Source organism: Gossypium hirsutum, chromosome A07, assembly GCF_007990345.1.
Source record: "Gossypium hirsutum isolate 1008001.06 chromosome A07, Gossypium_hirsutum_v2.1, whole genome shotgun sequence".
Lineage (NCBI taxonomy): Eukaryota > Viridiplantae > Streptophyta > Magnoliopsida > Malvales > Malvaceae > Gossypium > Gossypium hirsutum.
In genome coordinates this window covers 9,327,503-9,451,360 of record NC_053430.1, presented here as the reverse complement: position 1 = coordinate 9,451,360, position 123,858 = coordinate 9,327,503, and the positions used below count along the sequence as shown (strand labels likewise).

Here is a 123,858-nt window from a genome sequence, read left to right as displayed (position 1 = left end):
TATAAGAGATTGATTCATGTGTGGAGTTTAATAAATTGTGGATTGAAGGCTTGTTTGATGTAGAGGAGATTAAGGAGACAGTTTGGAATTAAGATTATGCAAAAGCCCTTGGAGTTGGCCTTGATGGTTTTAAAAGGTGACGGAGTTTGTTTTTGTTGGCAAAATTCTTTAAGACAAGAAATGTGGAAAAAAGGGATTAATTCTGAAATGATGTCAGTGGTGCTTCGGTCTTTTGCAAATGATACATGAAGTTAGATTTCTTATAACATCCGAGCTTATTCATTCTATGGAGTCCAAGTGAAAAGAATGCTGGGCTGTATGACTATGTATGTGTTAAGATGTTTCGAGATTTTCTCTTGGTTGAAAAATAATTTCTCTAAATCTAAGATGTTTGGTTTTGGTTGTGAAGAAGAGGTTGGCTATGGGATTATAGCTTGCCTTTTAAATATATTTTGGTTCTAATTTGAGGATATTAGGAGTCGAAAAAAATTTAGGAAAAAAACTCTCTATGGAAAGGAATATCGCTGTTGTTTGTAAGAAGAGTTATCTTCTTTTGGGTTCCTAAGAGAGTTGTTAAGAAAATCAACGACATCTGACATTCTTTCTTATAAAGTGGGTGAAATGGGAAAAAGAAAGATTGTGAAAGAGTGTTAGAGGCGATTGTGTTTACCTAGGAAGTTTTCGGGATTGGGAGCAATCAACTTGAAGTTTAAAATATGTGTAACACTCTAAACCCGACTCAATCGTCAGATCTAAGTGTTGAGATGTTACATTCGTTGTGTAACACCCCTAACTTGTATCCATTGTCGGAATAAGGTTATGGAGCATTATTGGACTTATTAATTAAACAACCATACCATTCTCATATCCCAATAAACATCATTCCAATAAAATCATATAGTTTCTAATACCAGCCTTCAAGGCCTAAAACAAACATTAGAAGTGGTTCGAGACTAAACTGAGAACTCAAGAAAATTTTGGGAAAACATGAAAAATTTTTAAAGTACAAGGGACACATGCCCATGTGGCCTGGCCATGTGAGAGACACGCCTGTGTTACAGGCCGTGTGGACGTTCGAAATGGGATCACATGACTGTGTCCCAGCCTGTGTCCTACCCCGTGTAACTTACTGACTTAGATCACATGACCAACTACACGTCCTTGTGACTAGCTTGTGTACCTTTCGAAATGGCCTTATACTCCCATATGCTATGCTGTGTGAAAACTAGAGGATATACTGACTTATGCCACACGGTCAAGTCACACGCCCGTGTGCTAGGCTGTGTAAAGCTACTGACATGGTTTCTAAATTAAGTACCAGGGGACGCACGGTCGTGTCAGCTAGCCGTGTGTCACACACGACTGAGACACATCCGTGTGGACAAAAATAGACTTTGTTTCAAGCCACATTTCTCACCCAAATTGTTATCAACCTAGGTTCAACAATGCACATACAAGCAATGCTTAAATAAACACTTATAACCAACTAATTTCAAGCTTATATCATGTACTATCAATACAACAACCACAATGCTCATAAGTGTCACAATTAACCATTCAAAAACATACCAATGTGCCTCCAAAGCATACCTAAATGATCAAACTCACCTATTAGACTTTGTGCCTAAATCAACATGCATATCACATTTTCAAATTCAATCATTTTGTACTCAAAATACCAATTCAAAACAAAGCATTCACATAGCAACTATAAACCAAATATCAAAGGCCATTTACACATATTTACATAACCAAGTTTACCAAAATAAGCCAAATCACATGGCTAAACAGATAACCAAAACATACACCATTTATAAGCCAAATCAATTGGCTATATCCGAGCAAGTTTTGAAATCACTATAAAATATGGAAAAGTAAACAAAATAAGTTATTAAGCTTAGTAAGCTCGTATGACTAATAAGTATAACTTACCATTTATTCACAATTTAAGTAATATAAACATAATATACTACAATTTTATTTAATCACAAGTCTAGCATATATTTATTTACATAGCTAATCATGTAACTCTCATATTTCATGAAAATAATGCTTATATGATTTATGTACATACCTGAACTACGTATCAATCTCTTATCCTTTCATATCATCAATATACCTGTTGAACCATTTGGAATATCAGATACTCAGGAATCTTGCACACTAAGTGCCAATACGTAGTCGAAACCATCTTAATCTCATATCTTATATAAATGCTCACACTCAAGCTATCATTGGGTCTGTTCACATAAGTTGATGGTTAAGATATAGCTACACGGTGTTGCTTAGACAAGCTGACCAGTAACCGCAACACATACCGAAAAACTCAGCCACCGGTAGAACATATGGACCAATACCCAAAACACATTAACCCCTAATGACATGTCATTTGTATCCTATTTATTCCTAAGGTTCAACCAGGATTTATACATGGCCGATAACTCATTAAGAATTTTCATGGTGTCGTATCATCACAATTGTAATACCTCAAACCCGGCCTAGACGTTATGGTTGAATCTGGTGATGTCATAAGGAATGATTTTGAAAACCGTGTTGTCTTGGTAGACCATCAATATTTAAAATTTGCTAAACCACAAATTAGTCAATTTCTTTACCAAAACTTATTATAATGGATGCCTTAATTGTTATAGTTTTGAAAACACCTTTGTATGCATAAAAAAATCGTTGTTTTAATAAGACAATTTTACCCAAGCAATCAAATTAACAAGTAACCCAAAATAATAATAAAAAACGAAACAGTCTAGAGAGTCCTAAAAATTACAAACTTTCAAATATATCTCCAAAAATTAAAATAAACCATAAATTTTAAGTTTAACAGTTATACGGTTGAGTGGTCACTGTTGAGTCTCTGCTGTACTAATCTGTCTAAGTCTGTGGATTACTTGAATAGAAACAGACAAACAAAGGTGAGTTTACGTAAACTCAGTATGTAACCCAACAAAAATAGACATGCAATACAAATAGAATCATATGCACAGGCAGATACAAATACAGATTTTGGTTCAGGCCCATTTTAGATACAGTAAACAGAATCAGATAATCAAAATCTTATTTCCATCCTCTACACATCATTTTTGACCATCCTAACACACCATTTGGGGTTAAAAGTACCCACCTATCCCTACATACCATATTGTGCCGTTACAACACATTAGATACAGTGCAGTCAAACTGCCAGATATTAGGTGATGATCGCCGTACAGAACACTTCATCTACAGATAAATCCCACCCCAAAACAGATGCAGATAACATATACAAAATTACAAAATAAACATGTTTAACATACTTAGGTACAGGTAATAGATATGCTTACACAGTATAGTCAGACATACATATAGTATCCTACTCAAATTAGTCTATCGGAATTCTATTGCATACAGAGTAGGGTTTATTTAGCCCTTACCGACCCTACAGTAGACTTACGGTTGATCGAAGTGACCCGTACGACCCTAGGAAAATTATAGATATATGGGCCCCCATGCTCGTGTGGGCCTATACGCATATGTGGCCCATATGGCCGAGCCTAAGAATTCACATGTCCATGTGTTATGCTCGTGTAGGCCTACGCGCCCAAATTGGCCTAGCCTGTGTCTTACACCGCCACACACAAGCCACCACACGACCATGTCTTACATATGACTATGCCTTCGATGACCAAATGGTCGTGTCTTGCACACGACCATCCTTACGGGTGACCATACGACTGTGTGGCGTCGACAGTGTAGTTTTTTGGCTTTTGTTGAATCCTCGTTTTCTACGTTTCAGGTATACACTTGGTATCGTTTTGATGCAAAAATACTCCCGAGCCTTTTAAAGTCTAAAAATATAATACCAAAAACGATTGAGCGGATTGACTAACGAATTCGATAACAAGGAATTAACACGAAACTAACTTACTGTCGACGAATGAAAATAACCAATACGAACTAAATTGTTGTGGCAAAATCCAAAGCTTCACGATCTTCTCCTACATAACACACACTCACTAAGATTATTTTCCCAAACCATAATATTAACACCCATTCAAAAGAACGAAAGGTACAAGATGAATCTATAGCTTACTAAGATAAATGATGCACAAACGCAACACCGAGCCCCAAGGATAAAAACAAACGATTGGTTGAACAAAAAAGGAAGAAAGCAAGCGAAAAGGAAAAGGAAAAAAGAGGAAGCAGAAACCTCAAAGAGTTTGGATAAGAGAGAAAATGAAATTTGAAAAATAAAAAAAATGAAAAATAAAATACTTCGATAACCCCTCAAATCCCAACTCCCCGCTATCCCACTACATCTCAACCACCTCAGAATTCTAACTTCATTGAAATACTTACTTATAACCGAGCCAAAAATAACATCCACGCTCGTGCGGAGATTCTAACTCAAGACTTCCAACACACCAACTCCTTACCACTCAAACCAACAGACTCATTCTGATATGATTTTACAGACAATTTAATATAAGCCTACTAAACAAAGATAATGCTTAATTCTAAAATATGACAAAAATTGGTAGAAGTGGGACTTAAACCCAAAGCCTCATATACACACCAAGAACACTTAGCCATTAAAGCAAATACATATTTGTGTCAGTTTTTACAGAAACAGAGATACATTATTCAGGGCATCAGAACTTTCCCTCTAAAAGAAATTTTGACCCTGATATTTACCTGATTAGAATAGATGAGGATATTGTTGTCGCATAGAGTCTTTAAGTCCCCACGTGGCCTCTTCGGTACCATGATTCCGCCACAGAACCTTCACTAAAGGGATGGACTTCGTTCTCAGAACCTTAATGTCACGATCTAGAATCTGAACCAGCTTCTCAAAGGTCAAGTTCGGCCTAACCTCGATCTCCTTAACAGAAACAACATGAGAAGGATTAGACTGGCATCGCCTCAATATCAGGACGTGAAACACATCGTGGATATGGTCCAACTCTAGAGGTAGCTACAACTGAAATACGACTGATCTCACACGCTTCAAAATTTGATACGGCCCTATGAACCTAAGGCTCAACTTGCCATTACGATCGGATCTCAGAATCTTCTTCTATGGATAAGTCTTAAGAAACACGAAGTCCCCCATAGATACTCAATATTTCTCTTCTTCAGATCCACATAAGACTTCTGCCTATCAAATGCTGCCTTCAAACGATCCCGAATCAGTCTAACCTTATTCTCAGTCTCAGAAACCAAGGACCCAAAACCTGACGCTCACCGAACTCAGTCCAACATAGCGGAGTGCGACATTTACACCCATACAAAGCCTTGTAACGTGCCATTTGGATGCTAGCCTGGAAACTGTTATTGTAGGCGAACTCAGCTAGCGGCAGATAATCCTTCCAACTACCTTGTAAATCTATTACACAACTTCGAAACATATCCTCCAATATTTGAATCACACTATCAGATTGACCATCGGTTTAAGGATGAAACGCGGTATTGAAGTCTAATCTCAAACCTAGAACCTCAGACAATTTCTTTTAGAACCGAAAAGTGAAGCGAGGATCTTTATCAGAGATAATTGACACCGAAGCCCATGCAATCTTACAATCTCAGTGATATAAAGCTTCGCTAGCTTCTATAGAAAAAAGTCTGTCCGAACCGGAATAAAGTGAGCAAACTTGGTCAAATGATCCTCGATGACCCAAACAGAATCCTTCTTAGTCGGTGTAAAGGGCAACCCACTAACGAAGTCCATCGTCATTTGTTCCTACTTCTACTAAGGAATCTTAACAGGTTGGAGCAAACCCAAAGGTAACTGGTGCTCAGCCTTAACTTGTTGGCACGTCAGACAATAAGTAACAAAATTTGTAACCTCTTGCTTCAAACCTGACTACTAGTACAGTTCTGGAGATCCTAGTACATTTTATTACCACTGAGATACATAGTATAAGGGATACTATGCGTTTCCCTCAGAACTGAATGTCTAAATCTGAATCATTTGGCACACAGACTCAACTTCGAAAACACAGAACACCATCATTATTTAACCCAAAATCTGAAGTACTACCATTCTCAACCTAAGAAACTGCAAATTTAGAAACTCATCCCTTAACTACTTATCTCGAATCTAATCAACCCAAGTCAGCTTAACTTATAACTCGGCTAATAGACTCCCATAATCAAATAGGCTAAGATGAGCGAACATCAACTTCGAATCAGTCACCGTTCTACGACTTAGAGTATCGGCCACCACATTGGCTTTGCCAAGATGATACTATATGGTGCAGTCATAATCTTTAAGCAGCTTAATCCATTACCGCTGCCTACGATTTAACTCCTTCTGAGTAAAGTGATACTTAAGGTTCTTGTGATCGGTGTATATAATACACCTCACCATACAGATAATGCCTCTAGATTTTCAATGCAAATATTACCGTAGTCAATTCTAGATCATGCATCAGATAAGTCCCCTTGTGTATCTTAAGCTCCTGGGATGCATAAGCCACCACTTTACCCTCTTGCATCAGCACACATCCTAAATCGACGTGTGACGTATCATTATACATCACAAACTTTTTACCAGATTCAGGCTGTGTCAGAATAGGAGCCTGAGTCAGAACAGACCTGAGCTTCTCAAAGCTCATTTGCTGCGTATCGGTCCAAATAAAAGGAACTCCTTTGCGTAAAAACTTAGTCAAATGAGCTGCAATCAGAGAGAACCCTTCAATAAAGAGCCAATAATAACCCACCAGGCCAAAAAAACTGCAGATTTCAAACACATTCTTAGGCTGTTTCCAATCAAGCACAACTTTGATCTTTTGAGGATCAACTCGAATCCCTTTAGCAGAAGCCGCATGCCCTAGAAAAGTTACTTCTCGCAACTAGAATTCACACTTGTTTAACTTCGCGTAAAGTTATTTTTCTCAGAGTTGAGCATGATGAATATATTAGAGTAGTGCTTCAGGTACTCTGAGAAAAACAACTTTACGCTGGGATTGATCCAGATAAAACAGAATATCATCGATAAAGACCATGACGAATTGATCCAGATAAGGCTGAAATGCTCGATTCATTGGATCCATAAATGCGGCTGGAGCATTCGTGAAACCAAAAAGCATAATTAGGAACTCGTAATGTCCATAACAAGTCCTAAATGCAGTCTTATGAACATCAGCTTTCTTAACCCTCAACTGATGATACCCTGATCAAAAATCAATCTCAGAAAACACTAAAGCCCCTTGGAACTGATCAAACAGGTCGTCGATCCTCAGAAGCGGATACTTATTCTTTACGGTCAACTTATTTAGCGGTCGATAATCGATGCACATCCTCATGGTCCCATCATTCTTTTTCAAATCAGAACTGGTGCTCCCCACAGAGACACACTAGGACAGATGGAACCATGGTTCAAAAGCTCTTGCATTTTGCCTTAAGCTCGTAAGCTCTTTTGGTGCCATAGTGATGTGATGTGAATCGTGATAAGTTTTATAATTTATGAATGTCCATTTTTAAAAACTAACTATTATCACGACAAAGACAAGTGCACCTTATCGAACAGTAGTATAGCTTATGGGAAGACCGGGATGTTGAACCCAAAGGAACTAAAAGTACTAGTTTTAACTTTCTTTTTATTATTTAACCTAAAAATAAAGGGGTTTGTTTTATCTAAACTAATTACTAAACTAAGAATGCACAGAAAGTAAATTGGGGAAATAATTTTTGGGAAAACTGAATGACTTGGACAATAACTAAGGGAAAAATCCACCTATACTTCACTGGTTATTGACTCTGAATTAGATGATTTATTCACTTGACTTGATCTATAGAAATCCCTAAGTTATATTATTATCTCTTTCGAGACTAATAACATCTAACCCTAGGTTGATTAATTGAAATATCTTTCTAATTAAAACCCCTAATGTTGCATTAACTCGATCTATGGATTCCCTTATTAGGTTTCACCCTAATCTGGTAAAATTATGTCACCCTATCTCTAGGCGTGCAATCAACTCCGCTTAATTATGTTAGATCTACTATTAGAAAAGGACTTTTGCTCATCTGAATAAGCACATCAATACTTGAATCAATATCCTGGAATATTAAAGCGAGAATTAAGAACTCATAGTTAAGAACAAGTCAAATATTTATCATATAATTCAGATAATAATAACTAGATCCGTCTTAGGTTTCATTCCTCTTAGGTATTTAGGGGGTTTAATTCATATTTATGAAAGAAAACATCTCAAAAGAATAATGATAACAAAACATAAAGAAAACCCAAGAACTCTTGAAGGGAATTAAAGGGAGATCTTCAGTCTTGAAGCTGAATCCGGCTTCTGAGATGGACCAATCAGCTTTCTTCGAGTAATTCCTTGTCTCCTACTCTGTGTGCCTTGTTGGTACCTCTTAGGGTGTTTATATAGGCTTTAGAATGCTTCTAAACCCTCAAGAGTGGCCTATTCCGAATAGGACTAGACTTGGACTCGATAGGGATATGCCCGTATGACACGCTCAAGTACGATTGCTTCAAATTGTGTTTGAGTCTGTTGAATGGGCACGAGCGTGTGAACTACTCGTGTGAGGAAGTCCAGGCCGTGTTGATTTCCCATGTTGACCCATTTTCTCCGTTTTTGTCTCATTTTTCACTCTTTTTACTCTCATATGCTCTCCTAAGTATAAAACATGAAATTGAAGGATTATGAGCATCGAATTCACCAATTCTAAGGATAATTCATCCAAAATTATGTTAAGCATGGGATAAAAATATGTATAAATTACGGTTTATCAAATACCCCCAGACTTAAGCGTTTGCTTGCCCTCAAGAAAAATCCTCAACTCACAATTAAAATAAATTCTTCTCAACTTATAATTCTCATCAATAGTATCTCAAAATAATTCATAAGTACTCATACATTGAAAATTCAACTCGAAGAACATCAAAGATTCAAACATTCCAAGTTGAGCATTTTATCATGAAAACCTAGGTGTCTCCCCTCATTTAAGTAATCACCTTTGATTCAAAATGTCACAGAGTTTCAGTCGTCACTAAAGATTCACTCAAATCATTCGAGGTGTTTAAGGGCAAGAAATTTAGCACTCAACAGTCAAAATGAAAAGTTATTACCATAGGCTTGCGTGAAAATAAAATCTCCACCACTATATATTGATATGGTACATCAATCAAAAGGTCTTTAGAGGGTTGTAACGTGGCTTTGGTTAGGCGATGTGGTTGCAAGCTGAAAAAGAGTGTTAGAATCGAAATTGAATTGAAAAATTACCTAACTAGAAAAATACTACAACTTGATAAATTACATTTCTAATTAGAAAATCCTAGAATTGAACTTTTCTTCATAGGATAAGGAATTTAAATACTTAAGCTCAAAAACAAAGAATTACTACTAATATGTATGTATGTTGTTTTTTTTAAGAACAAGTCAAATATTTAGAATTTTGCTATTTATTACAACGAAAAATAAAACATAGCTAAACAATTAATTCAAATCAAATCTCGACAAAAAATAGGGATGAAATTAGGGGATTTCAACAATAATGGGTTATGGGGTAATATTGAGGGTAAATCAATGAATGGCTTGTTAGGCCCAAAGGGGTTCACTAAAGGGTTAATTATGAGGGTAGCCTTTTATAGAGTAAGTGGGTTAAACCCAAGTGTCTTTATCATCTTAACATATCAAATCAATGGTGTGATCTTCACATGCATAATCAAGCAAGTTCTAGAATAACAATTCGATATTGACACACTCAAAGCAACAATAAAAGTGAGCATGAAAGAAATAATATATGCTCTAAAGGCTAAAAATCTCACGAAAATTGTGGCTTTTTGATGTTTAACCTGTGAATTTCAACTCAAGATAATATCTAAACTTGGGGAAACAACCTAAAAATTTTTAATTATCAAGAATCAACTTTTCATGCTTGATTCCTTAATTTCTTTAAAGTTTAAACAGTTAATGCATAAATGCCTATGTTTTAATTCAAGACATATTAATAAAAATCATAAATTAATCAAAATTCATTCTAATAATGATATGAGTGATTCACGTGAGAATAAGACTAAATTCAGGGATTTTTTTTCTGATAATGATATAAATAACCTCTCAACACTTAAAATGTACATTGTCCTCAATGTACAAAGATAGTATTACTGAACAATATAGATATAAGAGAGGGAAAGAAGTGAAACTTCCTGAATTTGCGGATGAATTCCTTGAATTGGAGTTATGGAGAATAGTCGGCCAAGGCAATGGTGAGAGTGGAGGAGGATGCTCTGGTGGGGGTAGAGGTTCATTAGTCCATAAGTCCTGCGCCAAAAGAATATTATATCTGGTAATAGCTAGGTCGTGGTTGCGTAGGACATGGCAGTCGTGGAGAACCTTTTCAGTAGAGTTGCAATTTCCTAAGTAATAGTGAGCTTTGGAGCTCTTTATAACTGCGATAAAATCACTAACTATTTAGGAAATATAAAGAAGCATAATTACTCGTAAAGAAATAGTTGAAAACATAAATTATCTAATATTAATTATAAAACCTAAAATGGAATAGTATTAAATGGAAGTAAAATAAAAAGTATTTTAAAGATATAAATAAAGATAAAAGTAAAAATAGAAATAATAAATAAAAAGTCTTTAAAAATCTTCATCGCCAGATGGTTCGCTAGGTGGGGGTGGCGATGAGATATGAAGGTATATGAAGGTGCTGACAAATCTGATGTAATGTCGTATCAATGTGATCAAAGTTCTAAACACATTGTTGCTCGAATCGAGTAAAGCGCTCAGAGATGTCTGAGAATAAAGCCGCCGCATGAACTAGACGATGAATAGATGGTGGCTGAGAGGCTGGATCCTCGCGAGGCGGAGGGAAATCATCAGTAATATCCTCTGGGTCTTCCTGCTCGACTGACTGAGTGAGGCAGTACTGGGGAGAATCAAATCCACGTCGTCACTTGATCATTCTCATATGCAGTATACTCTGGATGCCTTGTGGGGACATTTGACCGATGAGAGTGAGGGAGGATGCTTGGGCTGTCGTGTTGAGGAGACCAAAGTACTGTGCCAGGCGAGTCACATAAGGGCCGATGGATATGATGGCGAATGACGAGGGCGATGAAATAAGCAAGGTCGAAGACGTGTCCATTCGCCATGCTTCATAAGAAATAAGTTTTGTGAGTGTTGACTACACTGGTGCTCTTTCACCGTCCTGTCAGGATGTGGGCTAGGATGGTGTGTAGGTATCGCAGGGATGGGGTGAGAGCCGATGCCTTGGAGCGACTAGGGTCATAGGTGGCTGAAGCAGGAATGAGAGCCTTCCAACAGTTGGAGGGAGACAAGTGGATGTGGCGATGGAGGGTGTCAAAATCATCGTTGTTTATGAACTCGTCCGTATAGAGCTCCAAAGTGACGCCGAACTCAAGTACGCTCAACTGGCGGACTAAACCACTGAGACGGAACTGGACCGTTTCGAGATCATCGAACTCTGTCATAACTGCTTAGAGGTGGAAGATCGAATAGAGTTCGAGTGTGAGCAGGAGGTACGTCAGCTCGATGATTTCAAAGAAGAGCCCCCTCGGGTCAGCAGTCAAGAGGGCCCGAATCGTGTCAGCCAATTGGATTTGTTCAAGTGCTGCCCAATCAATGCAGTGACTCACACTTAGGGGTCGGGTCCGTAGTATCTAAAAAAGTTCTTCTTGTTGTCCCGAGGGAAACTAGATGAATGGATGCTTAATTTTCGTGGTAGAACCCGACGATGATGCTACTCCTTTTCTCTTATTCGAGGCGGGGACGACATGTTTCTTTTCACGTGGATTTGACATGGTATCTGCAATGGTAAGACGAAGTTATAGAAATAGCCTCCAAGAATAGCATGGAAAGGTATGTAAGCATGTTAAAAGTAAAGAAGAATACTTCATGGGCATCATAGGCAAAAGTAACTAAATCCTAATGGAAAGATGTATGAAGTCATTAGTAACAATAAGAATATAAGAATGGTGCTAAATGGAATACCTAATGAATGAATGCATGTGGGATTGATAATATGTAATATAGTGTGCGTAAGCATAAAATCCATAGAAACAAGAGAAAAATAGATGAATGTAGGATAATGTATCGACTAAAATTGCAAATTTCTAACAAAGAGCATAAGCATTACTATCATTAGAACCATGAATATTAAGCAAAATAGTCAAATAACACAATAAAAAATCATAAAATTAGTAAAATAATTGAAGAGAATAAAGAGAAAAGAGTGATCAAATGCAATAGCTTGGTAGAGAGAGGAGCTTGGGTCGTCGATCGTGGTGCTGTGGTCGGTGCACGGGCATGGTAGGGAGGGTGTGTGAAAGGATTCCGGCGGCTAGGGTTTGATATTTAGGAAATGAGATGATGAATCGTGAGGGGTTTTCTATAGATTTTGGGGCACATGGTTGTGGGACATGTCCGTGTACCCTTATTTCAGCCCGTATGTTTCGCGATTTACAAATTTGGGTACATTTGAAATTTAGCCCACTCTTGTGTTCTTTGAGCTTGCTGGTGCACACAGCCATGTTGCACGGCCGTGTTCTACTTTGTTCGCTTCTCCCACGCCCGTGTATGTATGTCCACGCCCTTGTTGTTTTGTCAGTCCTAACACGGGTAGTGAGCACGGGCATATCGCACGCCCGTATTATTTTGACAGATTCACCCACGGTCATGTCGCACGGTCGTGGCAACTTATCGACTTCCGTGTTGGAAAAAAATTACCCTATTTTCAGACGATCGTATCGCACGGTCGTGTTGCCTTTCGTGGTATGGGCACGGTCTATGGCACAGCCGTGTTCTTGGCCGTGTGGTTCTTGAAAACCTGTGTTAAGTGACTCAGTTAGTGAATTAAATGTTAAAAACTAAAATTTGAAGAAGTTAACACCGTTAGTGCTCGGGTTGCCTCTCGAGAAGCACTTATTTATAGTCTAAGCTCGATTTACTTCTCTGTTGCGTGGTCATGGTGGTGCGAGGAGTTTACACTCCATATCCCTGCTGTCAATTTTATCAAAATAAGGTTTTAGACGAGTATTATTTACCTTGAACGTACCGAATTTGGGATGAATTACCTTAATTGTGCCGTATGGGAAAATGTTAAGTACCGTACGAGGGATTTCTCTATTAGGTTCAGAGGTGGCAATCCGAGGGTCTGCTACATCTAATAGTACTTTGTCTCCAACCTTGAGTTGATTTGGTGAAATATTGAGTTTGTCATGGCGTGGTTTTGGTTTATTGTGTGATTTCGATTTCTGGGTCCTCTATTCATCTAGTTCCTCGACTTGTAACCTTCGTTCTTTATAGATGGGTCTTTTGTCGTTACTCAAACATGGCTCAAGTGTGTTCTTTAAACGTGTTTCCTGCAAAGAAGGTTTCACCACATGATCAGCATTAGTAGTACGATTTATACAATCACCCTTGATAATTGATGTGTTACTTGAATTACAAGCTTGAAGAGTGATTGTTTCCTCACCCACACAAAGTGCGAGTTCACCTGTACCAACATCAATTATAGTTTTAGTAGTTGCTAAAAAGTGCCTTCCTAAAATTAAAGGCACGTCACTATCCTTTTCTATGTCTAGAACAACAAAATCAACTGAGAATATGAATTTGTCAATTTTAACGAGTACATCTTCAATAATACCCCTAGGAAATATGATTATTTTGTTTGATAACTGAATGCTCATCCTAGTTTGTTTGGGTTTCCCAAGACCTAGTTGTTTAAACATTTTATAAGGCATTAAATTGATACTAGCCCCTAAATCAGCCAAAGCATTATTAACATCTAAACTACTAATAAAACAAGGAATCGTAAAACTCTCTGGATCTTTTAATTTGTTGGCCAGCTTATTCTGTAGTATGGCTGAGCAAACTATATTTAATTCCACATACGACGCCTCATCTAACTTCCGCTTATTTGTTAAAAGCTTCTTTAAGAATTTGACCGCGTTTGGCATCTGCGAAAGAGATTCAATAAACGGTAAGTTAATATATAATTTGTTTAATAATTTAAGGAATTTACCGAATTGTTCGTCTGTACAGTCTTTCCTTATCGCATTGGGGTATGACACACGAGGTTTGTACTCTTTACTTACCGATTTTTGCTCACTGTAGTCTACCTCATTCTTATCTTTACTTACCACAATTCCTTGCCTTGGTTCTGGTTCAGGTTTAACTAACCCTTCCTAGTCTTGAATGGTAATCGCATTGAGCTGTTCCCTTGGGTTAGATTCAGTGTTCCTTGGCAGGCTACCTTGTGGTCGTTCAGAAATTAATTTAACGAGCTGTCCTATCTGAGTTTTGAGCCATTGGATCGACACTTGTTGATTCTTAACGGCTGTTTCAGTATTCTGAAAGTGAGTTTTTGACACCGAGATAAACTTTGTTAGCATCTCCTCAAGGTTCAGCTTCTTTTCCTGTTGGTAAAGTGGTTGTTGAAAACCCAGAGGATGTTGTGGCCTTTGATTCCCTTGACTACCCCACGAGAAGTTGGGATGGTTCCTCCAACCTGCATTATGTGTTACTATATAGGTTATTTTGAGATCTAAAATTATTATTACCCATATATTGAACTTGTTCCTTTTCGATCCTAGGGTTGAAGGGTTGATATTCTATGTATGCTCCTCCTCTATTTGAATCACACCTCATCACTGGATGTACCTGAGTAGAGCCACACAAACCGTCAATCTTTTTATTTAAGAGTTCTACCTGGTTAGATAGCATATAACCGCATCGAGGTTGAAAACACCGGCTGCTTTCGTCGGTTTTTTCCTCATAACTTGCCACTGATAGTTATTCAGTGACATCTCCTCAATAAATTCGTAAGCCGCTTCAGGTGTTTTGTTATTCAAAGTTCTACCGGCAGCTGCGTCGATGAGTTGCCTCGTTGAGGGGTTCACACCATTGTAAAACGTCTGAACCTGTAGCCAAAGTGGTAACCCATGGTGAGGGCACCTTCTCAAAAGGTCCTTGTATCTCTCTTATGCATCATAGAATGTTTCTAGATCTATCTGCACAAAAGAAGAGATGTCATTCCTCAACTTAGTCGTTTTAGCCAGAGAAAAGTATTTAAGTAAAAACTTTTCGGTTATTTGTTCCCAAGTAGTGATCGACCCTCGTGGTAATGAGTTCAACCACTGTTTAGCTTTGTTCCTCAATGAAAAGAAAAACAACCGAAGGCGAATCGCATAATAAAAAAGGCCATTGATTTCAAAAGTGTCGCAGAACTTCAGAAAATTCGCCAAGTGATTCTTTGGATCTCATTCTGCAAACCATCAAACTGAACAAACTATTGTATCATTTGAATTGTGTTGGGTCTTAGTTCAAAATTATTTGTAGCAATAGCAGGTCTAACTATACTTGACTCAGTTCTTGTTAAATTAGGTTTAGCATAATGATATATAGTGCGTGGAGTAGGATTCTGATTTACTGGATCGTAGCAATCGTAGGAAGTAGCAAATTTTCCTGATTTTCAGCCATCTCTTCGGTTATGGTGTGAATGTCATCCTCTTACTCTTCTTCTGTGTATCTTAGGCTTCGCCTTATTTCTTTTCAGTTTCTGCGAGTTGTGCGATTGATTTCACTATAAAAAAGTAATGGTCCCGACGGGTTTCTTCTAATCATACACTATAAAAACCTGCTAGAAGAGAATAAACAAAAAATTAGAAAAGAATAGAAAAATTTAAATTGCAATAAAGGTAAAATGGCTAAAGTAATAAAAATCGAATGTTCCTAATTTATGAATGTCCGTTTTTGAAAACTAACTATTATCACGACAAAGACAAGCACATCTTATCAAACAATAGTATAGCTTATGGCAACACTGGGATGTCGAAGCCAAAAGAACTAAAAATACTAATATTAACTTTCTTTTTATTATCTAACCTAAAAATAAAGGGGTTTGTTTTATCTAAACTAATTACTAAACGAAGAATGCACAGAAAGTAAATTGGGAAAATAACTTTTGGGAAAACTGAATGACTTGGACAATACCTAAGGGAAAAATCCACCTACACTTCACTTGTTATTGACTTGACTTGATCCGTAGAAATCCCTAAGTTATATTATTATCTCTCTCGAGACAACAACATCTAATCTTAAGTTGATTAATTGAAATATCTTTCTAATTAAAACCCTTAGTGTTGCATTAACTCAATCTATGGATTCCTTTATTAGGTTTCACCCTAATCCGGCAAAATTATTTCACTCTATCTCTAGGTGTGCAATCAACTCCGCTTAATTATATTAGATATACTCTTAGACAGGGACTTTTGCTCCTCTGAATAAGCACATCAATACTTGAATCAATATCCTGAAATATTAAAGCAAGAATTAAGAACTCATAATTAAGAACAAGTCAAATATTTATCATATAATTCAGATAATAATAACAAGATCCGTCTTAGGTTTCGTTCCCCTTAGGTATTTTGGGGGTTTAGTTCATATTTATGAAAGAAAACATCTCAAAATAATAATGATAACAAAACGTAAAGAAAACCCAAGAACACTTGAAGGAAATTGAAGGGAGATCTTCAATCTTGAAGGTGAATCCGGCTTCTGAGATGGATAATCGGCTTTCTTCGAGTAATTCCTTACCTCCTACTCTGTGTGTCTTTTTGGTACCTTCTGGGGTGTTTATATGGGCTTTAGAATGCTTCTAAACCCTCAAGAGTGGCCTATTTCGAATAGGATTAGACTGGGGCTCGACAGGGACACGCTTGTGTGACACGCCCGTGTGTGATTTCTTCAAACCGTGTTCAAGTCTGTTGAATGGACATTGGCGTATGAACTACCCGTGTGAGGAAGTCCAGGCTGTGTTGATTTCCCATGTTGACCAATTTTCTCCGTTTCTGGCCCATTTTTCGCTCTTTTTACTCTCCTATGCTCTCCTAAGTATAAAACATTAAATCAAAGGATTAGGAGCATCGAATTCACCAATTCTAAGGATAATTCATCCAAAATTATGCTAAGCATGGGATAAAAATAGATAAATTACGGTTTATCAAATGCGATCGGGAGCAATGGACCCCAGAGCTGTACCCGAAAGAAGCTCAATCCCAATCTCAACCTCTCAATTTAGAGGTAAACCCGATAACTTTTCAGGAAAAACATCTGGAAGGTTCCTTATTGTTCTGATATCCCCAATAGAAGAACCTCCAAAATCAAAAACCCTGACGTAAGCCAAGTACGCCTCACACCCTTTTCGAACCAGTTTTTCAGCCAAAAGAGCGAAGATCACATTGGACAAATAATCTCGATGCTCAACAATCACCACTACCTCCAAATCATCCTCGGTTCTTAGAACGACCCTCTTAATTGCGCAGTCCAAACTAACTCAGTGCTCCATTAAATTTGCTAGAAAAAGTCTTTTGCACGTCTAATAGAACATCATTATAGAGTTTACTAACCTGAACAGACTGCCTCAATTTACTCAGTATAGTAACTCACTAGATATACTTTCCACAGGAACCCCCAAGTTTTCAGATACAGTACTAGTTACATGGGAATGTGTGGAACCAATGTCTATCAGAGCAGTATAAGGTACATTAGAAATTAAGAATGTACCGGTGATGACGTCCGGAGCATCTCTGCCTTCTTGGCGTCGAGCAACATAAACAAGTGCAGGCTGCCTCACTTGTCTGATTAGCACCTCTGCCTGATGCTCTCTGTCCATGACCCAAACCATTACAACCCCTAGCTACACCACAGCCTCTAGGTGGCTGTTGAACTGCCCTCGAAGGCTGCATAGAACCTGGAGCTGAAGCTTGCATCTGATCTGCCCGCTATGGACAGTCTCTAGTAAGGTGTTCTAATGACCCACACCTCAGACAAGCCCCAATCCTCTTCTAACACTCGCCCGGATGACGCCTACCATAGTCACTACATGGCTAAATCCAGTAGGAGAAGCAAGGACCCCTAATCTAATCGACCCATCAGATCTGACCTTTTTCTTAGGCCTTTGCACAGAACTAGAGGGCTCTGAATCCCTCTTATTATTGCATATCTTTTTGTTCCTATTTTGGCGCTCTACGCGCTTAACATATTCGGCGATCTTTGCCTTCTCAACCAGGACAGCAAACATTCGCTCCCTCTGTGGAGCAATAGTACCCTCAAACTATCTCTTAAAGCGTCCTCAAATCGAACACATGTTTCATACTCAGATGCTGCCGTGCCTCCAGCATAGCAACTCAATCTCAAAAATTCAACCTCATACTCAGTCAAAGATCTATCGTCTTGCGTGAGATTCATGAACACACGCCTACGAGCATTAATATAGCTCGTCCCCACGTACTTACTCTAGAAGGTGGTCTTAAAGAATACCCAAGTCAGACGATCAGGTTGAGTACCCTTCTCAACTGTTAACCACCACTGGTACGCTTCGTCGCAAATTAGGGAGACTGCACCATTAAATTTTTGCTCGGGAGTATAGTACAAATCGTTCATAATCCTCTCAGTGGCCTCCAATCAGTACTCGGCCATACTAGGGGCGACTCTAGTGACATCCCTAAACAACTCAGCACCATTAGACCAGAGTTGTTCAATTACCAACCCTCAGCTCTCAGCTCTAGAGTGGGTCCAGTGACTCTCTCCAAGATTCTCAGCATGGTTTGGGATAGTGCGTCGTCCCTAGCCTAGCGACTCTGAGACCCAGTCTCAGTAGCAAGCGATACTGGTGCCTTACTCGCATCCAAGTTTGGCATACTACCCAGAGAGGAAGACTCAGCTCGAGCCCCCTACGGCCTCTACCACGGCCTCTCATACCACGTTCACGAGTTTCACGAGTGCTTATAGTGTATTTCAAATTTTATCTATATTACAGAGTTTTATGCATCCGTTCCAGTTATTTATTAATAGATATTTTATGCATATCAGTCTCTAACTATTTCAGTTAGTTTAAAAAAGTACTAAGTAAAGTGTTTTCAGAACATTTCTATTTGAGTACAAGATCAGCGCTAGAGACTTAGTGTACCACATACTTTCGCAATAATCCAAATAATTTAAAATCAATTCTTTTTGAAACATAATTTTGGAACCCCAAATTCATAGTCGAGTTTTGTAATCTGGCTCTGATATCACTAAATGTAATACCTCAAACCCGACCTAGACGTATGGTCAAATTTAGTGATGTCACAAGGAGTGAGTTTTGAAAATCGTGTTGTCTTAGTAGACCATCAATATTTAAAATTTACTAAACCACAAATTAGTCAGTTTCTTTACCAAAACTTATTACAGTGGAAGACTTAAGCATTATAGTTTTGAAAACGCAGTCGTGTTTTTAGGAAAACCTTTGTTTGCATAAAAAAATTGTCATTTTAATAAGACAATTTTACCCAAGCAATCAAATTGACAAGCAATCTAAAATAACAGTTAAAAACCAAACAGTCCAGAGAGTCCCAAAAATTACAAACTCAAATAAATCTTCAAAAATTAAAATAAGCCATAAATGCTAAGATTAACAGTTATACGGTTGAGTGGTCATTGTTGAGTCTCTGTTGCACCGATTCGTCTAAGTCTGTGGATTACTTGAACAAAAATAGACAAACAAAGGTGAGTTTACGTAAAATCAGTATGTAACCCAATAGAAATAGACATGCAATACAAACAGAATCATATGCACAGTTAGATAGAAATACAGATTTTGGCTCAAGCCCATTTCAGATACAGTCAATAGAATCAGATAATCAAAATCCTATCTCCATCCTCTGCACACCATCTCCGACCATTCCAACACTTCATGTGGGGTTAAAAACAGCCACCTATCCCTACACACCCTATTATGCCTTTACGACACGTATAAGATATAATGCAGCCAAGCTGCTAGATAATATGCGATGATCACCGTTCTGAACACTTCATCCGCAGAAAAATCCCGCCCCAAAACAAATGCAGATAACAGATACAGAATTACAAAATAAACATGCTAAACATACTAAGATACAGGTAGCAGACATGCTTACACAGTACATTCAAACATACATATAGTATCCTACTCAAATCAGTCTATCGGAATTCCATCGCATGCAAAATAGGATTTATTTAGCACTTACCGATCCTATGTAGGCCCACAGTCGATCGAAGTGATCCATGTGACCCTAGGAAAAATTACAAAGGGCATGTGGGCCCACATGCCCGTGTGTCATACTCGTGTGGGCCTATACGCTCGTGTGGCCCACATGCTGAAATTGGCCTAGACCGTGTGGCCCATACGGCCACACTCAGGCCACCATATGGTCGTGTTTTGCATACGACCATGCCTTCGACGACCACACAGTCGTGTCTCACACACGACCATCCACACGGGTGACCACACGCTCGTGTAGAGTCTACAGTGCAATTTTTTAGCTTTTGCGGAGTCTTCGTTTTCTGCATTTTTGGTACACATCTGGTATTGTTTAGATGCAAAACTCTCCCGAGCCTTTCAAAGCCTGAAAACGGAATACCCAACAACGATTTAACGGATTGATTAACGAATTTGATAACAAGGAATTGACACGAAACTAACTTACCTCTGATTAGCAAAAATCACCAAACGAACTAAGCTGTTGTGGCAAAAATCCACAGCCTCACTATCTTCTTTTACATAGCATACACTCACTAAGATTATTTTCCCAAACCATAATACTAACACCCTTTCAAAAAAACCAAAGCCGCAAGATGAATCTACAACTTACCAAGATAAATGATGCACAAACGCAACACCGAGCCCCAAGAATAAAAGCGAATGATTGGTTGAACAAAAAAGGGAAGAAAGCAAACGAAAAAGAAAAGGCAGAAAGAGGAAGCATAAACCTCATAGAGTTTGGATGAGAGAGAAAATGAAATTTGAAAATAAAAAAAAAATAAAAAATAAAATATTTCGATAACCCCTCAAATCCCAACTCCCCACTATCCCACTACATCTCAACCACATCAGAAACCCAACTCCACCGAAATACTTGCCCATAATTGAGCCAAAAATAACATCTATACTCGCACAGAGATTTGAACTAAAAACTTCCAACATACCAACTCCTTACCACTCAAACTAGCAAGCTCATTCTAGTATGATTTTACAGACAATTTAATATAAGCCCACTGAACAAAGATAAGGCTTAATTCCAAAAATAACAAAAATTGACAAAAGTGAGACTTAAACCCATGACCTCATACACACACCCAGAACACTTAGCCACTAAAGCAAATACATATTTGTATCAATTTTTACAAAAAAAAGATACATTATTTAGGGCATCACAACAATTATATCGATTAAGCATTTAAATACATATAATTTAATGCTTATTAAACATACGAACTTACCTCGATTGCAAAAACGACGAAATATGATCAACTAGTTTAATACTTTATCATTCCCTATATCTAGATCTGTATGTTGCTTTCCTTGATCTATATAATCAAATTTAACTTATTTAAAATAAACTCTATTCAATTTAATCTAAAAATCATATTTTGGCAAAGTTACATTTTTACCCCTTAAATTTTAAATTCTTTACAATTTAGTCCCTAGCTCGGAAAAATGCAAATTCATACAATTTAATCCACACCCATGCTAGCTGCATTTCATACAAGCTATTAGAAGCCCACATATTTTATTAATTCACACATTTCACCACATAATTTTCACATTTTACAAATAAATCCTTATTTGACATTTTCAACCAAAATCACTTTACAAAACTTGTTTATCATCAACATCCATTCATTTTCTATCATCAAACATCAAAACACATACACATTCATAATGGTAAAACCCTAGTCTTTTAACAGTTTTGCAAATTAGTCCCAGTGCTAGCTAGATTAAGCTACAACGACTCCAAATACATAGAAATCAGTAAAAATTGAGTAAAAATGCACTTACATGCAAAGAGACTATGGCCGAACTTTCAAAAATACAATAATGGAGTATTTTTCTTCCTTATTTTCTGTGGTGTATCTCAGATGAGAAGATGATACCATCTTTTCGTTATTTTGATTTAATATTTAATTATGCAATTACCAAATTAACTTTTACTTATAACTTTAAAATTCACTTATTAAATGTCCATTTTTGTCGTCAAATAAACAAGGTCTATTTACCTCATAAATCCCTTGCTAAATTAATTTCATATTCATTTGATACTTTTAACTAATAGAACACAAGTTTTACGCCTTATGCGATTTAATCATTTTTATCAAATTAAGCATGCAAATGATAAAATTTCTTAACGAATTTTTTCTACAATCATACTATCATGCTGTAGACTTAAAAAAATAATAAAATAAATATTTTGACCTCAAATTTGTGGTCCCAAAATCACTGTTCCGATTTCACTAAAAATGGGCTGTTACACGTTGCCGAAGCATCTACAAACAATTACCATTCTATTTAACCTTTTGTTCGTGCTGTTAAGATTATTACACACTCATAACATGATTCATATCTTGCCTACTTGGGCTTTATATGATTCATTTTCATCTATAACACTTATCATTTAATGGCATATGAAACTTTACACTCTTACAATTTAGTCATTATTTTCATAAAAAATCAATATTCATTAAATTAACACTTTAATATCACTTAGAATTAAAATCACTACCATAACTACTTCACTAAAATTATTCATAAATACTTTATTACACATATCAAATTTTGGTCACTTTTCTTTCTAGTCTTCTTTGCATAAACTTCACCTTCTTTACTTTACAATCTTTTTTATTTAGTCCCTACTAGCATATATTTTCATTAATCATCATCCTCTTTTTTAGTATTCACTTTACTTCTATATATCATTACACTTGAATATGTTATTTTAAAATCTTAATACACTTAGTCACTTTTGTATATTTTACGATTTGGCCCTTTTCAATATAAAATTCAAGTATTACTAGAAATTTACTTAAATATCACTTTGTAATTATTTCACTAACACTCAACACTTAATTTAAGCTGTTTATCATAGTATTTTATTTCAAACTTAAACTTTTGTACACATTTCAATTGAGTCCCTATTTCCGTGAAATTTATTTTTTCACTACATAATCACTTTAAATCAATTTTCTTCCATGTAACACTTCACTTGAATAATTCTTTCTAACATTTTTAGTACTTGTTTTCATTTCTAAGTATCTTGCAATCTGGTTCTTAACATTAAGAAAATTCAATAATTATTGTAGTATCCTTCTAATTTCACATTTCACTCAAATTTACTATCACATAACACTTTAATCAAATAATTAATTATAATATCTTATTTCACAAATCAAATTTTTATGCACTTCACTTCTCTTGTTTCAATTATAAATTTCACAAAGTTCACAATTTAGTCCTTAGCATAATGAAAATTCATTATTTACTATAATCACACTTTAACAGTATTTTGTGATTAATTCACTATTATTTCACACTTCAATTTAGTTATCTATTATAAAATTTTATTTTATATATTAAAATGATTTTACACTTTATTTTCTAAATTACCACAAATTTTATAAAGTTTACATTTTAGTCCTTAGGTAACGAGAAATCCGAGGGTACTTACTTCTCTTCAATCTTTAACCACTTGTTTTTCTCTTTGCTTTGCCACTTGAATCACTTCCTCTATCTCTCTCTTCAATATTATGTCAAGAACATGAATCTTTTCATGAGAATTCTCTACTTTAACATCACTTCCTTACTTTTCTAGCAAGATTAAATTTAAAAACATGATGAAACCTTGAAATTCATACCTTGTTCTCTTAATTTGAAGTCTTAGCTTGGTTTTCTCTCTCTTCTAATTCTGTCTTTCTTGAATCCAAATTGATAGTCATGTTCACCATAGTCTTCTTATCGTTTTTCCCTCTTGGTGGCTATGAAAATTCTTTTGATTTTTAGGTGAAAATGGTAAATTTTGATGGAAATGACCAAATTGCAAAATAAAAAAAACTCTTTTATTCAAGAACGATGGACATGAGCTTGAAAGAAAGATGAATCAATGTCCATCTTTTCTTTTTGTTTTCTTAACCATTAATTAAATAATAAAATATCTTATATTAAAATAATTTCAACCAGTCAGGATCTAACACCAATATTCGTAATCATAATGATGTTTCATGATAGTATCCTAATTGATTAATGACTATTTTACCCTCTAACATTCTCTACAATTCCTTCCTTGAATCATCATTTAATTTGGTAAAATAACGATTTAGTCTATATTTCTTCACTTATTTAATTTAGTCCTTACTCACCAATTTTGTGTCACAAGAAATTTGGTTATTTTCACATTTGGTCCTTTAACTTTCTCATATTTACATTTCAACCCCTTAAATTTTGAATAATTATTCTTGAGTCCCCAAACTTTTCACATCTGTATGATTTAGTCCATGCCTTAAATTAATATATATCACGAATTATTAATTAAACTTCCCTTGGCATCCATCAACCTTCTCTTTTATCAATTATATTCCTTATTTTACTTTACCGAAGAAGTCATTATGCACAATTTTCATTTTATTCTACTTTTATAACATAATGATTTTAGGGTTGTTATAATATGCAATCTTGGCTACTGCCTAAGCCTAAGGGCAACATGGTTTCTTCTACGTTGAAAGGAATTGTGAGAAATTTGAAAAATCTAAGAATGGAAAATATATAGGTGTTGAGAATTTTCATCGGAAGGTGTGTGACAGTGATCGCGCCCCAACGTGCGTGCGTCGATGCTTAAAAATATACAATTAGATATGTAAATGTAAAGTGCGATATCTATTAGCGAACATGTCAAATTGTAATATAGTTTACGTTTACAATGAAACACCGGGAACTATTTTAAGGATCGTACCGAAAGGATAACTAAATTGGAGAAAATTATTACTAAATTAATTATCTGAAAATAATTACTAATCTTGTTGAGTTATGAATTAGTAGTGCAAATTCCAAATTGGTTGAAAATAAAACTAAATTAAATTGAAATTAAACCTAGGTTAAACTCTTAGAAATTCCTATTCCTAGTTTCAATTATGCAAACTACTCAACCTAGAATCGATTGAATCACTAATTAATAATTAAGCTGATAACTACCCTTAATTGAATTATTTACCACTTTTAACTAGGAATACCCTTTTGGTCTCTTCTTCGCTAAGAGTTACTACCTAAGATACCATTTTGGTCTCACCTAGGCATATTGATACGCTTTCGGTCTCATTGCTTAGCATAAGTCTACTAAAGGCTTACCTAACGGGATACCCTTTCAGTCTCACTTGTCTAGATATTTTACCCGGGTCGTCAATCATAGTATACTAAGTTCTTTAGCAAACTTGAATAGATACTCAATTTTAGATAGTTCTTTACTTAATTGATTAATCAATTAACCAATTGGTTCATGCGATATGTATATAAAAGCGCAAGGTTATTCTACATAAACATTCAATTAAAAAAAATTAATGAAAGAGATATTCTTTTCTGGATTGATGGTGACAAGTCTTTTAAGAATAATTTTCCTAGACTTCTCTAGTTTGCTAAAGATGAATAAGCAAATGTTGTTGCTTATGTGGTGAATAATGGCTTTAAGGAGACTTGTTGAAGGGATAGCTCTATAAAGGAGTTGCAGATAGGAGAACTGAATTTGCTTGAAGTTCTTAAGAGTCTCATTAAAGATGTCGAACTTGTAACACCTCGATACTTGACCCGATCGTCAGGTCCGAGCTACAGGCTGCTACATTCGTTGTCGGAGCAACTACGATAGTTTATAATCTATTTGATATTATTAAACATTCAAATATGGATAACACATGTGTATAATATGATCAATAATCATTTTCAAGTTTTACACGAGCTTATGAAAGCTCTTTTGCTAACTCGAGATCGAAATAGGATCAAATTGCAAAGGTTACAAAATTTTGGGTTGACATCATGACTTTGGGGGTTTCTTGTCGCTACATAACTTATTGACTAGGTCTCGTCGTGATGACAAAGGCTCGATCTTTTGACGTGACCATCTATTTTGAGAATGGCCAAAATGGTACCAATTTACATTACCTAAAAGTCTTTTCCATCAACACTAATTTCCATTTCAACCAAAAAACATACATTTCCAACATGTTCTATCAATCATATGATCATTTGTAATCCATAATTATTCAATTTCATATTTGACAACTATGCAACTTCAAAGCATTACCAATTGGACATATACTATTAAATATGAACACAAGTATTTCAACTACCCATATAGAACATCTATTTTCCAATTTCATCTATACAAACCAACCATTAACCATTTCTAGCTCATCAATCTAAGTCCTAAAATGACTTGATCAAGTATTAAGCAAAACCAACCCAACTTAGGTACATGCCATATAACGAACAAAAAGAAACTTTGCAAACATTGGTGAGTCGGGGATTTTTGATTGGATGCTGGAATCATTTCTCGAGACCTACGTACGGGAAAAACAAATTGTACCCTAAGCAATAGAGCTCAATGGTATTTCCATGATTCAATAAAATATAATGCCCGTTAAATCAATTACATACATTCAATTCAAATATCATTTTCACCCAACTAATATGCCATTCATATCAATTCTCAATCAATATGGCAATTAGCATATGTAATCAAAAGGACCAATTATACTATATGAATCAATTTATACATGTTTCAAGTAACCAATCTAAAAATTATACCATACTAAGCATAATTGATTTTCATCTTTCTATTCAATTCATAACATTCGGTCATATTAACATACTATTTCCGAATCATAAAAATACAAATCGAGTTTCCACGTCACTCGTTGTCAGCTTTCACCTTTCCTTTCCCTCTTGACGTCAACTTTAGATGTGAATAATAATTCAAAAAATTCCATCCAAATTACTGTCAAATACAAAGCCAAACATAATTTGTAATTTATTCAATTTAGTCCCTAAACCAGAGACAATCATAATTTTTTATTTAGAGCTTCGAATTAAAATCTAATTTCACACATATTCATTAGGGACCTCCTACTTTCTATTCCTACTGAAATTTCATAACATTTTTTCATTTTATTCGATCTAGTCCCTAATGTACGAAACTAACAATTAAGCTTTATAATTCAGTCATTTTCATAATCTAAGCTTAATTTCTATCAATTCACACCAATTTCATATATTTTTAAACAATGGAAACTTCCAAAAACTTTAATTATTTTACAAATGCGTAAATGAGCTACCTAAATTAAGCTCCCATAACCTAAAATCTATAAAAGTTACAAGAAAAGGACTTGAATTTCATACCTAAATCAATGGCCAAATGCTTGAAGGACTTTGAAGCTTTCTTAAGTTTTCTATTAATGGTGGACGGTAGAAGAAATGAGAAAGATGGTGAATTTTCTACTAACTTTCTCTTTTGTACTATAGTTAACAATTAATTAATCTTAATTAATTTAATTAAACTTTGTTTAATTAACTTTTAATCACAATTAGTGGAAGATGCCATCGTTATCATGTGTATTGTGATTTTTTTTGTATCCTCCATGTTTGTTTTAAAGTTCATGTTCAGGGTAAATGGTATCCTCTTGATAAGCTATAAAAGTAATATATTTTTAATCTCATTCTTGATGCGTTTTTGGATGATTTATTATGTACATTAGTGAGTTTGGTGCTCCTAATCCTTTAAATTCATGCCTCTATACTTAAGTGAGCATAGGGGAGCGAAAAGAGCGAAAAACAGGACAAAATCAGACAAAAAGAGTTATTTTCAGGATCTACGCGGCCTGGGCATTTCCACACGGGCTGGCCACACACCCTTATGCCAGCCTGTGTCGATTTCGCACCTTATTTTTCTTTTACGCGGAAAAACCCAATTTTTAGGGTTTTTTCGCATTTTAAAGTTTATAAATACATACTAGAAGAGGAACTAAAGGAGCATGCAGAGAAGAGCAAAGAAATTACTCGAAGAACACCGTCAGATTCAACTCAGAAGCAGATCTCCTTCAAGATTGAAGATCTCCATTCAATTTCCTTTGAAGTTTTATTGGGTTTCTTTATGTCTTGTTGTTATTCTAATTTTGAGATGTTTCCATCCCATATTATGAACTAAATTCCCTAGATACCTAAGGAAGATGAAACCTATGATGAATCTTATTATTTGATTTTCAATTTACATGATAAATACTTGATTTCTTGTTCTCAATTATGTATGCTTATTTCATATTTTGATATTTTTAGGATATTGATTTATGTTTAATGTGCTTATTTGAGTGGAGCAAAAGTTTCTGTTTAAGAGTAGATCTAGCATAATTGAGCAGAGTTGCATGGAAACCTAGAAATAGGATGTCATAAATCTATCGGATTAGAGTCAAATCTAATAGGGGAATCCATAGATCAAGTTAATGCAACAATAGGGTTTGTAATTAGAAAAAGATTTCAATCAATCAACTTAGAGTCAGTTGTTCTTACTCTCGAAAGAGATATTAACATAATTTAGGGATTTCTACGCATCAAGGCACAAGTGAATAAATCGTTTAAATCATATTCAGAATAATAGGTGAAGTCTAGGTGGATTCTTTCTTGGGTATTGTCTATCTCATTGGTTTAATTCGATTATTTTCCTAATTCATTCTCTGTTGCGTTCTTAGTAATTAGTTTAGTTAATTTTAGATTAAAAACAATCCCTTCAATTTATAGGCTAAATAATAGAAAAATGTAATTACTAGTACTTTTAGTCCTCGTGGATACGATATTCCCGACTTACCATAGCTATACTATTGTTCGATAGGTGCGCTTGCCTTTGTCGTAATTATAGTTAGTTTAGTGATCATCACCTCTCTCAACTAGGGATGGAAAAACTCGAACTGCCCAATGAATTTTGAACCAATCAGCTCTATATGGAGCATTTTTTTAAAAGTGGATGCAATGTAGGGCAGGGCGGATTTTTTCTTTTGGATAGTGGGATTGGAGCAATTATAGTAATTGCTTGCCTTGCCCTGACACTTTCCATTGTATGAAATCATCATTTTATCCTTATATATATAAACTATTAAAATGGTAAAAATGTAATAATGCAATATAAAAATCATATAATCTATTGATAAACTATAAAAGTAACATATTTTTAATCCCATTCTTGACACCTTTTTGGTTGATTTATTATGAAAATTAGTGGATTTGATGCTCCTAATCCTTTAAATTTATGTTTCTATACTTAGGTGAGCATAAGGAAGTGAAAGGAGCGAAAAATGGGCTAAAATTAAACAAAAAGAGCTATTTTTTGAAACCACATGACCTAGACATTTCCACACGAGCTGGGCACATGCCCGTGTGAGTCACTCAGGCTAGCCACACGCCCATGTGCCAACCCTTGTCAATATCGCTCCCTGTTTCCCGAACACGCTGAAAAATTCAATTTCTATGCTTTCTGAGCATTCTAAAGTCTATAAATACACACTAGAAGAGGACTTAAGAGAGCACGCAGAGAAGAACGAATAAAAGACTCAGAGAACGCCATCGGATTCATTTCAGAAGTGGAACTCCTTCAAGATTGAAGATCTCCATTCAATTTCTTTAGAAGTTTTATTGGGTTTCTTTATGTCTTGTTGTTTTCCTAACTTTGAGATGATGTTATTCCAAATTATGTACTAAATTCCCTATGTAATGCCCCTAATCCGAATCCATCACCGGAATAGAGTTACAGAGCATTACCGGAGTTACCGGTTCGTTTATCAGATATTTCATTAATTCGATATCTTTTCTTTTCCACGTTCAAGTCTCGTATTCAAGTCATCCGGATCTTATAAAGAAATTTGATCGTCGTTTTCATTTATTTCATGTTATAATACATTCAACTAATGCTCTAAACAAAATTATCATTTTACCCCTAAACTTTTAATTAATGACGATTTCATCCTTAGGTTAAAATAAAATAAAATTATTGCAATTTAATCCTTATTTCCAGCCGTTATTCTCACACAATTTGATAACAACCTATGAATTCTATAAAATGTCAGAATTTTCCATAATTTCAACACTTTTCAATTTAATCCTTAAAACATGTTTTTCCCTGATCCTGAGCTAAATTAATAATTTCATTCAATTTTGTAATTTAAATAATAAAATAATCCATTTCATACAAATTGGTCATTTCTAACATTTTTTTTACAAAATTACCCATAAAATTTTACTTTTATTCAATTTAGTCCATGAGCCTAAAACATACAAATTAGCCATGCTAGCTGAATATTCATACATATTTTCCTCCTCCTCCTCTCCATTCCACATCCTTAATTTATATAACATGCAACAAGTAACATTATCAATAATTTCACTATTTACTTATGTATATTCAAAACTGTCCATTTGCGTCATAGTCACTAAATTATTTATATATTAAGCTACAGAACTCAAAATTAAGATCCGCTAATTTTTCCTGAAACTAGACTTACTTATCTTATTACCATAAAATTTTCAGAATTTTTGGTTTAGCCAATAAGTACAGTTTATTCTTTAAAGTTGCCTCTGTTCTGCTGTCTGACAGTTCCGACCCTTCTTCACTAAGAATTAATTATCTCATCGTAAGAGATTCGGATGATGTTCCCGCTTATTTCTATTGAAAATAAACTCTTTAAGGATTTTAAAAATATAAATTTAATACCTTAATTATTTTTCTCCAATTTTTGATGATTTTCCAAAGTCAGAACAGGGGAACCCGAAATCATTCTGACATTGTCTCACAAAACTTATTATATCTCATGATTTACAATTCCATTGCTTACACCGTTTCTTCTATAAGAAACTAGACTCAATAAGCTTTAATTTCATATTTTATTCATCCTCTAATTAGATTTATATAATTTTTTGAGATTTTTCAAAGTTAGACTATTGCTGCTGTCCAAAACTGTTTTAGTGCAAAATGTTGATTTTCATTTTGCCCCAAATTTCACAGTTCATACAATTCAGTCCTTACTTAATTAACCCCTCAATTAAACTAATTTTCTCAATTAATACTTTTCCTAGACATTATAAGTTATTTCATAACTACTGAAATTCAGAATTTCCACATAAAACTCTAGCTTCAAACTCTTTTACAATTTAGGTCTCAAACATTCACTTTCTATTCAATTCTTTCAATAAAATCAGCATATAAACAATTTAAAGCTCTAATTCTATGTCAAATCATCATATACTTCCAGCACATATTCATAGAAACTTTCAATTTCTTTCATAGAATCAAGAACTAATGAATTCAACAAATGGACCTAGTTGTAAAAGTCACAAAAACACAAAAAATTCAAGAAATAATCAAGAATTGAACTTACTTGCAGTAAAAATATGAAAAACCAGCTTAAGGAACTCTTCCATGGTGTTTTTGCTGATGAGAATGCAGAAAAATAAAGAGAAATCTAGATAATTCCACTTTAGTCCTAGCTTTATTAAGTAAATTTTACAATTTTCCAATTTTGCCCTTAATTCCCCTTATTTTCTTGGTGATTTCATGCTCTTGCCGTCCAGCCCAAATATACATTGGGTCTATTTGCCTTTTAAACCCTCTTTCTTTTATCATTTAAGCTATTTAATCATTTCCCACAATTTTGCATTTGATACAATTTAGTCCTTTTTGTTCAATTAGCTATCAGTACTTTAAAATTTCTTGACGAAACTTTAATACTAACTTATTAACACTCCATAAATATTTATAAAAATATTTATGGCTCGATTTAAAATTCTCGAGGTCTCGATGCCTCGTTCTCAATTTTAATTATTTTAATATATATATATATATATATATATATCTATTTTTAGTACATTTCACTATTTCAAAATTTTTCCTAACTTCACATTTAACTTATACTCACTAAATTAATAATATTTCCTACTCATTTGTCGGATTTAGTGATCTCGAATCACTGTTCCGACACCACTAAAAATTAGGTTGTTACACCCTAGATACCTAAGGAAGATGAAACCTATATGAATCTTATTATGATTTCTGAATTACATGATAAATATTTGATTCTTGTTCTCAATTATGTATGTTTATTTAATGTTTTAATATTTTCAGGATATTAATCCATGCCTAATGTGCTTATTTCAGTGGAGCAAAAGTCCTTGTTTAAGAGTAGATCTAGCATAATTGAGTGGAGTTGCATGCAATCCTAGAAATAGGATGGCATAAATCCACCGGATTAGAGTCAAATCTAATAGGGTAATCCATAGATCGAGTTAATGCAACAATAGGGGTTTTAACTAGAAAGAAATTTCAATTAATCAACCTAGAGTCAGTTGTTCTTATTCTCGAAAGAGATATTAACATAATTTAGGGATTTCTACGGATCAAGGCGCAAGTGAATAAATCGTTTAATTCAGATTCTGAATAATAAGTGAAGTCTAGGTGGATTCTTTCCTGGGTATTGTCCATCTTATTGGTTTATTCGATTATTTTCTTAATTCATTCTTTGTTGCATTCTTAGTAATTAGTTTAGCTAATTTTAGATTACAAAAAATTCCTTCAATTTATCGGCTAGATAATAGAAAAATAGTAAGTACTAGTACTTTTAGTCCTCGTGGATACAATATTCCCAACTCACCATAGCTATACTATTATTCGATAGGTGCGCTTGCCTTTTGTCGTAATTTTAGTTAGTTTAGTGACCATCATCTATGTTTAAATATTTTTTTTAAAGAATTATGTTTAAATATTTGATTTTAAAAATATTGAAAATATTAAAAATAAGTAGCAAAAATTAAATTGAAGTAGAGTAGGATAGGGAATGAATGGATGCATCCAACATTTTTGGAAGTTGTAGTGGTTTTCAAGATCATGCTCCATAGTGGAGTAGGACGGGTGGTGGAGTAAAGTGTGCCAACTATGGAGCGGTGGTGATTTTAGCAATATGTGTGCCGCTTCTCGCTACATTATCATTCCTACTCTCGACAATGTTGTCTCTAAGGTTCGAACTTACTTTCTCTTATTGAGAATACAATGTGCATTACTGTTGCGCTTTAACACTTAGTATTTATATTGTGGTTTTGGCATGTAGCATTGCATCTTTTTGCATTTTCTCTTTTCATAAAATTATTCATTTTTGCTAAGAAAAAAAATAAAACAAACAGATGTAAAAAATAAAAACATACAGTTAATATAATAAAATTTAATTATTCATTTGCGTTGTATTTATAATTAAAAATATAAGATAAAATGCATAATAATAATTCTTTATACTACAATGAATCTTTCTACAAGCGCCAACTATATGCAAAAATACTCTTAAAAAAAATTAAGTTCTGACCTTCATACTGAATTCTGTTATATGTATTAATATATAGTTGATATTAGTAAATAAACTTAACCACCCTCTTAATTAATTCAGTTATATGGATGGATTTTGTGTCCCCAAATACAAGTGTGAAGTGCCTCCAATTGGTGAGCCACTTAGACAAAATCATATTTTTATAAGATGTACTGCTTTAATTAATCGGACAATGTTACAGTTGTACCAACCATTATATTTATTGATATTTTACTAAAGACATGCATGCATGTCACTTGGCAATTATTTTGCTTCTCTTGCCTTATGGATATAAATATTTCATTAAACAATATTATTAAGTCACTAGACATGGGACGTTCATGTATGTATATATATATATTGATCTTATATTTTTGTTTTTGGCTTCGGCTGGAATGAATTCGGCTTTGGACAGTTTTTTAACCCTTCCAATTAGTATTTAATAATAAAATATAAGCTTAAATTTGACAATTTTTTAATTTAGTATTTAACTCTTTTTTTTTAATTTAACACCTCAATTTGACAAATGTAATATAAGTTACTCCAGTATACTAATAAGATTATGGATGTAACCAATATATGCCTGATATATGGCATATGACATAGAAATTACATAGCTATTTTTGTTTTGTTGAGGCAAGTTTTCAAAACGGTAGCGGTAGTGGCTACTATGACTAGCACTTTGATTGACTCTATTTCTTTCCATGTTCGGAGTTAACAAATTTTAAAATAAAATCTTTGGGTTGAAAACGATGCTGATACTGGGGATGTATGAAAGTTTATCTACGAATATCAATCCATTCGAAGCAACTTATTTTGAAGATTAGACTGGATCATATTGAGATATCAAATCCTTTGAATTATGGAAGCTGGATTGAGACAAGTTTTGAAGGCATATTTCCAACAGTCGAATTTATCTTAGTCTTTATTATTATATTGAATTTTGTTATTTCAACTAATGTTATTAAGGGATTTGAGTGTAATTGGTCTAGTATGTTAGTAAGTCTTCAAACATGAATATAGTATTTCTTATTTAGGTTTGTGGCATGAGAAGCTTAGTCACTTTCATTACAAAGGACTTCAAAGATTGGTTCGATATGATGCTGTGAGGGGAATCCGAAAACTGAGTGATGTCATTCTTAAAGTCTGTAGTAGATGCTTGAAAGGAAAGAAACACAGGTAGATTCATCAACAATTTATGAATGAAATAAGACAAACCATTATGATGATTAGAAGAATTAGAAGTGACTATAGACGTGAGTTTGAGAATTAAGATTTTTCCAATTTCTATGATGAGGCAGGGATCAAACATGAATTTTCCACTTCCAAGACACCACAACAAAATGGATTTGCAGAAAGCCAGAATCGCACCATACATGAGATGACACGAGTGACGTTCAACGAGAGTTGCTCATTGGTTTTGGGTTGAGGATGTGAACATTGCGACCTATGTGATTAACAAGGTTCTTATCCGACCAAAGGCTCATATGACACCTTACGAGATGTGAAAAGGGAGAAAGCCAAATGTTAAGTATTTCCATGTGTTCGGAAGTACCTGCTACATCTTGAAGGATCGTGAATATCAGAGGAAGTTTGATTCAAAGACTGATGAAGGGTTCTTTTTGGGATATTCGAGTAATAGCAAGGCTTTTTGAGCTTATAATAAAAGAACTTAGAAGGTTATGAAATCTTTCAATGTTGTGGTGAATGATGACGGAGCTGGTGAAGAAAAAAAAAGATAAAGTTGTTGAAGAATCACTTGCAGTGCTAGTTGTAGTGGCCACCTGTTGAAGTGGCCACTACACATGGCATTGAGAATGTTCCTAATAAACATCATGTTGAAACACATGAAATTGAAGTTGCTGATATAATTGATGATCAAAATGAAGATGTTGAGCTACCTTAACCTCTTTCCAAGGTCAGAATGAATCATTCAGTTGATGACATCATTGGAGATATCAATGATGGGATTCAAACCAGAGGGAAGACCAAGGCAAAACTATTGAGATATGATGAGACTTTCCTTCTATACATCTCAGATATAACCTAAACATGTTGAAGATGACTTTGAGGATGCAGATTGATTCAAGCTATGTAGCAGAAGCTTTAACAGTTCGAAAGGAACAAAGTTTGACAACTTGTGCCAAGGCCTACTAATTGGAGCATCATTGGCACAAAGTGGATTTTCGAGAATAAACTGATGAAAATGAGAATATTACACGCAACAAAGCAAGATTTGGTGTCTAGCGATACACTAAAGTTGAAGGGATAGATTTCAATGAGATCTTTACACTTATTGCAAGACTTGAAGCCATCAGAATCAAAATGTTACTTGTTATAACCATTTATCTTAACATCAAATTGTACCATATGTTTATTAAGAATTCCGTTCTCAATGGTTTTTGAATGGGGAGGTTTATGTGGCTCAACCAAAAGGCTTTTGAAGGCCCAAACTGTTTAGACTATGTATACAAGCTGAGTAAGCTGAGTGAGGTTATTATACAAGAGTATGATAAGGCTTCAATTACTTTTTGTATTGACGTTAAAGATAGTGAATTTACTAACTGAGTTAGACTCTAAAAATGTAGGAAAACTAAATTATGTAAATAACCTTCGTGTGTTCATGTTTTTGTTGTTGTTGTCAAAGTACAACTTCAGTAAGCACTACAACTAGTACTTCCATTCATGTATTTTGTTGTTCTAGAAAATTTATCACTTGTCCGTTTCAATATATTTTTTAAATTACCTATTACTTTTATTTTAAATTGATATAACATATTTTATTTTAGGTCTAGAAAAACATTTATTTAGCACTTTCTCTGCTCTCTTAAAAAAATTCTCATTAAAATTTTTTAACTCAAAAGCTTCATTTCCTTCTCATTAAAATTCTCATTAAATGAATATAAGAAGTTAAAAATAATTAAAAATTTTAAAAAATAAAAACTTTCATGTATTTTTAGATGTATTCAGTTTACATTGAATTTTGTATTGTTTGGTTCGATTCAATTCAGGTTAGTGTTATCACCCAAACCACTCAATTCGATTTGGGTTCAATTGTTTCATATGAAACCTATTTTATCCAAATCAAATATAATAAAAAACAATATATGTTTAAAAGAATTGTCCTAATAGAATAATAAATTGACAATTTCAATATGTTATTTTATTTTATAAATATTAGTTTAAGTTTATTTCTATGTTTTAATAGCATAGAGTAGCAAGGTAGGTTATGCTTGATCTGAATTGAGCTTTAAAATATTTTTGGGTATGGAGGTAAGATCTTATCCAAATACCCCATCCCACTCTCACTAATTAATTTTATGTAACTTTTATAATGTTTTTCATAAATCATATAATTTGTTTTATCATGCATATCATAACTAAAATATGGGAAGGAATTTTATTTTATGTCGTATATTGGCTAAGTGGCAATCCTTATATACCAAAAACCATTTTTTTTTACAATAAAGAAATTGCTAACAATCAACATTGACATTCCACTTATTTGAGCTGAAACTTTGTTAATATAACATTTTCCTTGGTAATGCACATATATAGAGAAAAAAAGAGGTTTATTTTACGAATTTGAAAATGGATGGCGAGTGACTAATAAGTAAAAATTTGACATGTGCCACAAATAGCGAATATAGCAGTTGATGCTATGACTAAGGTGACAATCATTTTATTTTTTCGCTCACTTTTGATAGTGTAAAATATTGTGTTATGTGATGAATGCCAGAAAACTTGATCTTTTATTTCCTGATTGAGCTCAACTTCTTTTATAATTAAAAAAAGAACAGCTCATTTTAGACAAGAGACTAGAGATCACAATATCACAATCTCTTGCAAACGGGTGAAATAAATTAAATTAATAGTTGGCATTTACCCTTAATTTAAGGTCTTATAATCTCCTCGACAATTATATAAATCCAAAAAAATTCGCATATTATCTTCCTTCTTCATGTCTTGCACGTCCCAGGAAAATGCCCCCACCGTACTCATACTGCAGATTATTATATATGTTTATATATTTATTATAACACAGATCAGTTTTGCAACGAAAATTTAATTCAAAGAAAGGAGAACAATGGGTCGATCACATTCAAGATCCCCAACAATGAGTCTTGGCCTGTCAGTGGCTCGAGTTCGTGTCAACTCACCGTCTCTCAGGCGAAAATCAGCCTCTAATTTTATAGAAAACGATCAGGAAGTCGAGTTCTTAGGTAATAAATCAGAGGCTACCAACTTTATGATCAACATCGAGGCTTCCGGAACTGATTACGACGGTGGCGATGGCTGTGGCAATAAAGTCATGGTGGTGGTTGAGTCAACCCTGGAAGCTAAGGGAGCTCTTGACTGGGCATTATCTCACACTATTCAAACCGAGGACACCATTATTCTTCTGCATGTCGCCAAACCCAGAAAAAGAGGTCAGTCAGTCATTCATTCATATATATGTATATATATTCGTTATATTAGGTGCTTGACATTGAAGTTTTGATTTGCAGAGTCGTCTAAAAGGAAGCGAAATCCAAGAGTTGAGGAACTGCTTCACTCAATGAAAAATACGTGTCAAATGAAAAAGTCAGGGGTAAGAACTGCAACTTCGTGCTAAAAGTAATAGAGGTTTCTGATTTAAATTGCATTTTACTTTATTTATTAAAAAAAATAAATTAATTTCTATTTATTAAATTAAAAAGAAAATTAGTCATTTATGTTAAAAATTATCTATTTGTACAGTTAAAAATTAGCGTACATGACGAAATAATCAAACAACAACACGTGGTGTGTTACATGAACATTATACTAATGTACAAAGACAGATTTTTAACAGTAAAAATAGATGATATTTTTAATAGAAGAACCAATTTGCGTATAATGATTAATTTACCTATTTTTTAAGTAGAAAGAACAAAATATAATCTAACTCTTATTATAATGAATTCCGTGATATTTTTATTGCAACTTCATTTGTTTTTATTGATTATGGGGACAGCTAAGTTTAATGTTTTTAAAAGTATATGATATGGTTTTAATATATGGTGATGGTTTGAAATGACTGATTAATTGCAGGTCCAAGTTGAGGTGGCCAAAGTTGAAGGAAAGGGGAAAGGTTCAATAATAGTGGAGGCAGCCAAAGAACATCAAGTGTCGCTTTTGGTGTTGGGACAGAGGAAGAAATCAATAATCTGGCAGTTAATGAGGAGGTTGGTGGCAAAGAGAGGTGGCGCTAACGGCGGTGGGATTGTGGATTACTGTATTCAAAATGCTTCGTGCATGACAATCGCCGTGAGGAGGAAGAGCAACCAGCTTGGTGGCTACTTGATTACCACAAAGCGTCACAAAAATTTTTGGCTTTTAGCTTGAAAATATATTTAACCGTTGTATATTAACTTTTAATTAATTTGGTGTTATGAGTTAACTGTATATCAATTTAATTAGATAATAATTAAAATAATGATTATTTTACAAAGCAAATTATATTATTTTGAGAGTTTTTCCTTTACGTTTTTTAATATGTTCCATATAAAAAATAAAAAGATTAAAATCTACCATAGATCTCTACCCTCTTCATAAATTTGATATTCAATTCTTAAGCTTTTATTTTTAGGAATTTAGTAATTTTACTTTTCAATTTCAAAATTCAAATCCAATTATTACTATTATTAAAATTTTCTTTGTTAAATTTGTTGGGGCGACATTTTAAAATTAAAAAAAAAACACACACACATTTGGTAGCAATGTATGTAACAGCCCGATTTTAAGCCTAGTCGGAACAGTGGTTTCGGGACCCCAAATCCGATGAGAAAAATTTATTTTTATTATATTTTTATGATCTACAGGTTCACGGAATGATTTCGTGAAAATTTCATTCGAAAATTTCGACATTTGAGCGCTCAATTTAGTCAAAAGGACTAAATCGTAAAAAGTGCAAAACTTGAATTCTAGAAGCTAGAGGTGTCTAATTGCTATGAAATTTTAAATTGGAGTCCTTAAATGGTAATTAGACCATTGGTTAATTTGTTGGACAAAAATGGACATGAAATAGGTGAAATAGAATATTTTTAAGTTAGGAGTATTTTGGCCATTTAGTAATTAAAATGAATTAAAAACAATATTAAAAGCTAATTTTTGTCCATCTTCAAACCCATGGCCGAATTTCACAAGAGGTAACCACGTCTAGGGTTTTTCAAGCTTCCAAGCTCGATTGTAAGTCCATTCTAGCCCCATTTTTAATGATTTTCATATTTTTGAAATCCTCGTAACAAGATCTATCTATTTCTACCACTAATTTGAGATATAGTTAAAGTCTAGGGTTTTTACCCATGATGAATATGTGTGTATTTTGTGTTTAGTGGTAGAAAATGTATGTTTATGGTTAGAGAAACGACTTTTACTAGGTGATTTTCGGTGAAAATGCTTAAAAGGACTAATTTGTAAAAGTTATAAAATATGTCATAAAAGTGTGATTTAATGAAAAATTTGGATTTCTATAAGTATAAAAGAGGTTCGGATAGGCTTGGGAATCAAAGAAATTGAATAAATTTCATTTTTCAAGCTTAGGGGCAAAAATGTAAATATGTCAAACTATAGGGGAAAAAACGTAATTTTACCATAATATGATTTTTGGGTCACATTGAATGATGTGACTAATAAGTGAGCTAAATTTGATATTATAGATCAAGAAAAACGAGATTCGAGCCTAGAACGAGGGAAAAATAAGTATTTGACGGTTAGGTCCTTTTCACGTTTTTTGGTATCGAGGTAAGTTTGTATGTGAATAATGCAATGCTATATTTATTTTTTAAATTGCTTTAATATTATATGATTTATATGATTGATATTATAAGCAAGTTCAATAATGCCAAGATAACGAAGAAGTCCCGGTTGAACCTTAGGAATAGATAGGATACAAATGTCATGACATTAGGGTTATGTGTGATTTCATGTAAGACCACATTTGGGATATGGCATCGATATATGATTTCGTGTAAGACCATGTCTAGGACATGGCATCAATATGAGACATTGTGGAAGGCCATAGCTGGGCTATCGGCATCGATATGTGATGTCATATAAGACCATATCTGGGATATGGCATTGGCATCTTACTATGTATATGAGGTTTCCCAGGTATCCTTTAGTATTCCAACTGGTTCAACGGGTAATTCAAAGATTATGTCAAAAATATGAAAAGATATAATTGTGTTACGAGTTCGTACAGGTATGTACGTAAAGTTTATAAGCATTGGCTTCATGATATTATGAGTTCATGATCACTATGAAAGTGACCTTAAGTTAAACTTGTGAATAAGTATTTATGTTGATGATGTGTAAATTCATGGTAAATTCAGTTGAGAATCATGTGTTAGGCTTTTGAGCCATATCAAATTGAGAGATAAGATGTTTAGTTCACTTGATTTATGATTCATTGGATATGTGTAAAAATGAAATGATTTGTTAATGATTATTATGGTATGTTATATTGGAGAGGTTACGATCGTTTGGCAAATGTTAAGATGTATTAAATTATGCTTATAAATTGAAAGGGTTAAGCATTTTGATTGAGTAAGTTATGCCTATGAAGATTTAATGACGTTTATGTTGTGTTATGTTATGTTTGTTGTATGAAAAATGTATGACTATTGTTGCTTATTATTTGCATACGATCTTACTAAGCTTTGTTGCTTACTCCCCTTCCTTTCCCATATCTTATAGGGTTGTATGCTAGCTTGAGTTGGAGATCGACGGAGATGCTATCACACTATCAAGCTATCATGTTGGGTAAATGAAAGCAAACCCTTGAGTCTATGGCATGTATAGGGACTTAGTCATTTTGTGTATGTGCCATTATTATATGGCCAAATGTATTGGCTTGTAATGATTAAGGATTTGATTTGGTATGTAGCCACATAAGTTGGCTTATATTGGCTAATGAGTTTCAAGCATATTAATTACTCATATGCCTATGAAAATGTCATTGTGTGATGTGGTTTATAATGGTATGTTAATGAAATTAGACTAGATGATACATGTGGGAAGTTGTTATGTTGAAGGTGATTAGGTATATGTGGACTTAATAAAGTATGATGTTATGAGCATGTATATTAGGGTAAGGAAATGATATGTTTAAGTCTTTATTGTTGATGTATAGGTTAAATTGGCCAATGAATGGCATGTAAATATTCGATAATGACTAGCTATTGGAATGGCTAGTTATGGATATGCTTTGGTGTTTTGTATGTCTAAATGAAAGTTAACACAAAGAAACCATAAAAGAGTAAAATTAGCATTAAAATAGTTTTGGATAGCAGCAGTAGTATAACTTTGAAAAATCACCAAAAATTGTGAAAATCAAACTAGAGGTTGAATAAAAATTAAATTAAATCTCATTGAGTCTAGTTTTACATAGAAGAAATGGTGTAAGCAAAATAATTTCATTTTATGAGATATTTGAATTTTTTGGGGACAAGGTCAAAATGGTTTCGGGTTCCCCTGTTTCGAATTTGGAAAATCATTAAAATTTGAATAAAAATATTAAAGGGTTCAAATTTATATGTTAAATTCTTAATGAGTCTATTTTCAAAAGAAACAAATGGGAAAATCATCCGAATCTCATACTAAGAGATAATTAATTTTTATTGAAGAAAGGTCGAAACTGTTAAACAGCAGAACATGAATGAATTTGAAGAATTAACTGTACTTATTGGCTAAACCATAAATGCTAAAAATTTTATGGTAGGAAGATATTTGAGTCTAGTTTGGAAAAAATCAAGCGGATCTTAATTTAGAATTCTGTAGCTCAGGATATATATAATTTAGTGATTATGACTCAAGTGGATATTTTTATTATGAACAGTAAATAATTGTTTTGATATGTTTAAGCCTTGATTATGGTTGTGTTGGTAGCTTATAAGTGTGTGTGTTAGTGTGCAAATGAGGGTGGCAAATGTTTTGGTAAATAGCCATTTTCTTTGCCACATGGGCAGAGACACGGCCGTGTGTCTCAGCCGTGTGAGAGACACGGCCCCAGGACACGGGCGTGTGACCCCAAATTGTGTATGACGTCATATACAGAGAGTTACACAGGCTGAGGACATGGGCGTATCCAAGCCACAAGGGCGTGTAACCCCTGTTTTGATGAATTTTTTTTAAGTTTTCCAAAGTTTTCGTTTTAGTCCCGAACCACTTCCAATGCATATTTTGGGCCTCGTGGGCCCGTATAAGGGACGATATGCATATGTATGAATGGTTTTAAATTGAATGAAATTTTATGGTCTGGTTTTGTATGATTGGTTATGTTTAAGTCTGGTAATGCCTCGTACCCTGTTCCGGTGTCAAACACGGGTAAGGGGTGTTACAATGTAACTAAAAAAAATGTGGGAGAAGCCTCATGACATCCACAGAGATGGTCCATCGGGATAGTAAACACAAATTCTCTGGAAAGCCTTTGTGATGAATTCTTTGAAAAATTCGTATAGTGAATTTTGTAATGATCAAGTGGTGAGATGTTAGTTTGCCTTGCGTGAGATCTGGGTATGCTTGTGAGGTATCTTCTGATAGAATTTTCGACAGAGTAACCAACTATTGAATCCTCCTTAGTGATCTACCATGACAAGGAACTTGGGACATTCGGAATGTTGGTGATGAAAGTGTCCGCCAAACCTGGAATTTTCTTAGGTCCTACATTAATGTCATCTAGAATTTTATTGCATGTATTGAAATGTTGTGTTCTTCTAAGCAAGTATGATTGATTGGACTAACTTGAAGATACGATGTAACTGGTGTCCTAACAATCGATGAGTCCTGTAAAGGAATTTTCCAAGAGTAGTATCTGCTAGTATCATTCTGAGAAGCGTATTTAAATACAAACATCAAAGAAATCATGTAACGGGATTCGAAATATAGTGTAAAGTCTGAGATCTGCCAGTCAGGTGAAAGGAATATAAGTCAATTAAGTGCAAAGATTGACGTATAGTTATCTGTCAACTAAAAACAAAAAATGTATTTACTAATGTCTGAGAGGGAACTCAAACCCTTGATTGAAATAATCTATGTCTCCGTGAAAAGGTCAATATGAGTGAGACTCTCTAAATTCCTTGGAAACTTATATGTATGTTTTGGTTTGCAGGTCTGTGAGTTGTACCTAAACGCTAGGAGGGACCAAGCCAAGAATGTGCCATGATGGTAAACCTGGCTTAGTCCCTCAATTAAGTTAAAGACTTTTGTGTGTGGTGAATACTTTGGTATACTGTTAATATTAGGGTAAGCGAGACATTGGAGAAGGAAAATAATAACTTCCTTAATAGGATAAAAAATTTTGTACAAAAAGGAGTAAAGAAATTCAAATACAAGGAAGGCAGCAAAATCTTTAGTTTCCTTCTTCATCTGGCTGGTTTGATGGTTCGGTGGGGGTTTCTTTGGTTTGGGGGCGTTCTCCAAGGGCGTCTTTCAGATCCATCGAACCTTCTAAGTCCTTCTCTTCATCCTTTACTTTAGGCTTAGTGAGAATGAAGAATTTGGTTGATTGCTTCCATTCCCTTTGGGATTTTTCCTAGTTTTCTTGTAACACCCCTAATCCGTCTTCGTCGTCAGATTAGGGTTATGAATTATTACAAGTCAAAACAGGACAATTCACTTCATTTTAGAACAACTAAACAAATAATTTATAAACATATAACAAAAAAATCAATTTATGGTATAAATACACTTACGGGTCTTAAATCGAGCTTGTGGGGCCCAAAAAATAGTTTGAGAACAATTCAGGACTAATTTGAATCAAAAGAAAAAAATATGCAAAAATTCAAAAATTTTGGAAACAGAGGTCATACGGCCGTGGGGCCAGACCGTGTAACTAATACGGCCGTGGGGCTAGACCATGTAACTAACTGTGATAGTGTGAAAAATCCTACACCTAAAAATTAATAAGACACATGGCCATGTGGCCAAGCCATGTGGAATAGCTTAGGCCGTGTACACCTTAAAAAGCTTCTAAAATAAGACAAACTTTCATCCAACACTTAGGTTCCAAGCCAACGGAACCATTTCCGTACTTTAAAAACACATTTAAACAAGCCTAAAACATGTCAAAACAATCAACTTAAGTGTTTAACCAATGTGTCCTCATTGACACCACAATTCAATTATCAACCTTAATTCACTTGACACATCAACTAATTTGAATTCAAGTTCATAAGTTCCTATATAAAACTCTTGCCAAATTTATCATTTCTTCTTAATCATTCACATTCATTCATACCATGATTCAAACACTTAAATAAGGTTTATATCACATGACCAAAACAACTTTATATAAACATATTCACACCAAGATTAAATGCACATGCACAAGTAAGCTTATACCAAGCTTAAAACATAACATTTGTAATAAGTATCTAAACATATACAAAAACACCTATTACATGTCATATAACCCAAAATAAACATATCAAAATCTACCAAAATGTATCTAGATAGTGTGATCTTCAAGTTGATCCAATCGCCCGACTCCACAAAACGTTATCTACAAGGAACAAAAAAGAATACAAGTAATTTCACTAGAACTGAGGAAGTTCAACGGTTAAAACGATAAAGTTTACCGAATTAAATATAACAATTTTAATAATAAGATTAAAAGTCAGAGTCTTTTGTCAATCACAATCCACAACAGGTGAGTTTATATATAGACAAGTACGAAATCATTCACTATCAAGTCACAATGTTATCAGGAGATTCATGAATAATCGTTCAACAATTCAATAACAAGACATTTAACACAATAAACATTGCCCGATGAACGATATATGAATATGAGTACACAGTTATCCATTTGAAACACGCCAAATGCTCAAATGAGCCAATCCAACTGATAACACATCTCGGCACCAAATGTCTAGAGGCTAACATCCCTCCTATAACACGCCTCAGCACCAAGTGCCAAGACTGAAGACTTACATGCGCCCCCCAGTAACATGCTAGAAACACTGTAAATATAACACGATAGTCCGCAACAAATTCTGGACTTCGGTATATTCATTGAATAGGAAATAAACAAGAATTATCATCTCATCTCAAACCAATCCCGAATAGTGCACATTATAACTTATTAGCATGCCAACTGTACTCTATCGTACGTCATTCGGCTTAAGATTATTTTTTGTAAAACACATATCCAAGTAATTTATTATCTCAATTCATATTAATTTAACAATAAAACATTCATTTCAACATTCAATATTCAATACCTCATTCAATTTATATTAAAATAAACTGAACGAACTTACCAAAGCTAAACTGGAATAACGACAAAGATTCAGGAACTATTCAACTACTTTCCCTTTTCCTCAATTATCTACTTGTTCTTGATCTATAATATAGTTTATTTCAACTATTAACTTCAATTTCATATACTATTCAATGTAATACATATAACTTCCTATTTACAATTTTACACATTAGACCCTAAATATTTACATTTTATTCAATTTGGTCCTAAAGACCAAAATAAGCTTATTTCAGATAATTAAACTTTAAACTCGTTGAACCCAATTTTTAACCATTCTAAAATAGCCCTATAATTCTGAATTTATCAAAAAAAAAAACTTGTCTATTTTAATTTATCTTCAATTTAATCTCTAATCATGAAAATTACTAAAAATCACTTTACAAATTAGATCAAAATTATCATCAAGATTCAAGCTCAAGAACAGACATCAAGAATACTTCAAGAACATCAATGGTAATTTTTCTAAACTTTACAACTTCACAAATTAATCCCTAAACTAGTTAGATATTAATACAACGGTCACAAAAATATAAAAATTACAAGAAACGGGTAAGGATTGAGCTTACATGTATTCAAAAATAACAAACTAAACTCTCAAGCCTTATAGAAATGATGTTTCAGCCAACACTCAAGGAAAAATCAAGAAGATGACAACTCCTCCCTTATTTAGCTTTTATTTTATTAATATTATTTTATCCTTATTTTAATTAAAATTCCTTACGAAATTTACCTAATGCTATCCACTACCAATATTAAAGGTATATTTGCCATTATGCTTCCCCTCATTTAACTATTTAACCCTATTAACTAATTATACTCAATATTGATTAATTTTTACAACATTTATAATTTAATCATTTTTCTTTAATTAACTATCTAAACATTAAAATTACTAGACTAAAATTTAATACGATACTAATGACCTCGTAAATATTAAATAATTAATATTTATGGATTGACACGTTGGAATTTGTGATTCCAAAACTACTGTTCTGACACCATTGAAAAACAGGTTGTCACATTTCTCCTTCAGAATTATAAACATTAAAGTTCAGAGATTCTATGGAGACCTTTTGAAGACAATTAAAGTCCACCTAACTCAGATTTAAAGAGCTCATAGAAACTTGGGCATGGAGAACTAGATTAGACTTGAGTTTGGGCAAGGCCTCTGTCAGATTTTTCCTTGTGTCCTCCTAGTACTTTCTTTGAGCTTCCTTGTTTAGTACTGGGGAACCACGATGTAATCTTTGCATTCCCTTGTACATGCACTAGGTAGAAGATGTTCAATCTTGGATGGGCGAAAACTCAAGTAGGTACTCTATTTACAGTGGCTACAAGTGCCTTATGCTGTGGAATTTACATCATAATAATAACCCAAATACTATCTCGCCCACGGAAAATTCCTTTTACAAAGCTATGGCTATTATCTATGCCCCAAAAAGTAAAAATCACAGTGTGGAAATTCCACAAGAATTTTGTTCCTACATTTCATAATCTGTGCATAAAGAGGTTACTACTAATATGACATTCCCAAGATGCAATTCCTATCCGGAAGATGCAGCCCATGCCGTCCGTGATTGCCCTTCTATCAGCCTAGTTTAGGACCTGCTAGGTTTTCAAGTGACCGCAGCTCAAAACAACAATTCAATCACGAACTGGTTAAAAACAGAATTCAATAATAGGGGAATTATAACAATCCAAATTTCAACGCCATTGAAAATTTTAACTTTATGATCAAATTTATTCAATTAAGTTAATCAAAATTTTGAAAAGGATAATTGCGTGTTGGGCATGTAATGATATGGTCAAATTGTTAAGTGGAATTAGTTTAGTTAAGTTGCTAATTATAGTATAGGACTAAATCGTCAAATGGATTAAATAGAAGAAATTGAATGAACATAATTAAAAGGGGCTTAACATGTAATTTTATTAAGGACCTTAGAGTAATTAAACCCTTAATAATTTATACTAATAGTAAATGCAAATTATATATCATTTCCCACTATCTATTATTAAAGTTTAATAAAAATTGGATTAGTTAGTCAATTAAGTTTAACTAAGTTAAAAAGAAAAAGAAAATTATGTTAATTATGCTTATATATATATATGGGATAGTGGGATGAAAGAGAATGCCCATTTCTCTTCTTCCTCAATCAGTAGCAAAAACCAAAGAAAAGAAATCTTCTCTAAGCTTTACCCTTGTCGTTACTCCAAAGCATTGGTGAGTTTTCTTCTTAGAATTTCATTAGGATTTTGTTAAGGGGTAATAGATATTAAAGATCCATTAGTTAATTTAGTGAATTAGTAAGTTATTACATGAATTTCCATTGATGGAAGGCTTAAGAAAAATTAGGGTTAAAGACTCAAATTCATGCTAGTTTTAGTTAATATTATAGTTTAATGTATTAAAGTTGTAGTAAAAAAATAAACTAATATTGAATCAAGCTTAGACTATAAGGTTAAATTATGTGTAATTAAAGATTAACTTCTAAAAGATACAAATTGTGAGGATTGATAGTGAATAATGTAAAAGTTTCCTATATTAAATTTATGAAATCGGATTTAAAATCGATTGGGTAAATCGTAAGTTACAATCATTTTGGATATTAAGGCTTGTAGAGACTAAAATGAATAAAATACATACTTGGTAAATCGTAAGTTACAATCATTTTGGATATTAAGGCTTGTAGGGACTAAAATGAATAAAATACATTCATGTCTATAATTTTCTTATTGGTGTTTGAATTGTGTGATTAATTTATTTTCTATATTTGGATTTAATTTTATTGCTAAAAAAGACTTAAAATCATCTTGGTTAAAAGGAAAATCTAAAATCGTCAACGAATAGATACTCTAGTTTGTGCTTTCATAATTCGAGTTTATTAAATAATTATATGTATATGTTTGACTCATTAAATGGTTGAAAATGATATACTATCAATGTGATTGTATTTGAAAGGTATGTATATACTTGACTATATGATTTGCGATCATTTGGTAAATTGATAAGTATATGCTTGCTTGAAGATATATGATCTTTAATAATGAAATTTCCCAATTAACATTGTTGGATAAGGTCATAGTTGGCATGCTATAAGATTTGATTTGATTTGATAAGTAGAAAATTCAGTGCTATATGTGTATTGTTATAGTTCTCTAATTCCCTAAAGTTTGAGAACGTATCACCGGCTCAAATTCCCTAAGGGTACGAGCGTATTTTTGTAACAGCTCGATTTTGGGCCTAGTCAGAACAATGGTTTCGAAACCACTATTCTGAAACCGGAAAAATTAATTTAATATTATTTTATGTATGACGGCATGATTATAAAGGTGCATGAAAAATTTGGTGAATAAATTTTAGCGTTTGAGAGCTTAATTGCGAAAAATGACTAAATAGCTAAAGAGGCATAGGATAAAGAATTAGGCTTTAAAGGGTAAAAGTTCAATTTCACTTGATAGACATGCCAAATAGCTAGAGAGCCAAAATTTAAAGTCTTTAAAGGGCAAATAGACAGATCGCGTGATTCGTAACAAGTAATAAATATTTATAATGAAGATCAAGCCTAGACTAATTATTATCACGACGAAAAGGCAAGCGCACCTATCGAACAATAGTATAGTAATGGCAAGTCAAATATATCGTATCCAAGGGAACCAAAAGTACTAGTAATAACTATCTTTTTATTATTTAGCCTAGAAATAAAGAGGGGTTGCTTATTAAACTAATTAACTAAAATAATTAACTAATTAAACTAAAGTAAAGAGAAAATTTGGAAAAAGACTTGAAGGAAAGTAATTGATAAAGACGACACCCAAGGAGGAACCCACCCAGATTTCACTTGTTATCTGACTCTGAACCAGACGATTTATTCACTTGACTTGATCCGTGAGACTCCCTAACCTATATTAGTATCTCTTTCGAGACTAATAACGTCTAACCCTCAGTTGAATTAATTGAAATCTCTTTCTTAATTAAAACCCCTAGGAAAGCAGTAAATCGATCTATAGACTCCCATATTAGGTTTCACCCTAATTTGGAAAAATCTCGTAACCCTATTTCTAAGCGTTCGATCAACTCCGCTTAATTATGCCAAATCTACTCTTAGACAAGGACTTTTGCTCCTCTGCATCACATCAAATCATGAATTAATACCCGGAATATTAACTCAAGCATTAAGAACACATAATTAAGAACAAATCAATTATTTATCATACAGTTAAGATAATAATAACAAGATCCATCATAGGTTTCAACCCCCTTAGGTATCTAAGGGGTTTAGTTCATAATAAAATAAGAGTACATCTCAAAAGTATGAAAATAAAAAAACATAAAGAAAACTCTAAAACCCCTGAAGGAATTCTGAGAGAGATCTTCAGTTTTGGAGTAGCTCCGACTTTTGGGATGGATTGTCTGACTTCCTTCAAGTAATTCCCGGCGTGTGGTTCTGTACTCCAGAAAAGTTCTAGAGGAGAGGGGTCTTTCTAAGTCATACTTAGGTGTTTATATAGGCTTTGAATTGGCTTTCTTCCTCCCTAAGTATCATTTTCCGTGTAAAAAACAACTCCTTGAAAAAGGGACACGCCCGTGTGCTACGACCGTGTGACGTGTTTGCCAGGCCGTGTTCGATCCGTTAAATTGCACACGGCCGTGCGGGTCAATGGCCAGGCCGTGTGAATCGTGAAAGCCTTGGTCGACACCCTCGAAAGACACGGGCGTGTGAACAGCCCGTGTGGCAAGCCTTAGGCCGTGTCATCTTCTCAATTTGGTCTGTTTTGTCCATTTTTGGCCCCTTTTGACTCTTGGTGCTCTCCTGAGTACAGAAATGAAATAACCGGATTAAGAGCATAACAATCCACAAATCTAGTAATAAACATCCATAAATATGCCAAGTATTTAGGGTAAAAATATATATAATTTGGAGTTTATCAAATACCCCCGCACTTAAGCATTTGCTTGTCCTCAAGTAAAACAATCATTCACTGCTAGAATTTATTCCTTTCAATCACATAATCATTACTGATAATGTTACAAATTATTCCACAGAAAATCATACAGTGAGAATTCAACTATAGGGGCATTAAAAGCCTCAAACAATTTAAATCGAATATTTTGATAATAAAATCATAGGTAATCTCCTTCCTCTAAGTAATTAACTTTAGTCCTAAATATACAAGAGATGACATCCTCACTAAAGATTCACTCAAATCACTCAAAGTGTTTAAGGTTCAAGATTAAGCACTCGATTGTCAAACATGAGAAGTTATTACTATAGGCTTGTATGAAAATCAAATCTCCACCACTTGTAAATGATATGATACACAAATCAAAAGGTCCTTGCATGGTTGTAACGGGGTTTAGGTTACGGGTATAGATACAACTGAAGAGAAAAATGTTAGAATCGAGATAATTTCAATATATTACCCCACTATCAAAAACTTAATTGCTGAATCACAAATAAATATCTAGAACTATATTACATGAGCTCTCTTTTTTTTTCATGACAACTTTAACTTGCTGAGGATTACAATAATAATACTGAGTTTTTTTTAAGAACAAATCAAGTATATACAATATAGGAATCATACTTCATGATTCAGTAACAAAAAATGGTGAACATAATGAGGTAACAATATTAAATTTAATCTCGATAAAAAAAGAAAGGGTAAATTAAGTAAGAGTATTTCAACAATAATGGGTTAATGGGTTAATGATGAGAGTTAATCAATAAAAAAGGTTAGTAGGCTCAAAGGAGGTTCATTAAGGGTTTAATTATGTGGAAAGGCTTTTTTATGGAGTAAGTGAGTTAAATCTTAAGTGCCTGTATCATCTCATTATATCAAATCATACGTGTGATCTCGACATGTATAATCGAAGCAAGTTCTAGAATAACAGTTCAATGTTGACACACTCAAACCACAAAAGAAGTGAGCAAGAAAGAAAGCTATATGCTCAAAAGGCTCAAAAATCTCACCAAAAATTTGGTTTTTTGATGTCATTCCTGTATACTTAAGATTTCAAGATAATACCTCAATTTAGGAAAATAATCTAAAAAAATTTAATAGTTGTTTTAATAGTTGTTTTAATAATTCTTTTAATAGTTGCTAGAAAGGGCCTTCCTAAAATCAAAGGGGTGTTATTATCCTCCTCTATGTCTAGAACAACGAAATCAACGGGGAATATGAACTTATCTACTTTCACGAGTACATCTTCAATAATACCCCTAGGGAATCTTATAGTTTTATCTGCCAATTGAATCCTCATCCTAGTTTGTTTAGGCTTCCCAAGACCTAGTTGCTTAAACATTTTGTAAGGTGTGACGTTAATACTATCCCCTAAATCAGCTAATACATGACTTATATCTAAACTACCAATTAAGCAAGGAATTGTATCTTTCAATTTATGGGGTAGTTTATTCTGTAGAATAGCTGAGCAGACTGCGTTTAGCTTCACATGCGACGCTTCGTCCAACATCCGCTTATTTACTAAAAGATCTTTTAAAGATTTCATTACATTTGGCATCTGTGACAAAGCTTCAATAAACGATAATTTAATATGTAATTTTTTCAAAAGTTTAAGAAATTTACCGAATTGTTCGTCTAAGCAGTCTTTCCTTGCCGCGTTAGGGTATGGCACACGATGTTTATATTCGACAGTCACTGGTTTGTTTGTATTTTGATCTACCTCATTTCTCCTTTTGCTTACCACTGTTTCTTGCCTTGGTTCTGGTTCAGGCTCAACGACTCCTTCGTTATTTTGGATATTAATTGCGTTGAGCTGTTCCCTTGGGTTAGGTTCAGTGTTACTTGGCAAGCTACATTGTGGTCGTTCGGAGATTAGTTTGGATAGCTGGCCTATCTGAGTTTCAAGCCATTGGATCGATGCTTGTTGATTCCTAAGTGCTGTCTCGGTATTTTGGAAACGGATTTCTGACATTGATATGAATTTTCAGAGCATCTCCTCAAGGTTCGGTTTCTTCTCTTGTTGAAAAGGTGACAGTTGAAAACCCTGAGGATTTTGTGGCTTTTGATTTCCTTGACCACCCCAGGAGAAATTTGAGTGGTTCCTCCAACCTGCATTATAAATATTACTGTATAGGTTATTTTTGAGATCTAAAGTTATTGTTACCCATATAGTTGACTTGTTCCTCTTCGGTTGTGGGATTGAAGGACTGATATTCTGTATGCACACCTCTTCCACTTGAGTCACACCTCATTACTGGATGTACCTGCATAGAACCAAGTAAACCATCAATCTTTTTATTGAGAAGTTCTACCTGATTAAAGAGTATGGTGACTGAATCGACGTTATAAACGCCGGCTGTTTTCGTTGGCTTTGTTCTCATAACTTGCCACTGATAGTTATTCAGTGACATCTCATCTATAAACTCATAGGCATCTTCCGATGTTTTATTGTTGATGGTTCCGCCAATAGTTGCGTCAACCATTTGCCGAGTCGAAGGATTCAAACCATTGTGGAATGTTTGTACTTACAGCCAAAGTGGTAACCCATGGTGAGGACACCTTCTCAGTAAGTCCTTGTATCTCTCCCATGCATCGTAAAGTGTTTCTAAATCCATCTGCACAAAAGAAGAGATATCATTACGTAATTTAACCGTTTTAGCCGGCAAAAAATATTTTAGTAAAAATTTCTCGGTCATTTGTTCCCAAGTAGTAATTGACCCTCATGGTAACGAGTTCAACCACTGTTTAGCTTTATTCCTCAATAAAAAAAGAAATAACCGAAGATGAATGGCATCATCAAAAACGCCATTGATTTTAAATGTATCATAAAATTTCAAAAAATTTGCTAAGTGAGCATTGGGATCTTCATCTTGCAAACCATCAAACTGAACAAACTGCTGTATCATCTGAATGGTGTTAAGTTTTAATTCAAAAGTATTTGCAGCTACAGAAGGTCTAACTATGCTAGATTCCGTTCCTGTTAAAGAAGGTTTAGCATAATCATTCATAGTACGTGGAGCAGGATTTTGATTAGCCGCAATTGCAGGAGGTATCTGATTGCCTTGGTTTTCAGCCATCTCGTCGGTTGGAGGTTGAGTATCATTTTATTACTCGTTCCCTATGTATCTTAAGCTGCGACTTATTTCTCTTTGGTTTCTACGAACTGTACGATCGATTTCTTTGTCAAAAAGTAATGGTCCTGACGGGTTTCTTCTAGTCATAAACTATAAAAACCTGCGAAGAGAAAGAAAAAGTAAATTATTAAATAATAATAAAATTAAATTAAATTGCAAGAAAAATAAATGGCTAAAGTAATAAAGATTGAGCGTTCCTAATATCTTAGTTCCCCGGCAGCGGCGCCAAAAACTTGATCGCGTGATTCGAAACAAGTAATAAATATTTATAATGAAGATCAAACCTAGACTAACTATTATCATGACGAAAAGGCAAGCGCACCTATCGAACAATAGCACAGTAATGGCAAGACCGGGATATCGTACCCGAGAGAACCAAAAGTACTAGTAATAACTATCTTTTTATTATTTAACCTAGAAATACGGAGGGGTTGTTTATTAAACTAATTAACTAAAATAATTAACTAATTAAACTAAAGTAAAGAGAAAATTTAGAAAAAAACTTGAAGGAAAGTAATAGATAAAGACGATACCCAAGGAGGAACCCACCCAGATTTCACTTGTTATCTGACTCTGAACCAGACGATTTATTCACTTGACTTGATCCGTGAGACTCCCTAACCTATATTATTATCTCTTTCGAGCCTAATAATGTCTAACCCTCAGTTGAATTAATCGAAATCTCTTTATTAATTAAAACCCCTAGGGAAGCAGTAAATCGATCTATAGACTCTCATATTAAGTTTCACCCTAATCCAGCAAAATCTCGTAACCCTGTTTCTAGGCGTTCGATCAACTCCGCTTAATTATGCCAACTCTACTCTTAGACAAGGACTTTTTCTCCTCTGCATAAGCACATCAAATCATGAATTAATACCCGGAATATTAACTCAAGCATTAAGAACATATAATTAAGAACAAATCAAGTATTTATCATATAGTTCAGATAATAATAACAAGATCCATCATAGGTTTCAACCCCCTTAGGTATCTAAGGGGTTTAGTCCATAATAAAATAAGAATACATCTCAAAATTATGAAAATAACAAAACATAAAGAAAACTCTAAAACCTCTGAAGGAATTCTGAGAGAGATCTTCAGTCTTGGAATAGCTCCGGCTTTTGGGATGGATCGTCGACTTCCTTCAAGTAATTCTCGGCGTGTGGTTCTGTACTCCAGAAAAGTTCTGGAGGAGAGGGGCCCTTTCTAAGTCATACTTAGGGTGTTTATATAGGCTTTGGATTGACTTTCTTCCTCCCTAAGTATCCTTTTCCGTGAAAAATACAACTCCTTGAAAAAGGGATACGCTCGTGTGCCACGGTTGTGTGACATGTTTATCAAGCCGTGTTTGATTCGTTAAATTACACATGACCGTGCAGGTCAATGGTCAGGCCGTGTGAATCGTGAAAGCTTTGGTCGACACCTTCGAAAGACACAGGCGTGTGAGTAGCCCGTGTGGCAAGGCTTAGCCCGTGTCATCTTCTCGATTTGGTCCGTTTTGTCCTTTTTTGGCTCGTTTTTGTCTCCTTTTAACTCTTGGTACTCTCTTGAGTACAAAACATGAAATAATCAGATTAAGAGCACCACAATCCATAAATCTAGTAATAAACATCCATCAATATGCTAAGTATTTGGGGTAAAAATATGTATAATTTGATGTTTATCATAGACCCTTAAAATGCAGCATAGCCGGCCATAGGGACAAAGAATTAGGCTAGTCAATGTTAGGTAAAAATTTGGTAACTTGTTTAACTAAAAAGAAATAAAATAAACAAAAGATGATATCAATCATTTCACCTATTCTTCTTCACCAAAATTCTCAGCAAAAATAAGAATTTTGAAGCCTTGAAATTTCAGCCAAGCTAGCCTCTTGCAAGTAAGTCAACTTGAGGGTTATTCTTGATAATTTTTGTACTTTTGGGACCCCTAAAACTTAATCTAGCTATTGAGGGGACTATTTTATGAAATGATTGATAGTTTAGGGACTTACCATGAAAGGATTTGTATGTTTGCTGAGTTTTTATGGAAGAAAATGAGTCTTGGTTGTTAAGTGAACAACTTTTGTGACAGGATTTCTCATGAAAACCCCAATAAGACTATTTTGTAAAGTTTGTAAAATAGATAGTAATGTTGTGAAATATTGAAAATTTGGAGTAGTCATTAGAGAAATAAATGGTCGGTTAGGCTTGGCTAAAAAGGAAATTCGATAAAAATTAATTTTCAAGCCTAGGGGTAAAATCATAATTTATGCAAGTTTAAGGGCAAAATAGTCATTTTACCAAAGTATGAGTCTTAAGTTAAATTAAATGATTTGTGTATTAAGTAAGCTAATTTTCGACATTTTAGATCAAGAGAAATGTGATTCGGGCCTTGATCGAGGGAATAACAAAATTTACGAAGATTAGGTTCGTACCCATCCTTTTGTGCCGAGGTAAGTACATATGTAAATAATGTGTCATTGTAGCTTACTTTTAAATGCTTTATTTTTACCTTGTATCATAATCTATTAAATACCATGAAAGTATAAATAATGCGATATAAGAGTAACTTACATTATGAACAAGTGCGACAGCATCAGGTTAGATACGAGATCCCGTCGAACCTCGAAAATAGTATGGGATACAAAAGGCAAGTCATGAGAAATTGAGTAGTCTGAACTCATGAGTCAATTCTGAGTTCATGAGACAAGTGAAATATGTATTGTGGGTCCAGGTACTGACTTTGTGTGTAGACCCGTGAGTAGCTCAATGAGCGGGCATTACATGATAGAGCTATGGGGTCCGAGTACTAACTTGGTGAAAAGGCCCGTGAGTAGCTCAATTATGCAAGTATTACAAAGTACAAGGTAGCCTTAGCTACTTGTATAGTACTTAAGAGTAAACTATCCGTTTATTCATTGGTATTTCCGAGTGTTTAAAAGGGTAACTCGATGAATGGATTGGCGATACTTCCAATAAGGTATGTCAATAGAAAGAATGAACTTGAGTTATTTTTCGGGTAACTACAAATATGTATACTAAATTCTCGAACGAAGACCTTAGTATGTGATGAGATGTTGTAAGTATGCGTAAAAGAAGGAAAAGCAAGATAGTGAAGTTAAAATGATATATCATTTAAGTATGATAAGCCATTCTTTGACGAATGTGTTTCTAATTACACTTATTTGCATATATATACTTACCACGCTCCCACGCTTACCTTTTTTCTTTTCCATTTCCTTTTAGTGCTTCCAAAGTAGTTCGAGGTTCGTCGCCTACGTCAGAGAAACCAGTAACACTATCCTTGAAACACTTCGTATAACTAGTTTTCTCATTTTGATTATGACATGTATAGGAATCTTTAATTTTATTTTTGTGTCACATTGTTTTGAGGCCAACAGTGTTGGCTTGTTTTAGCATTTGACTCATTTTGTATAAGGCCATGAAAATGGCTAATATTGTAAGTCATTATATGAATGCAAGATAGTCTTTTGCAAATGTGATATTGTTGACATGGTTAAATTTTTGAAATGTATATAAGCCTTAGATATGGTTGTTGGTTGAGAACTCATATTAAATTAGACCTTGATATGTTGATTAGTATTAAAATTTGTTTCAGGGTGGCTTAAGGCTTGGTATATAGCCTTATATTGTCCACACGGGTAGACATACGGGCGTGTGTCTAGATCGTGTGTGACACACGGCCAACCCTATGGGCGTGTTGTCGAGTCGTGTATCCCCTGCACGTAAATTTTACAAGTCAGTATGCATGGTAGTAAACACACGGGTAGAGATACGGCTGTGTGTCTCAGCCGTGTGAAAGGCACGGTCTAACACACGGACTGTGCCTTGGCCGTGTGCCCAAAATTTGATGTTGACGTCAGAAACAAAATATCAAGGTTTTAGACACGGGCTAAGACACGGGTGTATCATGGTCGTGTGAGGGACACGGGTCATAGACCCGAGCGTGTGCCAGGCTATGTGAAAACTCCTGTAGGTTTGAATTTAGAATTAAATTCACACGGGCATGAGACCCGAGTGTGTCCCTAGGTGCTTAGGTCGTGTGTGCCACACAGGCCATCAGTACAACCATGTTCAAGTTCTACATGGGCGTGTTGCCCATCCACATGAGCATGTACCCTATTTCCAAGGTCATTTTCCTAGTGCTGATTAAATGACCCGAATTGGTCCCGAATGATTTCTTAAAGATGCTTTGGGCCTTATAGGCCCCTGATAAGAAGTTTTGGAAAAGTTTGAAAAAATTTTGAATTAAATCAAGTCTTGGTGACTCGTAAATGTTTGAATGAATGTATTTAAGTTTAGTAACCCATCGTATTCCATCCCGACGTAGGGCACAGGTGTGGGGTGTTACAATTCTAATGTAGTTGGTGAGATCAGTGCATTTATACCTGGTCAACACTTCAATACGTATACTAGTATGATGGTGGATTAATTTGAATATTTGTCCTTGAGTTTGATTCTGTTAATAGAGACTAAAATCTGAAATTATATGCCAAACATGTATTATTGAAATATGATAATAATGGTAATATGATCTATGAAATTGATATGGTAAAGATAAATGCAAATACCTTGAGAGTGCATCGGAGAAATGATAGGGAATGGCAAAAGAATATCGTATTCAAGTTATTCAACTAAAAAAAATAAAGAAAGATTGGGATCTGACATAAAAACAAAGAATAAAAAAACCAAAATGAGAAATTAAAAAACAATAAATAAAAATCCAAAACAATAAATGAATAAACAATTGAAAATAAAAAAACTAAAATTGAAAGATAAATTGAATAAATCAATGTACATGATAGATAAGTGTCCAATAAACCTTTAAGATATAAATCCCCTAGAAATTTAATTAATGACTCTAATAAACCCTTCAAAAAATAATCATTGGCAAACTAAAAGACGAAGAATGAATTTCCACAACTCTTTTAAGAAAATCAAGAAGAAAACTGCTTCTAAAAATCATAAGAAAATAGTCTTGCACAAAAGAAACTAACTCTTTTGCACAATGGTGTTGGCTTGTTTTAGCATTTGATTCATTTTGTTTAAGGCCATGAAAATGGCTAATATTGTAAGTCATTATATGAATGCAAGATAGTTTTTTATGAATGTAAAATTGTTGACATGGTTAAATTTTTGAAATGTACATAGGCCTTAGATATGGTTGTTGGTTGAGAACTCATATTAAATTAGACTTTGATATGTTGATTAGTATTAAAATTTGTTTCAGGGTGGCATAAGGCTTGGTACATAGCCTTATATTGTCCATACGAGTAGACACACGGGCGTGTGTCTAGACCGTGTGTGACACACAGCCAACCCTATGGGTGTGTTGTCGGGCCGTATGTCCCCTGCACGTAAATTTTACAAGTCAGTATGCATGGTAGTAAACACACGGGTAGAGATACGGCTGTATGTCTCAGCCGTGTAAAGGGCACGGTCTAGTACACAGGCGTCTGCCTTGGCCGTGTGCCCCAAATTAGATGCTGACGTCAAAAACAGAATATCAAGGTTTTTAGACACGAGCTAAGACACGGGCGTGTCATGACCGTGTGAGGGACACGGGTCATAGACCTGGGCGTGTGCCAGGCCATGTGAAAACTCCTGTAGGTTCGAATTTAGAATTTAATTCACACGGGCATGGGACACGAGTGTGTCCCTAGGTGCTTAGGCCGTGTGTGCCACACGGGCCATCAACACAACCATGTTCAAGTTCTACATGAGCGTGTTGTCCATCCACATGAGCGTGTGCTTTATTTCAAAGGTCATTTTCCTAGTATTGATTAAATGATCCGAATTGGTCCCGAATGATTTCCTAAAGATGCTTTGGGCATTATAAGCCCCTGATAAGAAGTTTTGGAAAAGTTAGAAAAAGTTTTGAATTAAATCAAGTCTTGGTGACACGTAAATGTTTGAATGAATGTGTTTAAGTTTAGTAACGCATCATATTCCGTCACGGCGTAGGGCACAGGTGTGGGGTGTTACAATTCTAGTGTAGTTGGTGAGATCAGTGCATTTATGCCTGGTCAACACTTCAATGCGTATACTAGTATGATGGTGGATTAATTTGAATATTTGTCCTTGAGTTTGATTCTGTTAATAGAGATTAAAATATGAAATTATATGCCAAACATATGTATTATTGAAATATGATAATAATGGCAATATGATCTATGAAATTGATATGGTAAAGATAAATGCAAATACCTTGAGAGTGCATCGGAGAAATGATAGGGAATGGCAAAAGAAGATCGTATTCAAGTTATTCAACTAAAAAAAAAGAAAGATTGGGATCTGACATAAAAACAAAGAATAAAAAAACCAAAATAAGAAATTAAAACACAATAAATAAAAATCCAAAACAATAAATAAATAAACAATTGAAAATAAAAAAACTAAAATTGAAAGATAAATTGAATAAATCAATGTACATGATAGATAAGTGTCCAATAAACTTTTAAGATATAAATCCCCTAGAAATTTAATTAATGACTCTAATAAACCCTTCAAAAAATAATCATTGGCAAACTAAAAGACGAAGAATAAATTCCCACAACTCCTTTAAGAAAATCAGGAAGAAAACTGCTTTTAAAAATCACAAGAAAATAATCTTGCACAAAAGTAACTAACTCTTAGGGTTGAAAAATTTTACTAATGAAAAACTATTGTGTTGTTAATGAAAAATAAAAAGACCTTTAAATAGGCTAGATAATTGCATCAAAATAAAACGAGTTTACCCTAATAATATAAAAAAATCAAAATGGTACATTTAAATTGGTGGAGGGTGGTGCATAGGGGACACCACCCTCATTTTCTGACACTTTACAGAAAAATATTATTTTATGTAGCGGAGGGTGTCAGATAGGCGGCGCACCCAGTATATTTCCCCCTCCCCTCAATTCTCTACCTGACTCGTATCAGTTTGGAAAATTTTTTTAGCAAAACAAGAGAGGGAGAATAGAATAAAGAAAATGTATTTTTTTATTGTTATTTTCAAATACAATAGTTTATGATAAGAAAAAAATTCTGTTAGTATTATATAGTTTGTTTAGTGTTATTTTTATGTTTTGTTTTAAAGTTATTTTCTTTATTGTGACTTGTTAGTAAGTTTTGTATTTAGATTATTGAGAATGTTATCTTGTAAAATTTTTTAATATATTTGATATTGTTAGAAATGACAAAAAATTTTGATATTGTTAGAAATACACTATTATCAATCATTAAATTTTTTACGTAAATATTTTTATGCTATTTGAAATTGTTTTGAGATTTTTTTGTTAATTTTTTAACAAATTGGGTATTGAAGATAGATAATCAGATTTTCGTATGCGTTTATTTTGATGAAATCATCTTAACAACAACTGTTAGATGTATACTTAAAGCACGGCAACAAATAGCAATGAAATTCAATAGAAATGTCTTGTTGGATGATATGGATGGAAGGATTAACGCAAAAATTGTTAGACGTTGTGGGAGAAGGATCTCAAAACTTTTTTACAAGTTTTCAGTTTCGACAGATCCCATCAAATTCACCAAAATAGCACTTGAAGACGACGAAGACGTAGAGACAATGATCGCTCTTTACTGTGGGAATCGGAATGACAAATGCACCGATTCACTTATTTTCTAAGTTAGCCGATATGGAGCAAAATGAAAATCTCACTGCATACGGTGAAGAACATGGGGCTCAAGAACCATACATGGTGGCTCTAATATCGTACATTAATAGTGAATCGATTATACTCGGAATCGATATCAATCTTAATGTTACACCCGATATTAATGTGGTTGGTGATGATGGATACGATAGTAGTGATCCTTCTGATCAAGAGGTCAATAGTGATCCCGAAGTGGACGATATCTCCGATGATATTGATGACAAAGACGTGAATGTTGATGGAAACATTAATGCGTCTTCAGTCGAGAACTAGATTCGACGTATTGTGATACAATTATCTTGGGCCATACATGTCGCTCATAGACTCTGACGCGGGCCACGTAGCCAAGTTTTCGAGTATCCTGAAATACTTTCTACTCATCAGTTGGCCTTAAATTTCGATTCTGATGAGTTATTTGTAGGTCAGATATTCGAAAGGAAGAATGTGTATTTGCTATTAAGCGATATAGTATGAATATATCAGTGGACTGCAAAATTCCAGTATCTAAATCGACATATATTGGGGAGTGTTGGAAGTCGGCGGAAGGCTGCAATTGGCGGGTACAAACTGTATTTATTCAAAATTCGCAGATATGAGAGGTACGAAAATTTGTTGGGCCTCACACATACACATCAACACGTATGACAGAAGATCATGAAAAACTTGATTCCAAAACTATCTGTACATGTATCATACCAATGGTGAAGGACATGCCGACCATTAAAGTTTTCGTACTGATTACTAAAATGCAGGCACGATTTCAGTATCGAGTATCATACCGAAAGGCATGGACAGATAAGCAGATTACAATAGAACAATTGTACGGGAATTTCAATGCGTCGTATAACGAGCTACAGGGATGAATAGCCGCTACGTGAGAGTACGTACCGGGGACTCTCATTGAGTTACAGACACGACCTTATTATGGCCCAAATGACCAACTACAATCGGGAAAAACAATTTTTCATCGGATGTTCTGAACGTTTAATCCATGTGTGCGTGCATTTCTCCACTTCAAGCCGTTTGTGCAAGTGGATGAGACCTAACTATATGAAAAATATACACAAATCCTAATTCTTGTAGTTACTTAAGATGGCAATAAGAACGTGCTCCCTATAGCATTTGTCATCGTAGATAATGAGAACATGGAATTGTGGAAATTCCTCATTACCAACCTGCGGAGATATATTATTAGCAACGATAATATTTGCATCATCTCCGATAAAGGGAAATGATTAATTACCACCATTAGGAGTTCCGGTGTGCCATGAAGATTCGTTTACTGCATCCAGCACATCGCGACTAACTTCCATCAAGATTATAAGAATACAGACTGAAAGAAATAAGTTGTGAAAATGAGTAAATGATAACTTTATCTTTAAGATAAGTTTTAATGTTTTAGTGCAATACTGTAGCTTATCTTTTCTTAATACATATACAGCGCAAAAGCTAAAGCCATATATTTTCAGCCAAAGAATGACTCCACTTGAAAGTGACATAGAGGGTTAAACGAACACATCTTTCTGACAGTGTTTGAGTATCATCGAGCTGTGGTAATGGGCTTAAAATTTTGACGAAAACTTTCGTTATAGTCAGATGACCTCAAACTTGGTAGAGGGGATCAACGCTGCGTTGTTGAAAACACGACATCTTCAAATTTCATTTGTCTTCTCAACTACATTGTACAAGTTGGCTACGTTGATGCCAAAAATGGGTTAGCAACAAGTCAACCAGATAGAAGTGGGACACGTGTTTGTTAAAAATGTCAGGGATACAATGGTTGCAAACCGTCGGATAGCGAGGTCGATGAATATAGAAATATATTCACGGCATCTTGAAACATTTCGAGTTACAGAGACCATCGATCCTCGACCCGGTATACTACATAAGTCATACAAAGTTGATCTCCGGAACAGACGGTCGATTGTAAGAGGTTTCAAACACTTTATTATCCATGTGCACATTTCGTTGTAACGAGCGCTAAAGTCTCGCTCAATATTGAATAATTTGTCGATGATGTGTACACATTCGCGCGCATGTTGCGTCTGAGAAAATGAGTTTTCCGTCCTACCTAAACTGTCTACGTGAGAAGTGCCTCCAATAACTTTCGTGTTTGTCCTAGACAAAGAATTGCGTAAAAATCCGAGAGATCGTCTGCAATCATCCAGAATCCGTAATGAAATGGACATTAGGGAGAAATTCGACGATAAGCGTTGTGGATTATGCAGATTAGCTGGTCATAATCGGAGCAAATGGCCGCAACGGAACTATCATGTTGGACAATTGTCATGATCGGGTAGGAATTAAGCTTATGTAATTTATATAAAAATATATATTACAAAATTCATTCCAATTAAATTATGTTTGTAATTATTTAATTTATATAACAAAATTTATATTACAAAGTTTGTTTCAATTGGATTATAGTTGTAATGTATTTAATTTATATAACCTAATTTATATTACAAAATTTGTTCTAATTAGATTATGGTTATAATGTATTTAATTTATATAACATAATTTGTATTACAAAACTAAGTTTGTTACAGGTTTTAGTATTTTAATGTTGTAATGTTACAATTAATTTAATTTATGACTACAAATTTTGTTCCAATTTTTAAAGTTCCAATTAATTTAATTAAATATATACAAATATTGTCTTTTTCTTTATTTATATTTTTTTAGAATAAAAAGTACAAATTTTTTAATATCAAAACTGTAAGAAACCCATTAAATTAATTGTTTGATGGTGTGGTCCTAGAGGTATATTTCTGCGGGGTCAACGTTTACGTTCTAGGTGATTGCGGCGATCAACATCCTCTTCAGTTGCAGGATGGGGTGTGCAAAACATGAATGAAAAATCATTTACCCTGAACGTCATCGATGAACTTGAGCCGGGAGGAGTGCCATACTGCGGTAGATACGACCTAAAGATATCAAACCCGGAATGGTATTTGTCTTGACGAGCCTAAAAAATAGTAATTAACTAGCAAATCTGAAAGATAAAAACTATCAGCCGAAAGTGTATACAATCGTTCAAACTGTCTCCAACTGCGGCTCAAGATCTTGCTCTGGCTCGCCCTCTATATCGATCACTAGCTCGTATGCTCCAGGTTACTGCATGTGCGGGAGACTACAGTCAACTACCCACGGAGTAAATATGGCTATCCCGTAGTAGAGTACTATTGCATGTACTCTAACGACTGTTGTAAGTCGGAAGAAATATCCATCTAATGTCTCCGCGCCATTGGATTATCCTACACTGCAATATATTTTCGGTGCACAATCCCTTAATTATTTCCATGTTTTCTTCTCTTGGTCATCAAGTGAATCTTCCCCACTCGCATTGGCGGATTTGGGATATATTGGATGCAACCAAATTGCTAGAGTACTCGATCCTCGTTATACCACTCGATTGTCTGAAAATTGATAATGCACCACATGTGAAAGAATATGGGCAGACGAAGGTATAACAGCCGTAATTTTTTATCTTCGATACGTCATCCAAATAAATTGCAAAATTAATAAAATGGTTAAAATTTAACATGGTTCGAGTATGATATACAAAGTAATTACATGCCACGAATATTGAAATAACTTACCCCTTCCCCGGCATGTTCAGTCATCAGACAATATATCGGGACAATGTATGACCTTCCGATGCTCAGATAAAAACTCTATCTGCAAAAACAAATAAATATAGTATAGTTAGAATAATATCATTATAAAAACAATTGTCAATTAAAAACAAGTTAAATTTTATCACTTGTGCACTAGTGGAAATACGTAAGGTTGGTGTTTAACGCATGCCAAGAATGACATCCAATAAATAGCCCATAACTGCAGCAATACAAAACATACGCCTATACTTACGGCATTAGGCTTTATTGTCTGACAAAGCTCACGATATAACATAACCAGAACTGCAGAACCCCAACTATATTAGTAAAGATTCTGCAAATCAGCTAATAAGGGTAAATCCATCAAATGAACCCTATTGTTCGCATCGGGTATCAATACAATACACCCTCTATAATATGCATAATGTATGCTCGAGTTGCGCATATCAACTTATTCTCAGTGGCATTAATTGATAAATGATTAAAATTAGCTTTCAGCCATGAAAATTTCAAACCCGTAAAATTAGACTCATCATCGACAGACGAGACTCCTAGTAGGGCAACCGGCTCAGATATTGTACTTATGCCCGTTACGGCACTCCCGTCGATTGAGAACCCAAGTGGCAATGCAACATCCTCTAAAGTGACAGTGCACTCTCCACACAACAAATAGAAAGTGTAGGTCTCCAGGTGCCAATGCTCGACCATTGCAGATATTAAATCGTACCCCAAATCAAATGTCTAAGTTAATGCTGCTGATTCAAATCTTTCTAACTCCCAAGTATGGCATCAATCGTGCATTCGAAGAATATCTTAAACCATTTGCCTGACCCTTTAATGCGTGATATGGACCCTAACAGTGATAAATTACATAAAATAGTTATAATAACATAATATATTTTCATGAATTACGTAGATCTTTTTATCAAGGGACACATGATTAATAAATAGCAATATATTATCATATTATTCACCGTGTTTGATATGTGATCATCGTTTTTAATCAATGGAGCCATTGCGATACTTGCAATTTCAAAACAAATTTTGTTTATTAATTTCAAAGTTTGATGGACTTTAAATATTTTTCAAAATACCTAAATTTTATATTTTACTTTTAATTACAAAAATATACAGGTGAAGGGGGTGTCAGAGGCGGTACCACTTTGCAATAATGGCACGACTACATGCTGACTTAGTAATTAAAAGCAAAATATAAAATTTAAGTATTTTGAAAAATATTTAAAATATATCAAACATTGAAATTAATAACCGAAATTTATTTTGAAATTGCAGGTATCGCAATGGCTCCATTGATTAAAAATGGTCACATATCAAACACAGTTAATAATATAGTAATATATTATTATTTGTTATCATTGGTTCCCTTAAAAAAAGATCTACGTAATTTATAAAAATAAATTATGTAATTATAACTATTTTCTGTAATTTATCACTGTTAGAGTCCCTACCGCGCATTAAAGGGTCGGGTGAATTGTTTAGGATATTCTTTAGATGCACGACTGATGTCATACTTGGAGTTAGCTGGATTCAAGTTAGCAGCATTAATCCAGAAATTTGATTTGAGGTACGATTTAATATCCTCATTGGTTGTGTTGGCGCCCGGGAACCTACACTTTTCATTTGCCGTGTAGGGAGTGTACTGTCACTCTAGAGGATATTGCATTGCAACTTGAACTCCCAATCGACGGGAATACCGTAATGGGCGTAAGTGCAACTGTTGGGTCAGTTGCCCTTTGTTATAGCCTACTAAGAGTCTCGCCTGTTAATGATGAGTCTAATTTTACAGGTTTGAAATTTTCATTGTTTAAAACTAATTTAAAACATTTAATCAGTTAATGCCACTGCGCATGAGTTGATGTGCGCAGCTCGAGCATACATTATGCATATTATAAGAAGTGTATTGATGCCCGATGCGAAAAATAACAGGGTTCATTTAATGTATTTACCCCTATTAGCTGATTTACAAAATGTTCACTTGTATAGTTGGGATTCTGCAGTTCTGACTATGTTGTATCGTGAACTTTGTCAGATGACAAAGCCTGATGCCATAGACATAGGCGGACGCCTTGTATTGCTGCAGTCATGGGCTCTTTATTGGATGTCATTCTTGGCATAGGTTATGCACCAACCATACGTATTTCCACTAGTGCACAGGTGATAAAATTTAACTTGTTATTAATTGACAATTTCTTTATAATGATACTATTCTAACGATACTGTATTTACTTGAAATTTGTTTTCGTAGATTGAGTTTTTATCCGGGTATCAAGGTCATACATTGTCCCGATATATCGTCTGATGATTGAATATGCCGGAAAAGGGGTAAGCTATTTCAATTTTCGTGACATGTAATTATTTTGTTATTTTACACAAGCTGTGTTAAATTTTAACTTATTATTAATAGTGCAGTTTATTTGAATGTCGTATCGAAGACAAGAAATTGAAATTGTTATACCTTCGTCTACCCATATTCATTCACATGTGGTGCATTAACGCACGAATTATCAATTTTCAAAAAGTCGAGTGAAATAACGAGTATTCCGACAATTTGGTTGCATCTAGTATATCCCGGATCCGTCAATGCAAGTAGAGAAAACTCACTTGATCACCAAGAGAAGAAAACATGAAAATAATTGAAGGGTTGTGCACTAGAAATATATAGCAGTGTGGGTTAATTGGATGTCGCGGAAACCTCAAATAGATATTTCTTTCAATTTGGAACCATTGTTAAAATACATAAAATGATACTTTACTACGGGAAAGTTATTTACTTGGGAGCAGTTGACTATAGTCTCCCGCTCATGCAGCGACCTAGGCCATACGAGCTAATGGCTGATATAAAGGTCAAGCCCTACCCAGAGCAAGATCCCTAACCACAGCCAGAGGCTGAGTCCGAGTGATCGCATACACATTCGACTAATAGTTCTTAACATCCAAATTTACTGGTCAATGAATATTTCCCGAGCTCAACAGGACACGGGTATCATTCCGAATTTGATATCTTTGGGTCATATCCACCTTAGTACAGTATTCCTCTCAGCTCGTATCCATCGCAGTACAACATTTCTCCCGGCCCGAATCCACCACAGTACTCTACTACTCCTGAGTCGTATCCACCGTAGTTTGACAATCCTCCCGGCTTAAGTTCATCAATGGTGTTCGGGGCATATGATTTTTCTTTCATGTTTCGCACACCCCCTCCTACGACTGAAGAGGATGTTGATCACCGTAATCACCCACAACGTAAACGTCGACCCCCGCAAAAATATACCCCTAAGACCACACCATCAAATAATTACTTTGAAGGGTTTCTTACGATTTTGATATTATAAAGTTTGTACTTTTTATTCTAAAAATATATAAATCATGAAAAAGACCCTATTTTTATATATTTAATTAGATTAATTAGAACTTTAAAAATTAGAACAAAATTTGTGGTCATAAATTAGATTAATTGCAGCATTACAACATTAAAATACTAAAACTTATAATAAACTTAGTTTTGTAATATAAATTATGTTATATAAATTAAATACATTACAGCCATAATCTAATTGGAACAAACTTTTTAATATAAATTATGTTAAAAAAATTAAATAAATTACAACCATAATCTAATTGGATTAAACTTTGTAATATAAATTTTGTTATATAAATTAAATATATTACAATCATAACCTAATTGGAACATACTTTATAATATAATTTTTTTTTATATAAATTACATAAGCTCAATTCCTACCCAATCGTGATGATTGTCCAAAATGATAGTTTTATTGTGGCCATTTATTCTGATTATAACCAGCTAATCTACATAATCCATAACACTTACCGTCAGATTTCTCCTTCATATCCGTTTCATTACGGATTTTGAATGATTGCGAATGACCTCTCGAATTCCTACGCAACCCTCTATTTAGGACAAAATTTAAAATCATTAGAGATACCTCCCACTTAAACAGGTCAGATAAGACGAGAAATTCATTTTCCCAGACATGAAATGTGCGCTCGAGTATGCACATTATCGATAAATTGTTCAACATTTAGACTTTAGCACACGCTGCCACAAAATGTGCATGTGAATAATGATGTGTTTGAAACCTCCTGCAATCCCACCGTCTGTTCCGAAGATCAACTCCATAAGACATCGGTGGCATACCGTATTGAGAACTGATGGTTTCTATAACTCAAAACGTTTCAAAACGTTATGAATATATTTCTACATTCATCAACCTTGCCATCCAACGGTTTGCAACCATTACATCCCGGACATCTTCAATAAACACATGTCCCGCCTCCATCTGTTTAACTTGTTGCTGACCTATTCTTAGCATCAAAATAGTCAATCTATAGAATGTAGCTGAGAAGATAGATAAAATCAAAAAATATATTATTTCAACAACACAGTGTTGATCTCATCCACTAAGTTTTTTGTCATTTGACCATAATAAAAGCCTTCGTCAAAACTTTAAGCCTATTTCCACAGTTTCATGGTACCCAACCACAATCGAAAAGATACACTCGTTTGAATCTCCATGTGACTCTTGAGTCGAGTTATTCTTTGACAGAAAATATGACTCTAGCTCATGTGCTTTTTATGTATTAAGAAAAGATAAGTTACAATATTACACTAAAACATTAAAACTTATATTGAAAAGAAAGATTATCCTTTACCCATTCTCATAACTTGTCTCTTCCAGTCTACATTCTTATAATCTCAATTGAAGTTAGCCACGATTTGTTGGATGCAGTAAACGGATCTCCATGGCACACCAGAATGCCTAATAGCGACAATTAATCATTTTTTTATCGAAGATAATACAAATATTATCGTTGCTAATAACATATACCCCCAGGTTGGTAAGGAAGAATTCTCGCTATTCTATACTCCTTATCTACGATGACATGCTATTAAGAGTACGTTCTTGTTGTCGTCTTAAGCAACCGTAAGAAATTAAATCTGTGTATATTTTACATATAGTCAGGTCTTATCAATTTGCACAAACGACTTGTAGTGGGAAAATACAAGCACATATGGATTAAATGTCCAGAACATTCGAGAAAATTTTTTTCTCGATTATTGGTTATTCGGGCCATAATAAGGTCGTATCTGTAACTAAATAATAGTCATCAGTATATACTTCCGTGTAGCGACTATCCATCCATGTAACTTGTTATATGACGCATCAAAATTCCCGTACAATTACTTTATTGTCATCTGTTTAGCCATCCACGCCTTTTGGTATGACACTTAATACTGGAATCATGTTTACATTTCGACAATAAGTATCAAAACTTTAATGGTCGGCATATCCTTCACCATTAGCATGATACACGCATAGATAGTTTTGAAATTAATTTTTTAATGATCATCTATCATACGTGTTGATATGTATGTATAAAGCCCAACAAATTTATCTCTACATTTGCGAATTTTGAATAAATACAGCTTATACCCAATAATTGCAGCCTTCCGCCGACTTCCAACACTCCTCAATATATGATAGTTTAGACACTGCGACGTTGTAGTCCACTGATATATTCATGTTATACCGCTTAATAACAAATACGCACTTTTTCTTACTTTTGAATCTCTGGCCTACAAATAACTCCATAGGATCAAAATTTACAGCCAACAAGTGAGCAAGAAGTATTTTAAGGTACTTCAGGAACTCGGCTACGTACGCTGCGTGAGGATCTATAAGCGACGTGTGGCCCAAGATTAGTGTTTCACAATACTCAAATCTGGTTCTCAACTGAAGACGCGTTAATATTTCCATCGTCATTCACGTCTTCGTCATCAATATCATCAGAAACATCGTCTACTTCGAGATCACTATCACTGTTGACCTCTTGATTACAAGGATCACTACTATCGTATCCATTATCACCAATGATATCAATTTCGAGTGTAACATTAAGATCAATATCAATCCCGCATATAATCGATTCACTATCAACATACGATATTTGATAAATCGTAATATATGCATATTTTTACCCCATGCTTGGCATATTTATGGATAATTTTTTTCTTAATTTCACTGAATTCGATGTTTCTAATCTTTTAAATTCATGTTTTATACTTAAGCAAGCATTGAAAGGCGAAATGAGCAAAAAAGGGCCAAAAAAAGACAAGATAAGCCTAATTCAGCATGGCACACGGCCTAGGCACTTCCACACAGGTGATCTATATGCTTGTGTGTAACATACGGGTAGATCACACGCCTGTGTGTCATGACTGTGTCGATACAAAACTAAGTCAGAATTACACACGGCCTAAACACCTTCATACGGGCGTGACACACGGCCGTATCTCTGTCGAGCCCAAGTCTAATTCTACTCGAAAAAGACCAATTTGGGGCTAATTTAAGCATTCCAAAACCTATTTAAAAACCCTAGAAGAGGGTTAAAGGAAACATGCAGAGTTAAAAGGCAAAAAATACTGAAGGACAACTATCAGAATCACCTCAGAGGTAAGATCTTACATCAAGACTGAAGATTTCAATCCAATTTCCTAAAAGTTCTTTGAGTTTCTTTATACTTTGTTGTTTTCCAAACTTTAAGATATTTTTCATTATTATTATGAATTAAATTCCCTAAATACAACTGGTGCCGCCTATTTGACATGTAACGACCCAAATTTTAAGGTCATTAGAAAAGTGAGTTTTTGGGTCTTCAATTCTGAAAATTAAATTCATAAATATTTATTATTAATATTTACGAAGTTTAGTGAGAGGTTAATTAGATTTTAATTAAGTAAATTTAGCTTAATTAGGGTTAATTAAATATATGAACTAAATTAAATAAAGTGTGAAAGTTTAATTATAAACTATAAAAAAGTCAAATGGATTAAATTGGCAAATAAGCCTATATGACAAGTGTGTGGTAAGTATAAATACATATATAATATTTTAATTGGTACAAATATATGTATATATATGTATTTACTTATTATATAAGTAAATAATAATGTAAAGTAAAATATATTATATTATATAATTATAACATATTGATTAAATAAATAAAATAAAATAAATAAAACATAAAAAAAAGAAGGCACGATTAGCAGGGAAAGAAAGAAGGAAAAAGGGAAAGAAAAAGAAAAGGGAAAATTAGAATTTTAAGATTTCAAGCTTGATTGGTAAGTCAATTTAATCCCTTTTCTTGTAATTTTGGTGTTTATGAAATCCTAAAAATAAATACTATTTAAGTAATGTTAAAATTTAAAAAGTTATTAAATTTATAGATGTTGATTAAGTTTAATAAATGGAAGAAATATGGGTTTAATTGATAGGAATTCAAGTTAAAAGTGGTAAAAGGATTGAATTGTAAAAGAAAAATAAGTTTTGTAATAGTAGGGATTAAATTGTGTAAATTGTAGAATTGATGTTTTATATTGAATATTAAGAGTTGAAACTTGTTTAAAGTAAGTATAAAAGGAAATTTATAAAGTTATTTGAAGAAAAAGAATGTTATGGTGGTAGGACCTAATTAGAAATATAGTAAAAGTTACATGAAAATTAAAGAGTGTGTTATTAAATAACATATATTAATAATTTTAAATGTTAAATTTTATGTAACCAACGTAACACCGAAAACATTATCAAAAAAGGGAAAGGAGAAAGTGAACGAAAATATCGAATAAACCCGAGAATTTCAGTTTGTATTTCTATAAACTAAGCTTAATGATTTAATATAATGTAATTGTTATTTTTAATAGTTAAAATGTATAATAAATGATATGATAAAAAATTGTTACTACTTCTGTATTGAAATGAAACGATTTGAATACTCTATTAACAGTGTCGGGTTAATCAAATACAATTGGCATGCCATAGGATTAAAAGTGTTTAGGGATATTCCAACTGTATTAATGAGACACTATATATGTCGACTACTGCGACTATTCCGGATTCGTTCCGAAGAGGTACTTCGAACCTGATTATGACTGTTACTGTTACCTTACGATGTCTTCCAATTTCGGTCGATGAAACACTGTATATTATTCCCGGTGTGTGGGTTGAATCCACGTATCCGTTTAAATCCGAGTGATGTTAATAAGGGTAAATGAAAGTACTGAAGACTGTCTGATATCGATTAAGTGACTGTGATTAATTTACGAATGTTTAAGTTATCAAAAGACATGAAATATAAATATATATGAATTGCTTAACTACAGGGAAGAGGTGTAAAATGAATGTAAGAGATAAACTACTGTACTGAGCACTGAAAGATACTGTTATTACTGTATGATCTTATTGAATACGATTTTATTAATAAGTGTTACTGTAATTTAAGGATAATTGAATGGTAATTTTTAAAGTTCCTATTGTTAAAATTTATAGTTATGTTTAAATGTATGTTAAGTATTGGTTTATAAAAATACCATTGAGTGTATACTCAGTGTACGATTTATTTTTCGTACGCAGGTTTAGGTACGAAAGAAAGATGAAGACTTAGCATCCAAGCCAATCCCGAACTCAAAGTGGAGAAGTACCTTTTTTTTGGTAAATTGGCAAGATTTTATTTTGTAAATGATAAGAATGAGTATGAAAGATGTTGAAACATGGTATGAAATATACATATTTTGGAACTTACATGAGTTTAACTAGTATGAAAATGTAGTATAATTTCGAAATGAGTTGTGATACATAATCCTTAAGAGGTATTGAAGTGAATGAATGAATATTTGCTAAGTTTGAATGGCATAATGAATGATATTTAATTTAAGAACTATTAGTAAATGCTTGACGTGAATTAAATGTGTTTAACATATGAAAATAGCTTAAAAATAGACAAAAATCATGTTTTCACACGGCCAAGTAAATGCTTGAGCGTGAATTAAATGTGTTTAACATGTGAAAATAGCTTAAAAATGGACAAAAATCATGTTTTCACACGGCCAAGTCACATGGGCGTGTGCTCAGGCCGTGTGACTCTCTGTTTATGTCACACCGACTATTCCCACGATCGTGTGAGCAAGTAAAATCTATCACAGCCTGGCCCCACGGTCATGGGAACCCCACGGGCTGGCCACACGGCCATGTCCCAAGTCACACAGGCGCGTATCCCTATCTTCAAGATAAAATTTCCAAAGTTACCGGTTTAATTCTGAATTACTTCTAAAGCATGTATTGGACCCCGCAGACTCATATTAAAGACTTTATAGTGTAATTTAAGAAGTTTCAATTTAAAATAAAAATTTATGACTCAATTTTGCATAAATGCTAGTGTATAAGTATAGTAAAACCTCATAACCCTATTCCGGTGATGATATGAATTTAGGGAGTGTTAGATGACACTCTCCACTGGTGCCGCCTACCGGACACCCTCCACTGATGCTACCTATCTGACACCCTCCAGTACATAAAATAATTTTTTTTCTGTAAAGTATCAAAAAATAAGGTGGTGCCACCTATGCACCACCTATGCACCACCTTCCACCAATTTAAATGAACCATTTTGGTAATTAATCTTAACATACCATTTTGGTTTTATATATATATTATTAAGGTAAGAAACCCCCTATATAATCTAAATAAAAAGTAGTTTTAAACTATTATTGACTAAGAAATATAAAACTTCTAAATAACTTAAAATACTCTAAAAAAATATTCTAAAATTCAGAATAAATAAATAATTAAATAACAAAACCTAATAAATAAAATATTATGCTCATATATAATAAAAATTAAATCTAAAAATCAAACCGAATATAATTTAAACTCAAATTAAAGCTCGAAACTCATAATTTTTCATAATAATCCCGTCCAAAAATTATATTCACGTAGTCTTTATTAAAACGGTCATAACTTGAACTTCCAAATTTGAAATCAAGTGATTCAAAGTGCATTTTAAAGATAAGAAATAGATATTTGAATGTTATGAAAACATTTCAACCCCTAAATGTTTGGATCCCATCTAAAAAACCATCACAAGTCGACTGATTTTCTAAACTAAAAAGTTAACAACTTCGATTAATGAAATTTAATAAATTTCTCATACATATGTCATGAAATGTGACTTGTAAGCAAGCAAAAATGTGAATATGAACATGCTCGAATAAAAAAATGATAATGAATCATCCAAAGGAATAATGATTTATAAGTATATACATATTAATGTTAATAATATTGAAATCGCTAATGAATAATATGTTTAATCTTGACACTTAGTTCGTTCAATTGATATAATGACATTTATATTTGAATTTGAATTATATTAGCAACATTGAGTATATATTACTCAGTGTACAATTATATTTGTTTCTATACACAGGTCTCAAACGAGAATCATAATAGATTCGAAGTCAGAAAGCATCCAACTCGGAAACCAACTACTTGCCTATTTTGGCATGTCACTATTACTTAAGTTAATATTTGGTATTTTTGATATTCTAACCTATAATATTTTAAGTGATGAGTTTCTTCTTTTGATTTAAAGATTATTATACATGTTCATAAGTATTTGTTCATAAGTATTTCGTTGCATGACTTGCTTGGCTAGACAAAGACGAAATGGATGCTAAGATTTGTTGGTGATTGAATGTGTTTTATATGTTGAATTGATGATTTTTCATTTATGTGAAGTTTAGGTATAATTTAGTATGGTTTGACTGCTTGAAATTGTGCATCTCAGGTCAATTTGTCATTAAGTTTCAAAACAATATGAGCATGCCTCGAGACCATTAGAACAAAACTTATCATTTCATAAGATCAATTGCTTAGTGTCTCGAGCTTTTCAAACTAGTCTCGAGATAGCCTCAATCAAGTTTCAAGACAAAGTGGCCTTTGTCTTGAGACAAGAGCACAATGAATCTAAATAAGTTTTGCCTTGTTCTGAGTCTCAAGACAAAAACCTCTTGTGTTAAGACACCCAAACATTGAAGCTAAAATAAGAAAACATGGAAAAATTATCTTGAGACCCAATCTTGAACCTTGAAGATTTTTATCTTAAATTATCTTGAGACCCAATCTTGAACCTTGAAGATTTTTATCTTAAGACATGAACTTGTTTATCTCGAGACTTGTTGACATAAAAGCAAAAATTCCAAAGTAAAAACGATGTCTGTCCCGATACATGAGGTTCCCCGTCTTAAGATAACAAATTAAAATTTGACACTTGGATTTGGATACTAACTCTAAAATTTATTTATAACCCTGTAACTAGATATAATTAATTCTTATGTGCTATGAATGCATGTGTATGATCATAACAAATAGATTAACTGTTATGAACGATAATTATGAATTTGACTTTGTAGATTTATGTTAATTTAATCGGAGTTGCTTTGATAATATAACGTGGTGAATCTGGTAACCGAGTTAGGTATACATAGTCACAGGAATGATGACTATGAAGTAATGGCAGTCAGCATTTGGGCGGCCTGATTTGCTGAAACAACTTCATGAACGAGGCAAAGACAACAAGAAGTGAGGATTAACGTACCTCTATTCAGGCGCATTTGTTAAGAGCTTAGAGAGTTATCAAGGTCCAAGGTTGCAGTCACCACTTCGAAACTGCCTTCAAGAGTGAACAGAACATATCAGGTACGGGTGTGGTGATTTGGAATCAGGAAGAGTTAGTAATGGGATCGTGTGCCTTAGTGATGAAGCATGTACCTACCCCTTTCGCGGCGGAAGCCCTCACTTGCATGCAAGCTTTGAAATTGTTTCTGGATTTTGGTTTTTACTCGATTGAGCTTGAAGGGGACTCCCTCTCTGTTCTTAAGAAGATGAAATCTACCAGACAGGATTTTTCTTTAATTAGTGCCCACATTGTTGATGGTAAAAGATTATTAGACCGATTTGCAGTTTGCCAGATTTTGTTTGAGGGTCAATCCGAAAATAAAGCGACACATTTGATGGAAAAAGAAGCTTTCCTAGGAGATGAAGCCACTTGGCTGGTTGAAGACGCTGCCCCAAATGAAGGCAGATAAGAGGTTTGTAGACCCGCCTTCAAACCACCAACTAGTCTTGGTCTCATGATCTTGGATTTGCAGCATCTGAATCTCTCTATCAACTTTCGTTTGTTTGGCTTGGAAGTGAGAACATTTTGATTCATTTTTTTTCTTATTTACTTTTGATTTGTTTCATAACAGCTAGCGTTGATGTGACTTTTCATTTGTACCACTTGCTTAGCCGAGTGGGTTTTGTCTGTTTTCTCTCTCCCAGATCTCTTTAATAAAAAAAACTATTTAATGCATATACTTAGTGGAGACGGAGTTTGTTTTTATTCTTTTTGGAATTATAAGAAAGGAAGAAAATCATAATAGCGACGCGATTATCGCGAATTTTCAATATTTAGGTTTTTTATTGAAATAAATTTTTAAAAGAATTATACACTAAAAGAAGTTGTCAGTTTAATTATTTATTAAAATAGGTTGTTTTTTTATTCACGCCTATTTGACATGCGTGATTTTTTATATTAAAATATTTATATTTTTTAAATAAAATATTAATTTTTTATTTTTATTAAAAATATTTAAATTTATATACATATAAAAATATAGTCAACGGGTTAAAATACGAGTAAAAAATACACGAGAATGGGTCGCGCCTATCAGATAGGCGCGACTAGCCGTGCCTAACAGGTAGGCGCAAATGGTACTATTCCCCGCAGTGCACAAACAACCCCCCGCGTGCCATTTGTTGATGCTACTACAGACTCATTTCATATTTTTTATATCAACTTGGATATAAATTTGTCTAAGTTTAATCATAACAGACTCTTTTCATAAATTTATATACTTTAAAATTATTTTTATAAAAAAATGATTGTAGAAATATTGAAGAATATAAATCAAGTATTAACATACCAACATTTAACAGCAACTTAAAAAAATTAAAAAATTGATAATAATACATTAATAGTATCAATTAAAAGCATTTCCCAAAACTCATAATTAAGAAATATTTTGAACAATGGGAGTAGAGTTTTGGTTGTGTGAAAAAATATGGGACATGGATATTTATATCTACAATAACAAGTAAATATGAATCTTCGAATTTCATTTAATGTACTATTGATTCTAAGTATAAATTAAGATATTAACAAATATTTTTATTAAAATTATTTAAATTTTTAATTAAAAAATTTAACACCCACAAATATTAATGTTGTGTTTAGTTTAGTATCTGGTGAATTTAAGATTGAGTTATAAATTATTTAACACCCACAAATATCAATGTTTCTAGTGTTTTGTATTTTTTAATGTAATTTTTATATAATATAATTTTATTTGATTTTTTTATTTTTAGTGACAAATTTCGCGGTATATATAAGGGAAAATTAAGCAATAGGCAAGCCCCACCATTTGCGCCTATGAGATAGACACATTTAGTCGCGCCTTTGAGATAGACGCAACCTGTATTCGTATCTATACACGGGTCATACTGATCCGAAAATAAAAAAATAATATTTTATTTAAAAAACAAAAATATATATATTAATATAAAAAAAGAGTCGCGCCTGTCAGATAGGCGCGAATGAAAAAAACGACCCATTTTGGTAAATAATCCAGCTGACAATAGAGGTGTTCATGGGTCGGGCTACCTGGCCCGGCCCGAAGGCCCACCCGAAATGTGGGAAGGTTTGGGCAAAAATATAGGCATGAAAGATGGGCTTGGACAAAAAAATAAGGTTCATTTAAAAAATGGGTCTAGCCTCGGGTAAGGTATTTTTAGCCCGGCCCGAATTTACTAAAGGACAAAAAAAGATCTGCATTTTTTTTATTTCTGAATGTTATTTTCTTGTTGTTTTCTCACTATTTTGCTATAATTTTACTATTATGTTGCTACTATTTTGTTGTTATTGTTTGGACATTGTATAAGACTTATTTTCTTGTTAATTTTGTTACTATTTTAAAGGCATTTGTTAATTTTTTATTATTTTAGAGGTATTTACTTGTTAAGTTGCATCTATCTTAGTGTTATTTAAGTCTACATATTTTTTAAAATTTATTTTTAATTTGTTGGAAAATATTTATTTTGATGTTTTTAGTATTTTTGTTGTATTATATATATTTAAAAATAATATAAAAATTAATATGAGCGGGCCGGGCCTTGGTTTTAGTATTTTTATTCGGGTTAGGCTTGAGCAAAATTTTAGCCCCATTTTTTGAGCCCGTCCAGGCCCGAGCCCAGTAAATGGGCATGATTTTTTAATTGAGCTTGACCCTAACCCGGCCCGGCCTATAAACACCTCTAGCTAACAACCTATTTTGGTATATAATTTTTAAAAAAAATTTATTTAAGTAAAAAACCATCAATATTTTCTTTTAACATATAATTCAGCATTATATTTATCATTTCAAATCTTGCTTGGTAAAACATAAAACTAAAAAAACAGAGAACAAAGAAAGATAGATTTGTGGATTGCTGAAAATACCAAAGAAAGAGAACCATTACAATTTAAATTTTCATTTAAACAACATTATCATTTTTATATTAAAATACATGATAATTTAATTAATTATAAAAACTAACATTTCAACCCAATCTTTTATTATTCTATACTGTACCCAACTAATTATTTCACCTCTTTAGTGTTTTCTTTTTCTTTTTCACCAAAAACAAACATAATCTCTTCCTCATCTTTATTGAGATACTTATAGTTAAATTTTATTCAAGTAACGCCTAAATTGCTATAGTCATGCAATTAAATATTATCCACAACACAACTAAAGGTTGTCACAAAATTTTAATAAAAATATCAACGTTATCTAAATCTTTTCTTTTTCATTACCGGGTATTATGTTCACATTGGTCACCTCCTAAAGAGAACTATGTTAAATTTAATACTGATGGTGTTGTGTTTTCTTCAAAGGCTTATGCTTCTATTGGAGATGTTCTTAAAGATGCTAATGGGTTGTGATTATGTGGTTTTTCAATGTCGATTGGAGAAGTTACAATATTTCAAGTTGAAGTAAGGGCGATACTTGAAGGACTTCACTTAGCTTGGAATAAGGGATTTCGGAAGTTGGAATTAGAGTGTGATAATGCTTTGTTGGTTGAGATTATTCTAGCTGGTGGCGCTGTGAATAGTAGTTGATGGAGTTTCAACTGATACAGAAAATGTTTATTCAGTCTTGAGAGGTTCGTGTCAAACATATCCTACGGGCGTAGAATATAATGGCGGATCTTTTGGCCAAAATTGAAGTTCCGGAGTTACTACAATTCCATCTGTTAGAGGAACCTTCGTATGTTGTTAGGGAGCTGCTTATGATGGATTATAATGCTTCCTTATTGAATTAGGGTGTTCATTTTATTTCGCTTATATTGTTTATTTTTACTAAAAAATAAAAAGTTAATTCATATACAAGTTATTTATTGATTTTGCTGATATCTCTACACTTAAAATTTCTTTCTTGATATTTTTGATAAATTTTTTTATTAAATGAAGGTTAATCACATGTTTTTTTATTGACATTTGTTTTTAGGCCTTGCTTCCATAAAAGATAAAAAAAATTAATGTTTTATTAAAATACTATTATCATTTTTCCATGTTTTTTATTAAAAAAATTGAACTCTAATTGTTGACACTGTTAATTTTTTTATTAAATTCGTTGAAACGACATTTTAATTTATTTTAAAAATTACTTGAAGTTAATAGATAATTTTAATATTGTTAACAACTCTTAAAAATTATATCATCATTTTAATCAAAATAAAGCATTTAAGCTAATCAATGACATTGTAAAAGTTAAGGCACCAAATTATGTCAAGAAGTTGAAGTATAAAATTAAATCTTAAATTTGAGCATAGTATAGGACCAAAATTGAAACTTGACTATTGTTATATAATCTATAGAAAAAATATGGTGTCATACCAGCCACCTTCAATCTTTTTTCTTTTCTAGTAGTTTATAAATAGTAGAAAAAAAAATCAGCTTTAACCTTTCAATTATAAATAACTTTTTTTTTATTCTTGAACATTTGTCAGAATATAAAGGATATGATAGTAAAATGATAAGATAACTAACACATATAAGTATGTAAATTATATGGACTAATTAAGACCTTTGTAAAAGGAAAGAACCAAATTATATAAATTAAAATATAAAGATTAATTACCAAATGTGAGTATAGTAGAAAAATCAAAACTGCAATTTTACCATTATCTTATAATGACTAAAAGAGGGGGAAAAATCATGTCATTAATTAGTCCAAATAATTAGCACGGTTAATAATTTTGATAGCTCATGTGGATTTTTTTAAAAAAAAAGACTTATTCCAAGCCATCATGCCAAAATACTTTTTTTTTAGAATAGTATTATGTTTAAAAAAATTCACATAAAAAATTTTGTCAAAGTAATCAACAATATTAGCTTTTTGGACTAAACATTATAAAAAGAATAGGACTAAATTATTGTAGAAATTAATGTATAAAGATTAAATCTTATTATTAAGCCTAGTAAAGGGACCAATAGTGATATTTGTCCAATTTTTTGTAAAATGGAAAAAAAATTAATAAAAGAAAAGAGAAGAGAAAGAATGAACGTATGTAAAGTAGAAGGACCAAAAGTGATATTTGATCAAAATTGTATAAAATGCAAAAAGAAAAAAAGAAGAAGAAAGGGAGCAACACGTGTCAAGTAGGACTATAGTTTCAATTAGATAAAAAAAACTTAACTAATAGGTTATTTAATATAGTGGTGAGATTGAGAGTTATGTATTGTGAAATTTAATTTAGTGATGATATGTTAACGATGTTTTGGTATTATTAGTGAAGGTTGAAGTTTTGAGACTTTAATATCATATATTCAATTCGTACTTGAAAAAATAGTAATAAATTGTAAATGTAAATACCCATCAACCTCATTAAATTAAAATGTAAATGTTGTTGGATTATATCATCTTTAGTATACATGGATTTTGTAGTGTAAATTTTTAAACATTTATATGGAAATTTTCATCTGCATAAAATTCCAATATGTTGATGATTTTAACTTGATATTACGTGCGCTTCTTCTCTTTAACCGGTCCTCTAGGTATCTTGTTAAGAACTCTAGAATCAAACCTTTTGTACATTTTGCTGGCCTTTCTGGTCATTTGGCTAGCATGATACTCAACTTCCTTCTCATACCTAGCATACAGATACGGCAACGTTTCCATGCATAGAGAGCCTTGATCCAATACAAAGAAAAAAAACAAATTACTATTAGCTTTATGGTATGTTAGTAAGGCACATGAGATGATAATTAAATCTTACCAACGAACAGGAGATCCAAGAAGTTGAAAATTGATCCTATCACTGATATTATGAACAGAGAAGTAAGTACCTGTAGATATATAAATTAATAAGAGGATAATTTGATAAGTAAATCAAATTTTAGTTGTCAAGATGATACCAAAAAGAAGTGTAGTGGGTCATTTCCACCAGCAATGTGAAGGAATTTTCGCAATAATTCATTCAACCTCCTATGGAAGGTGGAAACTGCTTCTCTGAAGGCATCTTCGTTGGATATCAACTCAGGGATCTTCGGAGGATTCCTAGAGAGATGAATGATATGATTCAAAAACGAGGAGGTTTTACTTGAAAACTATATATATACACACACACACACACACCATACCATCCAAAATATTCAGCAGTGATGCTCCGGATGAAGACGATAAGCATTGTGGTGATGCAGATGTGACAGAAGAGGGTGACGAAATTGTATTCAACCACCTCGAAAAGATACCATATCGCTGTTACTCCAAATAATAATGTGGCTGATAATTTTTGGTTCCTCCATAGTAACACATCCGCAACTGAAATTTTCATCAATTTCTTAATGTGCAGTAAAATCCAATATTTGGTTCACATTGACACTGCATATATCAGGAGCCATTTTGGAAATGACCCTTCATTTTCAACACCTATATCTATATATCGAACCCAAATCTAAAATCTAGAGAGAGAGAGAGAGAGAGAGAACCTTTTCCTCCTCCAAGAATAGCATGCACAGGCCTTCCACGTCCAAAGAAATTTATCCGTGGCGTGGTGGTCTCACCGTCGGAATCATAGGATTTGTTTATCGGCATGGTTTAATATACTTAGTTTTTGTTGTTGATGACAAAGATAATGTTCCAATCACCATTTTGCATTAATTGAACCAAACTTATATACTACAAATGGGCCCCCGGGGGGGGGGGTTCTAGGCTTGGAAAGAAAGTAAATCACAATAAAGAAGGAAGGAATGCCTAGTCCTCTTTAATTGTACCCTTATTATGTCAAACATCACGTGTGACAGCAATAAAGTTATAAGTAGCTTCTTTTTATAATTAATACTAACTTTTCTTTTTTCTTTTCTTTTTTTCATTTGCTTTACTTTGTGTCGTACCAAATATATGTAAATCTTGATTTGAAATGTTTGTCCACTTTTGATAATAGCAAAACTAACAACCTCTTAAACCAGTGTGGAAAGGATGACAGGTACGAACGGTACTTTCTCTTTTTCGTCGGGAACCAACAATGGTGGCAAAGCCATGAAAAAGGTATGGCTGCGGGAGGACGATCCGCTTGATGATCCAGGGGACACTATGGAGTCAAACCCGACCAGGGGGTCTAGGTCTTTCAAAGATCAGCTAATGGAAAATGGCCAAGAGTCGAAAGGGAATGGGATGGCTGTTGGCAAAGATGATATCGTACTCACTGAAGGTGATTTTACGATAAGTGAGATCGATGGAGTTCCTTCAATCAAGTTTTTTGACAGGGTCCATAAGCTATAAGAGTTGAGTACGGCGCTGACGGTGGTCGTCAAGTTGTTAGGGTGAAGGATTGGTCTTAATACCCTATACAACCGCATCTATGCCTTGGGGAAGCCAGAACAACCTATTCATCTCATGGATATCGATAATGATTATGTTAAGATCAATAATCACTGGGGATAAATTGTTTTTTTTTTAATTAAAGCAAAGATGACAAATAATAAAGATTCAAAGATTTACAATGGTTTAGTCTCAAACAGGTTACCTCCACTATCTTAACTTATCAGAACTAAGGATTTCTCAAATTTACTAAGTTTGAACATTTCATGTACAACGTTTAACATTTACAATCTCTATCTTTTCAATAAGCAAGATAAAGTTATTTCCCCTTAAAGTTTTTTACCCAACACCTTAAGTAAATCCTTACAAAAAATTAGAAATAAAGTTTGGAAAGGATTATCACCTCTAAAAAGTTGATATATAACAATTAAGCAATCTCATAAAATAATAAAACATTTGAAAGAATGAATATCAGGTAAACTCACAAGTATGTACAAAAGAAAATGAGAATAATAATGAGAATTGATTGGAATTAAGCTCTTGATCTTTGTATATTTGTTTCTTGGCTTCATATGAGTGTCCTGGAATAATATTTAGCTTCTTATTGAATTATGGACCTTTGGAGCAATTGGAGAGAGATTCTAGCTATTGGAGAGAGTTTTTAGCTGTTGAGAGCATTGATTTCACACATTTAATGTAGCCTAAAGCAGTATGTATGATCTATCAATTTGATACGTCAAATTACGCTTCTTAATACACTTGAGGAGTTGATTCTCAAGCAATTTAAGTGTCTTTTATATATTTTTATTAATTTTTAGTTTTGTTGTTAATAAATTATTTTTATTAGTTTTTAAGCAATTTTGAGACCCAATTTAGTCAATCGTGCCATGGGGAACCTAACAAGTTGATTGAGTGGTGTAGGAAGTCAATGGTGGCCCAAATGTGAAGAAAATATCACTCAGAAGGGGGGTATCGCCGTATCAAAGCTTGGAAGTCGTGATACCCCTAGCAGTGTTGAAATAAAGAGAATTGAAGCCAGCTACAATGATACAGAGTAATGGGTATTGCGATACTGAGACATCCTAGGACCACCCATTTCAGGATTATTGTGGTTACGTATCACGTTACCACTACGTGATAAGTGAAAAACCTTTAGGGGAAAATTTATGTCCAAACAAACTTAAGTCTATTTTTCATTTAAGGGCATAATGATCAATGTTAGGTTAAATGTTAATAGGCTATAAATACAACTTTATAAACCTTTTTCTTCACATTTGGTTGGTTGAACATCTCTATTTAGGTTTTTAGTTTTAGATTAGGTTTCCTTTCTTTCTTTCTTTTTCCATTTTTAGATTAGATTTTCTTTTTTTTTTCTTTTTAAAATAGATTTTCTTTTTGTTGTTTTCTTCTTATTTCTTATTAAAGACTCTTGTAAATAAAGATGGATGAAACTTTTGAGTTTCATTGGTTCCACATCTAAATGAACATTTCTTATCCTTATCTTTATATTGTGCTTATTAAATGTTCGATGAAATGTCTATTTTGGTGTTAAGCTTTATTATGTGCTAAATTGTTGGACGATTAATGTTTATTCTTGATTGATTGGTTGTTCAATTATATCGAAATGTTTAATACGTTACAATTGACACATTTAACAAAAAGCCAAGATAAACAAGACTGAAATAAGAGTTTATCCTTAGATAGTTCGATATAATTGTGCCGAGTTGTAACACCCCTAACCCTATACCGTCACTGGAATAGGGTTACGGAGCATTACCAGACATATCGAACAAATTACAAATAACTCACAAATAATTAATATACAAAGTATAAATTTAATCCTTAAGTCCCTATAATGGATCCTCGAGGTCCAAAACACGTATTAGAAGTGGATCGGGACTTATCCAGGTGCTCGGAGAATTTTAGTAAATTTTTAATTTTTTTTATTTAATCTTTCATTTACCAATTTAAATCATCACATATTATCCTTACAATCCAAAACCACATTAACTCAAAATACAACCTAGGTACATGCCACATATACCAAAATAAAATATACATCACCAAAGTTTCTGAGATCGGGATTGGTTCGGATGCTGGACCAGATTTTGACTCCTACTGACCTGCGTACAGAAAATAACCGTACGCTGAATATAGACATACTCTGTAACGCCCCTAACCCAAATCCGTCACCGGAATAGAGTTATAGAGCATTACCGGAGTTACCAATTTATTTATCAGATATTTCATTTCATGTTCTAATACATTCAATTGATGCTCTAAACAAAATTACCATTTTACCCCTAAACTTTTTAATTAATGACGATTTCATCCTTAGGCTAAAAAATAAAATTCTTGCAATTTAATCCTTATTTCCAGTCATTATTCTCAAACAAATTGATAACAACCCATGAATTCTATAAAATATCAGAATTTTCCATAATTTCAACAATTTTCAACTTAATCCTTAAAACATATTTTTCCCGATCTTGAGCTAAATTAATAATTTCATTCAATTTTGTAATTTTAAATAATAAAATAATTCATTTCATGCAAATTGGTCATTTCTAACATTTTTACAAAATTACCCATAAAGTTTTACTTTTATTCAATTTAGTCCCTGAGCCTAAAACATGCAAATTAGTCATGCTAGATGAGTATTCATACATATTTTCCTCCTCCTCCTCTCCGTTCCATAACCTTAATTTATATAACATGCTACAAATAACAATATCAATAATTTCACTATTTACTTATATGTATATTCAAAACTGTCCATTTGCGTCATAGTCACTAAATTATTTATATCTTGAGCTACAGAACTCGAAATTAAGATCTTATAATTTTTCATGAAATTATACTTACGTATATTCTTACCATAAAATTTTCAGAATTTTTGGTTTAGCCAATAAGTACAGTTTATTCTTTAAGGTCACCCTTATTCTGCTGTTTGACAATTCCGACCCTTCTTAACTAAAAATTAATTATCTCATTGTACAGAATTCAAATGATGTTCCCGTTTATTTCTCTTGAAACTAGACTCATTCAGAATTCTAATCATATAAAGTTAAGCCCCTAATTATTTTTATCCAATTTTTGATGATTTTCCAAAGTCAGAACAGAGGAACCCAAAATCATTCTGACCTTATCTCACAAAGTTTACTATATCTCACAATTTACAATTTCATTTCTTACACCGTTTCTTTTATAAGAAACTAGACTCAATAATATTTAATTTAATATTTTATTTAACCTCTAATTCGATTCCCACAATTTTTAGTGATTTTTCAAATTTAGACTATTCTACTGTCCAAAACTGTTTTAGTGCAAGGTATTATTTACCATGTTTATAACACCCTTATTTTCTTTCTCTACACTATTTTTCATTACTTTCTCTTATTTTCTCTTCACTAACATGACAAGAACATAAGACCATATATAAGAAAACTCTAAATCAACATCAATTCCATGCTTTTTCAACAATATTAAACTTAAAAATATATTGAAATCTTGATGTTCTTACCTTTTCTTATTGACTTCAATCTTTAACTTGATTTTTCTCTCTCCTCCAGCTTTTATTTCTTGAATCCAACTTGATATTCTTGCTCTCCATCATCTCGTTGCTATCTTTCTCTCTTGATGGCTATGGAAATTCTTTCAATTTTTAGGTGAAAATAATGAATTTTTGATGGAAGGACTAAATTGTAAAGAAAGAAAACTTCTTTTCTTCTTCCTCTCTCACGTTAGTTTGCATGGGAAAGAAAAGATAATGATTCTTCATCTTGCTTTCCTTATATATACTAAATAAAATAATAAAATATCATTTAAAAATTAATTTAAAGTATTAATAAACTAATATTTATTTATTTAATTTATTTAAAATATCTCCAACATCATCATTGTCTCTAGATTTCTCTCTCTTTCAATTGATCATTTTGCCCTTAGTGATCTTTTAAAATTCCATTCTTGAGTCATCACTTAATTTGGTAAAATTACAATTTAGTCCCTCATAATTCTTCACCTATTCAATTTGGTCTTAATTCATCAATTTTCCTTGGTTTCTAGATCATTCCACCCTTAAAATATTTTCACTATTAGTCCTTCAACTTTTCATATTTACACTTTAATCTCTCAAATTTTGAGTATTTACTCTGGGGCCACAAAACTTTTCTCACTTTTACAAATTAGTCCTTTCTTAAATCAATATGTCATAATATACTTCCCAGTAACATAACTCAATTTTTCCTCTTCTTGTCACTTTATTTCCTTATTTTACTATATTAAGGATAATATCTTATTGTAGAAATTTTCAGGGTGTTACATACTCAGTGGTATTACTATAATTCAAACTATAATAACAATAATGAAATATAAATATTAAACATATAACAATTGAATTTTCTCAAATATTAACTCGTTCTTAAACTTCCTTCGTTAATAATAGTAACACAATTTCAACTATTTATCAGTTTCAATCAAATATCATAGAATTCAATTTTCTTCACTACATCAACGTTTAGTTCATGCCTTCCATTTCCAATCTCAATTTCAATCCACAATTTAAATTTTTCATTTCATTTTTTCACCCTATTAACAGATCCGGACTTTGACAGATACACGGATCCAACCAAACACACCAGAATGGCACCCAGTGCCTCATCGGATGTTTCGAAGCAAAGTTGACACTCAGTGTCTCATCGGCCTAGCCGAAGTAAAGTGGTACCCAGTACCTCATCGAATCTTATCCGAAATACAATAGTGACACCCAGTGTCTCATCGACTCGAGGTCGAAGCATCCCTGAACACTTCCAATCCTATGGCATGCCAACTATATTCGACTTATCCCGACTAGTTAATAGGGTACTTAGTTCACTTTCTCTGTTTCAATCAATATTCACATCAATTCCAATCAATATTCATATCAATTCCATTTAAATCAAAATTTCACTTTCATTTAAAAAATCCAGTTTTAGAATCAAATACACTTTCCATTCACCAATCAAAATACAATTCAATACTAACACATATTTCTCCTTCAATTCAACTTCACTTTAAATCTCAATTTATCTTTCAATTCAACAATTCAATCATAATCCAATACTATTAACAACCATTTCAATTATCATTCAATTCCATAACAACACTTACCTCGTAATTTACTTACCAAATACATAATTTAATTTAACATTTAATAAATAAATAAATAATTTGAATTATAATAATACAAACCCGGATTTGTTCGATTACTCATCGACAACTTTTTCCTTTTTTTTCGGTACGATGCCTCGGGTTCTTTGCTAGCTACAAGAATAATAATAATTTTCACTATTAATTACAGCATTGAATTATAATAAATAATTGAATTTTATTCAATTCCTACTTATTCTCAATTTAATCCTAACTAAGTTTACTTACTTTTCTAACTTAATTCATACTTCTTTTCTACTTAATTTCTTGCCATATGAAACTCAACTATTCAATATTCATAATAAAACCGTAATTTAAAATTTCTTTCAATTTAATCCCTCTATCACAAAACATATAGCTTCTTTTACAAATTAATCCCTTTATCAATTCTAACTTGAAATTCATTCAATTAAATCCCTAATTCACTATTTTGTTCAACATGAACCATATTCAAAAACCTTAAAACTTCCAAAACCTCAACTTAATTTCATCAAAACTTTATTCCAAAGCTTCTAAAACATCAAATTTAAGAGAAAAAGGCTTAATTGACTTACCAAATTAAACTTCAAGCTTTAAAAACTTAGTTTCTCCTTTTCTTTTCTTTTTTTCTTTCCTTTCCCACTTTCGAATGGCTTCTCTGTTTCTTTCTATGTTTTACGTCCTTTCTTTCCTTTATTTGTTTCTTTTTCTTATTTACTTTATAATTATAACTTAATTTATATATTAACTACTTAATTTATAAATATCTATTTGATAGCAAATATATATGTTACAATTATACATTATCTCCACCCTACATTTGTCTTGATCTAATCTATTTCATAATATAATAATATAATATTAATAAATAATAATGATCTATTTACTTAAATAAAAAGTAATTAAATAAAAAATATTACAATTGTATGTACATGATTTATCACACTTGTATTTTACTATCACCTTACATTTGTCATCTTATTAATTTATTCATTAATTTAATAATACAATATTAATTAAATAATAATAAATATAATAAGTATCTATTTAATACACAAATACATATGTTACAAATATAGATTTATACATTGTTACATTTGTATATCATCATCACTATCCACTTGTCATGAATTTAATTTATTTATCATATAATTTTTTTAATATAATTAATAATCATAAAATAACTTTATACTTAAATTATGAGTAAATTATGTATTTAAATTACAATTGTACAAATATAATTTTTACACATGTATATTTTTATTACCATACATTTATATTTATTTAATTTGTTTCATAATATATAATTTATAATTATAATATAATCAATTAATAATAATATATAATCAATTATATCAAATGGCATATTTTCCATTTTGGTCCCCCTTTCTTTTTATTAATCTATAATTCAATTTTTGCCCCTTATTCAATTTAGTTCTTTTTCCTAATTACTCTTAATTAAGTTAAATTTACCTAATTAAAACCTAATTAGACACACTACTAGACTCATAGATATTTCTAATAATTATTTATAGGTTTGGTTTACTGAGACGGAGGCCCTATAATGTACTTTTTTTGATGCCCGTGAATTTTGGGTCATTACACGAGTAGTGAGACCGAGAGATAATCTATATGCCTAGGTGAGGCCGAGAAGTAATCTTAGGTGGCATCTTTTAGTCTATGATGAGATCGAGAGGAGATTCCTAACTAAGAGTGACAAACAATATAATCGATATAGGTTCATTAGTTTAATTAGCACTCAACTAATCAATTTATTATCGTGTAATCATTCATATTATCTAAAACATTAGGAAGAAAGTTTAGCTTAGTTAATTTAATTAATAGTTTAGTTTTAGTTTATAAACAATTTTAAATTTGAATTCGCACTAATAATTTTTTACTCAATTATATTAGTAATTGCTCATCTTGTAATTGACTTGATAAATACATTTATTCACTTGACAATTCTTTGGGTTCAACCCTTGGGAACACTTCGTGTTCCATCGGAACTATAAATATTACAACTGACACTATACACTCGCAGTCAAAACCGCACTTTTAAATTGCTTTATAAAATTATTTGTTTTTCTGCGCACAAGTGTGTACGGGTCAATGTCTCGAGACAAGAAGAAAAACTATATGACTGTTGGAGCCTAAGGTCTCAAGACACAATAGGCTGGTCTTAAGAAAAATTGTTATATGTCTCAAGACAATTGCTCAATTGTATTGTCTCGAGACAAGGCTGTCTTGAAGCAAACCATAGTTTCAATGTTTTGTTGTCTTAAGACAAAAGAAAAAGCTTTTGTCTTGAGACAGAGTTCCCCTATAGCTTATTTAGCTTCAATGTTGGTTGTTCTCGAGACAAATGAGCTTTTGTCTCGAGCCAGGGCACCCCTGAAGCAATTTTAACTTCGATGTTGGTATGTCTTGAGATAGGACTGGAAACTTTGAAAAATATGGCTTAGAAACATTTTAAAAGACTTGGGGGTACTAAAAGAAATTTGTAAAATTTTAAGCCATTTAGAAACTTTATTTTTTGAGTTTGTAACACATGAAGAATACTTGAGTGTGATTGAAATAATTTATGCAAATTGGATTAAGGGAAATTATAAATAATTTTGTTATATCAAATCATTAGTAAATCAAAGCTAACAATCTCCCCTTTTTTATATAACAAAATTTTTTAAAAAAATTTACTTTCTCCCTAAATCAGATGTTATTTTTAAGATATACTCCGTTTTATAGAACACTTTTTAAACACATTATTTTTGACAAAAATGTTTAAAATTTCATAATAAAAACATTTAGAAAAAAAATTGTAAATCAATATTCAAAGAATGAATACTAATTCCTTTTGAAATTGAAGATTATATTTTCCCATTGATTTTAAGTAATTGCGCAAATTTTATTATATTTCTCCCCCTTTTTGGTATATAAAAAAGATTGAGAAAAATTGTGTAATATACCAAGAGAGAAGCATTTGAAAATCAAAGCTGATGGGAAAAAAATAGAAACAAAAAAAACCACAAGAATAAAAAATGCAAAAATATGCGTAAACAATATATAGATTAATGAGAAAGCATCCTATAGATAAAGCATCAAACCATAGAAAATCATCCTTAACATCCCAAAAGAAACATAAACATCCTAAAAAAATATTTACCAACCAAAGCAAACATAAGCTAAACAAATCCAAAAAGAGCCATAAACACCCAAAATAAAATAAAAACACCTATCAAAGATCCGATGGTGGTTGAGGTGAAGGCAAAAATTGGGATAAGAGCATCGCTATTTGCTCTTCTAATTCGATAAAGTGGACGTCTACTTGACGTGACAACTCATTAAGCCAAGCATCTAAGTGCCCGATAAAGGTGTTGACATGATCGAAGACGCCATTTATATTAGAGAGAAGCGCGAGAGTGCGAGGACATAATGGCAGAACTATGGCTAGAGCATCTGCAGGACCGCCTTGGGCCTCAGAAGGTTGTGCCTCGGAGCATGCTCTTTGCCATGTGAGTGGTCGTGATCGCCTTATTCATGACTGTCACCTTGTGAATTTTAAACGTAGCAGTCAACCCCTTGCTTGACCTATTGGCCATCCTTGAACTCATAGCCACAAATAGAGAATGTCCCCTTGCCAATAGAACTTTTTTATAAAAATAACCTAAATAATTTAATTAATTATTAAAATGACCTATATTTTTAATTAAGTACAAGAATGACCTGAAATTTATAGTAAAAATTGGTGGAACCAAATGATTTGACGCCACTAACATGCCACGTCAGTAAGGAGCATAAAAAAATTAATTTTTTACTTGAGCCATGTAAAATGGCGTTACCTGTATAAATACCAGGAAAATATTAAAATTTCTAAAAATATGAAGGGACTTAAAAAAAATTAATTATTTTCTGGTGGAGTCAATTAATATGGCGCCACTAGATTTCTCTGCCTGCCATGTCAGTTTCCTTTTTTCTTTTTACTTTTTTTTTTTACTTTTTTTACTTTTTTTTTTATTTTTTGTCTTTTATGTTTATTTATGTTTATTTTATTTATTATTATTAACTTTAAAAAATTTAAAATATATATTTGAAATATTTTATTAATATATATTTTTGTAAATTTTAAATATATATTTAGAAATTACTTTTTTAAATTTTAAATATTATTTTTTAAATATTAAATATATTTTTTAATAATATAAAATATTTAAATATTTTAAACTTTAAAATTTGTTATTAGTTTTATAATATTTTAAATATTATATAATTTGTTTTATAATATTTTAATCAATAAAATTAGTTGATTAAATGAGTGAATAAAATCAGTTGATCAAAATCAATCAGTATGATTAGATACGCGAATTCTAAAGTGAATATGAAAATTGAAAATCAGGGGAGGTAATATTTTTAGCTAATGTATATTTAATTAGAACAAGAAAACTGAGGAGGTGGCCGGCGAGAACTGTCCAAACACATGTATCGATCCAAGTCCAAACTCATGGAAACTGACAAGTTCAATTTAAAATAAGCATTTCATTTCAACTACTTCTACCATGTTGATCAAACAAAACCCTTTTGGAACAGTAATCATCTGCAATGGTTATGGTGCCTGGCTCAAGTCCGCAAACCGATCCAAGTCTCTCAAAACAAAACCCCAGGAAATGTTGTCTCAATTCGCCCTTTCTTTTTTCAGTAAATCCCCTTTAAATTCCTCAAAACCCCATGAACCCCTCAAATTCCAGCTCCCCCTTTCCAATCTCTATGTCAAGAATTCAATGAAGGCCCCTGTTACTTCTTCTTCATCAAATTTTGGGTTCAAGGAATTGTTGGAAACTTTCACGGTGGAAGTTCAGAAAGCTGAGAACAAACCCCTAAATGTTCCTTTGGTTGCTCCTTTCACCATAGCCACTTCTAGGCTTGATAAAGTGGAGAACGTGGCAATCAGGATCGAGTTGAAAAATGGATGTGTTGGTTGGGGTGAGGCTCCAATTCTGCCTTTTGTTACTGCAGAGGATCAACCTACTGCTATGGCTAAAGCCAAGGAGGCCTGTGACATGCTCAAGAATTGTTCTTTCTTGACTCTTGAGGCAGGGCTGGGGGAGATTGGTGATCTTTTACCTGGCCATCAGTTTGCTTCAGTAAGTTTTTTTTTAGTCCTCTCTATGTTTTTGGTTGTTCTTTATATGTTCATTAGATTGTTCTTGCATCTGAAGGTTAGGGCCGGAATTGAGATGGCATTGATTGATGCAGTTGCTAAGAGCATTGGTCTACCTCTGTGGAGATTATTTGGTGGAGCTTCAAATACAATAATCACTGATATAACAGTTCAGTTTCTCTCCCTTCATTGTTTGTCTGTTTCTTCCATAATTGTTATTTTCTATCTGTCAGCTTCAGCCCTCTATATGTGCAGATTCCTATTGTTTCCCCGGCTGAAGCTGCTGCATTAGCTTCAAAGTATCACAAACAAGGATTCAAAAATTTGAAGCTTAAGGTAGGAAAGAACCTGAAAGCTGACATTGAAGTTTTACAAGCAATTCGTGCAGTTCACCCTGATTGTTCATTCATCTTGGATGCTAATGAGGGATATAAACCTGAGGAGGCTATTGAAGTTCTTGAAAAATTACATGGTAGAGAATGTATGATAGAAAATATAAGATTCTGCACAATGTGTATTACCTATTATGAACTATCTTAAGGCTTTATTGTTTTTCTTTTCACTACAGAAATGGGAGTGACTCCTGTTCTTTTTGAACAGCCAGTTCATAGAGATGATTGGGAAGGTCTTGGTCGTGTTACTCATTTTGCAAAAAGCAAATATGGGGTATCTGTTGCAGCGGACGAGAGCTGTCGGAGTTTAGCTGATCTTAAGAAATAGTGAAGGGAGAACTTGCGGATGTTGTTAACATTAAGCTTGCTAAAGTTGGAGTCCTTGGTGCTCTTGAAATTATTGATTTGGCTAGGGCATCGGGACTGGATCTCATGATTGGTGGTATGGTGGAAACCAGGTTGGCCATGGGCTTTGCTGGTCATCTTGCTGCTGGCCTTGGATGTTTCAAGTGAGTATCATCATCCTTGTTAAAGAAATGACAACCATAGCTCGCCAATGTTATATATCAGCTTCCTTGAATGTGACTAGCATTTTAATGTAATTTGTTTCAAGTTTTAACTTGAAGACATGGTGTGCAGATTTGTTGATTTGGATACTCCCCTTCTCTTGTCTGAAGATCCGGTTCTTGAAGGGTATGAAGGTATTATACTCTTGAAGCTGACAGTGTGTCTGGTTTGTCTGGTTTCTATGGTAATAAATTTGATATTTGACCATGTTTTATTTCTTGTCACTAGTTCATGGAGCTGTTTACAAATTCACAAATGCTAGAGGCCAGGGTAGTTTTCTTCATTGGGAAAATATTGAATGGTAGGCCCCTAGTTTACCTCCTAATTTGTTGTAGGATGTGCTGGAAACCCAGCAAGCTATAACTTATTGCTGACGTTAGCTTAGAGGTCATTGATGGCTCATTTTTGTTGATTGAAAGCCTACTGACCATTAAACTGGAAGTTAAATACTCAATCATCATGAAACTGGCAACCATTAAAGACAAGAACTTGAGTTTTGTTGGAGATAAACTATTTCTAACTCAAATATATTGTAGATATTTTAAACTTATCTTTAATTCAATTACATTCTTTGTTTAAAGCAAATTGATTATTATTATGTAAAAAAAAAAATTAGCAATAAAGAAAAAACTTGATGAAAATAAAATTAAAGGAAACAAAAAGGAAATATTGTAGAAGAGATGGTATTGAAAATAAACGTACCTTAATAGTTTGAAAAACACATACATTCTTTGTTGAATAATGGAACCAATGTTAAAATACCAATAAGCAAACTAATATTTGTTCAAACTTCAGTTTAAAAGTACTCTCATGAAGATGCTGTTTTGAATATACGTAAGTGTTGATTATTGAAGATGATGTTTTCTCTAATGAAATACTTACTTCTATCCATGACCCCCCAACCCTTAAATCAAAGGAAAAAATGTGCTTAAGTGCATTCAAACCTACACCCTCTTAGTTGTTCAATAACAGCGGTGTGCACTGAGCTAAAGCCTACTCTGAATAGAGATGGTTTTAAACAGTTGTGAGAAAGAGGTTTCAAGGAAAGAACCTTTTCACCAAAAAAAACCTCTAGAGAATTGAGTTTATTTCTTGTTCTGGCCTACTTTTGTTATTGTAGGGAGATATATACAATTTCATGAAAACAAATAATTGATCTCTGAGATAATGTTTTAGTGAGTAAAAACAAAGTATGTATAGTAACAATGTCATTTTGACTTGCAGAAGTTATATACATTTGGTTGGCTGGTGAATGTTGGAATTCTGAATCAGACTGGTCCGTTAAAGTGGCAAGGCAGACCCATCCTCCAGGTAAAAGTAGCGAATGTGTGCAGTTTAGATGCTTGTAAGTTGGAACTCGTTGGTTTTACGGAAGGATTTTATGTTGTGATTTACATGTGGTTAGATTGCCCACTTAATATGGAACTTTTAACTATTTTAGAATTCCCATTGTAAGGGAGGAGCTATTACTCTCTTAAGGGCTACTGGCTTTGCTCAAACTCTTCAACTTTTGGAAGCTTTGCCAAATCAACCCCACATAACATCCATATCCGCCTGTCTTGGACTCAATCTTACTACTCAGTTTTAAGAATCAGACCTGTGATCTAACCAGCCAGACTTCTAGTTATCAATTCAACCAGTTCCATCTGTTTTGATTAAATAATTCATTAAAAATTTCATAAAAATTTAAAAATATTAAAAAAATAAAAAAATTGGTTCAATCGATTCAATCGACTTTTTAGTCTAGTTCAACCGGTTTGTATTGGTTCGCAAAGTAACCGGTCTAACCCCTCTTATCAGACCAGTTTATCGACTAATTCTTACTTCTTAGTCCAACCGGTTAGTATAATCCGGTTCAAACAACGTTACCCAATTTAGGTGAATAGTTTATCCTCTACTCAACCTAACCACCAGAGTGTTGTTAAGGCACGCATTGCATAATGATTTATTTAGCCTTTTAATTTTATGAAACAAAAAATCATTTTAACTTTTAATTTAATTTTTCTGTCTCTTTTAACTTTTGCACTTGCATTATTTGTCAAATCACTAAAAATAGAAGGAAAAATTGACATAAGTTAACTTTGTTGACATCGAGAAATTAATTATTTTTTAAATTTTTTTTAAAAAAACGTTTTTTTTATAAATTTTTTAAAATAATTTTTATGTTTTTTTTTAATTTTAAAATTTTTAAAAAGTTAATTAATTGTTAACGTGGAATCAGTAAAGTTAATAAACATTAAGTTTTCAATTCATTTTGGGGTGATTTAACAAACAGTACAAGTTTTAAGGGTTAAAAAAGGCAAAAAAAAATTAAATGGAGAGATAAAATAAATTTTTGTTGAAGGGTTAGATAAATCATTATGCTAAGAAATAAATTGCCTGACTTAATTTCTCTTTAATTTATTTATTTTTTCATTATTTTCATTTTATATACCTTTACTAGCAAGATAAAGAGATAATATCAAACATATGAGCATTAACAAGAAGCATTGATCATGAAAAAATTTGAGCATTTAACTCATGACTAATGTACATATGGACGGTCACATAAGTTGTTATATCAATGTCGTTAAAATTTTAATAGGTCAGTTAATTTCTCCATCCAACAAAAATACAATTTGATTAAAGTTTGAAGGTTGAAGACTAAAGTGACAAAATGATTAAACATTAATGTTTAAAATTATCATTATACATTTGTGTAATTGGATGATGTTTTGTGTAAATACACAAAACCTTACGAAAGTTGTAATAATTTGTGTAATTGATAAATTACACAAGATATAAAAATATATAATAACATGTAATTGGAGTGCTCATTCTAAAAAGCCACCTTAAAATTTCTCATCATGAGGTCAGAGTCAAATAATGTACAAACTCTTCAATTTAACATGGTTTCACCTGTTCAAATCATTTGATGCATTTTCATTCTATGAATTCACCAAACAGAAAAGTTAAAAAGACAAAAACTGCGATTAAAGACAACACTAAACTTTAAAAAAGTGCGTAACACTCAACACCATCCCTCTCGATTTGTTCCAATACTCTGATAACCGAGCATTAAGGTTGAAGGCTGAAGTACAATGTGCTTTTCTTCTTCAAATGAGAACCCACGATCTGACTTCTTAGCGGCAGCTAAGGTTCAAGCTGAAGTGCCATATTGAAGGTGGTAATATCAGTCATAATTAAAGTACTTAGTTCTTGCATTTCAACAATCGGATCATCAAACATGAATAACCTTTTCAGCCACTGGCTGAAACAATTACTTAAAAACCCCATTGCCAAATTAGCTACAAAAGAATTTTTTTTTTAAAGTATATTTAGAATTCTAATGGTAAAATCAAGATCAATAGTTTTATCTTTTTATCTCATTTTTTAAATTTAAACAACTAAAAGGAAATATATTTAAACAAGTGAATAAAAAGATGATGAACAAGCATTGACATCACCTTGGGCGAGTCATTTGCTTCTTGCTGTATAATTTTATTTCCTTGCCTTGCCATTACAATATGAACATTTTCGATAAGGCTTCAAATATTAGTAAAAGTTTGTTCAAGTTGTCGGTTCATCTTTGTTTTTTCAACAAGGATATTAATTCAAAATTTCTTTTTTATTGAGTATCTTGCATCTCAGTATTCCTTGCTCAAACATTAGGATAATATGGTGGCTCAGAGCAACCATTACTTAAATCTTTGATTGAGTTGAGAGTCCCATACATATTAGTATTACATTGTTCCTTCTGTTTTTGAGAATGATTGCACCTATATAATAACCCGTCTCTACTTTTTGTTGTTGAAGTATGCTCGAAGACCATTTATGAGATTATTGTAATAGTATATTTATTTACTTATTTTTTTAATAAAAAATTATTAATAATTGTCTTTAGTTGAGTATTATCACGGAGACAACAATAATACATTGAGATTAATGTGTGGTTGATTGATGACAAGATATTGTCATGGATAGAGATATTAAGCCAACACATTAGTACATTTTAGCATAATAGTATATAGATTAACTCACCGTGAAAATGTTTGTTATATTATTATATAATAGTTACAATAGTTCTTATAATGAAAATGGTATATGTGATCACTTTGACACAATCAAATGTCGTCCATAATTGATTGTACTGTAAAGACTAATGTTTGGTATACTACAAAATATGTAATATTATATCGGTGCTATCACATTTGATTTGTTAAATTATATCTCAAATCAAACCTAAGTAGATATCACATAATTTGAAGATCTAATTCCTTTATTGACCTCACGAAGTGTACAAAGAATCTCAAACAATCCTCAATGACAGTGTGCTTGATTCGTCACACCGTGATAAATGAAAGTAGAACATTTGGAGAAAGGCCTCCAAAAAATTCATTTACAGGTATAGAAAGTAGGTCCAAACAATGAGTTGTCTTATAAATTTAGAAGGTTTGAAATTTGATTCCACCCCACAGTCCAAGGGCTCTTATCAGTCGGTAATGCAAAATTGAGCTCAAACATCTCCCTTGACATGTTACCACCTTCACTGAACCCTACAAGCTTTGCCACTATCTGAGCACTCTCCTCTATGTTTTTGACATCATGCGGATCTGTCCACAGCTTGTTTATGAATTGCATCTTCCTTTGCTTTCCTTCCAGGGGTACATCCCATTTACTGTACAATGCATCTCTCTCCTCCACACTCAATCGTGACGTCAACCTCTTTGCGAGGAATTCCCTTTCACGCTTCAGGGCTCTAATGCTGCAAGAAAACAGACAAATTCCATGAAGGGATAAGCTAACACAATCAACTGAAAGCAACAAGAGATGTGTGGTTATGAGAGAGAACCTTGATGACAAGGACACTGTGGGCTCATCTCCTACTAGAGCTGGGCTTGAATTTCCAAGTTCTGCAAAATGGTGCTGCATCCAATTTAAGCGCCTAAGCTCCACTTCCATGTATATTTGGTCGGCAGGATCTCCCCTGAATAACAAATAAAATTGTGTCCTATGGATGATGGAGACATAGCAGACGTCCCATAACTCAATGATCTGTTGCCTTTGTTCCTTGAAGGTTACATACCATGGAACTTGGGGTTCCTCTGGTTCAATTGCACTCTCATCAACCTCTAAATTGTATCCAGCCGCTTCATTAGCTTCCAGCTCAAGCACCTAAAAAACAAGTAAAAGAAAAACTAAATGAATTCCCTATAAATGAATAATAACAAAGAATGCAAGGCCCATCATAAAGAAAGGTCATTATTTTACCTGACAAACAAGTAGTTGCTTCTGGTATTGCAATTTAGCAACTCGCTCTTTCAGCTCAGTTACATATGCTCTTATGCTTCTTACATTCTCTTCAGCTGCATTCTGAAACATCTTCCGCATTTTCTTCATGTTAACTGAACTTTGACGTCTATATGGAGTGCTTTCCTTTGAAGAGACATCTCCAACCTGTTCACTCCTTGCAGGTGTTCCTTTCTCAGACTCTGGGAGTGTCTCCTTAGAGACAATGTCATCATCCTCTGGAGGTCTGTTTTCTTCATTATCAGGCTCCATAATTTGCTGAGAGGTTGATAGAGAGGAGCTTGGAGATTTTATAAAATTTTGCCGGTTTGCAACATTACTTGAAGTTAAAGGAAGCAAATTGTTCTTTATAGACTGATTCTTGGTTTTGGCGGCTGCTTCACCATTGGATTCTTGATTACTGCTTGGAAGAGACATTACCAATTTGTCTATTGACTTCTGAACATTCTCTAACTGCTCCTCAAGGTTAGCTATTGTGCTACCCTGTGAATGAAGTTTTGTTATCTCTTCCTTGAGGTTAGCACTGACACTTCTGTTAGGAGCTATAGCAGTTCCAACATCAACCTCCTTTTTAATAGACCTGACAGCACACATCTCCCTTATTTCTGCCTGCAGCTTGGCAATTGTCTCAGCTGCATCTTGATTACCTAGTCTATGATAAGCCACCTCTTTCTGGAGTACTTCCAAAGCTCGATTTGCTTCTTCTCCAAGCTGCTCTTGAAGGTGTTCAAGTTTACGAATTTCATGCATAAGTGTGAAAGGAGCAGTTGATGACTGCCTCATAGACTGCCTTAGCAATGTTTTCCTTGTTTTATCATTATGGTCTATTTCCTTCCTATCGAGTTTCAGTGACAACACATCAGAATAAGACAAACACTTCTTCATTGATGGACGTGGTAACTCAATTGGGTTTGAAGTCTGAATAGTTATATTAAACAAACAAGAAAAAGTTAGTTAAAAATATTCAAAAAGGAAGAGAGAAAGTAAAGAGAATAAGGAGATATAGAAGGGAACCTGTTGATCATCCTGAAGTTTTCTGCGTAACTCATCCACCTCAGATTGTGCAAGATCTCTTTGGCGCTTAAGTTCTTCAATTTCCATTTCCATCTATAAAGCAAAAACAGAAAACGTGATTATATATGGGTTCAGTTTCATTTGCAATATAAAACAATTCCAAATGAAACCAACTTGAATCGCTTATTACCTGTTGTATTTTTAAGTCTTTCTCCCTAGATAGATCAGGGGTTCGAAGCTCTGCTTCTAGCCTGGCTACTTCTTTCTGAAGATGTTTGACTAACTGTTTATCTGAAACAACCTTTCATGCAAAGAGAAAAATGTATTCATGTCAATTCACTTAAAAGTTCATGCATTTGGAAATCCATGTCAAATCTCATTAAGCAAGAAGGAAAAAGTAAGTACCATATTGACTTGCGCATTATTTGTCACTTCCTTTGCCCGGGTGGCAAAGAAGAGAGTATTACGAGATTGCTCAAAATGACTTAGTGCTGGACTCAAAGTACAAATGATGGCAGTACGTGCATTTCCACCAAGTGAATGCTGCAAAATACGAGTAAGCTTCGAGTCTCTATACGGTATATGACCACTTCTTTTTCCAACACTGCAAAGAGAAAAAAATTTCATTGACACAAGGGACAAATCAATCACGACTGCAAGACGAAATTGTTCCTTCAATCTAGAGAAGTTCTCTATTAGCATTAATAAACTAGACATTAGCAAAAAGTTCTAATGAGCACCTAGAGTCAAGTGTATCTTTAAGAAGTTGTAGTTCTGCACAAATTTTGACAATAAGATTAGCTTAAGAAGATGACAATTTGCAGATAATTTTGCATAAGTATTTATTTTACGGTTAAGTATAGAACAAGTAACATTTAGAGACATTAATGTAGTTTCCTTAGATTTTGGCAAAACAAAAGGGTAGTTCAGTCAGATGCAAGAAGGGTTAAAAGGTGGTTGTAGATGACAATCAAATATTACAATATGTAACTTTCTTTTTTTTCATTGTTCTTCTCACATGCATCATAAGAAGCCTCTATTGCAGAGTACACTTAAAAAGTTTTAGAACAGATGAAGGGACAAAAGTCAAGAAATATAATGAGAGAAGAACAAAAATTTGCTAAGATATATTCTGACCTGAGTTTTCTGATTACAGTTGTCAAAGTCATCAAACTAAGGTTAATATGACAACCTTCCTTCAGCCTTGCACCATCAGCATGAGTTTGTGAAGCTCTTTCACTGCCAGCTAGATCCACAAAGTTCTGCAAGTGTTGATTCAAACAGTTTGCCATCAGGAACAAGAATGTATATATCCTTTTTGGGTACTAAAACAAGTGTGGCTGCGAAGCAAATATTTACTCATTTTACTGGATAAAGTTGGGAAGGGATAAGATCATTCTTACCAGGCTTGCTACAAATGATCTCACACAATCAGAATTTTCACGCAGAGTACTTTGAATTGTCTGCAGTTTTATCCAAACAAATTTATGAGTTAGTTTCCTTGGGGCATTGAGTATATATTAAGGAACCAACAGAAACCATCATTCATACCAGCCTTATTATTTGGTGTGATCGTGAGCTAGTATCATTTAAGGCAGTTTCACCAACTTGCCTTTGAGCTACAGAATGGCAGTAAAACAATTAGCCTAGCATTTAGAAGAGAAGGGGAAAAGTTTGCTATCTCAAAGCGATTTTCTTTAGTTACCTTCACAAATGCTAATTAAATGTCTTAAATGCTGATCGTTGCTAACTGTTTCTTCCACCAACTTCTCAACCACAGTGCCTTTCTGCAGAAAGAGATTAAAACTAAAAATTATAGTAAAAGAAAGAGGATGGTGAAAGCATCAAGTGCTTCATTCATTTGAAAGACTAACTAAAGAGAGGCCATTACCTCTGGATCATCAAGAAGCTTGAGATTGCGGCCAGATTCTGAATTTAGCAGGTCCCTAACATTCTCATTGTAAATTTCTAATCCTGAAATTTTAATGGTAAAATCTCTCTCTGGTGTCTGCAACAATTTCAAATAAACAATAAATGAACTACGAAAAATCACAAGTCTCAACCATCTCAATGCAATGTTTTATGTTAATGCAACAAACTACTCATATAAATGTAAAGAAAATTACAGGTATCAAGAATAATTAGTTCAATCGAGGGAAACTAATCTCACATTCATTATATGGTGGTATATGTCATTAACAGCCTTCTCAGTTATTCCTCTCATCGTGTATGTCTTCCCACTGCTGGTTTGGCCATACGCAAATATAGTAGCTGTGCCAGAAATTACATAATTGAATTGTCTAATAAAGGGAATAAAGGGCTTATGGACAGGCTTCCCAAATGAAATAGTAGAAAAGAGCACAACTTAGTACCATTTATGCCTCCCAAAGCAGACAACGCAACAGTCTTCACTCCTTCGTACACAGTTTCATTTAAGCATGAAGGTCCAAAAACTTTATCTGAGAAAACAAAAAGAAAAATCTCAAAACTAATTTACCATGAAACATGAACCAACTAAACAAGTTCGTAGGTAAGTTACCAAATGTGAAAGGAGGAGGCTGAGCTGTGCGTTCTTGAGAAGGATGCTTAGAAACAATGGTGTAGTCATCTTTGCAATCCCATGCTACTTGATCTTTGGCCAGTTGCTCCCTTTTACTCAATGGTCTCAACCTTACAGTAACTACAATCTTCTCTTCCTTTGATTTTGGGCCTCCAGGAGTTGTTACTGGTGTCCTGTCTATCTTCCTGGCCGGGGTTCCTGGAGTTCTGACTGTCATTTTTTTCCCTTAATTCCTTCGTGCCTTTGGAAATTAGAAAGACAAAATGTAATGCCGTCAGAACCTCTCACCTCCCGAGCCGAAGGAAATCGACTGAAATTTTAACTGTGAAATGAATTAGTAGAAACAATTAGCATATTATGAACATATATATTTTATGTATACAAGGTCAACAATTTAAGAACATTTATGAAATTATGGACAAATCTAAATATAAACCTATAGAAAAACATATAAATTACTATTTAATCCAAATTCCAAAGATTAGATGTTAAAGAAGCTGAAGAAAAAAATTACTCCTGAAATTTATCAAGCCTTCATAGTTTATATAAATCAGTTGAAAAAAATTAAACAAAATAGGAAATAATACGAAAATTAAAGAAGTGGAAAAGCCGAATCTAACTTTTATTCATATTAAAATACTAGAAACAAAATCAACTAAATCCCAGAGGTAAAATTTGAATTTTCTCTAGCGAATTGGATTTTTTTTTTTAATCTCTAGGAATCACACATTTTCTAGCATAAAGTTTCCTTCAATTATCTGAAAATGAAGCATTTTCCGATATTTTGAACTTAATTCAGTACTGAATATCAAATTAAGTTCATAAAAGGAAAGTTCACTTCCCTCAATTATTTTCCATATTCAACTCAAATCTTACCAAAAAAAAAAAGAAAAAACAGAAAATTTGTTTCTAAAAAAGATCACAATCCAATACTTACTCAAATTTCTGGATCTAATCAAAAGATTATTTGAGACTTCCAACCAGATAAAGAAAAGTTGAAGAAGAAAAGAGAGAGAGAGAGATTAGGTTTGGAGAAGAGAGAACTTTAGAAAACTTTGTCTAATGGAAAAAATGAAAAGCCATTGAAGTGAGAGAGATGGGGGAGTGGCCAATAGATTTGAAATTTTAGAGCCTAACGGCTAGTTCATTTTCTCAACTATTTTTTTTAATTTATCGCGAGATACTCTTCTTTTTATCGTGTGAGAACTGAGAGAAACGGACCTGCTTTTCTTTCATTTCTAATCTTAATAAACGGTTTTTAAATTTAATACTTAACAATAATTATTCTGTTGACGTCATTGGAGTAAAAACTTATAAGGTAAATTGTATTCAAGGTTACTAAATTATTAATAAATTTATGTTTTGGTCACTTAATTTTAAAAAGTTACAAAATGGTTAGTAGACTATTTGAAAATTTTCATTTAAGTCACAAGGCTGTTAAAATCGTTATTGTCTGGCTTTCTTCGTTCGTACCACCTGGACCAATTAAAAGCTCTTCTTTCCATTATCTTTTATAGTTCAATTTTTTTTTTATGAAATAACTTTGAATCTCACGAATCTGTGAACCAAAATGCAAAGAACCTTTCTTTTCTGATATTCGACATTGACCGTCAAGTCGACTTGGATCTAAGGTACATTCTTCTACTTGTCAATGGGTATTGATCCACTATACATCAAATTGTCGCTTGGAACTCACTAGCCTAACTTAAAAAAATAATAATAATAACAGCCCAATGACTTAAATAAAAACTTTTGAATTATTCAGTAACTATTTTGTAATTTTTTGAAGTTAAGTGATCAAAACGTAAACTTACTAATAGTATAGTGACATAAATTTATTAATAGTTTAGTAATATTTGGTATAGTTTACTGAAACTTTTATAAGGTACACTGACGATTTTTTTGTTGTTGTTATTTATATTATTATTTAAACCCCTGATTGAATTGATATCACGAATCAATCAGGTATAAATCTAGGAAAGAAATTACAAAAATGACTTTTCGAATTTAAAATAAATTATGTTATTCTAAAGTACTTTAGTCTTTTTATTTTATTTTTTAATAAATAAATAGTTTGCATATGGTGGGACATGACATTTACATTCATAATATTTTAACTTTACCACTCAACAAAAACTTCATCTTGAAATGTTTTGTATATTTTTATTTTTTTTATACACAATTCATTACCTTCATCAATTGTATATATTGATAATGATATTGATTGAGTTAATGTCACAAGTTAATTTGGCACCAACCCGAGATTGGTGACAACATAATTATAAACAATTGTAGTGATTTAATATTCTTAATTTAATATATTTAGATGTTTAAATTTTATTTTACTCACAATTTAATCTTTTTTTTATTTTAATATCTTACATATTACATGTATTATTATTAATTAGTTTCAAAATTATACATTTTATTATTTATTGTATGCTAGTTTTAAACGCATTCCTATATTTTAAAAACGTAATTTCTACATGTATACGCATGAGATAAAAATTTTTAATTATTTTATAAAGACGCATAACATTATTTTAAATTTACCTATGAAATTATTTTACTCTACTAGTGGGTGAGCTCCACTAAAAAAATATTAATATTTTTAAGATTTATCAATATTTTAAAGATTTTATCAGAATATTTAAAGATTTATTAATATTTTTATTTGATAAAATATTTTTTTCTAAGTTGAACCTGATGGTAGAAATGCCCGAACAAAGTATAATGATAAAAATCTAATCTTGAATTTTTAGATTATCCTAAAGATTATTGCTACCCATAAATTTTGATTTTAACTCTAATTGAGGGTTTGCCAAATCTACATTCTCAAGTTAAGAACAAGAGTTTGGAAACAAAGTTAAAAATATATATCCACATTTTAACAAATTTAAATAACAGTATTTTTAATTTTAAAAAGGGAAAAATATTTGTAATACACTGCTAGTAGAGTTTTTAGATTTTACAAGTAGGGGCGGACAATGTATAAGTATTATATAGGAGTATGGTAAGATGTTAAAAATTAAATATTACAAAAAAAGAAACATGGGACAATTTTTTAAAATTACTTATAAAATAAAAAAGTACGCTATCAGTATACTAAATATTTACCTTTAAAAAAGGCATTATATTTTTTTCAATTGTATACTTATTTTGAAAATATAAAATAATATAAAGCTCAACTTGGAATTACTTTGGAGTGTGTTCTTTAAACATCTATTAGATTATGGCTAGAGGTGCTCATGGGTCGGGCCCAACTAAAATTTTAGGGTTTTAGGGTTTAAGGTTTAAGGTCGAGTGGTCCGGCTCATTAGCAGGTCTAATTACGGCACGCTGGGTGAATTTTTTATGTAACAGTTTTTTTTAAAATTGATATAATAATTTAATATGGTTTCGGTTTGAATTCCTTCATGTGCAAATTTTTTTTTACATTTTATATAAAAAGATAAAATTGGCCTAAAATTAATATTTATTACTTTGTAAAAAAAAATACTTTTGGTAAATTCTAAGTTGATCACGAACTATGGTTACTTTCTTACTCAAGGAAAAGCTAGTTAAAGTAATGGAAGAATAGCCTCGAACCACCAATCATTCCTTAGTTGTAAATTAACTATGAGAACAGCTTGACAATTAATCTTTGTCAGTTGAACAATCTTAAGAAAAACTCCTACGATTTAATTCCTTGATAACCTTATGAATGAGAAGAATCTAACTCTAATCAACAATCTTAATTGTACGGACCTTTTAAATTAAACCACTTAATCTTATGATGTTATCCAACTGCACACCCAATCAAACTAAAAAAATTTATTCTTCAGTAAAAATAATATGACAATTATGAATCAAATTATATTACTAACGACATACTATTCGAAACATCCAACAAGTGACCCTTTTTATAAAGACAACAAGAACAACATAATGAGACGGTCCTATTGTAACCGGAAAAAAAATAAATATCAAGGTGAAAGAGGAATAAAGTGTGGTTTAGAGTCTTACAATTCAAACATCAAGTTTTTCTAGACCTTTAACTAAAATAATTTTTTTTTACCATAAGCTAGAATATAATTTAGCTAGAAATAATCAAAGAACTGTGTTGAAAATTGGTAAACAAAACTAGAATTAAAAAAAATTTAAAATAAAAATAAATACATGAATGTTAAGTTGTCGAGACCTGCAAAAATAAAAATCTATTTGAAAATATAAAATTATTAAATAACAACAAGAAGAGTTGTATCTACATAGATCAGTAATAACTTTCTTTTTTAACAAAAACAAGTAAAGTAAATATGTTGGTTTTTTTTAAAAAAAATCAAAACTAAATTTAAATTAAAAACTTAGCAAAAAAGGCAATAGTTAAAAGTTGAGGAAAAATCAATAAAACAAAGCTCTAACCAAAGGTAAAATCTCCGTTTGATTCATAAATTCGATTATCGATGCAAAGATATCTTTAATGCCTTTACTAAATTAGTTCTAGTTGCTAACTCAACATTGAGCAGCCAATCTCTCCTTATTTATTCAGTAACCAATGTTAGAATAACAGTTAAAGAAGCTGTTAGTCAGCAGTTAAGGTTGTTAGCTAGTAGTTATTAGTTAACTAGCAGTTATAGCCTTCATGCATGTACTCTATATATGTGAATGTACAGCACTTAGAATAATGAAAAAATACAGTATGAAGTATTCTTAACACGGTATCAGAGGTCCCTGTCTTCCTGGGAACTGCTTTTTGATTTCCTGCGTGTCTTATGTCTTTTTTCAGCCCGTCTATTGAGCAGTCTGCTACACCGATGGCATCCAATTTTTCCGATGGAGTTGACAGTCGTTTCTTTTCTGCCAAGAAGATCAGTGTACTTCTTGATGATAACAACCACCTGCTATGGCATCAACAGGTTCTTTTAGCGATTAAGACGCATAAGCTTCAGCATTTTATTGATCCTGGTACTGTTCCTCCCCCTCAAACAATTCTTGATGACACAGGGGTATCAAACCCAAATTCTGAGTTTGATCGGTTTGAGCAGTAAGACAGTATGCTTGTATCTTAATTGCTGCCTTTAGTAAGTCCTTCTGTTCTCCCTCATCTCATTGGCCTCAATACGAGTGCTAAGATTTGAACAGCGGTTGTTAGTGTGTATGGCAGCAAAACCACATCCCAGTTGATGTTTTATAGACACGCATTACATTCGCAACGTAAAGCTGATCTCTCAATGCGAGACTTTTTGATGAAAGTCAAGGGTTACTGTGATCATCTTGTTGGCTGCGAAAAGGTCATTAGTGAACAAGAACATGTCACTACCATCCTCAATGGTTTGTTCACTGGATATGATTCTATCATTACAGTAATTACTGCCAGTCAGGTTCCTTATAGTGTCCAAGGTGTAGCCACGATGTTTCTTGATGTTGAAGCATGCCAGCAACTCATAACAATGGAAACTCCTAGCTCGACAAATATGGTTTCCCATTCTCCTGAGGTGCATGACAATAACAGTGTGTCTGTACCAGTTTATCAACCCACCTCAAACACTCGTAGTTGTGGGCGTGGTCGTTTTTTGGGCTCTCATGTTCAGTGTCAATTGTGCAGGAAATCCGATCACTTGGTTGATCGTTGCTATTACCGTCTTGATACCTCCTACAAGAGCACCAACTACAGACCTCCTTCCTCTCCTTAAGCAAATGTATGCATGTTAACAGTGGAACTTCTATCTCATTCTGGGTACCATCTCCTATGGCTGTTGCATCTCACAACTTGCCCCAGGGATGGTTTTCTCCACCAGTTAACATTCCTACCTGGACCAATCCAATTGCTGCTGGTCCAATACACCATGTTGGTCCACCTCAATCAGTACCGTCACATGCTCAGGCCCTTCTTGCTACAACTGAAACAATGGCTGATAATGCTTGGTACCCTGATTCAGGTGCAACTTATCATCTCACAAACTCTCTTGCTGCTCTAGATGAAAGTGGCTCCTATGCTGGCCTAGGTAAAGTATATGTTAGCAATGGCATGGCACTCAGTCTTCTTTTCGTACTCAGTCAGGAGCATTATTCATAAAATCATTATTGTTTGTGCCTGGAATAACCAAGAACCTTTTGTCAGTTTCAAAGTTTACAAAAGACAATAAGGTGATGTTTGAGTTTTTTCCTACACAGTGTCAGGTTCGAGATCTTTAAACCAGGGAAGTTCTCCTTCGAGGTTCTGTCCATGATTGCCTGTATAGACTTACTCTATCTGGCCCGTCTAAGACTGTTGTTCATTTAGCCTCAGCTCAATGTTTTACTGCTACTGCTACTGTGCCTCTGAGTCTATGGCACTCTAGATTAGGACACCATTGTAATACTACACTTAGAAATGCTATGCATCATTGTAATATCTCTTTTACTTCGAATAAAGACTCTCTCGGTTGTGTTGCTTGTCACTTAGGAAAAGAACATAAGTTGCCATTTCCTAAGACATCGACTGAGTATTCTAAGCCACTTCAGTTGGTAGTTGCCGATGTTTGGGGTTTAGCTCCAGTTTCTTCTAACGGTTTCTGTTATTATATTGCGTTCACTGATGCATGCTCCCGATATACTTGGGTCTATTTTTTGCATACGAAATCAGAGGTGCTTAATTTTTTTCAATGTTTCATAAGTAGGCTTAAAGAACTCTTGGCTATCAGCTTCTTATCTTGCAAACTGATGGGGGTGGTGAATTTCAGGCATTGAAAGGGTATTTAGCTCAGCATGGCATTCAACAGCTTGTTACTTGCCCATATAATTCTAAGTAAAATGGTTTAGTTAAGCACAAGCATAGACAGATTGTAGATATAGGTCTCTTCATGCTTGCACATACCTCCATGCCTCTGTCCTACTAGAATGATGTCTTCAACAGTGCGGTAAACTTAATAAACAGGTTGCCTTCTTCTCCTTTAGGTAATATAACACCTTATGAAAAATATTTCATTTCAAACCAGATTATTCTTTTCTTTGAGTTTTTGGTTGTCTTTGCTTCCCTAATTTAAGACCATTCAACAAACATAAGCTTCAGTTTTGCTCAACACAGTGTATTTTTCTCGGATATTCACCTATCCATCATGGATATCGATGTCAAGATCAAAACGGTAAAACATATATTTCTCGTCATGTAACCTTCTATGAGCCAGTATTTCATTTTCAAACCACTCATTCCAAGGTTGTTTCTCCTACCAATTCACCATCTTCTAGTGTCACGGGGCTAAACCTTTCGTCTCGCAATCCGTACGGCCTTAGGTGATTCACTCATTCAAACTTGCCTAAGTCAGCCTTTACTTGAGTGAAGATTCCTTAAGAACTCCTTCAAGGCACCAAATTGAAAAGCAGAAGCGATTTATGCCAAAAGAAGCAACCAAAAGAACAGCAGAAAGAGTGCTCGCAAAGTGTTTGAGTAAATGCTCTCTATTCTCTTATTCACAAAGAATAATGAAACAATGAATGGAGTGAGTACAAATAAGGAAGAGGCTCTCTATTTATACTTGAGCTCCCCTAAAACCGACGGATAAGATACATTTACATCGATGGACGAGATTAAACATATCACATGATTTAAGGGATTTACAAGATATTGTCATATCAAGTCCTATCTAATCTTTACAAGATATGATTCCCTCTATCTTTTAAGATTCTATCTTCTAAGATTAGTTACCATAGTTGCCTAAGTTTCCATATCTTCTCTATCGGGCCAACCAAGCTTCAATCTGACAGGCTTCTCTAATAGTTCCTTGAATCGGGCCAGTTCTCGTGGCCTAAATAATCCCCATCTTATCAACAGACCTCCATGGGGCACATCTTGTACCATAGTCATGGACTTTGCACTCTGACCCGTGACATTCTCCCCCATCCGTTCTTGCAACGCTCTTCTTGTGACTTCCGAATGGAACTGACTTGATTCACCTCAGATTCTTCTTGTTGCATTAACTTCCTCCTAACTTGTTTTCCGATCGGGTTGTCTCTTCTTTCAAACTTTTACCTCAGCTTTCGTCACCTCTTGTCTTGAACCGTTACACTCATTGGTACATCTCATTGGCAAGAAGTCACCACTCTAACTTGCCCCAATTTTGACTTGTTCCCTTTTGAATCATCTTGATTTCCACACCTTGGCTTCGTATTGCCTATAGTCCATCGGCCTCTTTACTTATGAACTTTGAAAGGGACCTTACGACCTTACCAAGCCAACAAGTCAGAATTCAAAACACTATCAAAGTGTTCACAATGTACCTTACTTGCAGCATTTACTCGTTTCGACTGTTTCTACATCGCTCCTTTTTCTTCGAAGCCCGATACACAACCCAAATTTCCCGAAGGTGTCGACTCCACAGTTGAATCTACAGGCTTCATATCGATCTCTGTCGCCACTAACACTTCCTAATAGGTTTTTGTAGCATCCTATTCTATCGAGTCAATGTTCCTCCCATACGAAACATCCTCGACTAGTTGGATTGACGACAACACTTTTGTCCCAACCTTCATATCCCGATACACTGGCATAACAATATTTGATAACAGACCAGTGACAATATGGATTTGATCGGCCCATGGATACAGAACTGTCTGAATCCTGTCAAAGAAGTTTAAGCCAAGCACATAATCGTAATCATCTAATTGGATTACCTCGAATTCTTCCTTGCCCTTCCATTTACCGATTTGTAGTTCCATCTCACGAACTACTTCCACAGTTGGGGCCTCATCAGAATTTACCGTCTTGATATTCCTATTCAATTTCTTAATAGAGAGACTAAGTTTCTTTGCAGCCTTCTCTGATATGAAAAAGTCTGATGCTCCCGTATCAATAAGAGCACTCTCTTTTTTACCTGCAATATTGATGTCTACGAATCGAATCGACCGTCAATGTCTTTTTCTCAATAGGCTTTGCCTCTTTCGGCTCATCACTCTTCTTGATAGCCGAAAACAAAGATACATTTGGGCAGTCCCCCTTCATGTGTGGCCCCTTACAAAAGTAGCATCTCGACTTTCCCCTCTTCTCTTTCGGGCTATTGGGCCTCCACTTCCTATTTCGTGGTTTCCCATTACCACCATCGCTACCACAATCACTGCCATAATAGCTATGTCCATCTTCATCTTCCTCATGGTACTTACCATTGCTCTTCATGTTAGGCTTAGAAGATTCAAACTTGTTTCTTCTCGGAACAAGTTCCACTAAGGACTCCGCTACCATCATGGCATTGGTCAGTTCCTAAACTCCCCAACGTTGCAATTCTTGCTTCGCCCATGGTTTCAACCCATCTGTAAAAGAGAAAAATGCTTCTTTCTCGCTCAAATTAGAAATCTAAAGTATGAGTTCACTGAACTCCCGTACATACTCCCTAACCGTGCCTAGTTGCGTAAGCCGCCGTAACTTTGCTCGAGCTTCATTCTAAGCATATTCGGGGTAAAACTGTGTTTTAAACTCCTTTTGGAACTCCTCCCAAGTCCCAATATCGGTCCCACCACGTCTCACATCAATAGACCTAAGTCGCCACCATAACAAAGCAATATCAATAAAATACATAGCAACAGTATTTACCTTTGTGGCATCATCCTCGATGCCCATCGTATAGAAGTATTGCTCCATGGCCTAAAGAAAATTATACACCTCACTTGCGGACCTTACCCCTTTAAACGCTTTCGGTTTGGGCACATCCATTGCTTGTTGCTTCGACCTCGAAGCCAACATCCCATTATCTATGGCAGCTTTGAAAATCTTGAGCTCCCCCTTAAGCTCATTGATCTCCTCTTTCAAAGCTGTCACCATAGCCTCGAGAGCATCATCCTTCCCAGCCAGCTTATTCTCCAAGGAACCAATAGTATCCAACACATATTCCTTGAGCTGCTCCTTCATCGTTTGCAACCCATCAATGAGTCTATCATCGACATCGTCGGTCCTCTCTTTTACGTCCTCTATGAACACCTCGAGAGTGATGACTCGATCATCCAAAGTTGACAACAAGTCCCTTGATCTAGGGGTGTGCAAAATTCGGGTAAAATCGAAAAAATTCTGTTAACCGACTGAATTCGATTAATCGGTCAGTTAACCGAATTTTTTGGTTGGGGGTCGGTTAATAATTTTTTAAATTTTCGGTTAACGGTTAATTCGGTTCGAAACCGGTCGGCTAACAGAAAAAATTTTGGTTAACCGAAAAAATAACAAATAAAATCATAATATATAAATAACTTACTATTTACCCAAACCCAATCCAACATAAAAACCCAATCTAATATATTTAAACCCAACTACCCAACTACCCAACCCAACCCAACCCAACCCAATTACCCAACCTAATTTCCCAACCTAATAATTTTTATTACAAATAATAATAAATAAAAATAAAAATCTAAAAGTAAAAGCTAATAAAACAAAAACATAGACAGACACTCACTAGTCACTACTATTGTCGACAGAAAGCAAAAACCCCTAACCTTTCAAAGTTTCAAATCTCTAATTGCAAAATTAAAATCTCTCAAAACTTTTAAAATCTCCCAAAACGGTAAAACCTTCAAAACCTTGAGCTTGGGCTGGCCGCTGGTGAGTGGTGACTGGTGTTGTCGTCGAAGCAGTCAAGCCGCTGTTACCTGTACTCGACTCCAAGTAAGAAAACTCTTTATTTTCTTGATTTTTGAGATATTTTATGATCTTATTTAATATTTTTATAATGATATTTAATCATATTTTTATTTAAAATTTAAAATCAAGTATCAATATTCAATATACAATTTATTAAGTATAAACCTAAAAAATAATTTTTTATTATTGTATGAAATGATGAGTATGCTGTATGCCAAACTGAAGAGCTTGGGGCTATTGACAAAAACCTCAAAGATTCCTTTAGTTTTTATTATTAAGTATCGAGTGCCATGGCTGAAACGAAAGCCTATTGACAAAAACCTCTTTCAGCCCTTGGGGCTACATTTTTCGGTTTGTCATTATTTATAGCACTCATATTTTCTGTTTATAAACTCAAAAATCCGAATGTATTTCATTTAATAAGAAATTTGATATCCCTTAATCAAAATTTCGGATTCAAGTATCATATATATATAAATCAATAAATTTTGTTCCCAATTTAAGAAACTTGAGTATTACCACAAATCTTATTATATATAACACATAATCAAAACAGTTTCATTATTTAATACTTATAGTCAAAGTTCATGGAAAAAACTATGGGTACTGTACTACTGTTTCCTTATTTACAATCTTCTAATTAAATTTATTTAGTTTAAGATTCATTGATTTATTGTTGTAATTTTTGCTTATTTTTATTTGTTGTCGAAGGGTAAATTATCCTATTAACTGTAATTTATTTATTTTAAGATTAATTGATTCATTGAGATTTGTATGTATGTGTTGTAAAAAAAAAATTATGTGGCTGTTAATATATGTGCCTGCATTATCCTATTAACTATTTTTTTAACAAATTGGTTTCTTGTTTGCAAGAAGTTATTAGACATGGATAAAAGCAGAATTTATTTCTCTAAAACTCAACATCAAATGTTTAATATTATAAATGTATTTTAATTTATTATATATTTTTTTCTTGCAGAATGTCCACCGAACCAACATTTATTGAGGGTAGTATTACACCTCCTACTTCAATAGATTCTGAAAATTCGAGAATTCGAGCTTCAAGCCAAGCAAAGGGGACTACTGGGAAAAGAAAAGTCACTTCTCAAAGGTCAGAAGTTTGGTCTCACTTCACTAAGATTATTAATAGTGAGGGTGCAAGTAAGGCTAAATGTAATTATTGTCAAAAGGAATTTTGTTGCGATATGAAAAAAAATGGTACAAGGTCATTGAAATATCATATTGGTTCATGTAAGAAAAATCCTAGCAATGTTATTGACACTAGTCAAGGACAATTAGTTTTACCTAGAAAGGGAGTTGAAGAGGGGGACGACATCTTTCAACTTGGAGATTTGATCAAGAAGCATGTAGGAAAGGATTAACACAAATGATTGTGATTGATGAATTACCTTTCAAGTTTGTTGAAAGTGAAGGCTTTAAGAAATTTATGTTTGTGGCATGTCCTAGGTTTCATATTCCTTCACGAACTACTATGACTAGGGATGTTTATCAATTGTATTTAAATGAAAGGGTTAAGATAAAACAACTTTTGAAAATTTCTTGTTCTAGAGTTTGCTTAACTACTGATACATGGATTTCTTTGCAAAGTGTTAATTATTTGTGTATCACTGCTCACTTTATTGATAACAATTGGAAATTGAATAAAAAGATTTTAAACTTTTGTCCAATTTCTAGTTATAAGGGTGAGTCCATTGGGATGGTGATTGAGAAATGCTTGTTGAATTGGGGGATTGATAAGTTGTTTACAGTTACTGTTGATAATGCAAGTTCAAATAATGTTGCTATTGGTTATTTGCGAAAGAAATTTAACTCTCGAGGGGGTTTAGTTCAAAATGGTAGATATCTTCATATGAGATGCATGGCACACATTGTGAATTTGATTGTTGTTGAAGGCTTAAAGGAAATGAATAAATCTATTGAATGTGTTAGGGGGCTGTTAGATATGTGAGACAATCTCCAGCTAGATTACAAAAATTTAAGGAGTGTGTTGTGGTGGAAAAGATAGAGTGCAAGAAGATGTTGTTTCTTGATGTTTGTACTAGGTGTAACTCGACCTACTTAATGTTAGACACAGCACAGAACTTTGAGAGAGCTTTTAAGAGATTTGAGGAGCAAGATACAAACTTTAGGGCTGAACTTAAAAGGGGAGAGGGTTGGCCTAGTGTGGATGATTGGGATAATGTTAGAAACTTGAGGGATTTCTTGGAACACTTTTATGAAGTCACTTTGCGTATATCTGGCACTTTATATGTCACGTCCAATAATTTTTTTGATGAGCTTTCTGAAATTGATATTCTTTTACGAGATGTTCAGTTAAATAGTAATGTTGATTTCAATGTTATGACCATCAAGATGAAAGAGAAGTATGATAAGTATTGGGGTGATATTGATAAGATGAATTTGCTTATGTTTGTTGCTTGTGTTTTAGATCCTAGAAAAAAACTGAAGTATCTTGAATTTGCACTTAGTGAAATGTCTAGTTCTGAAAAAGCTTGTGAAATGATGCAAAAATTGAAAGAATCTTTGTATGAATTGTTTGATGAGTATAAGCCTCCACTTCATAGTACTTGTAGCCAATTGAGTGTGCCAACACATGTTTCTCTCGGTGAACCACAACAAAAAATGAAAAGGCGAATGTAAGCTTTGTATAAAAAGCGTGAGTTGGAAATTTGTGGTGAGGATAAAACATCTGAGTTGGATAAATATCTAGCTGAGGCTAATGAGGAATTTGTTGAAAATTTTGATATTTTATTGTGGTGGAAAGTGAATAGCCCTAGATTTCCCACTCTCTCAAAAATGGCCAAAGATGTGTTAGCTATATCGGTTTCTACGGTTGCTTCGGAGTCTGCATTTAGCACCGGGAGACGTGTGCTTGATCAATATAGGAGTTCTTTAACTCCTAAAATTGTACAAGCTCTAGTGTGTACTCAAGATTGGATTCGAAAATCATTATCACAAGAGGACATAAAAAAGATTGAAGAACAAATCCAAGAGCTTGACAAGATTGAAAATGGTATATTTATTGTTTTATTTTAATAGTTTCAATTTTTTTACCATATTACTCCTACTTATTTAATTGATTCAATGTTTAGACTTTTCTTGGAATGCATCAGAGCCTACCCTAAATTCATGAGCTTTCGTGAGTTGAAGGATATGCTTACTTTCTTATTCTTGTTAACTTATAATCTATTCGTTTGTTTATATTATTTGATTTTTTTTAAATGCGTATATTTCTATTATATGCTAAATTTTTTTTTGTAGGTTTAATGCAAATAGAGATATTTTGGAGAGAAGAAACAGATACAATGGAGAATATTAAAGACTTACATTTCAATTATGTGTTAATTTCAAGACTTATGTAATGTTTTTAATTATGTAGTGATTCAAAGACTTATGTAATGTTTTTATTATATAGTGATTCAAAGACTTGTGTAATGTTTTTAATTATGTAGTGATTTAATTCAGTTAATTCGGTTAATTAAGTTAATTCAGTTAATTCAGTTAATTTTTAACCAAAAATAAAAAACATATAATTTTCGGTTAATTCGGTTAACCGACTGAATTAACCGAAAAAATTTCGGTTCAGTTAATTTTTTTTTAAAAATTCGGTTCGGTTAACGGTTAAAAATTTTAAGAGGTTGGTTAATTCGGTTAATGGTATTTCGGGTCGGTTAACTGACTGAACACCCCTACCTTGACCGACTCGCTTTTCTGACCCTTCCTCGGGTCTCCATTAGCTCTTCTGACCAATAACTTCTTTCGACATCCCAACAGTGCCTTCGAACCAATAGCTCTTATACTACTTGTCACGGGGCTATACTTTCGTCTTGCAATCCGTGTGGCCTTAAACGATTCACTCATTCAAACTCGCCTAACTCAGCCTTTACTCGAGTGAGGATTCTTTAAGAACTCCTCCAAGGCACCAAATTAAAAAGCGGAAGCGATTTATGCCAAAAGAAGCAACCAAAAGAACAACAGAAAGAGCGCTCGCAAAGTATTTGAGTAAATGCTCTCTATTCTCTTATTCACAAAGAATAATGAAACAATAAATGGAGTGAGTACAAATGAGGGGGAGGCTCTCTATTTATACTTGAGCTCCTTCAAAACCGACGGACAAGATACATTTACATCGACGGACGAGATTAACCATATTCCATGATTTAAGGGATTTACAAGATATTACCATATCAAATCCTATCTAATATTTACAAGATATGATTCTCTTTATCTTTTAAGATTAATTACCATAGTTGCCTAAGTTGCCATATCTTCTCTATCGGGCCAACCAGGCTTCAATCTGACAGGCTTCTCTAATAGTTCCTTGAATCGGGCCAATTCTCGTGGGCTAAATGATCCCCATCTTATCGACAGACCTCTATGGGCACATTTTGTACCATGGTCACTGGCTTTGCGCTCTGACCCGTCACACTAGTACCAAACTTCTTGTACTGACTCCCCATTACCTACCTACTCCCATCTCTTCTCCTAATACTATACCTGGCGTTTCCATCCGTACATCACATGATAACCCCCTAGTTAACTCCCTCCATGCTCATCAGTCACTGTGTAGGTCTGCTTCTCCTAGTATATCCATTAATCATCCCTCCAATTTGTCCTTGAGTATACTTATCAATAGTTCGTTCCATCCATCGCCTCCCCTCTCAGCTCTTCTCAACTCTCATACCATGATCACCCGTAGTAAAGCTAGTGTTTTCAAACCTAAGGCATGCCTGGTCAAAGCAGCTGATTTATCAAGTGATACTCCTGCTGATATTCATGAAGCTATGACGAATACAAGTTGGACAGCAGCCGTGCAAAGTGAGCTTCTAGCTTTACTTCAAAATAACACATGGACTCTTTGTCCTCTACTTGCAAATCGAAGAATTGTTGGTTGCAAATGGCTATTTAAAGTAAAAAAGAAGGCAGATGGGACAGTAGAAAGGTATAAAGCACGGTTGGTCACAAAAGGCTTCTCTCAACATGCTGGCCTTAATTTTCGAGATACTTTCAGCCCCGTGGTTCGAGTAGCAACCATTTGAATTGTGCTACTACTATTATGAAAGGCTGGTTCTTGAGGCAAATTGATGTCAACAACGCCTTCCTCAACAACGATCTGATAGAAGAAATCTACATGGATCAACCTCTTGGGTTTGAGGTCTCAGGTACAGATGGTCAAAACTGGTGTGCAGGTTGAACAAAGCACTATATTGCCTGCGCCAAGCCCTTAGAGCATGGTTTCCCACTCTCAAACGGTTTCTGGTGACTCAGTTTGGTTTTAGTGCATCGAAGATTGATAACTCATTGTTCATTCGAAAATTATCTGACAACATCTTACTTCTTATGGTCTATGTTGATGATATTGTTATCACAGGTAGCTCAAATGCTTCTATTAATAATGCGGTCTGTCAGCTCAACAACAAATTTACTCTAAAAAATATGGGACAACTGAATTTCTTTCTAGGCATTGAAGTTTAGTACATGACACAAGGGTTGCTCTTCAGTCAAAAGAAATATGTGTCAGAAATACTTACCAAGACTGGAATGCTGGGTGCAGCTGCTACACCAACCCCCATAGTGAGCACACCTAAGTTGACTACAGCAAATGATAGCTTTCTATTTCTAGATGCTCATTTATACCGAAGCATAGCAGTAGGTATGCTTCAGTACATATGCATAACACGGCCAGACTTATCATTCTGTGTTAACAAACTAAGTGAATATATGAATCTTCCGAGTGAAAATCACTGGAAAGCTGTGAAACGAGTGCTCAGATACCTTAGTGGGACTGTTGATCATGGCTTGTACTTTTCCAAATGACATGCTGAAGTAGTGTGCTACTCTGATGCTTACTGGGCCTCTTCTATTGAAGACTGTCGCTCTACTACAGGTTATGTGGTGTATCTGGGACCCAACCCTGTTGCATGGAGCTCCAAAAAGCAAGCTATAGTGTCCCGATCATCTTCTGAAGCAGAGTATCGTAGTCTAGCCAACTGTGTATCCGAGCTGCTATGGGTTAAACAACTACTTAATGAAATTAGTCTGACATTTTCTCAGTCGCATGTAGTCTGGTGCAACAACACCTCTACAGTCTCCATAGTTCCAAATCCTACTCATCATGATAAAATGAAACATGTTGAGATCGATCACCAGTTTATTTGAGGAAAAGTTCTTGATGGTACCTTACAGGTTAACTATGTTCCTTCGGTTAAACAAGTTGCAGATGTCCTTACCAAGCCAATTTCACCAAAACAATTTGTCTCATTTCGACAAGCTCTTAAAGTTCTCTCAAAAGTTGAAGAAACTAGGGGAATGTTAGAATAACAATTAAAGAAGTTGTTAGTTAACAATAGTAGTTATTAGTTAACTAGCAGTTACAGCCTTCATACATGTACTCTATATATGTGTATGTACAACACTTAGAATAATGAAAAAATACAGTATGAAGTATTCTTAACAACCAAGAGGCAACTTATTTGAAATTACTTCATTTACCAATAAATAATCTTGTATCTCAAAGCTTAAGATTTAACTTGTCAATAGCATTAAGAATGAGAGAAACCTAATTCTAACCAACAAACTCACCTCAACAGAGTTTATTTAAACTAGATCGCACATCCACACCACATAAATCATATGTTATGAGATACACAGTTATGCAATTCGTCACAAGTATTAGAATGAATGTTTACAGATTTGATTATTCTAATTGACAAGATAATTATTCTAAGTTATCAAATACTGGTCAAACACTTAACAAACATGTACAATTGTAATTTAAGCAAAAGATGTACAAATACTAAAGAACAAAAAAGATTAAAAACAAATTAAGTATCACAAATTGGTCGAATCAAATTTTGACAACCCTTCAGCTAGAAAAAAGAGTTTAAAAAACTATAAAGTAAACACACACACACACACACACACAAAACAAACAATAAAATAATATATAATGCCTAAAATTATAAAAAGGTCCTAACTCCCTTTTAAAATATCCAATTTATATGGTCTAATTAACCTAAACCTGGTTACAAGAGCTTGCTTGAAATTGTAGAGCTGATAAAAGATCAAAATACCCTTAAAGTTGTCATTGGGTGCTAGGAATCAACGCAAGGGTGTGCTGACTAGAGCATTACGGCACTAGGACAGTACAGGGGCACTGATGAGGAACGTGCAATTGCATGCTAGGGTGTTAGCTTAAGGTAAGGGTGCTCGGCTTGGGTAAGGTCACTTAACTTCGATCCATGCTCCATTTTACCTGTTTTAACTCTTTGTTTCGTTTTTGACGATCTTCAAACTCGAACTTTAAGATCCCATAAACCTAATCCAAGTCACAAAACATTTATATCATGTTTGGTTCACTAAATGTAATAAGGTGGGAATGGAATATAGTGGGACTAGAATAAAGAATAAATATTTGTAATGGTACTATATTGTTTGGTTGGTTGAATTATTGTTAAGGGATATACAAGAAATATATAAAAAAATGATAAATTTATTCCTTAATTTAAATAAATAATATCTTAATGGCATATTAAAATTATTCTAATAATTAATTATTTAAACTATAGTTATAATTAATATTTAATAATTTATGTTAATACCTTAATAAAGTATTTAAAAAGAATTATCTTTTAGAAATTGATTTCACTTGTCGATTGAGTCTTAACTCAATTGACAGCGGCATTATTGCCAGTACAGGAGGACGTTGGATCAAGTGTGCTGAAACGCATTATCCTCTTATTTAAGAGTTGGAAATGGATAGTTCTAGGCATTGTGTCAAAAAAAGCATGTCGAAACCATTTTTTTGAAAGCGGGAAATCAACTTTTGAAAACGAAAAGTTGGGAGTCGCCACCAATCGTTTTTAATAGGATGTGATTGGATCACCTCAAAACACGGTTGTTTTTAATAAATAAATAAATTTTTCAAAACGACGATTTTGGTTTGCGAAAATAGAAAACCGGTTCGGGAGTCAGTTACGTATGAGGAAGGATTAGCACCCTCGACACGCCCAAAATTGGTACTTGATTGATTATTTAGTGTCTTAATGTCGAAAATTAAAGATTTGGACAGAGTTCAAAAAGCGATCCTCCTTTTATTGGCTTTTAAAACATTTAGGTAAGTCAAATGTGTATTAAAGACCATCTCACCCCAAGGTAAAACATTACATCCAGTACGTTAGGACACAACATTTTTGACCCTCAATTGTGAGCTTGCCTTTAAAACATGCGTTTTAGCCTTAAGAGGATATTCGATTATTCAAAACAAACAAAGAAAGTGAAACCCAATACGTTAGGCACGATTTTTCGAATTCTTTAAATACCGAACATTGCCTTTATTTTGAAAATTTTTGAGAGTGAACTGGTAAGAGGATATTCGAATATTCAAGACAAACAAAGAAAGCGAAACCCAGTACGTTAGGGCACGATTCTTCGAATTCTTTAAATACCGAACATTGCCTTTATTTTGAAAAATTTTGAGAGAAGATCAATGGATAAATGAATTAAGGACATAGATTTTTTAAAAAATGATGATAATAGACAACATGAAAATAATAATATGAGAATAATACTAACCATATATAAATAATAAAAAATAATAATAATAGTAATTAATAGAAATAATTAATAAAACAACAGTAATAATAAATACAATAATGTAATAAACATTGTGCTAATAGTATTAATAATAATATTAAAAACATGATGATAATAACAAAAAATATGTTGATGATAACATTAAATTTGGGGGATAATAGTAAAAAAAATTTGGAATAACAATGTTAAATTAGTAATTGTGAGAAATAGTAAATAATAATAATTTGATATAAAAATGGTAACCGATAATAAACAATGGTATAAAAAATATATATAATAAGTCTATGTATAATAGAATTTTATATTTAAAATAATTAACTTCGCTTAAAAATATATATGTATTTACATAATAAATATATAATAATAAATAAATAATATAATAATATGAAACATAACTCAAACTAATTAACTTAATAGAAAATAAAAAAAACAAATATAAAAATAATGAGAATAAAGCTCAAATTAATTAATTTAACAGTAAAATAATAAAAATAAAAAAGGGGTTAAATTGAATTAAAAATGAAAACTTTAGGGTCAAATCAGAAAGGAAATAAAATCAGAGGTAAACTCCCTCTCTTTTTCCTTCTTTCGTTTGTGTAAAGAAAAAATATGAACGCCAAAGTAAACAAAATTGAATAATATAAAAAGTTACCTTAAAATCTGATTTGTATTCTCTTTGATTTCGTATGTGTATTCTCTAAAAAATTTCCCCCTTACGATAGTTTTTCCATGGCTTTTATAGCCAAATTTTACAACTTATAACAAGTAGGGTGATGGAGTTAGTGGGGGTGATGGAGGTAGTGGATGGTTTAGTAGGGTGTGGGGGTGATGGAGGTAGTGGATGGTTTAGTAGGGTGATGGAGTTAGTGGT

At 33.4% G+C, this 123,858-nt stretch overlaps 4 protein-coding genes, 2 long non-coding RNA genes and 2 other non-coding genes across 11 annotated transcripts; 5 read left to right on the top strand and 3 right to left on the bottom strand.

Moving 5' to 3' along the window:
* Positions 1 to 14,927: 14,927 nt before the first annotated feature.
* LOC121204066 (small nucleolar RNA R71) lies at positions 14,928 to 15,034 on the top strand. The gene has a single exon (XR_005898994.1). It is a non-coding gene; the product is annotated as a small nucleolar RNA R71 (small nucleolar RNA).
* A 22,150-nt stretch (positions 15,035 to 37,184) lies between these two features.
* LOC107941255 (uncharacterized) lies at positions 37,185 to 38,681 on the top strand. The gene is made up of 3 exons (XM_016874811.2): positions 37,185 to 37,642; positions 37,721 to 37,803; positions 38,286 to 38,681. Exons 1-3 carry the CDS (start codon positions 37,300 to 37,302, stop codon positions 38,577 to 38,579), a joined length of 720 nt encoding a protein of 239 aa, XP_016730300.1. The 5' UTR covers positions 37,185 to 37,299; the 3' UTR covers positions 38,580 to 38,681.
* An 11,004-nt stretch (positions 38,682 to 49,685) lies between these two features.
* On the bottom strand, positions 49,686 to 77,053 carry LOC107941252 (uncharacterized). The gene is made up of 4 exons (XR_001695567.2): positions 76,521 to 77,053; positions 76,344 to 76,418; positions 52,084 to 53,694; positions 49,686 to 50,309 (listed from the first exon to the last, which is right to left on the bottom strand). It is a non-coding gene; the product is annotated as an uncharacterized lncRNA (long non-coding RNA).
* LOC121204225 (small nucleolar RNA R71) lies at positions 53,002 to 53,108 on the top strand. Its single transcript, XR_005899154.1, has one exon. It is a non-coding gene; the product is annotated as a small nucleolar RNA R71 (small nucleolar RNA).
* Positions 77,054 to 81,714: 4,661 nt separating the features above from the next.
* On the bottom strand, positions 81,715 to 82,978 carry LOC121232085 (reticulon-like protein B9). Its single transcript, XM_041117510.1, has 5 exons — positions 82,818 to 82,978; positions 82,470 to 82,650; positions 82,245 to 82,386; positions 82,106 to 82,175; positions 81,715 to 82,019 (listed from the first exon to the last, which is right to left on the bottom strand). Exons 1-5 carry the CDS (start codon positions 82,921 to 82,923, stop codon positions 81,850 to 81,852), a joined length of 669 nt encoding a protein of 222 aa, XP_040973444.1. The 5' UTR covers positions 82,924 to 82,978; the 3' UTR covers positions 81,715 to 81,849.
* Positions 82,979 to 93,192: 10,214 nt separating this feature from the next.
* On the top strand, positions 93,193 to 96,476 carry LOC107941256 (L-Ala-D/L-amino acid epimerase). Its single transcript, XM_041117509.1, is given in 8 exon segments — positions 93,193 to 93,953; positions 94,029 to 94,139; positions 94,226 to 94,442; positions 94,539 to 94,685; positions 94,688 to 94,871; positions 95,002 to 95,063; positions 95,158 to 95,230; positions 96,154 to 96,476. Coding segments are annotated over 8 exon segments (1,380 nt in total). The 5' UTR covers positions 93,193 to 93,368; the 3' UTR covers positions 96,155 to 96,476.
* Positions 96,477 to 99,166: 2,690 nt separating this feature from the next.
* LOC107941248 (kinesin-like protein NACK1) lies at positions 99,167 to 104,883 on the bottom strand. Of its 2 annotated transcripts, none has more exons than XM_016874805.2 (15): positions 104,730 to 104,883; positions 103,772 to 104,114; positions 103,605 to 103,691; positions 103,403 to 103,503; positions 103,124 to 103,240; positions 102,938 to 103,019; positions 102,784 to 102,851; positions 102,636 to 102,695; positions 102,370 to 102,494; positions 101,638 to 101,836; positions 101,423 to 101,533; positions 101,233 to 101,325; positions 100,180 to 101,136; positions 99,761 to 100,083; positions 99,167 to 99,673 (listed from the first exon to the last, which is right to left on the bottom strand). In XM_016874805.2, exons 2-15 carry the CDS (start codon positions 104,007 to 104,009, stop codon positions 99,346 to 99,348), a joined length of 2,889 nt encoding a protein of 962 aa, XP_016730294.1. In that variant the 5' UTR covers positions 104,010 to 104,114; positions 104,730 to 104,883; the 3' UTR covers positions 99,167 to 99,345. The 2 variants fall into 2 exon arrangements, with proteins under 2 accessions (XP_016730294.1, XP_016730295.1); XM_016874806.2 differs by having other exon boundaries at positions 103,772 to 104,033; positions 104,730 to 104,879.
* A 9,277-nt stretch (positions 104,884 to 114,160) lies between these two features.
* On the top strand, positions 114,161 to 117,897 carry LOC107941253 (uncharacterized). Of its 3 annotated transcripts, none has more exons than XR_005930301.1 (3): positions 114,161 to 114,395; positions 115,351 to 117,405; positions 117,485 to 117,549. It is a non-coding gene; the product is annotated as an uncharacterized lncRNA (long non-coding RNA). The 3 variants fall into 3 exon arrangements; XR_001695568.2 differs by lacking the exon at positions 117,485 to 117,549 and adding an exon at positions 117,654 to 117,897 and having other exon boundaries at positions 114,179 to 114,395; positions 115,351 to 115,482; XR_005930300.1 differs by lacking the exon at positions 117,485 to 117,549 and adding an exon at positions 117,654 to 117,870 and having other exon boundaries at positions 114,179 to 114,395.
* Positions 117,898 to 123,858: the final 5,961 nt, after the last annotated feature.

Excerpts from the sequence above, each read along its gene's own strand:
- LOC107941255 (XM_016874811.2), top strand. The coding sequence starts at position 37,300 with ATGGGTCGATCACATTCAAGATCCCCAACAATGAGTCTTGGCCTGTCA. Across the intron at positions 37,643-37,720 it reads CGCCAAACCCAGAAAAAGAG|AGTCGTCTAAAAGGAAGCGA; the intron begins GTCAGTCAGTCA and ends TTTGATTTGCAG. Across the intron at positions 37,804-38,285 it reads GTCAAATGAAAAAGTCAGGG|GTCCAAGTTGAGGTGGCCAA; the intron begins GTAAGAACTGCA and ends GATTAATTGCAG.
- LOC121232085 (XM_041117510.1), bottom strand. The coding sequence starts at position 82,923 with ATGCCGATAAACAAATCCTATGATTCCGACGGTGAGACCACCACGCCA. Across the intron at positions 82,651-82,817 it reads TATTCTTGGAGGAGGAAAAG|TTGCGGATGTGTTACTATGG; the intron begins GTTCTCTCTCTC and ends TGAAAATTTCAG. Across the intron at positions 82,387-82,469 it reads ACTGCTGAATATTTTGGATG|GAATCCTCCGAAGATCCCTG; the intron begins GTATGGTGTGTG and ends TCATCTCTCTAG.
- LOC107941248 (XM_016874805.2), bottom strand. The coding sequence starts at position 104,009 with ATGACAGTCAGAACTCCAGGAACCCCGGCCAGGAAGATAGACAGGACA. Across the intron at positions 102,696-102,783 it reads CACACCAAATAATAAGGCTG|ACAATTCAAAGTACTCTGCG; the intron begins GTATGAATGATG and ends ATAAAACTGCAG. Across the intron at positions 100,084-100,179 it reads AGCAACTACTTGTTTGTCAG|GTGCTTGAGCTGGAAGCTAA; the intron begins GTAAAATAATGA and ends CTTGTTTTTTAG.